Source organism: Astatotilapia calliptera, chromosome 2 (genome assembly GCF_964374335.1).
Source record: "Astatotilapia calliptera chromosome 2, fAstCal68.1, whole genome shotgun sequence".
NCBI classification, from domain to species: domain Eukaryota; kingdom Metazoa; phylum Chordata; class Actinopteri; order Cichliformes; family Cichlidae; genus Astatotilapia; species Astatotilapia calliptera.
In genome coordinates, this window is record NC_137423.1 from 7,680,474 (window position 1) to 7,824,652 (window position 144,179).

At 39.3% G+C, this 144,179-nt stretch overlaps 7 protein-coding genes, 3 long non-coding RNA genes and 1 pseudogene across 16 annotated transcripts in view; 5 read left to right on the plus strand and 6 right to left on the minus strand.

Annotated features, from left to right (window-relative positions):
• Positions 1–27,767: 27,767 nt before the first annotated feature.
• On the plus strand, positions 27,768–49,711 carry adad1 (adenosine deaminase domain containing 1 (testis-specific)). Of its 2 annotated transcripts, none has more exons than XM_080304991.1 (14): positions 27,768–27,809; positions 27,959–28,130; positions 30,156–30,329; positions 30,490–30,630; positions 31,178–31,348; positions 31,641–31,718; positions 35,238–35,363; positions 36,564–36,687; positions 39,589–39,759; positions 42,635–42,710; positions 42,804–42,960; positions 44,264–44,498; positions 48,898–49,030; positions 49,261–49,711. In XM_080304991.1, the coding sequence occupies exons 1-14, from the start codon at positions 27,783–27,785 to the stop codon at positions 49,372–49,374; spliced, it is 1,899 nt and encodes a 632-aa protein (XP_080161117.1). In that variant the 5' UTR covers positions 27,768–27,782; the 3' UTR covers positions 49,375–49,711. The 2 variants fall into 2 exon arrangements, with proteins under 2 accessions (XP_080161117.1, XP_026039170.1); XM_026183385.2 differs by having other exon boundaries at positions 27,959–28,049.
• Positions 45,857–48,835, plus strand: LOC145420458 (U4/U6.U5 tri-snRNP-associated protein 1 pseudogene; annotated as a pseudogene). The gene has a single exon (XR_013901770.1). The product of XR_013901770.1 is annotated as a U4/U6.U5 tri-snRNP-associated protein 1 pseudogene (transcript).
• A 10,024-nt stretch (positions 49,712–59,735) lies between the features above and the next one.
• LOC145420459 (uncharacterized) lies at positions 59,736–61,323 on the minus strand. The gene is made up of 4 exons (XR_013901771.1): positions 60,926–61,323; positions 60,802–60,840; positions 60,315–60,461; positions 59,736–60,210 (listed from the first exon to the last, which is right to left on the minus strand). It is a non-coding gene; the product is annotated as an uncharacterized LOC145420459 (long non-coding RNA).
• Positions 61,324–67,490: 6,167 nt separating this feature from the next.
• LOC145430270 (uncharacterized) lies at positions 67,491–68,323 on the minus strand. The gene is made up of 2 exons (XR_013910736.1): positions 68,185–68,323; positions 67,491–68,091 (listed from the first exon to the last, which is right to left on the minus strand). It is a non-coding gene; the product is annotated as an uncharacterized LOC145430270 (long non-coding RNA).
• Positions 68,324–83,304: 14,981 nt separating this feature from the next.
• On the minus strand, positions 83,305–86,931 carry il21 (interleukin 21). 2 transcript variants are annotated; one of them, XM_080305014.1, is made up of 7 exons: positions 86,769–86,931; positions 86,556–86,626; positions 86,403–86,444; positions 84,551–84,664; positions 84,388–84,426; positions 84,181–84,261; positions 83,305–84,019 (listed from the first exon to the last, which is right to left on the minus strand). In XM_080305014.1, the coding sequence occupies exons 2-7, from the start codon at positions 86,616–86,618 to the stop codon at positions 83,999–84,001; spliced, it is 360 nt and encodes a 119-aa protein (XP_080161140.1). In that variant the 5' UTR covers positions 86,619–86,626; positions 86,769–86,931; the 3' UTR covers positions 83,305–83,998. The 2 variants fall into 2 exon arrangements, with proteins under 2 accessions (XP_080161140.1, XP_026039196.1); XM_026183411.2 differs by having other exon boundaries at positions 86,556–86,915.
• Positions 86,932–89,012: 2,081 nt separating this feature from the next.
• On the minus strand, positions 89,013–94,443 carry LOC145430272 (uncharacterized). The gene is made up of 3 exons (XR_013910739.1): positions 94,329–94,443; positions 92,490–92,556; positions 89,013–89,451 (listed from the first exon to the last, which is right to left on the minus strand). It is a non-coding gene; the product is annotated as an uncharacterized LOC145430272 (long non-coding RNA).
• Positions 94,444–98,708: 4,265 nt separating this feature from the next.
• On the minus strand, positions 98,709–102,481 carry cetn4 (centrin 4). Its single transcript, XM_026183443.2, has 5 exons — positions 102,343–102,481; positions 101,940–102,095; positions 101,703–101,831; positions 100,803–100,940; positions 98,709–98,935 (listed from the first exon to the last, which is right to left on the minus strand). Exons 1-5 carry the CDS (start codon positions 102,343–102,345, stop codon positions 98,846–98,848), a joined length of 516 nt encoding a protein of 171 aa, XP_026039228.1. The 5' UTR covers positions 102,346–102,481; the 3' UTR covers positions 98,709–98,845.
• A 90-nt stretch (positions 102,482–102,571) lies between these two features.
• Positions 102,572–106,499, plus strand: bbs12 (Bardet-Biedl syndrome 12). The gene is made up of 2 exons (XM_026183433.2): positions 102,572–102,655; positions 104,339–106,499. The coding sequence occupies exon 2, from the start codon at positions 104,353–104,355 to the stop codon at positions 106,255–106,257; it is 1,905 nt and encodes a 634-aa protein (XP_026039218.2). The 5' UTR covers positions 102,572–102,655; positions 104,339–104,352; the 3' UTR covers positions 106,258–106,499.
• Positions 106,500–109,432: 2,933 nt separating this feature from the next.
• fgf2 (fibroblast growth factor 2) lies at positions 109,433–119,281 on the plus strand. The gene is made up of 3 exons (XM_026183455.2): positions 109,433–110,025; positions 112,640–112,743; positions 116,246–119,281. Exons 1-3 carry the CDS (start codon positions 109,848–109,850, stop codon positions 116,429–116,431), a joined length of 468 nt encoding a protein of 155 aa, XP_026039240.1. The 5' UTR covers positions 109,433–109,847; the 3' UTR covers positions 116,432–119,281.
• On the minus strand, positions 115,285–139,914 carry nudt6 (nudix (nucleoside diphosphate linked moiety X)-type motif 6). The gene is made up of 5 exons (XM_026183481.2): positions 139,560–139,914; positions 138,619–138,822; positions 121,540–121,595; positions 118,678–118,732; positions 115,285–118,317 (listed from the first exon to the last, which is right to left on the minus strand). Exons 1-5 carry the CDS (start codon positions 139,810–139,812, stop codon positions 117,938–117,940), a joined length of 948 nt encoding a protein of 315 aa, XP_026039266.1. The 5' UTR covers positions 139,813–139,914; the 3' UTR covers positions 115,285–117,937.
• A 565-nt stretch (positions 139,915–140,479) lies between these two features.
• afg2a (AAA ATPase AFG2A) overlaps positions 140,480–144,179 on the plus strand; it is a 110,629-nt gene continuing 106,929 nt past the window's right edge. The window contains exons 1-4 of one of the 4 annotated variants that reach the window (XM_080305033.1): positions 140,480–140,791; positions 143,048–143,172; positions 143,346–143,503; positions 143,951–144,009. In XM_080305033.1, coding sequence (XP_080161159.1) covers positions 140,617–140,791; positions 143,048–143,172; positions 143,346–143,503; positions 143,951–144,009 — 517 coding nt within the window. In that variant the 5' untranslated portion in view covers positions 140,480–140,616. The remainder of the gene's footprint in view (positions 140,792–143,047; positions 143,173–143,345; positions 143,504–143,950; positions 144,010–144,179) is intronic. The other 3 variants (XR_013910747.1, XM_080305030.1, XM_026183469.2) reach the window with 3 other exon arrangements.

Here is a 144,179-nt window from a genome sequence, read left to right on the forward strand (position 1 = left end):
GCATACCTTCATATTGAGGAGATTTACAAAAGACAAACAATCTATTCAGCAAGAGAAGCTTCATGCATCATTACATTTATGTTATAAGCTCAGTTTGGCTTTTCACACAGAGTGTGTCTGCCATCTTTTTGCGTTTAGTGAAACTGTAAGCAACAAAAGAGTTTGTTACGCTCTAATTTTAGAGACGATTCAGACCAAGCATGGTACTTTTGTGAAGCTTCTTATTTTAGAAATTTGCAACTCCATCTGAGGAGATAAGCCGTGACAAAGAAAATGAACTTAAATGTAATGATTGAACTATAGTGATTTGTAATTAAAAGTAATTTATTATGAAGGATATTTAACATTCTTGAGTTTTAGCTTCTTAGATAGCAGTTTCTGCTGTTCTATATGAGTATCTTTTGATTATTTCCAGCAGCGACTGACTTTCATTAACTTCTGTTATAGAGTACTATATCATGATTTGTCATTACATTCATAAAACTTGCTTGAGTTTCATAATCTTTTACAGTCAACATAAAGTCCCCTTTCATTCTGTCAATGATGCATTATCATTGAGTCATAATGCACTTTAAGAGTAGATGGATTTGATTTGAAACATCTGCACTGCATCATCTCAATTAAAGCAGACCTGATGTTAACCGTAATACAATGAACAAGACAAACAAGCTATAATAGCTCCACAATAGATTTTCATACTAAATAAAAAGGAAAGGAAATTATGGTTTTAGATTAAAAAATAGCAATAAAGTTTGCAAAATGGTGATTGAGTTGATACGATTTCTCGCCAATGGGTTCAAACATCCAAAACAACCTTGTCCTCATTCACATGGCACCAAATGCTACCATTCTCGCAGAGCAGCTGGCATCTTAAAGTGTGACACTATCTAATGTGTGGGGTTTGTGCCTTTTTGTGGTGTTTTCAGCAATCCTGAGATATTTGGTGTGGACCATTTAATACAACACTTACCACGCTTGATGCATGCTCAATCATCCAGATAAGTAAATCCCTGGATGTAGTATTTTCAGTGGGAAAATGCTACATCCAGATGAACAAAATCAACCTTTAGGGATTTAGCACACTACCTTTAAAGATCACTTTTCAACATTCAACGTTAATTCTGTTAAACCAATCTTAAGCTACTGAAAGGACATTTTTTAAAATAGTAATTTTCTGCATTTGTTTTAAAAAGTATCTCTTCTACATAAAAATGCAACAAATAATCTCTTTTGTAACACTTTGAGGTGGGACCAGCTGCTCCTTATTTGATGTATGGCTGTGGTGATTGTATTAAGTATGCTTTGTGAAAGGATACCTCTCACAAAGCACCATCACTTTGTGCTGGACATGACTCTAGAACATTGCTTGGGCATCCATTTTCCATTGCTTAAATTCCACCCAGGGACACAAATCCCTTTGGTGTTACATCAGGAAGGGCGTCCGGTGTAAAACTCTGCCAGATCAAACCCAATGCTGAGTTACCCACTGTGGTGTGCCCTTGTGACAAAGGAGCAGATAAAAGTAGCTTTGTCACAAAATAAACAAATCTTTCTTATTTGAGAAAGAAAAGAATAAAAGAATAAAAACGAATAAAAAATTCTGGAATGATGATCCACTTTTAGGGATACTTAAACTCGTGACCTTTCACCCAGGGGCCAAGCTCTTCTTTGACTAGGCGAACTTAGTAACACTAGATAGCAGGTTTACAATGGTGACGCAAAACAAAAAACAAAACAAAAACACACAGAGATTATATAAAACAGGTTTAATACTAGTGGCCAGTGTCTCTGTGTGAGTTTAAAAAAATGACAAAATGGAAGTCTCTGCAAAAATTGGTGATGTACCCCTTTAAATTTGACAGTTCTCTTTGATCTGATAGTCATTCTTGTAGAATCAAGCCTAATTCTTAACTGTAGCTAGATCACAATTTCCCTTGTTTATTAAAGTCATAAATGTGACTTTAGGAGTATTGGATTATTGACTCACCTGCAAGGATTTCTTTGTTGGGTTTTTTGTTTTTGCAACAACAGGGAGACTAGTGACAGTTTGACTGGCAGGGGTGTCATTAATGCCCTCGTGGCAAGTATCATGGACATGCTTGTCACATCCTCTCAGCCTGAAGACACTGTATTTATTGAACTGTCATCTTTAGGTCAAAGTAATACCGTTCCAAATGGGATGGCACTGACTGAGATCACCTCTGACAACAATTACAAACAAATCCAGCTTCACATCAGTTACATCGCTAATGTCTTCCATATCAGATTGACTGTCCCTTATCAATCAAACTGTCACTTGGAAAGAAGACATAGATATGATGGATGGTCAGTCAGTGAAGTAATAATTCCCAATTTTAAAAACAAATGGTAATTTCATTTTTGTCCATTGACTGGTGTTTTCACTCAGAATGTGATGTTTGTTTCGCATTTGAGTGAGTTATTCAAAAGCTGAGATAGATACTTAGCTGTAGCACTAAAAAAAATCCATACATTAAACATGTCAAATTAAACACTCTTAAGCACAAGATGCAAATCTGAGAAGGTACTGTACAGTTAAATTTAAAAATAAAATTATAAACATTTTTGGATCTGTGTTTTTCCCCCCTCCAAATATTAAAAACATAGGATTATCTCATAGAAAATTAACACAGTAGCGAGATTTAACACCTCTGCAGTCATTGCGAATTATTGAACCAGACGCCAGTGGCAAGACCTAATACCCAAAGTGTTGGTAGAATTGGATGGGTTTTAGTAATTGATGGTCGGATGTGTTTTCCCACTGATAATGTGTCTTTGCTGTCGTGGGGTTGCTGCTTTCCTTCCTCTTGCTCCATCAGAGCACTTGCTGTCAAAACAGCACATATGTCTCCCCAATGAAGATGGATGACTCTCTGTCGGGTGGATACTCAGGGATTCAGAGGAGGATTGGGAAAGGAAGGGAGAGGAGGGCAAGATGGAGAAGGAATGCAAAAAACAGAGAAGCAGAGGAGGAGGAGGAGGAGGAAAAGATGAAGACAGACAGAGAGGGGGAATGGAAAGACAAATGGCAGAGGGGAAAAAGAGCAAGGGAAAAAGGTAGGGTGAGAGACAGGAGATAAAAAGTTGGAGGAGGTTGAGGCTCATTTTGAGGCGTTTCCTATGTGGACTGAGCCATCAATATGTTGTGTTTCCTGTGTGGGCGCTTTGGCCTTGGACCAAGCCAAAGAATAGGGACTTTTATTTTGATAGTCTCCAAGTACCAAAACATTAACTGTCAGCAGTTTTTCATTTAAAGAAAGGATACCTATTGTAAATCTTGTAAATCTTGCACGCTTTATTTAAGTGATATCTAAATTTTGTCAGCTTCTCACGTGTGAAAAATGCCATTAGCATATATGATTTTTCACCAGTGTTATACTTGACATGTAAAAGATCACAATTAACCATACTAGTGTTATATTTGATTGGGTTCAGTATGAACAAATGGCATTTTTTCAGTTATTTCCATTGCGAATTAAACAACTGTGCTCTTAAGTGTGCTTTCACAATGCAAATACAAGCTATACATATGTACATGATAGTTTTCTGTGACATTACATGTGTCAAAAATGTAACCTGGGCTAAAAATGTATTGATAATGTAGTCTATTTTTTGTATATGTGGCTAAACCTAAATGAGGAATATATGTAAAAATCTAAGTTCACCTCTCAAAATACCCTTTTAAAAGCCCATTATTAATGCTACATGTCAAACTAAGTGCAAAATAATGGGATAACTCCCACAGTCTTTATGAGAGTATGGCCTTAAAACTGCAAGACACAAACACTCACTCATATACAGATGCTCACACCCTGACATAAAGCGGCTTCCCTTACTGCACCATCCATTAGCGTTGACCTTTGACATGACCAGTTGTGATCATGTGATTGTGCAACACAGGGGTCACGCTGGCTTGTCAAAACACCAGTGCTGATGAGTGACAATGTGGTAACCAACATGGCTATCTGTTTGAAGTGATGTTTTTGACTCACTTCACTCTTCCATGGCTCTTACTGTGCCTCAATCAGACTGAGAAGGAGTGAATGTGTGAGCCTGTTATGAAGTCCGAGGATGTGTTCTTCTTTGTTGTTATGATGAACATGGAAATGCATAATTCAGCTGAAGAACAGTGGTTCTGACACTTTCATATTGCAAAATTTTGTTTTTGATGTGATTTATGAAGCTCTCGGATAGCATTTTCATATAGTTATTACTTATTTTCCTTACTTTATTGGACTAAATGTGCCGTGTTTTCAAGGACCATACTTCATCATATTGTGCTGATATATGAGTTTTTGAGTTTTCAGGACATACTAAGGGGTTTGATCACATTTGATTAGAAAAAAAAAGATTTCAAAGTCATGGAATGAATCCATCAAGGGATATTTAAAGTGGCCTCTCATCCAATGAGTTCAATGGAACTGATCCACTGTAGGTAACCTGAACAACAAGCTCACAATGCTGATGTTAGAGGGAGCATGATGGCCGTGACCAAAAAGTTCCCCACGTAACAAATAAAATGCATGGTGAATTATTTCTTGGATTGCAGAGGTTCAACTGACAGAAACACTATTGTCTGGCAAAGTAGTGAATTTTTTTTTTGCTTTGGTGCAGTTTTTGCCATCTTACTGTGACCGATGTTTGTTGGACAGTGTCTTCTAAAAAATGCCAATTTTTAATGCTGTGGCTAAAATTAGATGATGTAGCCCAACTTCTGGGGCAAAAATATGAATCCAAATTGCCAAAAACTGCAGTTACTAATGGCCGCTTGGTGGTGACTCCACTTATGTATCATTCCTCATAGGCTCACATTGTGAAAGGTCAATGTTAGTGCAAAAAAAACCATGTTTGCTGTACTTTTTTTGCCCAGTGGTGCAACCAATGGAGGGTGTGTGTGGGGGGGTTAGTTGGAGGCGGGGGTGCAGCAGTGGCCAACCCCGAAAAAGTTACTGGCCCTCTGATTGGCTCCCTCTGGCAAGACAGTTATGTGTTGGTTATAATTTCAATAAATGTGAGCACAAGAGAGAAAGACACCCTAGAATGAGTTGAAACATTGATTTGCTATTCCTGCGTATATAATTTTTGGTTCTGCTGCACCCCTCCACTTTTCTGTTTTTGGTGTAGCACCCCAATATTTTGGCCCCTATATGCCCACCCCTATGAAAACAATTCTGGAGGCACACCTGGTCCTGCCATAAGAATGAGAGCTATAGTAAAATAGAGAGCTACAATGATATGAAGTAAATATATACAAAAAACATGCTTTATAAAGAATATAAGCTGTATTGCAGCCTATCTAGATATATTGATTAGGCATAACATTGACAGGTGAAGTGAATAATATTGATCATCTCTTTATCGTGGTGCATGTTAGTGGATGGGATATATTAGGGAGTGGACATTTTTTGTCCTCAAAGTTTATGTTTTAGAAGCGAGAAAAATATTTTGAGCAACTTTGACAGTTGGGTCTCCAAAACTGGAGTAACTAACAAAAGTAATCCAAGGAATGAATATTGATGCATCAGCAACAGTTGGCCAAGGCTCATTGATGCATGCGGGGTGTGAAGGCAGGCCTATGTGGTCAGACCCAATAAACAACCTTCTGTCGCTCAGATTGCTGAAAAAGTTAATGCTGGTTCTGATAGAAAGGTATCACAATTACATTTTTTAGTTTGTTTTTTTAAGGCAACTTGAAGTGAATACTTTGTTCATTTGGTGTTACAAGTTTAAGTTATTTCAATAACCTTTGTGAGTTTTCCTTCTCTACCTCTGCAGAATGAATAGCAAAATCCATCATCAATCATTAAGTATTAAAATTCCATATATATGTCTTGAAAATATATTTTTGAACATTTTTCTTTGGAGCAGAAGAAAATATAAACTTTTTTCCCCCAAAACCTTGAAGTCTCCCTTTTCACGAAAGCGTAATTGATCTGTCTTTTCACCTAGCACATGTGATGTTTACCTTGTCAGCAGTGAAGAGCAACAGGATTTGTTTGTGTACCAGCCACGGCGATTCAGGTAACGAGGAGATTAGAGGAGATTGGAAGCAGGGAATATTCTCTGACACTAATGAATATCAGTTTTATTAGGATATGATTGCGGCCATCAAAAAGGTTATTGCTTTCATAACATTGTATATTAAAAACAATTTAATCTCATCCTTGTAAACAGTAATTCAATCCCTTTCAAGCTGCATCGCTTGTGATTGATGGCAAAGCAGAAGTATATCATCCATACGATGTCACTTGGAGACAACTGCCTTATATCAAGACATTGCCTCTTGATTTAAGGCGATTCTTTTGACAAGTGAAACTCTGTTGGACGGGATTAGGATTCATGTTCTGAAAGAGAGCTAGAGGTCAAAGATATCAGCTTAAGGGAAAAATTACATGTCAAAGCAAATCACACACCAAGAGCAAGATTGATAGAGTATAATAATTCCTCAGATGATTTAAAAGTTCTTCATAGGAGATTTTAATGATTACTGTAGCAGGAAACAAGTATTTGCTACACTAAATATAGAGTGCTTTCTTAGCAGGAAATGAAGTCATACTTCTCTGTGTATTGTAATCCGAGCCTCTCTGTTTAATAGATGATCAGGCTGCATGTGTCTGTTATTATGTGTGAGTCAGTTCTTTTAAAACTAATGGCCATCGTGCCGTTTAGAAAGATATTAAAGTTAAACTAAAAGCAATTCAATGTTCTGGAGCAGTGCGCTAGTTCTCCCAATACATGTTTACTTCATGTTATTTATTTCATTCACATACAATAGCTGGATTTTAGCTCAGCTGGAAGCTGCTGCTGTTGTTTTGCTGCTCTCCTCTGCTCTCAGTTTCATCATGTTTATCTCTCCTCTGCTCCATGAAGCAGACCCACACAATCATGCATGGTGAAACAGAGAGCAGAGGCAACATAACATCTGCACATGGTAGTCTAAGCATCTAATGACTTAAATATCCATGCAATTCAAAGTATTTTACAGTGCTACAATGGGTAGGTGATAGTGGCTGCCTTACCTTTTAAATTTAACATGAGGGTAAGGGGGAAGTGGAGCCAATTTGTTTTGGATTGAGGTGCTGATGCTCCAATGTGTATGTAGCACCTTTAAAAATGGAGTTTGACCTCACTCATCCTCATTTTGCCACTACTATTGGTACTGGCTCCACCTGACACTGCTGGCAATACATAAAAACCATCACTATGGGAGTTTTATACTATGTACTGTGTCCTAATTTGACCAGAAACAGAAGAGAATAAAAAGATTGAGAGATGGAGAAATAAGGAGCTTAAAAGGAGTGGAGAAAGACAGAAAGAGAGAGGGAAGTAGAGAATGAAAGAGAGAGAAAGAGGGAGAGAGCTTTTAAAAGGATTTTGTCGGTTATTGACTGGTTGCACTCTTCAGCTAATAGCCATTTAAAGATTATGGGCCTGCTGGTGGAAATCAAGGCCTCCATTGTTTGCCTTATTGCATTCTGGCAGATGGGGGCTGACACAACAACACGCAGCATCCCTCCGGGCACGCTCACAGAGCGCCGACCCTCCATCAGCAGATCTCCTATTGAACTGGCCCTAATAACTGGCCATGAATTATTAATCCGTGAACCATATTGAAGACAGAGAGAGAAGAGGAAAAAACAAGGGAAGATTGTGGCCAGTTGCAGTGAGTGTGATTGGCGTACAGGTGCCAGTCGAAGGAAAAAAGGTCCGTTCAAAAGAGTCCCAGGACGACCATTTCTCGGAACGGGGAGGACATTCCGATAACTGGCACGGGAAGATAAAATATATATTCATTAAATGTCAGATTGCTGATGAAATGGGTCCGATCCATTAGTGGGTAGCGGAGCGGCCAGTTAATGTTTCCCGGTTGTTCTTGGGTTGGGTGGCTTTTAGTGTTGCTCTGGGTAACTGCTGGAAACAGGATCACTTGATCTGGAAAAAAAAAGAAAAGTTTTCAAAAGCAAGAGCAGGTGCTGTTAAAACTGAAAAGGAGACACTTTGAAAACTGGAGTCAAATGCACCTGTTGTTGAAACCCTGTAACTTTCCTTTGTTTTAGGTCAAGTGAACCTGATCGCTGATTTGGAGGTCTTCTAAACTCTTCTCAGTTGATTTATTTGCAGGGATTGATTGCTAACTTTGGCTAGACTAGCCTTTCTTTTCTTAAGCTGGATATTAATGACTCAATGGCCAGAGAATACTAGCAAATAACTGAGGCCAAGCAGCCAAGTCACCCATAGTGTTTCTTTTCACCATCATCCTCTTTCCCTTTCTTCTTCTGCTGTTGCAGTCTGTTGTACCCCCTAGAACCACATGGTCAACAGATTTAAAATTTGGCACAGTTATTGGTAACAGCTCCCTAATTGCTTTCACCAAGTTTCAGTTTTTTAACATTTGCCAAAATTGGCATAAGTGATCTTGAGACCAAGCTTCATAAAAACTGTTTTATGGATTTCTGCTATTCAAAGGCTTTCATCTGTCACAGCAAATCCTAATCTTGATACATGGTCTCAGGAAACGATTCTAATGCAGTGCAAAAAATTAGTCTATTCGTCTCCCAGGAGGATGTCTCAGTAAGGTAAATTATATTTATGCTAAACATAAAGAAAAAATGTTAAACACTTTTGCGTTGGCTAATAGTGTGGAATGACATGTCAGCTTGCCATTTTGAATGATGAGAGTACGATATTGGATTTTATTGAAAGGTTTGAAACTTCACTCACATTTCTTTGAATCTTCACCATTTGGCTGACTTGTAGAGCAAGCGCCACAAAGCTTATCAGCTCAATTTAAACATAGCCGCACCATTCCAGGGCTTGGTTTTAGCATGGGGGGTCTAGCCAGGACCCTTACTGGATACCAGGTGGGAATCAAACTCGCAACTATCATTCCAAAGGTAGTACTGCACTACACTATCCAGCTGTGTAGAGATTTTTCTTTATTAGAGCCTATTAAAATGATGCAGAGAACCACCAAACAAAAAGCAAGGCTATAGCTCAGCAAATGTTTGATCTACTAACATCATACTTAACTCTAGAGGACAAATGAGGAAATGAAGAAAATATTTTTTGTCCATCTAACTTACTACCACACTTTTAATATTATCAGAAATCTATTGGGCCTGCAACCTGTTGCACTATTTAGCTGCCTCATTGTTGCTTCCAGCTATATAACTTCTTTGTTTTTTTTGTTTTGTTTTTTATTTGTTTGTTTTTGACATTAAAATAAATTTCTCCAAATCTATTAAATATTTTGTTTTACTATTTTTTAATTTACTATTTCTTCATATGCAGGGTGCCAGACTTCCTTCTTGGATTTTTCACAGGACTGAAGAAGTGCTGAAAATAAATATTTTCCTCTTCATCTCTGCAATGTTTATTTTAGGTAAACACTGCTTACAGAGTTTTGTACCCTGAAGGAAGACATGACAGACTATTATCATTTTTTTGAACATGATTTAGACAAGGATAGGTTATAATACTTGCAAACAAATCCAAACTAAAAACTATATACGCATGTTGCTGTTTAATTTTTGTGTGCGTATCTAGATAGATAGATAGATAGATAGATAGATAGATAGATAGATAGATAGATAGATAGATAGATAGATAGATAGATAGATAGATAGATAGATAGATAGATAGATAGATAGATAGATAGATAGATAGATAGATAGATAGATAGATAGATAAAGATGAAAGTGGAAGGAAGAAAGTGAAGATAATTCCTAGAATTATCTTCACTTTCATGGCAAACACTGTCTCAACCATCTCTTGTACAAAGTATACCAACAAACATGAAGTGCTGATTTTCTGTTTATCCTGAGGTATGTTGACAAAACTTATGGATGCCAAGAAAGAATTGTCAGAACATGTCAAAACAACTCCTTTGTGTATGGGATGCAACACATACTGTGTGAAGAGAAACTATGAAAAGCTGATTCATTTTGATTCACAAAAGCCTTTTTAATGCATTTATAAAATGAGTAATGGTGTCAAGGCTTTCTTTGTGGAAGTATACAATGAAGTATACAAAGAAAAAAGATAAGAAGGATTTCCACGACCTGCTATGCTTTTCTGAACAGTAAGATTTTAGTTTAGCCCACTGGTTAGCACTTAGAATTTTTCCATCTCAGTTTTGTTTTTTTCCTTTCGACTGTGTCAGCCGCAAGCTCCCACTGAATTAAAAAGCCTTTGGCAGGGCTGTTCTCACTTCCCGTTGTTTCAAAATGAAGTCTACCCAGCGCCTGATGAATTGAATTTCCTGTGTCAAAAGCCTGTGATTTTAAAGAAAATAATGAACAACGCCCGAAGAATCCCCTTTCAGATTTCATTATGAGGGAGAGGTTCTAATTGCGAGGAAATTAAATTTCCATTGCTTTCTCTTTCTATGAGTTACTCGCCTGCTGATGATGATGTGGTGAGGTTTGTTTCAGCTTGACGCTTTGCATCCCTTTAAAAGGCAATAATCTCATGTTAACCAAAACCACAACAGGAATAATATAATCAGCTCATATCAAACAGAAGCTTAATGTGTCATTCTTTAGCTTTCGAGCAGTTACTTGGTGAACAGTGACAGCTGCTGCAGGTTCACAGACATCAAAGAGACGCTGAGACGTGTACCCTCATCTATCTGCCTGAACGCTGCTCTTTGGATGAGTGCCCCCATTTCATCAGTTGAACAGACATCAAGAGCATGAAGGAAAACCGCAATAAGCACCTGAAAGAGAGCCAGGAGTGAAAACAAATAGACCTGGATGTCTTCCAGTGCAACTGTCCCATTGCTTACAATGAACCTGCCTGCATTCACTTGAGTCATTTGAGAAAAATCCAAACTATAAAAGCGTTCTTTTTTTCTTTTTTTGAAGATGTTGGTGAAGCTCCTGAGCATCTCTGTTTAGATCATAGCGTAATACTAAAGTCATTACTTTGAAAAAAATCATACTGTGTCATTTCCTGCTCGGGTTTTCCCCAGAAATACCGGAAACAATAAATGCAAAACTTTGAGTCATAACAGTAGATATGTTATCATATGCCTGTATAATGAATGTCAGATAAAAGCAAAATGTCAAAAAAGGATCCACCAAACTGTTGTTTACAAAACTAAAATGAAAATTTGTAGTTCATTAGAGGAAATTTAAAAAGAAAACTGCTGGCACTTATTTTTTTTAATCTGTTGTAGATAATGCTATCATTTTTTTCTTTTTTGGATTTCATTTAGTCTTTTACCTCCAACTTGCCTTTAATTAACCTGACTGGTTAAGGCTTTAATTACATAAAACAAAAGGCATAATTAGAATTTTGAATATGAAGGCTGGAGCAACTGTTGAATATCTTATTTTATTTTTAACACAAACAATACAAAGTGTGCTTTTGATGCTCAGAGAAGATAATAATGGCTATGCTAATGAATCATCCGCACACAAAAGTGAAAGAGCTGATACAATCATAATTATGTGCCATGACACAATTATATGGTTGAACACCGAGTGTGTGTGTGTGTGTGTGTGTGTGTGTGTGTGTGTGTGTGTGTGTGTGTGTGTGTGTGTGTGTGTGTGTGTGTGTGTTTGAGAGAGGGAGAGACTGAAGAGAAAGAGAGTGGGAAAACGCCTGCAGGCACCAAATGAATGGGACGTGGAAACGAGGGGGGCAAACACAGAGCAGGTCAAAATGAACACCATCTGGGTACATGAAAGGGAGGTGGGTAAGGGAGGTGGTGGGGTGAAACAAAACAAATGCACCAGCGCTGCCAGCATGTAACCAGCAACACCATACTACCGCCACCTTCCATGTTGCAACCCCCCACCCCCCCTCCCTCCCAGTCAGGTGAAAGAGGGGTTGTTGGACTCACCATCACTCATGCAGCGCCCCCCCCCCCCCCCCTTCTCTTATCCCCCAGTGTGTTCAGATCATTGCCAAAGGAGCCACAGGCCACTTGCAGGCTGACAGTCATCTCCTCTAATGGGCCTGGCTGTTTATTTTGTACCGCTTGGAAGTGGATTAGCTGGAGGTAATTATGGTTAATGATCTGCTCGCCTCACCCCGCTGATCTGTAGTCATCCGTTTGCTTGGCTAGTAGCAGCATATAGCTGCTGGCACCATTAATATGGGATAATGTTACCTATTAGGGCTACAAAAGGGAAAGGGGAGATGGAGATTTGTCAGATGGATCAGAGTGTGAAGCATTTCAGAGAGAAATGAGATGGATCCATTTTGGAGTGAAAGTGATGTTCAATGGGGTTCAAGGAGCTTTTCAAATTACAATTTGATTACATATTCTGACATATTGTTGTTTGTATGGGAAGGCCTCAGAACAAACACCATTAACTATACAATTAACTTTGTCAGAGGGATTTTTAATTTTGTAGGATTCAGTTTATAATCTGAATCTCGAATCAATAAAACTGTGCACTGAATCAAAAACACTGCATGGACTGGTTTGACTGGGAAAAAGCAAAATATTTGATAAGATAATATTGGTTTTCAGTAGCACTCATTTGGACTTTTTTGGACCAAATGTCATTGGGATGTCATTGGTCTATATTATGAACATGATTGTCACGCACAGATTTTTGTTTTTCTTTAACGCTTGAAGCTGACCCACGATTTTGTTATAGGCTTTTAGGTACTTAATACACATGTATTACTGTCACTTTAAGTATGAAAAGCAGGCGCCAAACAATCATTTTTTCATTATTCTGTAAATAAAATCAATGAAGTATATACGAAAGAGCTGATACTTTTATATTAACTTTTTAATGATCCATGATTGATCCTGCTGCCTAACTGAAAAATCACATATCACCAAAATTCTACTCAAAGAAAACTGGCATGTTTTTAGGTTTGTGTACAAGCATTCTCAGTTGCTGGGATTTTAAGTGATCCCTTATTTTAAACTGTTCCATAATTTCTAAATTGTTTTTTTTAATCTTTTTTCTTCTCTTGTCTAATAAATGTATATGGCTTACATAAAGCTGGGAAGATGTGCAATTTCTGTACTTCCATAATGTACTTAAAGAGAGCAATACAAAACAACAAAGACTCTTGTGCTTTTTAAAGTTAATTTAATGCTGGGAAAAAAATCAAATGTAAGAAATTAAATTTGTTTTTATTAAGAACTATATATTCTTTTAAAATGCATGTAAACTAATATATGAAAAGTATTTCTCTATTTGTGTTTGTCATTTAAGCTTATAAAAAGTAATAAGACATAAAAAACAATAGTTTTAGTACCAGCATATTTCAGAGATATTGGCACCATATATCACAGAACTCATTAATTTTCGTCAATCGGGGTGTGTTTTGGTTCTTAAGAACATAATATAATAAATTGCAATAAAACAAAGGCATAAAAGCTGAATAAAGATTTTAGTTATTAATGGCATTTGGAAAGAAGGGCATAAGAGGTGTTATTTTATCCATAATTTCTGAAGTGGGTGAGAGTAAAATGAAATCAGGAAATGTTCTACAGTTTAGGTCAATGTAACTCGTGGTCATCCTAAACACTTTTATCTCATATTGCAGTTTTATGTATAATGGGAAACTGAGACTCCCTCCTGTGTGCGAGACATGCACACACACACACACACACACACATATAGAGCGTCAGTCAAGTAAACCAGCTGAGAGGGACATCAAAAAATGATGTCTTCTGCAGTCGACTTTTTTTGTGCTCATCCATCTTGAAAATGCACCCATAATAGCAACAAAGTGGTTTTTCCCCCCAAAATGAAGTTTTACTTAATCAAATCAGGGGTCAGAGAAACATATCTTCACGTGAAAAGGACAGGACACTCCAGGGTTAAACCGATTACGTCCTGTTAAACAGGCATTTCAGAGTTTCCATCTCAGACACATTTTCCTGCCTTTTCCAGTAATTTTTGAAAGCCTTCAAGCTGTAATAAAATATCACTTTTTGTGCATTTGTGCATTAAACACTCTTGGTCTCATTGCATTTTTCTGATGATAATCACATTTCCCCCGAAACCCTCCCCCTGGTCTATTCCCATCTCCCCTTTTAATGCACTTTGCTCCTGTTTCAGTGAAGATGACACTAACTAGGGGTGAGCAAAGGGAGGGAAGTGGAGGGGAGGGGAGGCTGCGGTAGGCTTTGGCTTACGGTTCCAAATGGAACGTTTCAGCTGGGTCCTCCTTCTGCAGGTTATGTGGCGTCACGTCTCGTTTTGACTGAGCTCAAGAACAGCGCCCACCACTACCCTCTCAGGGACTCTCGTAAAGTGCTCTGATGCTTCATAATGCAGATCATTATCCGGAATGCTGTGGAAGACCCCAAGTCCCCACTTAGATTCGGTGCCTCCCTGAGCCCCCGCCGTGTTATGTATCCCTGCAGATCTCCTGCAGACACTCTGATTGTCCATTCCTGCCCGCCGTCGCCTTGCCAGCAGCAGGCTTTATTGACACTAAGTTGCCCCCACAAGGCGATGTTAATACGCACGACAAAGGCGTTTCTTTTCCTCTGTGTCATGCTGAAGGTGCTTACAAGCAGGAGGTTATTGAAACACGGAGCCATAAAGCTAACACAGATATGACTTAAGATGTGATTGCACCAGGTGACCGATGCATGAGCGCAATCAAGTCATAGACAATGATTTCAAAAGGAGAACAAGAAGCTGTGAAGCAAGAAGGGAGGCAAAGGCCTTATGAGGCTTCAGATTGATGAAGGCAGTAAGAATGACATTAATAGGGCAGTTATTAAGGCACCAGTCAATGATCTGACACAAGGTCCTCAAAACAGCCTTCTCTTCATGCTGGACTCAGTCTTTAAACCACAATTTACACATTTTTTTAATACCTTTAGTTCTAGCTGCTACAATAACAGCTACAGTTCATCACATCTGTAACTCTCTGATGTGATATTCACAGATTTGTTACAGCAAGTGGTTCTCGCAAGTGTCATAAAAGCTATTTTTCAGATCACTACATCCTTTTCTTTAAATTTTGTAGTGTAACATTGAAAACATTTGCCATTTCCTAAAATGTTATTTACTGTAACTAAAATTTGCCCTCCACACTAACTACTAACAAAAATGACTAATATCAATACTACTACTAATGAAATAGTAGTAATAATAAAAAATATAAGTTAATATGAATTTACTGTATCAATTTTTTTACAGGGGTTTATACAGTTGGGTTTTTTGGCTTTTGGTTTTTTAATTATGCTTCACATTCTTCATGTATAACAGAAGTGCCCATAAATGATACTAACAATATAGATTATAGATATATTGGAGTTGATGGAAATGACTGCAAAAAGTCAGTAGAAATTCTGTTGAAAAATGGCCAATGTGCTGGCAAAAATCTACCAGGATATTGATTGCGGGTTGGATGGCTTTTTTATTCTCATCTGTAGCCAAGCTCCTGACAAAAGTAACCTGTATCTTGGGAAAAAATATGTATTTTTATTCCAAGTTGCCCACAATCATTTAAGTGTACCCAGAGGCTAAATGTTCTCGGGCTGTAGTGTTTCATAACTGGTAGGATTTTGCTGTAATGCACACAGAATCCACAAATTAAAGGAGTCACATGCGGTGAAATTTGAATCAGGAGTTTGATCACCATTGCGACTTGTCTAAATGCCCTTTACTTCCTTTCATTTCTTTGTAAAATAAGGTTTTCTTGCAGCACAGGTAATATAATTCTTCATGTTAAATCAAAGCAGATTTAACATGAAAATATGACACTGACAACGGTATGTAACATACAGTTCTGAAGTGTCAAAAGCCTGTGCTTCTGGTAGGTATTACATATCTGAAAGATATCAGATATTTGTGTGGATACAATTATCGGGGCCTCTTTCACATGAGTATTCACGTTGTCCTCAAGCAATCATTTATTCATCCACACAATTAGAAACAACACAGCCGCTGCTTTATTAACTCTTTCCCTACCTGGCCACTGCCTAGCGAGTACAAAGAGGGCTTCAGGTGTTGAGAGAGAGAAAGGAGGAGAGCAGATTTAATGAAAGCTCTGGCATCTGTATCCGATTCATCTTGTCAATGTTGCACCACCATCTCTGCCCCAAACCAAACCCCCAGCATGCCTTGCCAGCCACTTTAATTACTTTTCCTTTTTGCATGATATGGCGACCCGCAGCATTGACAGACAGGTGCAGCGATCCTGATTAATTAAAATAATAAAGACCGGGAGAAGACGAGGAGGGGGAATATCAATGTGTGGACAACTTCTCTTGATGGGCAAGCGGTGAGGAGGCATCAGACTGCAGGGCGGGAGCATTGATTTACTTTGTGACAACAGGGTGGCCTTCAGGCTTGACAGGGCTGTATAGAAGAAAGGCAGCGACAGGGAGGGTGGGGGAAATGGGAACTCTGTCCCGTTCACATCCTCAGGGCCTAGTTTAGCTCCCAGGGTGAGGACATGAAAAACCCCGGTGCCTCAGCAGCTGCAGCGTCCCGCTCGGAAAATGCTGGTGCCATCACACCTTTCAACATGACATGGAGTTAATAAAAGCCATCTCCTGGGATTCATCAGTTCTAATAGCCATATATTATTTCACCAGACAAAGAAAACATGTTTTTGAATGATAAGCCCTAAGAGAGTGTACGGTTATTGTCCTATCAATTTCTCTTTTCATACTTAAATCACATATTTTGGAAGGTATGCTGGATTCAAAATAGGGTTTCTAGGCAGAAATGTGCTTCGAGAACATAGGTGTGGTGAAAAAAATTTTTTTTATGGGATGGGAAATTGTATTGCAGCCATGCTTTTTCTAGAACCTAATTACACTAATCATTTAGACATAATACATATAGTACAGTACAATCACAGTACATTTCCTAAAAGTATCACTTTTTTGAGAAACCATTCCCATACAGTATGTCATCCTGTCTTTTGGCAGCAGGCAATGGGACACTTGGCGTCACATCCACCCATACTGTGGGCTGAAATGTGAGAAGTGTAAGTTTGTGTGTGTGAAAGCTGACCTGCAGTGCCCACATCCTCAAGCTGACACTTTAGAGCTCCTCTGTCTCAGCTGAGCGTGTCAGAACAACAGAGATGTGGAAAAGGCCGGCATGTTTACCACCTCTCTGTGAAATCAAATACAAGCTGAGCTCGCAGCGCCTGAGTGTGTGAAAGCAACACATTGTGAGCTTCAAAGTTGCTCTGATACAGTGTGGAAATGTGCATGATGTTGTTGTTTGCTTACAGCTATTATGTTTACTACTAATGTATTAAACATGCAACAAACCTTAAAAGTTCTACTCCTGTCGTGAGTTGAATCAGATTTGGATTCGACTGCGGAGAAATGCATTAAAACCTCCAATTACCATATGAAGCAACATTGGGTTTCACAGCTAGGCTCTGCATTGAACTGGTACCTGATGGCAACATTCTCTACCTCAGGGATTTGCCTTCAATACTAACAAACAATACATGCAATTCCTCATTTTGCAAATTCCTTTATAGAGATCGAAGGTAGCTAAGCTCTTGTATTACATTCTTCCAGTCTTACATCTTTTACATGTATTTCACTTGGAAAAATTCCTTTTCACTGCACTGTGTAAAGGAATAATGTCTTAAAGAGAAATGCTTTTGCTTATGTAATTTGAAGGATAATTTTAGTTAGTTTTTTTGTTTATTTTACTAATTTATTTTTAATCGTAGCATTTTTTTTTTTTGACACGTTGTGCACGCTGAGATTGTGAGTAATGTTGCCCAAGAAATGTTTCGCCACTGCATTGGCCATTTGAAATGGACTAATATGACAAATTTAACACAGAAATGTTATTAGGCTCTTCAAGAAGTTTCTGAACTACTATATTTAACAGTGTAACCACAGTCTCCTGCAACATTGAAATAATGCTTTAATATTAATGAAAACTTTTGTTTCTAATACCTGCTGATAATACTTGAGCAACTTTATAGTAAAAATGTAAATGGATAGGGTTGGGTTTTTTTTTTAATTATTTTACTTTGATGAAATAATTAAATGTCAGTCAGAGGCTATCTGAAATGTCCCATTCACAAAATGCAATTTTTTGTGACATAATATAAGGTACGTGCCATTCATGTTGAGTGGGATCTTTGCACTCTCTGTCTGAAACAGGATGTCAGTGTGGATGGCAACTGAGAGCATCACACGCCACCTAATGGACGAATCATGCTGAGCACATTCAGCGATGCCATTCAGAGTCACTCATATTTAAGGCACTGAGAACAGCTGTATAGGATCATGAAGACAGATACTTACTTGTTTTTTTTTCTCATACTATATTCTATGTTTCTTTTTTGTTCTTTTTACTTTTTACTCGTCTAACAAACATTGCGCCTTACTTTAAAAGAGGTTTGTCACACATTATCTGTGCATTTATAAAACTAACAAATAACCATGCAGCGTTTTTCATACCTTAACAGTAAAAATGTCACTATTATGATTAAGTGTGATCTTATTTTGGAGAAGCTGGAAACTGCATTTCCAAATCAAAATGAAACACAAGACCAGAGGCATCACTAAATTAGGTTTTAATAATTCAGTTCCCTATTTTTCATTCCTTAACAGTGGGATAATACCATACTTTAGGAGAAGAAATTGATTTTTCAGCGTGCCTATTAATGCAGAAAGTCAAAAGCTCTCAATGCAGCTGGCTATTTGATATATTCATAATCAACTGCACTGATGTACTGCCTAACAGTCTTAAACTGCGATGGATCTAGCAGGAAATGAAACAAATTCGATTGGCTTTCTGCTTCATGTCTGAAGATTGGCTGCTTTGTTTCCTTTTGATTGGTCAATTAAAAGTGCGCTTCCACTTTCAAAGACTGGACCCATTACAGAAAGTAATTTCAAGAGCCAAGCTGTTTGCCCTGCGCTCTCTGCTACGAGGAATTCCCTCTTCACTTTGCTGAATCAGGCTGTGGGAGAGAGGGTTGGTAATATTAGCTCCCGTTTTATTGAGAGATCCATTAATTGTAGCCTTCTGCTGCTGACCCGTTGACCCCCGCTGACCCCTGGACATCATATTACCAGTCGAGCAAACTAGAGTTAAAGCCAGCAGGCCAGACATATCTTTCTTTAAAAAAAACAAATACCAGTTTTCAGCTCACTATTTTGTCCCAATTCTCACAGCAGCGCTTTCTAATGCTGATACTTGGCCTTGATAATGTGTTAAATGGCAACATGATTAAAAAAAACATTAAAATGTTTCTCACTTCTGCTCAGGAGCAACTTTGAGTTGTCTTATGTGTAATTAATTAACATACAGAAGGTGTTGGCCAACTAAAAGATGGCAAATCTTTTTTCCAGAGAGCAGCTTTAGAGCAAAAAAAAAAAAAACATTAGAGCAGCACAAGAGCGTATGCATTAGGCGATGGAAAAACATCCAGCCAGTGGGGTGGGGTTGTGTACAGTAATATACTACCATTAAGTATCCTACTGATCTAATGCTACCATTAAGTAAGCCAGGTCTTTACAAGGAGTGTAGGATTTCACTGAAGTTACCCTGACATGATTGCGAGTATTGTGTGTAAAATTATGCTAATAATATATGTTGACAACGCGAACCTTTTATAGAAGAATATGAGCACTGCTTCATTCAAGTTCCTTGACAAGCTATTTTTGAAGATGATGGCTGAATACATTTGTTGCAGCTTTATGATGGGTCATTTAGTAAGTATCATTCCTCTAGTACTTTACAGGATCTCTTTATCAGCTGTCGAGCACCCGACAATAGAAGACTTGTGTAATTTTATATACGCCTTTGTCTGACGGCTACATAGACTGCACTCTACCTGTTTTTCGACAGGCAAAGGCTGGGCCCAGGACGGGCGTTGAAAGCAAATACCTGATTGTATTAGTGTCTCTCCTTTAAGCTGTTGTCACCTAGCTGACCGATTATGGGCAATTACCTGCTCTGTCGGAATCCTAGCCGAATAGATTGAATTCAGATTGATTTTTGCCCAGGAAAGAGGAGGGAATTTAAAGCCTTTTTTAATTGGGTATTTGGTGTGTGCTGATCTGAACACCGTGGCCTTCCCGAGGGATCCTTTATGGGCCAATAATGGCATTGGAGTGAGGGGGGTGCTGCAGTCTCGTCTGCCGACTCCTTCCCAAGGCCATAACCCTGCATTTGCTCTGAGTGCTTTTCTATTATGCATTGATAGTTGAGCATCAATCAATAAGAGGGGAAACAGAAAACCCAGCGAAACCAACTTCTTAAGTGTAAAATGCCTCTTAATACCCGGGGCCTTTCAAACAACTTAACCTGGACGCTTTTTACCCTGCCCTTCCTCCCTCTGCTCTTTGAGGGACACTTACCGGCGCCTGGTGACACAATGTTTTATTTAGGAGGCCTGGAAATGTGCAGCTCTCAGGTGAAAATGTACCACAACCCTCTGGTTATACTTCAGCAATACATCACTAAGTGTATGCAGGCACAGAAGCAGATTTACAGAAAACAAATGGGTCGTTCCATTTCCAATATATTTGCTCATTTTACTCTTCTCTGTAGTCAAAAGAGCTTTCTGTCAAACAGGTGAAAATGTACCACAGCCCTCTGGTTATACTTCAGCAAGACATCACTGTATGTATGCAGGCTTTACAGAAGCAAAATGCATCACAGCATTTCCACTTCCTTTCTACAGTTTTCTTTTCTCTGTACAGTCAAAATGTTTTACTGACAAAGGGTTCTGAAAACATATTAACAAAGTAAAATAAGCAATGTCTCATCACTGACCGGGTTTATTTGATTTGGCGTTAAAAAAAAAAATACAAAATTTGGTTTATCACATTATGAATGCAGTACGTCTTGAAGTCAATTCCCACAAATAATTTTAAGACGATACTACTCCTGCTCCTAGTCTTTCTTTACATGAACTTTCCAATTGGTTGACATGAAAAAAAAAAAGGTTAAAGAGTCACCTTTCATATTACCAGCGCAACAGTTCACTAACTTGGGGAAATTACGGGAAGGAAAGGGGGAAAAAAACAAAACCCTCACTCACAGATAAGAGGAGCTGTGGGGATCGGACCTCCTCTGTGGAAGAGATAAGAGGGAGACAGTCACAGCAATGCCCGGCCACATAATACACAAGCCCACCTCCAGCCGTCTAAATCTCCCATCAGCACCAGTCCCCATCGGCTTTCCTGTCACCACTAATGCACCTTTTCCTATAGGACAAAGCCCCAGATGCAGTAAGGTTATCTGGGGCTTTGCGGGACTTCTCGGAATTGGCAAGTTCACCTTTCCTTTAGTCCAGATGACAGGAGGTGATACAGCTGAAGGAGATCGATTGTTCGTTGCATTGTGTGTCTTCATTCTCCAGCTGCTGATTAATATTATCACATATCAACAAGTTCAGGTGCAAACTCTGAGAATAAAAGGTGGAATAGAACTGAAAATCCATGGTCTACAGACTTTAACAACAACAAGGTATTAAGCAACGCTGTTGCGAGGGAAGCTGATTTCCCAGAAGCATTCTTCAGTCCTTGGTGGCATCATAGCCCTGAGTCGTCCATTAAAACATTTCTGCACGAGTGATTAATTATCTCAATTTTAGAAAATCACAGTCTAATGGCCATATCATTTTGTAATCAGTGTTAAGCACATTAAAAACTATTACTTGCCCACTTTCAAGATATCTTATTGACACTACAAAAAAAGACAAAAAATATTAAACTGGCTGGGGGAGCGGAGGGTGGGGGAGTGGTGGGGGTATATGCACAGGGAGGATGCCCCCAAACTCCTTTGGTTACACAAACTTTGTTTTCGGGCTCAATGCATCAGAGCCCTCTCCCTCCGTCTGCCATCTGCTGCTGAAGAATCTGTTTCACTCGATGAGCCAAGCCCAGCCTTTATTGGTCCTAATGGCACTATCAGCTGAGCCGCCAAACCCAATTACCTTTTAAAAAGGGAGGCCACCCCAGCTAATCATGGCTGCCTAACCTGATTTGCCTGTGATGAAGAGACGGGATAAAGAGCAGTTAATGGAGGGAGAATGATCTCACAAATACAAAAAACTCAATTCATTTCTCCGGGAGAGCAATCTGTCCGATTCAGCGGTAATGGAGTGGAGATTCATTAGACCTCAGGCCTTAGTAGTAGCACCGTCCCCTTATCAACTGAATGACAAAAGAAAATTCAGTGTGTTCCACTTATAGACTTCATGCTGTACACAAGGCGCATAAAAAGGTGCCAGACTGGTAATTGAAGCTAGATATAAAGATTGGGTGGTGTTTCTACATCTTTTTAATTCCATAACAGAGCACTGAAAGCATTGAAGATGGAAAGGAGCACATTAGTTTCTATTCACAGTTCTTAAATGGTGAATATCTCTTTGTTCAGTAAAGTGGTATCAGCACTGGTAACTCGCAATTCAGAAAATGTCTTCGCATACTGTAGCCTATTCTTCTGACTTGTATGAATCATGTAAGTGGTTTTGAACATAAATATTTAATTTACTGTGTTTCCTGAAGATGTTGTAACATTTTATTGTTGGTAATTTATTGTAGAGTAGCTTTTTTTATTGTGATGAACCAGTGTGGAGCCAAATAGTACCAGTCATCTATATCTACCACATATCCAGCATTGGCAGATCACTGCATTTTAAATAAAACATAGGCGCCTGGCAGTGAAGTCTATGCTGTGAATTCTATTCATGCTGTCTCGCAAAAATTAGAGTTCACTGGTTTCGTCATACAGAATCCAGGCCTGCACTAGAGGTATAACCAGCTCAAGACACTCAACATCCGCCTTCTTCTTCAGCAGACTCCACTCTCATTCACACGCATGTTCCCTAGATGATGTAAGTGACACACATGAATGACCAATTGATGCCAAGAATGTCATGCAGGGAATGAGTAACTGAGAGCATGGCGCAGCGAACACGAATGACCCGACCCCCAACCCAACCCGCAGAATCCATACACCACTACAGCTCAGCTTGGCCTGGTCCAGATATGATCCAGAGGACGTCGACTAGATGGGGCATAGGGCCATAGCCAGGGTTTGCAGACGGACATTAGGCCAAAGCCAGAGTTAAAATCCTATTAGTTTGAGTTGGGAATCGGATTATCGTCGTCGAGAATCACTCGTCTGGCAACTAGGGTCTAATTTACGCCAATCAACGGCAATTATTGAGGGGAAGGGAGCCCCTATTAGAGAGCCTCATCCACTTAGTCTAATGAATGGGGAAGATTCAATCTTGGCTGTGGAGACGCATTGGAGAGCTCCAGCTGAATGCGACTACACCAGCAGGCTAAAGAAGAGCTGCTGTTATTTATCAATGGTAGGGTGCTGTCAGAGCAAACATGCGTTAGCCATGGGGCACTAGGCTCTGGTTTCTGATGGTCTGAGGACACTCTGTCTAGTAAAGCAGTTAGTTTAGCTCTCTGTGACCCATTATGTGTATGTCATACACATAAAGATATGAACCTGTGTTTATGTCATATATTTAAGACCTGAGTGCTGGAAATTTTTACCAATTTCTCTTTATAAAGTATGACCTTCCAAGTCTATATAATAATGTTATCGAAACTAACATTGAAAATGGCAATAAATGTTTAAATTGATTTATTTACATCTTATAGATAACGGACACACTTTTGAAAGTTAAAAAAAGCATACTGTACTATATTTTCTCAATTTTTGGGGGGGCACAATACATTTGATTTTCTCCTACCCTAACTAAATGTATGGGTTTTTTTCCCGCATTTTACCAGAGTTTGCCTTTAATTATCTGCAATGAAGCAATAATGAACAGAAACTTGTATCATCTCCTCGAGCTAGTTTAAACCTGAATCATCTGCTACTGTCTAACTAATAACTAGATATTTTTTTCCAAAACCCAGCGGATGATAAATGATTGATGATTATCTTATCTAAAATTAAACTACAAAGTCTTTTTGGACAAGAAAGCATGATTTCTGTGTAACCTTCAGCTTGCCACATATGCTTTGTTTTTATCTCCGTTCTTACACTGCCCTCTACTGTTAAATGCTAGTTTTTACTATGAACTATGCAGATAGGCTGCTTTCAGAATCTAAACACAGAGATCTGTATTTGACACATTGTACTACATAGCATATATATATACATATATATATATATATATATATATATATATATATATAAAAACACCCAGCACGCCCTGCGGGCAGTTTATCCTTCAAGCTCGGGTCCTCTACCAGAGGCCTGGGAGCTTGAGGGTCCTGCGCAGTATCTTAGCTGTTCCCAGGACTGCGCTCTTCTGGACAGAGATCTCTGATGTTATTCCCGGGATCTGCAGGAGCCACTCGCCTAGCTTGGGAGTCACCGCACCTAGTGCTCCGATTACCACGGGGACCACCGTTACCTTCACCCTCCACATCCTCTCGAGCTCTTCTCTGAGCCCTTGGTATTTCTCCAGCTTCTCGTGTTCCTTCTTCCTGATATTGCTGTCATTCGGAACCACTACATCGATCACTACGGCCGTCTTCTCCACGAAAAAAGTGGGCTACTGGAACAAGAAGGCATCGGTGGGCAAGAGACGAAAACATATATATATATATATATATATATATATATATATATATATATATACATATACATATACATATATATACACACATACACATATATATATATATATATATATATATGTATGTGTATGTGTGTATATATATGTATATGTATATATATATATATATATGTGTGTATGTGTGTGAGTGTGTTTAGTTTATATATATATATATATATATATATGTGTGTGTGTGTGTGTGTTTAGTTTATATATATATATATATATATGTGTGTGTGTGTGTGTATGTGTGTGTGTGTGTTTAGTTTATATATATATATATATATATATATATAGTGACCTAAGACAGTCAAACAGTGTTAAAGGTCAGTTTAGAAGAACTACTGGTGATACTGATCATCGCTGCATGTGGGTGGAAGCAAAAATAAGACCAATGATGGAAGATTGATTTGCATATTCCCCCTGCATGTGCAAGTGTTTGTGGTCTACCTACAAATTACATCAGATCATGTTTGTCATGACTTCTTGCGCAATGCCCTACTGTAATCTGGTGTTTATTTATTTTTTATGTCTTTTGCAAAAGTTGAATGTAAAAAAGATAAAGACTTGATAGCAGTAGTGGTGTCCTGAAAATCTCACATAGCGGGGGAAATTCCACCACCTTTATTGGCTTTCTGTTGGGGTTTAGCTTTTCCAAACTGGTAAGAGGGTGCAGACGTGCATGAAGTTATTAATAACACCAAATATTTCCACTGTTGATGGTTTCATTTCCGATCGAAGCTGTAGTGATTTTTCCGCACTCAACAAACAGTCCCACAATAGATACATTTACTTTTTAACCTTTTCTCCCACTATTTTTGTTTCTATCATTTACATGTTTCTCTACTGCACAAGGATAGTGCAGGGGAAACATGAAAAGCTTATGCTGTTACTATTTCCTGACCCATTCAACCTACTTATTTAAATATCTTCCCGTTGCTTTGTTACAAATCTAGAAATAGGTTTAGTATTTAAACTGAATTAGGAAACGGCAGATGCTATAAAGTGATTGTTTTCTAAATACGCACTTTTCAACATGTGTGTAAATCGGAAGAAATCTGTCTCCAAAATGAGAAAAACAAAGCAAAAACAACCGCTCTCCCAGCTTCATTAATAGGAAAACCTGTGGTTAAAGCCTGAGTGACTCATCTTTTTCCTTTATCTTAGTTGCTTATGGGAACAGGGGGATGGAGCATGCAAACTCATTTCAGACTGCACCCTTTCTCTTTTCAAGTGTGACTGATTAGAGAAGTAATTTTAAGATTGTCCCTACAGTCTGCGGGGGTGGCAAACCATATTTGTTCCTGTGGTGACCTTCACTGCTTGTTGCCTGTAGGCTGCTTGTTCCATTTTACTTTTATGCTCTCGTAATTGCTAATCAATGTCCCCGCTGAGGGTACTTTATACATCAAAGGGAAAAGTGAAAATACTGACATCAGAAGCCTTTAATACTGACCCTTATCATACCAAAAGTTTCATTTCTGTTACCTGCAACAAGGAATGTCAACCATAGGCATCTACACCCACTGCACTTACTATACTTTGCCACTGAGGTGTGATCACCAAGTGGGCAAAGAAAGATATGCAAATGGATATGCAGCAGCCCTGATACATGCTATAGATGTTATAATTAGAAGAAGCAGCTCAGTGTTTACTGAAACATTGGCAGGCAGGTTTTGTCACCTTACTATGGAGCAATGTATGTACCTGCCCTGTTTCCAGGTAAGCTGTTCTTACTGGAAGCTAGTTGTGGATTGATACGAACCTACATGAAATACATATCAATCAATGAAGCAAGCAAGCATAAATGTCAAACTACATCTGTTTAAGATAAGCAGTTCAGTTTCCCTTTAGCTATAAGCTGTAGTCCCTAACAGAACCACAGCATGTTATGCTCAGGATATATATATCACCTTGACCCTACAAGGAAAAAGAAAGCAAACTCTGTTCTACTTGTATTAGTGTACTCTGCTGAACAAAAAGGGAAATGACACTGTGTACATACTTTCGTCTGTACGAATTGCGACTTATTTATAAATATACTGTAATTTTGTCATACCTGAGGTAGCGATTTAATTCTTTAGTACTAATAGGAATGACTCAAACAAAATATAATAGCACAGAAAAGGCTCAAATCAAATGTAGATAGGAAATAGTTATTTCAGATATGAACTTCAGGGCACTAGGTCAGGACAACACTTTTCTTATTTCCATTACTGACTTGCAGGCTGTTAATCAAGGATATTAAACTTTAACTAATGTACAAGCAAATTAAAATCTAATCAACAGTTGCTGAATACACTTCCTTTTGTTGAAGATGAGGCCAAATGCTCTGATGTGTCTTCTTGTCATTGTATGACACCATGCTTTTTCTTTAGATAAACAATTAAGAGACAGTACAAAAACCTATAATTATCAGTGTGAGGTGATAAAACAAAGCAACTATTTTGAGTGAGCTACATGTAAGGAAATTCCTATGCCGCTAATTTAATCATCAACAAGACACACGCAAGGTGATTTTGTCTTTACGCAATAAGGATACTTGAAGGTTTGCAGGCAGCGAGAGTAGGTGTGTGATCTCTGTTATCAGCAAGTGTGCATCTGAAAGGGGGAAGAAGGAAACTGCTGCTGTATACAAATATACCACAACTGTCAACATGTCGGAGGCCAGTGGGAGGTGAGGGAGAAGCCCCTTTTTGATTAACACGTATATATATATATATATATATATATATATATATATATATATATATATATATATATATATATATATATATTTAAATGGTTTACATATATGTATATAGTTTTTATGTCATGAATAATAAAAGAGTTAAATGGACAACACTAAACAACACTGAAACATCATTTTAGCAAATAACTTCTCATAGTTAAGTCTGTCTGTGATGCACCACTGATTACAACTAACAGCCAACTGATCCTGTGTTGTTAGGTCACATCACCCATGGCACTAACCATGACCACTGATGATATGTCAGAGGGCTCAGTGAAACAGACAGGATTTCAGGATTTTACTAAGTCATACTTAGTGTTGTCAGGTGATGGGTTGGATGAGGCCCATAGGGAAGTGAGTTATTTCCCTATGGGTGAAAGGGAGGTGAAAGTTCCTGTTTCTAATGTCTGACCTTTGTCCACCTCATCTCCTGACAGCTCCAGGTTTGACTCCACCTTTCACAGTTTTACTGCTTCACCCCCTTCCCTCTGCTTCCTGAAATATGGACACTTGCTGTCCAGTACAAAGGGTACAAAAGTAAAATTATTTTCCAAATTAAATAAATAATGTGCCACTTTTTTACCTCAAACATCGATCTTAAGTTACAATGTGTATTAAACCTCCCAAAAACGTAGCACCTAAACTTACAGCTAACGTCATCATTCATTTTCCAAACAGCGTGTGTCACCTGATCAACCGTCAACGCCCACGTTCAAGCAAGAACTTCACACGTTGACGGCGACCACTACGTCCAAAGTTGTCAGCACAGGTAAAACGTGTTTGCCCCTTTTTGTAGTCACATTTACATATATAATTCAAAACTCAAAGCTTAATGTACACAGTATATCAGGTGGGTAAATGTACCGGGCCTAGCGAGTTTTCTTGGCTAGGTTTGTTTTAAAGCGAAGATGTAAAGATTAGCGACTTTGTTCAGAACTCTGACCTAAAGCACGCTAGCTAGCTAGTTAAATCTCAAATGTTAAAGCGACAGTGACCCTCAAGTTAAGGGCCTTAACCGTTAAGCTATTTTCTTTTTGAACGTAAAGAATTTTCTGTATCTATTGTTAAAGATAAAGCGCTAAAATTATTTTCTAAAGAAAAAAAAAATAATGTTAGCAATTAGCAAAATTGCATTTTAGCAGTTAGCCCACGCTTGGCCTATCTATAAATACTTGAGTTATATTTTGCAAGGAGAAAGAATGGAGCGATTTATTGAAATTTCCAATCCAACTTTATTTATAAAGCACTTTAAAATAGCCAGCACAGGACCAAAGTGCTGTGCAGTAAATAAGTTAAGAACAATAGATAAAACAAAAGAGCAAAAATTAAAACACATAATACATAAAGTTAAAAAGCCCTATATTTTTTTTAAAGTGAAATATGTGCAAACATATCTCTTTAGAGTGTTTAAGGCAACAAATAGTTTGTACCACCATTCTGAAAATCAGGACAGTCTGAACTGTATTTGGTAAGCTTTCTCATATATATATATATATATATATATATATATATATATATATATATATATATATATATATATATGTATATATAAAATTTTCGGTAGTCTAAAGAAATAGATCTCCAGGTTTCTTAAATGTCATTCATGTCATGTCAGTTCGCTGCCCTTTCTTGTGCTCTCCCACACTGCTTTAGTAATGTTGAAGCGTGGGTTCTGGGGAGGCCAATCCATGTCTCTGGGTGTTCTATTGTGGGGGTTTTTTTTTTCCTATCCAGGTATCATTTTGCTGTACTTGTAGTGTGTTTGGGATCATTGTCTTGCTGAAAAATATAGCCGTTGTGAATCAGATGCTTTGGTGATTGTGTATCCAAATCTAAAAAAACTGATCTGCATTCATAATTCTGATCATTTTGAAAAGATCACCAACATCACTGACTTAGATGCAGTCTCAAACCATGACAGAGCCTCCAACACGTTTTATCAGATCAATCACAATTTGAACCAAAAATTTTACATTTGAATTCATCACTTCATAAGATGTGTTTTGTGTTACTGACAGTTCCAGTCGGTATCAGGTTTTTGCTGGACTTTTTCCTCTCTTTTTTGGGGGGGGGGGACATGACTTTCAGATACTGTACATCTGCTGTAGTTCACTTTTGGCCTCCACTTGTGTACTTTGGGCATTTTTTTTTCTTCCCTAGAAGAAAGTACATTTCATGCCAAAAGATGTCAAGTTTGCCATTCCAAGTTTTCAGTTAATAGCTCTTTGAAAATCACCTTGTAGGTGTAAAACTATTGTATGTTTGTCAAACTGTTGTCAGCTCTTTGAAATTGTCCATAGTTTCAACCAAAACAAAAAGAAACAAACCGTGAGCTTTTGTAACAGGCTGCTGGTAGCAAAGTGCCTAAAAACTGGGAACTTTCTGCATTTCAAACCTTTAAAGCAGGTGTCTCAAACTCCAGTCCTCAAGGACCCGTGTCCTGAACACCACAACACACCTGAATAAAATTAGTAGGTCATTAGCAAGGGTATAGAACTTTACTTCATGCTTATCTGGCAACCTCAAACCCTACTCAAGTAAATTTAAGTAAATGTAAGTGTTTGGAAAAATGTACTTCTAAAAGTATTTTTATTCCACCATGTTCATTCACTCATGAGATGCTGTAACATGAATCAAGTGGCTGAATTACCACCTCAGCATGCAGTCAAGTTCTATAGAGTCTTGCTAGTGACCTACTAATTCTATTCAGGTGTGTTGCAACAGGGACACATGGAAAAGTTTCAGGACACCAGCCCTCGAGGACTGGAGTTTGAGACCCCTGCTATAAGGGAACCCTTTAAACTTTATTTATTCAGATAAATGTGGTTGATAAGACATGGCTTTAAGTCAAACAGTGCTGTTCTCCTCTTTTCAGAACTGGTGAAATTTGGCAGGATTCATCGAACTGGTGGATCATTTGGGGGTTCCAGAGGAACTTGTATTGAACAAATTCTCAAGAAGAATTTGCCAACGACATCAGGACCAACCCGATCACCATCTAACATGAATATAGGTTTTGATCAGCAAGTGAAAAGCACTTTTAAACCTGGTAGGTTTGAGAAGTTAATCTACTCCAGATACAGCTCCCACAGTGCTCCAGATAATCAATGTTTCAGCCCCTTTAAGTTGTGGTTTCTGTTGCAGGCCTCCAAATAGAATCTATATGGGTTTAAAATTTGAATCTGCTTTTTCGTGTTTTCCCTACTAAGGTCATGATGGAAGACCAAAAGTCTCTCCTAAAACACTGATTGCCAGATACAGGAATGGAGAGACAAATGCTATATCTTTGCTCCATCAGCTTGCCCAGACTTTGCAGTTCCATCTGGAAATGAAGGAGACAGTAGCCCCAGGTAAATCTTCCGAGCATGCTGGTGCCATTCAAATACAGATCTAAAATCTTTAACAACATCTATGAAGACGTCTTCACATAATCTATTCAGACAGCTTTACAATGCCACATGGCGTTGTTTATAATGATAGAATACATAGCTGTATTCTATCATTATATATTACTGTTTTTATCTTTGAGGTAAAAGCAGCAATGTTTTAAGGTCTTTCAAGTAAGAAGTGAACTTGGAAATACATTAGAATAATGCAGTTTATTTTTTTATTTATAATGCAATCACAAGATCAGGTCTATGCTAGATTTTTTTTCCTTTTGTTATTTACCCCTTTATACAAAGAAAGAGAAAAAAACTGTTGTTCAAGAAATTAAGGTATTGTGCCAGAGGCTAAGTCATTAGAGGCTGATGTCATTTCAGACTGGATACAAACTGAAGGATCTTCACAAATTGTGACTTCTTGTTATGCACAGTGGCTGACAGAGAAGATGTCAGCCAGATGTTGGGGTATGATTGTAGTAAAATTCATGACTTTTTCCTGTTTTTTCTTTATTAGCCAGTACAACAGGGCTTTATTTTGCCTTTTGCGCTGTGATCGATGGAGTACAGTACAAGACTGGTATAGGAGTAACAAAGAAGGAGGCTCGTCTGAATGCAGCGGAGCTTGCTTTTCAGGATCTCCAGCCCACCCTGGAGAGTCTGAAATCTGCACTTCCTGAAGCATCATGTTAGTATTTGATGAAAATAAAGTGTTTGTTCTGCAGACTCTGAGATGCACATGTTACTTTTTTACAGTATTTATGATGTTGGTTGTTGCGGTTGTTGTTAATATTGGATACACCATTTAACACAGCTTTTTGCTACATTTATTTATTTATTTTTATTGTACATTAAGTAAATGTAAGGCTGTAAATGTTCTTCGAGCCAGTCTTACCACCGATTTTTGACAATTAATTTGGCAACATTAAAAATGCACATTTAAACATTTTACATTTCATTCACTTCTTTGCCTGCTTTAGCCTTGGATGTCCCTGCACCTTTGCCAGTAAAAGAGGAGCCCGCCATTTCTGATAGCCATGCTCATAGAGCCATGCTCGGTAATTCTGGATTTTATATTCTTTGACTGACTTGTTACCTCTCTGTTTGCATATTTTGTAGTAAATGACACTAACAGTAATATTTTGAACACATCTGTATACGTAGCACACAGACCATATTTTATTGTTGCATAATTTGATTTGAGACCACTGACATTTTATTTTTTAAAAGTGCAATAACCTTTTTTTTGTCTTTGGCATTGCCATCACATTGGTCTGGCTAAGTGTTAAGGATGATTATGTTGGATAGAGTTAGGGATATACATTATGACTTAGGATAGGTATAGATATAGTCAGGGCAGTCGTCCGGCCAGCTGGGGCCTTTGTATGTAGAGTTTACATGTTCTCCCCATGCTTGGGTGTTCTCTCTGGGTGCCCTGATTCTTCCCACTGTCCAAAGACGTGTGTCTTAGTTTAACTGGCAATTCTTAATTGGCCTTAGGGTGTGATTGTGTTTGTGTATGGTTTTCTGCCTCTGTGTGAGCCCTGCAATAGACTGGCGAGCTGGATTGGGTGTACACTGCTGATGCATGCATGTCATTTATGCGATATCATTCCTGCCTTATAGATTTTGTCTGCTAAAATACAACAGCAATGTTTAATTTGAAGGTCAGAGACAAATTTAGTCATATGATTCATTTTACTTATCTAGTCATATCTTGGTTATTTAAATACTTTGTAATGAGAGCAGGTCCTTTTGAACAAGTCCTTGGTTTCAATTTGGGGGACAAACACACTGTCTACTTTCACAATTACTTCATGTTTCCCTTTTGATAACACTACTCACTACTGGAACGTCTGTCCCTGAACAATCCCTCAAGATCTGATTAGATAACCTCTACCTTATTTATCAACGAAGTAGGGAAATTACTTTGACAACAGCCATAAATGTAAACACAACATGTGACAAGATAGCTTAAATAAAATATCGTAGGTCAATAAAGAGAATGCAATATGACAAGACAAATAGCTGAGTGAGTTAAATATTATACAAAAGGAGTACATTTAAATTGAAAATAGAAGAAGAAGCTTAAGAAAGCTATAGGAAAAAGAAGAGGCTAATAGTCAGGCTAGCTCAGGGGCACACAACCATGAGCTAGCCTTGCATAAGATGAGATTGGATAAGCTGTACTTTTTAATTAACTACCAAAGTAGGGAAATTAGTGTGTCAAAGTAGTAAATACAACCAATGACAAAATATCATAGGTCAACAAAGAAAATACTAAATGAAAAGGCAAAATAGCTCAACAAGTCACAATGTACACACAAATTTGAGTACATTTAAATAAAAATGGAAAAGGTATCTTTAAAAGAGTTTTTATGAATACAAATCTGGATACAATAATGAACTTAAGTAAAAATCTAACAAATTGGTACAGGCGTTATTGAAGATTTCCTATGTCTGTCCTTGTTTTAGCTGAGCTGAAACAGATGTTAGTGAAAGTTCCTCTACATCTCCATAGGAGGCATCAAGTACTTATTCCCTCTGGGTTTTAAGCAGCTTACCAAGCTAGTCCATCTTATAGTTAGAGAACCTCTCACTGATATGATGATGGCTCGAAAATGCTGTGTTTGTATTCATTAAGCTGCTACAAGTTCAGGCTGCTGGTGGACCTCCTGTGATGCACTTTTTTTCTTTCTCTCATAGTTTGTGTTTTGTCCTGTTTATTATTTTTAGCCACTTTATGCTCTTTACTGAGCCGTGTCCTGTTAGAGGTCTCTTCCGGTTAAAAGGGAATTCTTTCTTCCCTTTGTTATCAAGTGGTTGCTCGGGCAGTATCTAACATTTTAGAGCTTACAGTGGGGCAAAAAAGTATTTAGTCAGCCACCGATTGTGCAAGTTCCCCCACTTAAAATGATGACAGAGGTCAGTAATTTGCACCAGAGGTACACTTCAACTGTGAGAGACAGAATGTGAAAAAAAATCCATGAATTCACATGGTAGGATTTGTAAAGAATTTATTCGTAAATTAGGGTGGAAAATAAGTATTTGGTCACCTCAAACAAGGAAAATCTCTGGCTCTCACAGACCTGTAACGTCTTCTGTAAGAAGCTTTTCTGTCCCCCACTCGTTACCTGTATGAATGGCACCTTTTTGAACTCATCATCTGTATAAAAGACACCTGTCCACAGCCTCAGACTCCAAACTCCGCCATGGCCAAGACCAAAGAGCTTTCGAAGGACACCAGGAAAAGTATTGTAGCCCTGCACCAGACTGGGAAGAGTGAATCTACAATAGGCAAGCAGCTTGGTGTGAAAAATTCAACCGTGGGAGCAATCATCAGAAAATGGAAGACATACAAGACCACTGATAATCTCCCTCGATCTGGGGCTCCACGCAAGATCTCATCCCGTGGGGTCAAAATGATCATGAGAATGGTGAGCAAAGATCCCAGAACCACACGGGGGGACCTGGTGAATGACCTGCAGAGAGCTGGGACCAAAGTAACAAAGGTCACCATCAGTAACACACTACAACGGCAGGGAATCAAATCCCGCAGTGCCAGACGTGTTCCGCTGCTGAAGCCAGTGCATGTCCAGGCCCGTCTGAAGTTTGCCAGAGAGCACATGGATGATACAGCAGAGGATTGGGAGAATGTCATGTGGTCAGATGAAACCAAAGTAGAACTTTTTGGTATAAACTCAACTCGTCGTGTTTGGAGGAAGAAGAATACTGAGTTGCATCCCAAGAACACCATACCTACTGTGAAGCATGGGGGTGGAAACATCATGCTATGGGGCTGTTTTTCTGCCAAGGGGACAGGACGACTGATCCGTGTTAAGGACAGAATGAATGGGGCCATGTATCGTGAGATTTTGAGCCAAAACCTCCTTCCATCAGTGAGAACTTTGAAGATGAAACGAGGCTGGGTCTCCCAACATGACAATGATCCAAAACACACCGCCCGGGCAACAAAGGAGTGGCTCCGTAAGAAGCATTTGAAAGTCCTGGAGTGGCCTAGCCAGTCTCCAGACCTCAACCCCATAGAAAATCTGTGGCGGGAGTTGAAAGTCTGTGTTGCTCGGCGACAGCCCCAAAACATCACTGCTCTCGAGAAGATCTGCATGGAGGAATGGGCCAAAATACCAGCTACTGTGTGTGCAAACCTGGTAAAGACCTATAGTAAACGTTTGACCTCTGTTATTGCCAACAAAGGTTATGTTACAAAGTATTGAGTTGTATTTTTGTTATTGACCAAATACTTATTTTCCACCCTGATTTACGAATAAATTCTTTACAAATCCTACCATGTGGATTCATGGATTTTTTTTTTTTCACATTCTGTCTCTCACAGTTGAAGTGTACCTGTGGTGCAAATTACTGACCTCTGTCATCATTTTAGGTGGGGGAACTTGCACAATCGGTGGCTGACTAAATACTTTTTTGCCCCACTGTATATGTTAAAATGTGAAGAGCCTTGAGATGGCTGTTGTTTGCACTGACACGTGGAAAGACAATGAACTGACAAATGAATAAGTTGAAAACCTGTCGTTTTCTTTATCTCACCTGTTGTACAGAAAGGAAGCCATTTGTCAATCTGCAGATTCCACATGCTGTCAGGGATCAGCTCACGAAACTGATGAATAGTCACCCAGAGTTCTCCGGATGTGCAGTCACCACAGCAGCATTCCTTCTTCAGACTTGTAAGTGAGACCTCAAAGTAAGAACGATAGATGGTAACCAGTCTGTTAGTGGAAAAAAGATTTTAGAATGCTTGATTTAAATCTTCATCTTGAATATAGTGACAACAGTTTTGTTTTGTTTTTAATTCCTTGCAGTGTAAATTAGTCCTATAAGCAACTGCTGTTATCTAATTTCTAAGATTATTGTACAACATTACTTTTAGTATAGTGTAGTTTTAAGTGCTGGATTTTGCACAAAAACAATTCATTGAAATACAATAGCTTTGATTTACTGTATAGCGTACAAATGTTAGAGCCAAAGACACTTCCTGACATCGTCCTAGAGAAAAAAGAACTTGACAGGTTAGACAAAAACTGTATTGACTGAAGAATCTGTACAGGGATGGGAGATAAAGCATGTAGTTTATTGTACGGAAATGTTTTGTTTGTTTTTTTTTCTTTAGTGGGAAGACAAATATTGTTCATTTAACTTTTGAACAGCTGTCAGCTGGTAGCATTTATCAGGTACTGATAAATTCTTAATTATCTCAAGCTCCTCAGACCGAGGTCTTTAAGAGCACGGAAGTTATCAAAATCATCCAGCTTGGAATTTCTTCTTTAAGATGACAGAGTAAAAGCCAAAATATATTTTGAAAGAATTCCAGTGTGTAAAGTAAGCAAAGAGACATCTTCTGTCAGAGTCCTTTGGAAACAGGTACTATATGCAGATAAGATACACAGAAAATAACAGCTGTATGCGTGAAGAAAAAAAAATGCAGTGTTTGCTTCAATTAATGCTGCTGTCTTTACTCTCCCCACCAAACTGGAATTTTCAGCTGATTGGTATAGGTCTGGTCATGTCATGTTATGCCTTAGTGCTGTGTGACAGCCAATGACTGTTTTTATAACACAGCAGTAACCCAAAGCATACCTCAAAATCCAGCTGAACTTTAACAATCAATAGGAAAGGAAAAACCTGCTCAGTGAGCTGTTTTTGGCAGGCCTGGAGTACTTTTTTAAAAATTTAATTCCTTATTTAATGGTGAGTCGCACAAAATTCTCTCATGGATAAAAAACTGTAGCTATAGATAGAACAACAATACTTTTGTTAAGGAAACTGAAACAGACATGAGTTATATAAATGTTATAGAATGATATGTTGAGTGGCTATCAGGTAAATATGTTGTATTTACCTCTCCTCACACTTTTGTCTTTCTCTAGCCAATGGATATGAAGTGGTTGCTCTTGGGACTGGTAATTTTAATACAAAAGAGAGTATCTCATCGAACGGGAGGATTGTGCATGATTCACACGCAGTTGTCACAGCAAGAAGATCTCTTATGAGGTTTGTTGCAACCATGACCCATATTTTTTTATGTGTCATGTCACGTTATAGCAAATGGTTTTCTCCACTTTATACCATGATGGAAAAATGAAAGCAGTATTTTTTTTCCCATGCAAATTTGAAACCTGATTTTTAAAATACCCATTAGTTATATGTTGTAATGTTATATTATATGCATTGCAATGTAATAAAATATAATATAATCACTAATTACTTGTGATATTATGTCGTGGCTGAGTGATGTCAACAATATCAATATCATAATTTGTAACATTTTCTCAACAGTGGTAATCGATTGTTTTACTCCAATAAATATTTTGCACACTGTTTATCTAAATCTAATATTTTACAGCTATAGACTCTGGTTAAAAATATTTTTCATTTACCTTGTGGTTTTTGTAGATATAAATAGACCTCTAACGGTAATTGTTTGTCTAATGGAACATACTAAACCAAAGATGATTCATTCTAACCTCAGTACAACACAGCAGTTTAAGTGGATACATGTACACTTAACTCTCGTGTTCTTAAAATGTCGTAATGTATAAAGCACTTTGAGGGCTCAGAGTAGAAAAGTGCTATATAAGAACCAGTCCATTTACCATTTTCCTATTTATCAATGATGGTTATTTAGACACAGATGCAAGTCAATAATACCAGAGCTAATCTCTTAGCTCACTTCACTTGTCTTTACCACTTTTTTGCTGTTTAATAAAAAACTAACTTTATTAAAAAAAAAAAAAAGCCCAAAAGTGTGCTTTACACTAGCTTATACTGTTCAACCAGCAAATCCAGAGTATACTTTTGGTCCCCAACTTACAATGTGCGTGTAGATTGTAGATGATGTTCGTTAATACATCCATCCATACATCAGTCTTCTTCTAATTAGCTGAAGCCAGGTCACGGGCTGCAGCCTAAGCAGAGAAGCCCAGACCACCTCCTCCACACCCACCTCCTCATTCTTGTCTGGGGTAACACCAAGCATTCCTTGGAGCCAATTTAACTTCTTCAACTGGCTCCTTTTGATGTGGAGGAGTAGCGGCTCTACTCTGAGCCCCTCCTGGATGGCTGAACTCCTCTCTCTAAGGGAGAGGCCAGTCACCCTTCGGAGAACGCTAATTTCCATGTCCTGGTCGCTAGTTTTGGACATCCACCCCTACAGCGCCTCCTGCAAGTGGTGGGCCTACAGGAGGGGGGCCCATGTCCCTTTTTCAGGCTGCACCCGACCCGGCCCCATGGTCTAAGGCCCAGCCACCAGTCGCTCACCCTCTGGCACCCTCCCCAGATCTGTAACCCTGAGTGAACTCTTCCCTGGGTCTTCTCCTCCTGGGGTTTTTTGAATCACTCTTTGTCTAATCCCTCACCCAGGATTTGCCATGGGAGACCCGCTGATAGGTAAGATAACATAGCCCCTGGGATCCCTGGGACTTTGCTCCACCACGATAAAGTAGCGATTCATGGAAGGTCATTAACCCTTTAAAGCTGGTCAGAGTGGGCACGCTCTGTTTTGCGTAACTAGTTTTAAAGCACTATAGAACCGGAACCACGTAAGCTAGCACAATAATTTTTTTTGCATATGAAACCGGAGGAGTTGTACTTACATCTTATGCCATCAGCTTGTCCTAAGTCACGGTTTCCTTCCACATGCAGCTTTGCAAAAATTGCATAAAAAGCACTTGCAGCAACAAGCTCCAGAAACAGGCTTTGCCGATCCGATCAGCTGTTCATAACACTTCCTATGTTGGAATAGACGTCAGGGCGAACTATCACATGGCCGCCACTACTTGCCCGAAACCGGAAGTGACGTCATTTTCGCAGAAAATTTTATTTTTTACCTTCGGGGCCTTATAAGCCTATACTGGTGTTTTTATAAGTCATGTTTGACTTCATGCTTTTCTGAATAGTTTCTGTGATGCTTAGAACTCAAATTGCACTGCTGGAAATAGTTTATTTTGGTGCACATGCTGGGGGTTTTTTTTTTGTTTTTTTTTTTGCAAATTTGCATTATAATATTTATTTTCATTTTTCCTGCAGTATATAAAAAATCGGTGTATCTCAAAAATAAAACTATGAAGACACTCAGACACTCAAAATAAATTTCCTCTTGTTGGAAACTATTTTGTGCTTACAGTTTTGAGGGATAAATCTTAAATTTCTCTAACTAGAAATATATGTAAAAAGACACAAAAAAACAAAACAATTTTCGATTTTTTTGTAGTGTATTGCACTTTTTTGTAATTTATGTAGTTGCTATGGACTTAATGCATACATATTATTAAAATGTGGGCTATAATGGTTGTATTGATGTATAGCAATTGAAATGCTCCCAGAAATGGGACTGCAGCATGTAAAATATAACGATAAGCTCTGGCAGACTTGGTTCTATGGTAGGTCTTAAAGGGTTAATCATGTTCATTAATACAATCAAATATAATCATTCCCTTTTTTAAGGTTTCATTTGTGTGTCCTGACCTACTTTGATATAGGCTGATTGCAAATGTTTTCAGTTAATATGTTTTGTCCACTAAAATTCTAGCAGACTTTTAATTTGAAATCGTTATCATGTCTGAATATATAGAGATTAATGACTATCATGTATAAAGAGCTTATGTGCAAATGTGTCTGACAATGGCTGGCTTTATTTCCTGTTTAAATGTTAAGAGATCTCTGAAAGCAATGTTTTGAGGTCTGCGGGCAAACATGTTGCTTGTGTATTTCTTTGTCTTTTGGAGACCTTAAAGTAAGCTAACTGCAGCAAACCTCACATTATGCTCAAATGGGTCAGTATAGTAGCTTTAACTTCAAGATTTAGTGATATTGCAGATTTTCACTTTTAAAAAATGTTACTACATAGATCTATGGCCACTTTGCACAGAATAAGTAATATCTCCTTGTTGGCAGGTTCCTGTACCGGCACCTGTTGATGTTTTTCAGCAAAAATGCAAATCTCACTCAGAAGTCAATCTTCCAGCAAAGCAGCAGCAGCAGCTTCCTCAGCCTGAAGAGTGGTATAACTCTTCACCTCTATGTCAACCAACTGCCAAAGGGTGCTGCGCAGATCCCTTCCAAACTGTAAGTGCTTATCAGCTTAACCCCACAGAAGTTCATTTCCTTTAACGCCTCTTCTCTCTCGCTTTTGAAAACAGGTGAACAAAAATATGTTACCTACATTTTAGCAGATTTTTTTTGCTTCTTACCCATCTTTGTAGTAATGACTGAAACACATAGCATGAACCTGAAATGGTTTACACAGGCTCTGGCATAATAATGACCTTTTTAATATTGGCTTACTCATCTCACTCAGTTTAGCAGTTTACTCATACTCAGTTTAATATAGGAAAAATACCAATACATAATTAACACTGTGTCAGGTGCAGTGCTTTTCCAGCCAGAGGCTGCAGTTATGTCATATTTGACCTGGTCCTGATAATAGCAGTGATTTAATGAACTGAAAGAGGAACATATACGGCCCAAGTCTAATGGCTGTATGGAAATCTCATACTAAAAGATTTGTTATACTTAGGAGGCAGAGTTTAGTTTTGAAACGTGACTAAAAAAATAAAGTTTATTATATATAACATTATTTTGATGATGTAGATAAGAATCTGTTCACATGAACCATTTCTGAAAACTCACAGGCAAGAACTTATTTTCATAAATCTTAAATCAGAAGTGTCCAACTCCAGGCCTTAGGGACTGGTGTTCTGCGGATTTTAGATATTATGCTGGGTCAACACACCTGAATCAATGATTATTTCATTACCAGGCCCCTGGAGAACTTCAAGACATGTTGAGGAGGTAATTTAGCCATTTAAATCAGCTGTGTTGGATCAAGGACACATTTTAAAAACTCCAGGACACCCTCTCTTGAGGCCTAGAGTTGGACACCTCTGTCTTAAATGGTTATAGAGTAATAATACATTTTGATCAGTCCACAGGTGAAAATTATTTTAAGAGGTAAAAAAAAAAAAAACCCAATCACGTCACATCAATCAAGTTTTTGCTCTTGTCACCCCACATTTATTGCTTCTTGATGTATTACTATTTGTTTTTGTTTAATGTGGATGAATGGAGACAAATGTTAGTGGGTAGTGCGCTCGCTGTTAACATATCCCCACTGATTGTACTCCCCTACTATCCTATTGTGCTTTTTCATAAATGTATGTGGTTCTGGGTTGTTAAACTCCCCGAATACCAGAATCTTTATGCACATGCACCATCCCGGTAAACTGTCAGAAAACAAGACTTGGATCTATTTCTTCAACAGTGCTGAGCAGAAAATGCTAAAAAAAAAAAGGCATGAACTTTAATAGTTGACTGAGTGTTTCTAGTTAAAGCACATTAACATGTATCTGTATGAGGTTGGATGATGATCAAATCCCAGTTTTTTATCAATTTGTGCTATTGACAGTGCAGTTGGCAGCAGATTGATGCAGCAAAAGCAGTACAGCTCTGAGACATGTATGCTTAGCTCAAAGTCTAACACACATTTTCCACTAAAATACCTGAAACTCACTTCGTGTTACCACATTTGATTGAACCTCCCACATATTTATGCCTCTCCACCCACCAAAACGCAAAACAAAGATGAGCAAAGCAAATTTCGGGGGTGCTTTTCATTATGGTAACATGTCTGCTCACTTTCCTCACTCACTCTAATTCTTGCTTCTTAGTTTACACTGGCAAAATTATAAAAGAGAGAAATGTGAAGCTGACATACCTTGATATCATACCATATACTGATAAATCAGTTTTAAACAATCCAGTCTTTAAGTGATGACGTGATGAATCCTGCTTCCGTGCCCAAACTACTCCACGTTTAATAAGGCTTTTGTGTTTTTTACGTTTTCATGCTTTGTATCTTGTTCTTTTTGATCTCAACAAGCCCCTAAAAACAGTCACCGATCACTGTCGGCCTCTCTGTTTTTATTACCGCTAATCATTTTAAAGCTCACTTTTTAAAACCTTACGATGTAACTACAGACCAGCCCATGCAGCAGTATATTAATAACTAACCTTGTATTATGGATGGATTATCTCAGTTGTTCTCCCGACTGAAGTTCGGTCTGTTCGGTGTGGTCAGCATCCTGCCATGTGACTGCATTTGTCCCGAACCTTCAGCAACCATCACGTTAACTTTTATGGAGTGGAAAAAATTTGGCATTCATCCTTCAGCTTCACTGTTTATATTATGCTAACATAGCTGTGTCGCTAGCGATCACGTAGCACATCATTATATAACCCTACAAACGTCACTGCTGTCTACTTTCCTGTCTTCATTTATGTCGGAAATGATAGCAGAGCTGTACATCTTAATTTGATTCGGAAATCCCTCAGTGAGAACATGGTATATTATATTTAGATGGAATCTAGCAAGCTAACGTCCTGCTAACTCCGTTAAATTTCATAAATTTGGTTTTCATGGATGCCTGGATGTTAAATGTAATTGTTACACCTGGTAGAGCAGCAACGCTGATCATTTTATTACAGATGAAAGGATTTAGACAGTTTTTAACTCTGTGATGCCGCAGTGATCGTGTGACTTAGGGACCTGCAGCGAAGTTTGGGCCCACACAGGGCTAATGACGTCAGACTTAAAGACTGGATATTAGTTACTTGTGAGATAAACGGATGTCATTAAGTCACAAGAGAGGACACTAGGAAGCATAGGTTAGCATAACAAAAGGCACCCAAGATAATACCAGAGTGTGTGAGTGCAGCTTGCATTGGTTTTTGGAATGCGGCTGAAACGTGGTCCATGAAGAACCTGATGTCAGCTATCTGTGAGTGATGTTGGTTAAGAGTTAAATTAATTAGAACTTCAGTTTAAACAGTTCGGGTTATAGAAGTTTGAATAACATCTTGAAAGATATATCTCTAAATAATATCTCTAAAGATATTATTCAAGGTCAGAAATATTTTTCTCACCTTTCTGCTTAATTTGCAGGCGCCTGAACCCACTCTCCATGTCAGCATGGCAAGTTAACAACGAGATCAGCCTACACCTGTCTGTGGAGGGCAAGGTGTTGTTTAATTTCTTTTATCTGCTGAACACCTAAATGATTCACCTGTACCTGTGTTGATGCATAAGTATAAAGGTGTACTTTCTTTTAAAGGTGTTCTCGGTTTTCTCATCACTCCTTGATCAATCTAACTCCAAAGTTGTCAGCATGTCCACAACAGACAAGATCACTCAGTGGCAGGTCCTTGGATACCAGGGAGCCTTGCTTAGCCACTTTATCGAGCCCATCTATGTCCACAGCATCCTCATAGGCAAGTAATAAAATCAGTCATGCTCCTTAAGGGTAGTTGGGAATCACCCTGTATTTGTTACCTTTTCCAAAATATGAGGTGGTAGCAAATGAGAGACCCTGTTTTTTTTTGTTTTGTTTTTTTCTTATTTTTATTTATTTATTTTTTATCATTATGCAAAAGTGCATCACCACCAAGTCCAAATACACCAGTAGAATCACTCCACGTTGGCACTGGGTTAGACAGTGTGGGTGAATGCTAGACGTCTTCATTTGTGCCGTTAATAGTGATATGAACACAGTTCTTGTGCTTTTGTCATTTCACAAAGTTTTTACAAAGCACTAGTCTCTCACACAGTCCCAATTTAAAATGGAATAGAGCAAGCATCTTAAAGATTCATTTCATTTCAGGGCTGGGAGGACTCTATTAGGGTGTACTTCACATCATAAAAAGATAGGACAAATTGTTTTTCCAAGACAGATCTTAGTGTAGTACCTGCTGTCATTTAAAAGTACAGTGGAACCCCGACTTACGAAATTAATTCGTTCCTGAGGGTCTTTCGTAAGTCGAAAATTTTCCTAAGTCGAAGCACCCATTGCGCGTTTTGAGTGAGGCGATGCTGAACGATAGGCTAATTGCTAACTAGAACAACAATACGTCGTTCAAGTGGAACAGCGAAGCTCAAGTACAGAAGCCAAGGGGTTGTCACACGATTCAGAAGGCATTGTGGGCATTGTAGGCTCAGCCAATCAGAGCCAGCGGATTTCGTTACTCTGGCATTTTGCCGTAACACAGGCAGAAATATTGCCATTCAGTGCCTTCGTAGCTTGAATTTTTCGTGAAACCGGGTATTCGTAAGTCGGGGTTCCACTGTATGTGGCAAAGAAACAAACTGATGGCTCTACATTTCATACTCATACAATTCCTTCTGTAACTTTGTGTAACCCTACATAAGATCAATGTATGCACCTGCTTTTAGGCAGGTGAAAAACAGTTGACAAATTCCCCAAGTTGTCCTTTTGACAATGTATCACTATGTCACAGTAGTGTATCCTCAAGTTTCCAAGTTATTTTTACAAAGGTAAAGTAATAATTTTCTTCCTTCCTCTCCTTTTTCATAATCATAATGACTTTGACCACATTGATTCAGTCTGTAAGGGATGGGGAAACTCCAAAATGAGTTATACTCTATATTTGCAGCAAACAAAGTCAAACACCTTCACAATTGCAGATTGCAGCAAGATTAGTCATAAAAAAATGATACCACTAACTGAAGGAAACTACATATGATTCTGTGTCTTGTAACTTTAAATCAACCTTGCAGGTGACTCTGACTGTAGTGAAATTCGTGGCATGGAGATGTCTGTCAGCCAGCGTGTAGAGGGCATCACCTCCAAGCTGCCCATGTTCTATTGCATGATGAGGCCTCACATTAGCCTGGTGCCATCTGCGGCTTCCAGTCATGCAGGCGGTAACCAGCTGACCTACGGTATCAACTGGAGCGAGGGAGACAGCTCCCTGGAGGTTGTGGATGGTCTGGAGGGCAAGACCATAGAGGAGTAAGAATCACTGTATAGGAAGTTGGGAGAATTGAGGTTTTGGGGTTTGATACTTATTTTTATATGCTTTATTTTAGTTATACTTTTAAAATGAAGCATCTTAAAATAATACGCTACCAGTGAAAAGTTTGGACACACCTTCTCATTTAATGGTTTTTCTCTATTTATGCTACTTTCTAGATTGTAGATATAGACATCAAATATAGAAAACAAGATATATGGAATTGTGTAGCAAAGAAAGAAATCATGAATAACTCTGAGTATATGTGATATTTTAGATTACTGAAAGTAGCCACCCTTTGCTTTGTTGACAGTGCTGCAAACCCTTGGCCTGTTAGTGAGCTTCATGATGTGGTCACCTGAAATAGTTTTCGCTTCAGGATTAATTTGTGTAATTTCTTGCCGTCTTAATGGGTTTGGGACCATCAGTTGTGTTGGGCAGAAGTCAGGTTGGTACAAAGTGAACAGCCCTATTTGATAACTGTTATAATTTCATATTATGGCAAGAACCAATCAGCTAAATACGCATTTGATTTACAGGTACAACATATTTATGACCACAATTTGAGCCCATACAATCCATCATTACTTTAAGAACTGAAGGTTAGTCAGTCTGGAAAATTGCAAAAACTTTGAATGTGTCCCCAAGTGCAGCTGCAAAAACCATCAAGTGCTATGATGAAACTAGCTAACATGAGGACTGTCCCAGGAAAGGAAGACCAAGAGTCACCTCTGCTGCTGTGGATAAATTCATCCGCGTCACCAGCCTCAGAAACCACAGCACCTCAGATGAGAGCCCAGATAAATGCCAGTAGCAGACACATCTCTACATCAACTGTTCAGAGGAGACTGCACGAATCAGGTCTTTGTAGTAAAAATGCTGCTAAGAAACCATTACTAAGAAAAAGTAATAACAGATATGTTTGGGCCAAGAAACGCATGGACCAGTGAAATCTGTGCTTTGGTCTGATGAGCCCAAATTTGAGATCTTTGGGTCCAACCGCTGTGTCTTTGTGCGACGCAGAAAAGGTGAACGGATGGTTTCCAAATGCATGGTTCCCACTGCGGAGCATGCTGGAACAGGTGTCAATGTGTGGGGGTGCTTTGCTAGTGACACTGTTGGGGATTTATTCAAAATTGAAGTCACACTAGTTGTACCATAATTTATTTTTCAACAGGAAAATGACTCCAAACACACCGCCAGGCTGTGTAAGAGCTATTTGACCAAGAAGGAGAGTGATGGAGTGCTGCACCAGATGGCCTGGCCTCCATAGTCACCTGACCTAAACTCAATCGAGATGGTTTGGCATCAGATGGACCACAGAGTGAAGGCAAAAATGCCCAACAAGTTCTTGTGACCTCTGGGAACTCCTTCAAGACTATTGAAAAGCCATTTTAGTTGACTACCTCATGAAGCTCATCAAGAGAATGCCAAGAGTGTGCAAAGCAGTAATCAAAGCAAAGGATGGCTATTTTGAAGAATCTAAAATATAAAACATGTTTTGAGTCTACATGTGTTTTGTGGACTTGGAGAAGGCATTCGACAGTGTCCCTCAGGTGGTCCTGTGGGGGGTGCTCCGGGAGTATGGGGTGTCATTGCTACGGGCCATTCAGTCCTTATACGACCATTACAAGAGCTTGTTCTGCATAGCCGGCAATAAGTTGGACTCATTCCTGGTGGGTGATGGGCTCCGCCAGGGCTGCCCTTTGTCAATGATTCTGTTCATAATTTTTATGGACAGAATTTCTAGGCGTAGCCAAGTGGCGGAAGGCTTTCACTTTGGTGGTCTCAGGATCTCATCTCTGCTTTTCACAGATGATGTGGTCCTGTTGGCTTCATCAGGTGATGGCCTCCAGTTCGCCTTGGAACGCTTCGCAGCTGAGTGTGAAGCAGTGGGAATGAGAATCACCACCTCCAAATCTGAGGCCACGGTCCTCAGCCGGAAAAAGGTGGAGTGCCCACTCCGGGTCAGGGACGAGACTGCCCCAAATGGAGGAGTTTAAGTACCTCGGGGTCTTGTTCACGAGTGATGGGAAAAGGGAGCGGGAGATCGACAGATGGATTGGTGCAGTGGCTGCATTGATGCGGCGCTATACCGGTCTGTTGTGGTGAAGAGAGAGCTGAGCGTAAAAGCAAAGCTCTCAATTTACCGGTCGATCTACGCCTCTACCCTCACCTATGGTCATGAGCTGTGGGTAGTGACCGAAAGAACGACATCGCGACTACAAGCGGCGGAAATGGGTTTCCTCCCAAGGATGGCTGGCCTCTCCCTTAGAGATAGGGTGAGAACCCAGTCCTTGGAAATGCCTGCACTTTCTATCACCTCGGAGTACTACACACCACAGGAAATGGTGGGCTTTAAAAATACAAATCATAGAGTGAAGAAGACCTGGAAGAAGGAGAAGAAATCCATTGCAGATGACTTTCACCTCAATGACACCTGCAGCTCTGACTTTGGCTCCAGGACACGTGGCCGAGGCCTCAAACAGGAGAATGATGAAGACCAAGAAGTAAAGAAGGAGGAGAAGGTGGTGACGCATGAAATCCACCTGCTGTCTGGCGACATCAGGATGACAGAAATGGACATAAGCGACAATGAGGAATTTACCCCTCCTGAGAATGCTGTAATTGAGGAGGATGAGGCAGAGCAGGAACTGCAGAAGCAGAGGAAGCTGAAGCAAATGCAGCTCCTGAAAGACTCTGGGGAGAAAGTGGCAGAGCAGGTTAAGAACCTTGTTAAAAATTACAACGAAGACCATCCTGACAAGAGGAACAACTTTTTTTTTTTTTTTTTAATGCTACCTCAGAGTTTTGCAGAATCCTGGGTGATATCCCAACATGCGGACTGTCAGGCAACAGAGGACCAGGAAGACATTATGGACTTTGAACAGGAGGAGGAAAAAGATGATGCTGGAGGTTAAGACTCTTGATATGGATGAGAATGTTGGATGGAGTTAACCTGGATCACGAGCAAAATCAACCAGATTTTGCCACAGCCTGTGCCACCATTTTGGACGAGGAGCCCATCGTCAACTCTGGCCTCGTTGCTGCACTGTTGCTGTGCAAAAATAAGGGTTTGTTGGACACTCAAGTGCAGAAAGTAGCACGTGTCAAAGCACCAAAGGGTGCCCTGCCCAATGGTGACTAGTGCATTGAGGACAAGATGGGCTTTGATGACAAGTACAGCCGCAGAGAAGAATACAGAGGTTTCATGCAAGACTTCAAGGAGGATGGCTGCAAGCCTGACGTTAAGATTGAGTACGTGGAGGAGTCTGGGCGGAAAATCACTCCAAAAGAAGCTTTTAGGCAGCTCTCCATCTATTCAACGGAAAGGGGTCTGGAAAAATGAAGACCGAGAGGAGGATGAAAAAGCTGGAGGTAGAGGCGTTGCTGAAGAAGATGAGCAGCAGCGATACCCCTCTGGGAACTGTGGCTTTACTGCAGGAGAGGCAAAAATCCCAGAAAACACCATCTATTGTGCTTGGAAACAGTATGAATGCAAACACAATTACTAAATAAGCATGAGGGGAGAAGTGTATTATAATTGTGTATAATTAACGTAGAAACATTCATGTGCATAGATAAAATACACCACACATATACACATCTTTTAATTAATGTCTATGATTTAATGTCCTAGTTTTTTGAAGCTGCAATGTTGTGTTTTTAATTGTTCAATAAAATCAGTACAATTCAGAAGTTAAAAAAAAAAGAGAGAGAGGGTGATTCGGCCATTTGGGAGGGGCTCAGAGTAAAGCCATTGCTCCGCCACATTGAAAGGAGCCAGTTGAGGTGGTTTGGGCATCTGACAAGGATGCCCCCTGGGCGAGGTTTTCTGGGCATGTCCCACCGGGAGGAGGCCCCAGGGCAGACCCAGGACACGCCGGAGAGATTATATCTCTCGGCTGGCCTGGGAACACTTTGGTGTTCCCCCAGATAAGCTGGAGGAGGTGGCTGGGGAGAGGGAGGTCTGGGCTTCTCTGCTTGGCCTGCTGCCCCTGAGACCCGGCCCCGGATAAGCAGAAGAAAATGGATGGATGGATGTTTTGAGTTATTTTATGCTTTTTTTGTTTTACATAATTCCATGTGTTCATATGTAGTTTTAATGCCTTCAGTGAGAATCTACAATGTAAATAGTCATGAAAATAAAGAAAAACCATTAAATGAGAATGTGTGTCCAAACCTTTGACTGGTGGTGTATACCCTAAATAATATACGAGAAATGACTAATTGAAAGATCAGATTATTGGAAGGTTTTTACTAGACCACTTGGAAATGTAATTAACATGTTACCAGATATATTGAGAACTATAGGCAGTATCCTTTTTTGACTCAACTCGGGCTGTATTAGAACATCATAACTAGAGTTTCAGACTCATTTATTTATTTGGTGTTTAGCTCTCCCTTTAAGAGTGGATCTGCCCTAGCAAGCCGTCTGTGCAAAGCAGCGATGATGCACCGCTTCAGGTTGGTGGCCAAAGAGGCTCAGAGGACGGACCTGCTGGCCACAAGTACCTACAGAGAAGCCAAGGTAAACTCAGCACCTTCTTCTGTGTAATCTGAAACTTTATTTTAGCAATGTAAACTGCTGTACACTGATCCAATAGAAAGCAAATGCTGTTAAACACGTTAAAATAACCACCACACAAGCTTATTGTATTTTCTGCTTTTTTAAATGACCGTTTCCTGACTTGCTGAGTTGTTGTTTTAAAAAGAACCCCAAGCTGTTATTCATACTATATATTTTTTGGGTCACTGAAGATGATGGCAAAGCCATACCAGGAAGCCAAGAATGTGCTGCGGGCGTACCTGTTGCAGAAGGGCTTTGGTTCCTGGCAAGACAAGGTCTTGGTTAGTGATAACTTCAGCATGTGAATAATGTTACAACATTAAAGAAGAATGTTGATCAATAATCAGTTGTGTTCAAAACGTTCAGCCTACTTTTCATTTGCACCACTTGCTGCATGTTGGTTTCAGAATTTGTTTTTTCAAAATACGTTTAAAGATTTGTAGAAAATAATTTGAAAGCACCCAACATAGAATATTGCACCACAACTGGTCTTTAGTTTTGCTTCTTTCAGTTAATACATGTACTGTATATTAAGTACATTCTTTCTTTATTAACATTTTCACTGGTTCATATACTGTATCTTTTGTGATGGAAATGGCCATAGAGCTTAGGACAGAAAAAAATAAAAGTATGTCAGCCAAAGCTCATATCTATTTTTTTTGCCACTTGTATTTTTTATGGTGAATTTTCTGTTGGAGTCAAATTGTTACTTACATTTGTAAGTCTTAGTTCAAGCAGCATGATCAAAGACATTCCTTTGTTTCTCACCCCCTCCCCAGACTGTTGAACGGTGGGGGAGGCTGTAGTGTTTTATTATGGGACATCCTATGTGAAGGTTCTCTTTTCTTGTTTAGTAAGCTTCCTGCTTTTAGGACCCTTTTGTCGGCAGGAGTTCACACAAACGCACTCACATGCATACAGACATGCACATTCTCACACATGCATACACACATACAGTGGGGCAAAAAAGTATTTAGTCAGCCACCGATTGTGCAAGTTCCCCCACTTAAAATGACAGAGGTCAGGGATTTGCACCAGAGGTACACTTCAACTGTGAGAGACAGAATGTGGAAAAAAAAATCCATGAATCCGCATGGTAGGATTTGTAAAGAATTTATTCGTAAATTAGGGTGGAAAATAAGTATTTGGTCACCTCAAACAAGGAAAACCTCTGGCTCTCACAGACCTGTAACGTCTTCTGTAAGAAGCTTTTCTGTCCCCCACTCGTTACCTGTATGAATGGCACCTTTTTGAACTCATCATCTGTATAAAAGACACCTGTCCACAGCCTCAAACAGTCAGACTCCAAACTCCGCCGTGGCCAAGACCAAAGAGCTTTCGAAGGACACCAGGAAAAGTATTGTAGACCTGCACCAGACTGGGAAGAGTGAATCTACAATAGGCAAGCAGCTTGGTGTGAAAAAATCAACTGTGGGAGCAATCATCAGAAAATGGAAGACATACAAGACCACTGATAATCTCCCTCGATCTGGGGCTCCACGCAAGATCTCATCCCGTGGGGTCAAAATGATCATGAGAACGGTGAGCAAAGATCCCAGAACCACACGGGGGGACCTGGTGAATGACCTGCAGAGAGCTGGGACCAAAGTAACAAAGGTCACCATCAGTAACACACTACAACGGCAGGGAATCAAATCCCGCAGTGCCAGACGTGTTCCGCTGCTGAAGCCAGTGCATGTCCAGGCCTGTCTGAAGTTTGCCAGAGAGCACATGGATGATACATGATCATGTGGTCAGATGAAACCAAAGTAGAACTTTTTGGTATAAACTCAACTCGTCGTGTTTGGAGGAAGAAGAATACTGAGTTGCATCCCAAGAACACCATACCTACTGTGAAGCATGGGGGTGGAAACATCATGCTATGGGGCTGTTTTTCTGCCAAGGGGACAGGACGACTGATCCGTGTTAAGGACAGAATGAATGGGGCCATGTATCGTGAGATTTTGAGCCAAAACCTCCTTCCATCAGTGAGAACTTTGAAGATGAAACGAGGCTAGGTCTCCCAACATGACAATGATCCAAAACACACCGCCCGGGCAACAAAGGAGTGGCTCCGTAAGAAGCATTAGAAAGTCCTGGAGTGGCCTAGCCAGTCTCCAGACCTCAACCCCATAGAAAATCTGTGGCGGGAGTTGAAAGTCTGTGTTGCTCGGCGACAGCCGCAAAACATCGCTGCTCTCGAGAAGATCTGCATGGAGGAATGGGCCAAAATACCAGCTACTGTGTGTGCAAACCTGGTAAAGACCTATAGTAAACGTTTGACCTCTGTTATTGCCAACAAAGGTTATGTTACAAAGTATTGAGTTGTATTTTTGTTATTGACCAAATACTTATTTTCCACCCTGATTTACGAATAAATTCTTTACAAATCCTACCATGTGGATTCATGGATTTTTTTTTTTTTTTCACATTCTGTCTCTCACAGTTGAAGTGTACCTGTGGTGCAAATTACTGACCTCTGTCATCATTTTAGGTGGGGGAACTTGCACAATCGGTGGCTGACTAAATACTTTTTTGCCCTACTGTATATACACACACGTGGCTACACGTGCACACATACACACACATGGTGCCTTATCTTACTTGCTAGCAAGTAAAAAACGGTTAAAGATGTTCGTCTTGCTTCCTTGTTGTTAACGGGAATGAGTTTCTAAACCAGCGGGGCCTGTGGAAGCGCAGACCCAACATTTTCTTTCTTTCTTTCTTTCTTTCTTTCTTTTTTTTTTTTTTTTTTTAATTTCTGGTTGTGAATTAGGCACGGAATAGCTAAACAGAAGGTGTTACTGACCACAAAGCCAGTTTTGTAAGGGCAACCACCAGCTTCTATGTCTACCCTTACTGTGGGACATCATGGGTGCACATGGCACCAGACATGCGTGGTTTTGCTAGTTCTGATATATGACCAAAACCTCAGATTGCTTGGCTCTCATGTTTTTGTGCTAAGCAATCAAGCCGCTTTAAAGGAAAGATCTACATTTGATTCAATAACATAATAGTAAATGGGCTGGTTTTTATATAGTGCTTTCTTACTCGAGCACTCAAAGTAAAAGTAATTTTCAGCTTCTTTTTTTTCATAATTGTTGAAATTCTAAATCATTGCTGAGGTGCATGTTGGATAGCTCTTTATTTAATTATTTATAAAAAATCACCAAGCTTTCACTAAGACTTTAGAGCAAAGTTCAAGATAAACCTAGTAAGTGATTTGTTGTCATAACTGAATATTAAATCTATAAGGTTGTGGATATGTAGCAACACATAGCAATATAATGGGCAAATATTGGCCACTTAGACAAATGTTGATAATTAGATATATAAACTCATTGAGTACAGCTTTTCAAGTAGATCATACTTGTCAGAGAGGTTTTTTTTGGGTCAGTTTTGGTGGCTCAACTGCTCCGTCTGCACTGCTCCCAAGTGGAGTACCACAAGGTTCTATTCTGAGTCCGATTCATTTCGTTTTATATTTAGTTCTTGTAGGATCAGTCCCAAAAAGATATGGCATCTCATCCACTTCTACGCTGATGGTTCCCAAATCTATTTGCCCCTGAAAGGAAATGATAGCAACTCATTAAGTCTTTTGTATTTTGATGACATTAAAGGCTGAACGGCTTTAATGTTTCTAAATTTGTTGAGATTTGTCTGGTGATCAGGTACTTCTCCATGTTCCAAAGACCAGACTTAAGAACAGGGGCGAGCTAGTAAAATATAACCTAATCTATGGAACAATTTGCCTCCACATATTAGGCTAATCCTCACTTTGCAGATATTTAAAGTAGAGATGGACCGATCCGATATTACGTATCGGTATCGGTCCGATACTGACCTAAATTACTGGATCGGATATCGGAGAAAAATAAAAAATGTAATCCGATCCATTAAATATCACGAAAGCACCTCACAAAACTTGCAACACGCCGTAACTCACCTCAGAACGTTAGCATGTCGGAGCAGTATGCATCACGTGATAGAGCGGCTGTGGCATGCGGGACCTGTGGTGGTCTGGATAGCATTTGGAGCTTCGCTAGCAACCCGGCATTTCATCTCCGACAAAGTTATCCCGAGAGAAGTAAAGCAAGTGTGTAAGTCCATCTCTGAATGTTTGTAAAGCATTCCTGCGTTAAGCTTAACAAGCGACTGCCTCTCCTGCTGCTACTTCAATCATGAAACTGCTTAACGATCAGCTGATCGGCTTTTCTGTCTCGAGTCCGTGTCTCTAGTTTGCTTTTGGCCCACTTTGCACCAGAAAGAGGAAACCAGCGGCTGAACAACAGCAGCACGTTTAAGCTTGATCAGCTGTTGTTAGAATGTATTTAATATTACTTTCTACTCGAGGATCTTTTTCTACGTAGCTGACGGCTGGTAACTGTGCAGGGGCGGATCTAGCAAAGTTTAGCCAGGGGGGCCGATAGGGCATTAACAGGGAAAAGGGGGCACAAAGACATACTTTTCTTTCTTATTCTCATTTAAAATGTCTAGCTTTTAATAAATAATTATCTGACACCCAAAGTTTTAATTTGATGTAAAATGAATAGAAGTCAATTACTGTATATAGTGACTATTAAGTCTAATATATATATACCCTAGTAAGCTATAGTACTTTTTACTTTGGGAAGGTACCATCTGTGCAGTCTGCAATTTTGTTGAAGAAAGATGTTGAATCTATTTAATATTTCTTGAAAAATAATTGATTTCTGTGCATTTTTTTTCACACTGCATCAAATTAAGGTTGATTACGTCGATTAAGCATCATGAGGTGGAGCGTGAGGGGTGGTTCCCTATTTTTTATTTATTTATTTTTGTTGTTGCTGGGAGTTGGAACCCTATTAGTTAGGTTGCTTAATATTTATGCTAAGTACTCTTTAAAATACCAGAATAGGGAGGATGGTGTAGGTTTAAGTTTATTAGATTGATCAGTATTGCTGAACTATGAAATATTTTTTTTTGCATACAGGTATAACAGAATAGCTTTAGTGTAGTTGTTGTTTTAAACTTGAGTATGAACTTATACAAAATGCAGCAAGATATTTAAAAAACAGTTTTGTTGATTAAAAAACACTATATCGGATTCATATCGGTATCGGCAGATATCCAAATTTATGATATCGGTATCGGACATAAAAAAGTGGTATCGTGCCATCTCTAATTTAAAGTACACGGTGTCTACTGGCAGCAGGAATAATGCACCATAGCACAAAGCACAGATCAGAATCAGAATCAGAATACTTTATTCATCCCGAGGGAAATTAGGGGTTACAGCATCTCAAACTGATTTTTTGAACAGGACAATGAGTTCATCATACTTAAAAATCATCTACACATACTAGATCTCAATCCAGAAGAGCACTGTTTTGGTAGAATGGGAGATTCTACCAAAATGTCCAGCTGACAAGCCTGCAGCAACTTTGTGTGCACATAGCATTTGTTAAAAGGAACATTTATGGGCAAAACCTCAAACCCTATATGTTATTATAACAGCAGTAAATGACTACCTGCTTCAGAGAGTTGTGCATTAAAAATTACACATTCACCACGTACGAATAGGTGGTTTGTGCATTTCCTATAACGTTTTCTCATAATTCTTATAAAGTAGTGCATTCCCTAGATTTTAAAAGAGCAAATGACTGGTCCAACATCCTGCACCATTCATATTTCTTAAAATAAAGTGCCATCTTCCTAGTTTGCTTCATCAAGAAAGGCATGACTGATTTTGTGTTACAATTTTAAATAGCAAGCTCCTGCAAGTGGCTGGTTTATTTGAACAGGTTTAAAATGAGATTGCATTTAAAGCACTGTATAAAAAACTGTCTTGTGCAGACTGAGGTTGTTTGTTACCAGATTCTGGTAAGCTGACCCTCTATGTTGATAAACTGTTGATTTACCTCTCTATATGGTGTATATATACACACATACAGGAAATGCTTTGGTTTCCTGTGCATGCGATGCAGCAGATCATTTACTCCTAACTGTTCAGCAGCCTTGTGAATGAAGTGGTGTGTTAGCCATTGGTTAGCCAACAGAAGGAATTGCCTGCATGCAGGGAATGTTTGCACCAGGATCAAGCTATGCAGTTGTATGTACAGCACCAGGTTTCCTACGTATGTCTTCTTTTTTATGCTACTAGTTTTGTATCATATGCACAGCAGTGTGAGATCTAACATTTTTAATTTAGTGCACCAAACCCTGATTGTAACTTGCATTGCTTTTAATTGTAATTTGACAGAGTTGCAGTAAATTGCAATTTTATTGTTCTGGTGAGGAAATTCTTCACTTCACATTTGCAGCTTCCAGTGAGTTTGGTTGACACTTTTGCTTTTGATTTAGTTAAGGAAGCAGTAAGACTGCTCTCCAAACTTGCTTGAAAACATAATGAGGGAAAATGCTTATCGAATATTGTGTCAATGCACTTTAAAGTCATGCATTTACCTGCATGTAAATGATTCTCCTTCTTGCTCTGCCAAGGATGTTTTGCACATGTATCGACATATATTTTATTTAGTAAATAGGCAAATTGTAGATTATCAAATGAAGTAATTGTCATGTCCTATGTAAATAAGAAGAAATCCTCCTTACTAATTTTATTTTAATTCAGATTTCATGACAGCTATGCTTAATGCGCGTCCACGTCAGGCAGTATTCTGTACACTGTTGGGTTTTTTTTTTCCAAATACATGGAGGTCCACACGCTGGTAGTCATTTTAATTTAGGTTTTTTTTTTTTTTTTTTAAGGTAGTTAACTTCGCATAAGTGTATCAGGGCCTAATGTTATTACGCTCTACAGAGTATGCCAGAGAAACCTGAAGACCTCCCAAACAGAAGCAGATTTACACAATGTAAGCCTTCTGTTTTTCTTTCTTTTCTTTTTCTTTTTTTTTTGTCTTCAGTCAGTCACTAAGGTAATAGTAGTAGGTTTAGAGATAAACAGGATATGCAACTCTCTTGATGTGGTTACACACAGTGAAAACATTTAAGACCTAAACTCTTAGAAGCTGCAACACCCATAACCGAGGTGCTTTGCACAAGGAAAAGTAATACATTCTGCATTTTTAAAAATAGTAGCTGGGTGAAGAAGTAAGCAGGCACCATATTGCATGTTTTAAAATTGTTTTCTGCTAAAAATCTTGATTAACTTGATATAATATTAGGTTCAGCAAATATCAGCAATACAGCCATGAGTATGAGAAAGTGACGTAATAGTGCACAAATAGCTTCTTCCGTGAAATGGGTGAAACACTTTGGAACATGGAACAATACCATGTAAAAGAAAAGCAAGTGTTTTCCCTCAGATTTTCGCTGATCTTTCAATTTAGCTCGTTTTTATATTAAGTGCCATCCACACTGCGGATCTGGTTGGAACATCCACTTACCCATTATAGGTAGAAAAAAAACAAGCAGTCCCAGTTTATTGGAATTTTATATCAATGCGATGATAAGAAAAGGAAGTCCTTTGAAAGAGGTTCATTGCTGGGGCACTGAAGCCCAAGCTGCAGTTAAAAAAATTGCTCAAGTGGTTTGTTTTTCAGTAGATGAAATTTACACCTGTACTTCAGGGTATGGTAAGACATAAGTAATTGACAAGTGTAAGAAATAAAAGCAACTTTCTTTTAAGGCAGAGATGGGCAATTCCAGGTCTCGAGGGCCGGTGTCCTGCAGGTTTTAGATGTGTCCTTGATTCCACACAGGTGATTTGAATGGCTGAATGACCTCCTTAACATGTCTTGAAGTGCTCCAAAGGCCTGGAAATGAACTAATCATTTTATTCAGTTGTGTTCACCCAGGGTGATATCTAAAACCTGCAGGACATCGGCCCTCAAGGCCTGGAGTTGCCCCCCCCCCCCCCCCGCTGTAAGGCAACTGAGAATGCCAATTAGACCATGACTGACATGGAATTTTCTAGGATGATATAGAGCGAATATTTATCAAAGTTAAAACTGTGTTGGAGTCATTTATATGAACACGATGTGGCTGGAAATACATAATTAAAAACTGATACTTCATTCCTAATTATTTTCACATATCTTGATGTGCACATGGATGCTACAATTGTCATTATAATTAGTTGTCATCAAATGTCTATGCGTGCATGCCTTTTGTGTGCTTGATATCGTATTGTGTTTATTCAACTATCAAACGTTACCCATAGACTGGACTATGTCTGGATTTGTTGTTGAGGAATTGCTCTCCATTCCTGTCCTGGATGAATGCATCATGCACTGATGGTCATTGGTTGTGACTGCCTCTGATATACATGTCCACTCAGTGCATTACAGGCATACTCAGCAGAAGCCACATCGGGAATAATACAGTCTAATATGTTTCCCTAGAACCTTGCGCGACTGTGGTTGTGCAGGGGCAATGATTGTTCTGCCACAGGGCTGAGCGCTGTCACAAGGATGAGACAAATACAAGTCGAGGGCACCTCATCTCGATATCTTGTTCTAGTCAGATTTCCAAGAAGAATAGTCACATCAGAGATGATGCTCTCAGAGACATGCAAGGCTGCAGCAAAAGCTCTTATATATTTTTTTCTATTCTGACACCACTGGTTTGAGAATGCAATAAACCGAACCAATTTTGATGGGTTCAAATGAGTTTGTATTCAGTTAGCAAATTACTAATTCTCTCATTGACTCACAGCAATCAACCGGAACTGAAAACTTCTCATGGAAATTGTTTGGGTTTTCTAAGAGATAGAAATGCTGTGCTGAGAAATGGATTTGAAACAAAGATTGAAAATGTATTTGACAAGATACAACTAATTTCCTATTTGACCTGTTAAATAAGTATCATTTTTAATACTTGAAAAGAAAATAGTTTTCATTCAAGGACTGCCTGGAGTCTAGAATGCATAGAAATCACTAAGTGCTGTGTTTTATCCATTCACATGCTCTGTCAGGCCTTAACTCAACTGTCTTCAGTTGCTGCTTATTTGTAAGACCCTTCAAGCTCATCCTCAGGATCTAAAAAACTGACTTTTTTGGGGTGAGTCAGGTGATTGACTTGGCTATAGAAGAATACCACATTTGTTTTCCATGAGAAACTCTTGGGTTGTTTTGCAGCTTGTTATTTGTCATGTTTTTATCCATCTGCACTGCAAAGCACTGTCTAATCAGTTTTCTAGCATTTGAGTGAGTGAGAGCAAAGAGCATTGATCTGTACACTTTAGAATTCACCGTGCTGCTTCTAGCAGTAGTGACATCATCAGTAAATGGTAGTGATGGAGTTGCATTGGCAGCCATACATGCCTATGCGATAATGTTGCCACCACCATATTTGACAGTTGGTGTAAAATGCTTGGATCAGTGAAGGAAAGAATTCACTTGAGTTGTCTTCTGTGGTCTTTCAGGGCTTTTCGTGTTACTGAGCTTGGTAGTGCATTCCTTTTTTAAAAGAATGTATCAGATTGTTGATTTGGTGAACAGTGAGGCAATGCAAGTTCAGTATTTGAAATTAACAAATCTGTTGCTGGAAAGTGGTTCAAAAGGATAACAATACCAATAATTGCGGAAATGCTTACTTTCAGTCCCAATAATCGACCAATCAGTAATATAAATGCAGCACACGATCAGATTATGTCAGCTGGAGGAGTCTATCAGAAAATACATCAAACTGCACTGGATAGGATTGAAGTGACTAAATCCTTTATTAGATAGATAAGTAAGCCTTCAAAGTTCAGTAGAGCAAAAACCCCTATACAGAGCTCTACATCTAAATATGGAGCATAGGTCAGATGAGTCATCATGTGGCCAAGTGCATGCATAACGTAGAGTGGCTCAAGCCTGAACCCTTAATCCTTATCGTAAGCTGAAACGGCTGCCAATCGATTAAAGACATTTCACTGGTTTGGTTGCCCACTTTAGAGGGAACGGCAACTGTAAAACAACATAACAGTGCTGTGGGTACTCACATCATCCTATAACTACAGTGTTTAAGTGGTCCAGGATGGCAATATTCCCACATCCATAAGACATGAAAATGGTTTGAGTATGTCAGGCCAAAAATATTTGTTTTGCTTTAATTAATCAAATTCAGATCTTCATTATCAAAAGTTATCGAGATGACTAGAATCTTTATGTCCATAGTTCCAAAATAGGACACAGTTCCCAGTATCTTAAGTGCTATTAGAATACATGTGTAATGACAATAAAGTTGAATCCTAATCCTTAACTAATCATATTTAAATATAGTTTAAAGAGTTTTTAAGCTGATGTCTCCTGCTTCTTTCATCGTACTCCTTATTTATTTTTGTACCCATTTAGGCAAGTAGTAAGGGCTTTAAGTACAAATAGTTAAGCAAAGTGGGAATGTACAGTATTTGTTCCAAAAATTACTCAATGACCTCAATGTGACTAGATTTTCCATCCCTAAACTTCTTGTGGACAGCCTGACTTAGTTTAGTTGCCCTTACCAATGAGGAAATGAAGACTCCCACACAGGCCAGAAACACTTATTCCATTCCCACATTAAGGGGAGAAATGTGACTCTATAACAAACTTTGTATCATGTCTTAAAATTCTTGCAAATATGCATTCAAATTTGATGAAGAAAATACATCAGAGCTCTTCTTTCGGAAGTTTCCATTTCAAACATCTACCCTCACTAATATAACATGTAATATGTTCAAATAATGCCAATAGATTGTTGTTAATACATTTATTACATTTTATTTAGAGCACCAACATACATAATTCATCCATACAGCATAAATAACATAAATAATAAATATATAAATAGAAAATAAAGAAATTTTACAGTCTAGATAAAACAGTCTTAATATTACTGACTGAGAACTTTGCAGTATTGTATTGTAGAAGTTAGATATAAATATATTCTAGCAGTGTTCAGAATGTCTACATCATTTAAACAGCTATAGACCTGAGATCGCTCCATTCGACATGCATAAATGTGGCTAATCACATAGAGTGACAGTTCTTTATACAGTATTGGTTGGTCACGTAATCTTATACGAGATGAGGTGTTGCTGTCCATTATTTGCTGCTTAACAGCTAATTTGGAATTTCCGCGTTTATTGTGTGAAGCAAAGTCAAGATGTCATCCACAAAACTAGTAAAATTCTTTTCAGGCCACAGCTCACATCTACATTTGCTGGAGTTGTGCTGTGTCTAGGAAGAAGAAAAGTCAGTTAAGTCTACTTGTTTAAATTTTCATCTTGTCAGCTTTTTTCACAGGCTATTAATACGTTGGTATAATATAGGGCAATACTTACCAAGTTCTTTGAGTTCAGTTGGCTAGCGATCCTATCCAGTGTATCGAGACCCTGGGGAATGCGTTTGTGTGGGTCTAAACATTCCTCGTTTGCCACTTTGTGAAGTTCTGTGATAACGCACTTCAGTGCCTCAAGGGAGCATTCTTTCTGTGTGTGACAGAGAAAGATTTTTCTGTTACTGCTCTGAGACAGGCTTGTGGCTGCAAATAGAGGCAGCCTCAGCTGTGTGAAATATCGACACCTGGCAAGCTCATTTCCTGTACTAGAGAACCTTTACATGTGGTTTATAAAAGCTTAACTAGCATATGGGGACTACCCAACATGACACCTTCTGTTCTGACTTCTTACTCCCTGATCAGCCTATCATCATCATCTTCTGTTTGGTACAGTGGCTATACAGCTTATTTTTATTTGTGACAGACAGAAGTCTCTGGCAGCACTACAATTTTCAAAAAATGTAAATGCAAGTTTTCAAATATAGTCTTACCTCTATATTTACAGGAGCATAGAATTCGGAACCGTCAATCTGTAAATATAGAAGAAAACATTGTATTTATTAGCACATAGCAGATACTTTACAAACCCCTTAAAAAAATCATCTTGACACTTACACAGCTGACGCTCTTAAAAAGGTTCGGATTCCAGTCCTCCACTGCTATTGAGCGTTTGGATAGAGGTTTCCCTTGAGTGTTCAAGCAAAAAACAGCAATAGTAACAATCCAAAAGGCAATCCTAATAAAGTGCTTCATATTCAGCTTGAAGTTTTGTCAGTGTGAAGAGCAAGTTGTTTAGAGAAGGTTTTGTGTTGGTTTACTTACCTCTGAGCTGTTATATAGTGCTAGGGTGGAAAGGGTGGGCTGAATTAGTTCTATATCGCCTAATGCACACAGCACTTTTTTTCCTTTAGATGACTCTTGGAATTTTTTTTTCTTCACCATTCTACTAGCACCGTGGTAAAATCCCTCAGTGGCCTATGGTAAAGCTCTTGTGAAACTAGGGTTGGCTGTCTATTTTGTGGTTCATAGGGTTTCTTGCTTTCTGTTTGCTTTGTGAACTCTGTTTAATGAATCCTTGCTATAAACTTGACATATTTTCTATCATAAACACAGCCCTGACATTTTAACTGGGTTTTCATGTTTTAGAAAACAAAACAAAAATAAATAAGGCTTTGGCTGTGAAAGCGGATCCATTTTGTGAACCACCAACTGCTGATTATTTATCATGATAAACAGGAATCGCCTCATTGTGGAGGTGTAAAAACTTATTAGTACTCATTAGATCATTTTGAGTGGGACAAGTAAAGATATTTGTATGCGGCATATTGTTAATAAAACAGTTCATATAAATGCAAGTTTACAATTAAAATTCACACACATATGTGGCACAATCATGTACTGCCAATGTTAATACTGAAAGCTCGTTGAGCAGCTAAGTGCTCTGTGTTTGTATTTTAGACGTGGTACAAGTGCATAGTTAAATAATCAGAGGTGCAGGGGACTTTCAGATATTTAATTTTTACCTATTTTTTATTTCATGAGGCAATCATATGGTCATCACTGTTAGGTTGATTTGTCACAGTGGTTTTGGGTTTAGTCAATTTTGTGTATTTGTGTGCAGGATTGATCAGTGCGTCCTACATTTGGAGCCAAGCATTTTTGATGTTTGGAAGAATTCTTTTCCACCGTGAGATAGGGGGAAACTTGACATTTAGCTTTGCGTCTTTGTAAAACTGCATATTCAATTAAAATAATAAGAAAAAAATCATTTAGTGTTCATAAGGAAATAACACAAACAAAGGCAGATATCCTTTCGTGATCCATAGTCTGCGGATATTTTTCGTGCTTTAGCAGGTGTATGTATCTTGTTATTCATTAATTAAGTCTGTTAATGTTTGCATAAATTCCTACCAGCTGTGACTTGTGCTTATTTATGCTGTTACTGTTACTTACATTAACGCAGGTCACAAAACTCTATGTAATAACTTTAAATGTACTCCGCTTTGTTTGAGAGGTGTTATGGGGTCGTTTCAAACCTACTCTAGTGTTGTAGAAGACATCCAAATATGCTCATTTGTTACCTAAAAATGGGAGACTGCTTAAGTGGTCCTTTTTTGATTGTTCAGTCTTTAAAAATCAGATAAAAGTGTGTTTGTGGGGTTTATCACCATAATGACTTAAAGGTCCACCAGCACCATGTGAAGTTAATATCTCCTTAAAATCCTGCGATGACTCACACTTTTCTTTTGAGTAAAAAGTGTGAACTCATACGGCCTTGTGGTACTGGATCATCCACCCCTCCCCCCCACGCCGCCACCGCCGCCTGCAGAATTTGTAGATTTACTGTGGTTTGAACTCTAGGAAATTAAAAAGTATACGTCACAAGTGTGCCAGACGCAGACCACACGCATTAAGTTTATCTTACTGATATTTTAAATTGATTGTTCCTTTTAGTTGCCCTTTGGAAAAAAAACAATCCAGAGCATATCAGTTCAGTCTTTTTTGATTGTAATTTGAATCTTTGGGGCGGGGGTCTTTTTAGTTAGTAGAAAAGGTGGAAAAACAGCATTTAGTACTTGGTACTGCACACTATTGGGGGGTAAAAGTTCCAACTGTGGGTTGCCAAAAGGTTTGCGTAATTAATTACCAGCCACCAGGGGAGCTATAGAGCAAATTATGTCTGTATTAACTGTTCATTCTGCTCACTGGCAGTTGAAAACATATGGAGTAAAAAGTTGGCATAAGACAACATGTTATGACAAAAATCATGGTAGAAAATCTGCGGCACTATTGATTTGCACATTTGAGAAATGATGCTGCTGAATGGCAACGGTAAAAGCTTGCTGGCCATCTTTTTTTTTTATAGGTGATGAAAAGAAAGCAGAGATGCTCCACAAATACACTGTGACTAAGAAAGGAGTTTTAAAAGTTTTTTACAGATTTTAGTAAATAGGGAACATTTCACTTCATTTCCGGTCACGTTGCTCCTGGGATAAAAATGATATGCTGTAAATTAGCAAAAAAGTGTCCCTGGCGCAAAAAATAGGTTCCATTATCAAAGCTGTGCTAATATTGAGATGTAAATTCACCGTTGACTCGACTTCTAGAAAGTCGCCTGGATGTCTTCATTTGACCTTCAACAAAAAGAAAGTTTGTAATCAGGCATTTTTTCATGTTATCCTTTTATCATAACAAAATGATAGAGAGAAAATATCCTCAGGATGAAGAGGAGGTTGAACATCAGAATAACTCTATCACCCTGGGGATCATTTCTAATCATATTTAGGAAACTGATTACACAATCAGCAGCTGAATTACCCCTGATAGAATGATATCAGGGGGCATAGAGGCCATAGTTGTGACAGTTGGACATGCTCACCATGGAACAAATAAGACAGTTTACATGTAGATGAATGTAAATATGTTAATATGTTGAAAAACAGTGTCTGCTAATACAAGTTTGTTCACATGGAGTGGACATCATGTTCACAGTCATTTAATGCCTAAATTATCTTTCAACATCTGTCTATCTACAGTTCAGTTTTTGCTGTCATATTGCACCTAGTAGTGACGTGCGAGATAATATTTTAGCAGCGTTTGGTGTAAAGTGTTTTTCCTGAACAACAACAGAATAAAGACAACGAAAGTGGAAAAACGTAACAGGGAATCCGTGAAGGGCTAACTCTTTGGTAAATGTTTAATTTTATTAAGTGGACCTAGGAGTAGATTATTTATTGTTTTATACTTTTATGATGATACTAAAGTTCTTTGTTTATACTCCTGACAGAAGAATGAGCCATGATACAAGTGACACAACTGATGTAGAAAACATTTTAATTATAGCATAACGGCCTTGAAACTGACTTAAATGTGACAAATGTTTGGAGATCAGTAAAGCTTGAGTGTGCTTTTGGGGGTGCCTCGGTTGACATTATTGCCTCACAGCGACAAGGTCCTGGGTTTGAATCTATGAATCTATGAGCTGGCTTGGGCCTTTCTGTGTGGAGTTCAGGTGTTCTTCCTGTGACTGTATGGGTTCTCTCTAGGTACTCCTGCTTGGGATAATTGTTCTAAATACCCTTTTGGTGTGAGTAGTTGTCTCTCTCTCTGTTAGCCTTGTGATAAACCTGTCTATATTGTACCCCATCCCTCACTTTGTGACAGCTGGTATAGGTTGCAGTTCCTCCGTGACCTCGAAGTGGATAAGCAGAAGCTGTCCGATGCTTGCAGTGTTAATAACAGGTGCCCCTTTTGTATAAAGGTATTTTAGTCGCTCAAGTCAAGTGGAGTTTTATTGTCAGCCCAACAATATACACTCAAGTATGCAGTGGCTCAAAATATCGTCCTCCTGGATCAAAGGTGCAAACTGTTAAAAAAAACAACAACAAAACAAACTAAAATATAGATATATAAAAACTAATAAACGAAGAAGTACAATAGCATTGTATTGAATAAATAAACATAGAAAAGAAAAAGAATAAATAGAATAGTACACGAAATAAATACAGTAGTAAACTGTAGGGCTGGGCGATATGGCCCAAAATTCATATCTCGATATTCTTTAGCTGGATGGCGATATACGATATATATCTCGATATTTTTTTAAAGCCATAAAGTAAGAACAAAAAGAGAGTTCTTAGTCAAAGCTGTGTCCCAAATCTCACACAGGCACTGTTATTAACATAGATATACATGAAAAAATTACTCAGAAATAAATTATCAGCATTTATTAAATAATAATGCTCCATAAATAAAACAAAACAATGTTGGTTTTGTGCATAACAAAAAGCTCACAGTCAAAATGTAAAATATAAAGACGCTGAGCATAATAACAACGACACAGATTTTGCAGCTGCTCTGTTCCCAAGTTCTGTGTGACTAACAGCCTGGAGTTTGAAATCCGCTCCGTAACCATGTCTCTTACAGGTGCCATTTGTGGTCCTTATACACACACAATACGGTAATATTACGTTGAAGCACAGTATGCATTACTCCGTGAGGCTCCTGACTACGGTAGCCGTAATGCTCCAACAATCCATCAAGCGGTGCGGCTTCGGAGCTTACCAAAGTCGTACTAAAACATTTTTTTGACAGATTGCTGAGCGCCGTGTGTATCACATGAAATCGGTTTGCGGTCAGTAAGCACAACCAGAATTCAAACATAAGGCGCACTGTCAATTTTTGAGAAAATGAAAGGATTTTAGTGTAAGCTTGCAGTCTGAAAGATACGGCATATGAGTTTTGTAAGGTGGCTTGTTTCGGGGCAGGAGGCTGGGAGACTTCGCGGTCTGGGATACAGCCCAAAGTTTCACACACTCTTCATTTTGCACTTCATGGCGCTGTTGTAAATGGGGAAAATACTACTAATGCGCCAACCTTTAGTCGAGATTCTCTACAGAATACATTATTCTGTTGCTCAACTGACACTCCAAATAATAGTAATAATAGTTAGTGCTGTCAGCATTAATCTCATTAAAATGACGTTAATGCCATAGCTGCATTAACGCGGCAAATCTCCGTTAACGAGTTACCGCGGATTGTCCCATTCGTGGGGCTGGACAGTGTCAAAGCGTTAACGAGCTAACCGCACTAACACTAAAATAATAATCCCCAAATGTTTTCTTTTTACCGACCAGCTCCTCTTTGATAGCTGCCGGGTCCATCTTGTCGTTGCCTGCAGGTGAAGTGATGGGGGAGGGGGAGTAGTGTTCAGTGAAGGAGAGAGGCGAGGCAAAAGTGGGCGAAAGAGAGGTAAACTTGTGGCTCCACAAGTATAATTATAACGTAACATAGACTATATCGATGTAAACGATATTGTCACATCTCATATCTCGTATAAAAATATATCGATATATTTAAAAACTCGATATATCGCCCAGCCCTAGTACACAGAGTGCAACAGTGCAATACGTAATAGTGCAAGTATTGTAAGTGAGAGGAGAGTGTTATGTAGTCCAAAGAAGTGTGTTGAGAAGTGAGTCCAGTGTTGAAGAGGGCAGCATGGTGTTCAGGATTGCTTGGAGGCAAAAACTTGCACAATCTCGCTTACTTGCTCCTGATGCTGCAGAGTTGTCTTCCAAATGGTAGAGGAGTAGACAGTTGGTGGGAGGGGTGATGCGGTTCAGCCTTGATACTGGTGGCTTTACAAATGCAGCATGAGTTGTAAATGTCCTGTAGTCTGGGTAGAGAGGTGCTAATGATCCGCTCAGCGATCGGCACAGTCCTCTGGAGGGCTCTGGGGTCTGATGCGTGGCAGTTTCCATACCAGACTGTGATACAGCTGGTTACGACGCTTTCTAAGGTGCCTCTGTAAAAGGTGTTAAGGATGGGTTTGGGGAGGCGCACGTTCTTTATTAGTTGTCTCAGGAAGTGTATGCACTGCTGAGGTTGTTACTGGTCCAGGACAGGTCCTCTGTCATGTGAACAAGAGGAATCTGTGCCTTTCACTCTTTCTACTGTGGTGGCATCTGCTAACTTGAAAATGTGGTTTGTGTTGGAGCTGGAGGTGTAGTCGTGGGTCAGTAGCGGACTCGGCACACATCCCCGAGGGGGGTCACCTGTGCTCAGTGTGATGATGCTGGATCTTTGATTTTCCAACCTGTACTGTCTGGGGTCTTTCAGTGAGGAGGTCCTGAATCCAGTTGCAGGTGGAGGTGTTGAGTCCGAGCAGGTCCAGCTCGCTGGTCAGCTGTTGGGGGATGATGGTATTGAATGCTGAGCGGAAATATCATAACATTTAATATCTTTAATAGTGTCAAAGTAATAGTACTTTGTTTTACAGTGGCTTTTATGTCTCTTCTTATTAGATATCTCAGCAGGGCTGGACCCTCTCAGATAAAAACAGGGTTTTTTTGTCCATTTTACATAGATGTTCAGATAGGAACACTGCATGTGCTCTGCTCACCACTGGGTTTGGCACTCACAATAACTCCAGCAAATCGAAGCTATGTGGACTGTTCACTTACACCCCTGATATGGTTACTTGGATGGGAACGGTTTTGCTTCCCAATCTTTCTGATGCTGGCATTCTAAATGGGGCACACTGGTGAAAGTTCCAGTAAATGACAGTGGTCTAGCTGTCACGTCCTCTATCAAAGCCTTGTATGTCTGTCATTTTGCATGGCATTCATCACATTGTTATGTCACTGTTATTTTGTTAGAAAATAAAATATCATAAATATCAGAGAATCAGAATACTTTATTAATCCCTCAGGAAATTACATGGTCACAGTTGCTCAAAGACACCAAGAACAGTAACCAACTAATCTAAATTAATAATACAATATATCAAAGTTATAAAATAAAACAAAACAGATCTAATAGATACAAATAGCTCTAATTATAAATATCCCAGTATATCACACAAAATAGATAAATAGTTGCATTATATAAATAGAATAAATATTTAAAAAATTTGAGAACTTCTTACAGTGTTTTTGAATTGTTTGAGACTACATCACATTTTAGTGCAGCACATTTTTAAATAATAAGGATAAAGTACAAGTACAGGACATTTGTAGAATAAATAGTTGCATTATATAAATAGAATAAATATTACAGTTTTTAGGAACCTCTTACAGTGTCTTTGAATTGTTTGAGACTACATCACATTTTAGTGCAGAGCATTTTTTAAATAATAAAGATAAAGCACATCTACAGGAACTCTGTAGGTTCTGTGCTCATTTGGAGTTGATGCGGGCAATGATGGTTTTAAGTTCTTCTAGAAAGTCTGCAAAGTTAAGAGATCTCTCTTCTTGCGTCTTACAGTCTGAAGAATTATTCTGTATGTGAGGAGAGAAGCACAGATTAACATTGTTTTTAAGTTACTTAAATCTAATAACGTAAGTTGATAAGTCAAAACTTTTAATACTTACATGTGGTAAGGTAGTATTGGCATGGTCCAAAGTGTTGAGGGTCATGTTTAATTGCCATATCCCACTGGTGGCATGCTCTCTCGCAAGCTCCAGTTTTTTCATGATGGTGCTTACAGCTTCACCAAGGCAGGGATCCTGATGAAGACAGAGCAGTTGTTAGGATCGTGGATAGCTGGATATAAGCTCTTGTCATTTACCAGTCCTAGTGTAACTGAAAATCCATCACAGATTAATATTGCTCAAGAATCAAATTTTAATTTTAGCCATTTCAAGACAAGCGTCTACCCCCAATAGCTGCCTATAGGTCTGAGAATAAAGGGTGAAAATGAGAGGACAGTCTTCCAGACGAAGAATGATTTCTCAAGGTCTTAAGCAAAAGATGTGTTGCTACAGTTCATAAAAGCTGCATTAACATGAATAAAAAATAAAAAAAATGAACCAAAGCTGAAATGATCCCTTACCGACACATCTTTGGGAAACTTGAAAATCATATTTCCCTACAAAAAAGGAAAAAAAGAGAATATTACTTTGAAAGTCATTAATATTAAAAAAACAGCATTTTGTCCTGGTTCCCTTTTGCACATAGCTTATGTAACAAACACTTTCCAATTTTAACTTACCTCAAATTTGACATTCTTACGTAGTCCTCTAAAGTTGATCTCGTCCATGATATTGGAGGTGGGTGCTGCTTGAAAACACCCAATGAGAAAAAGCATCCAGAGTGCAGTTCTAAAGTAGTGCTCCATAATAGACTTGTAAAAAGCTGGATCGACGTTTGCTGTGAAGATGTGCAATGTCGCTTTACCAGTGGCTTGTGATGACATCCCTCTACTGCTGGTTAATTTATGCTGCTTAAAGTGAGTGGGTAGGTTCAGGTAACTTTTCCTATTAATCATGCTGCTTTTTTTCCCCTGTCAGCTGCATGGTAAAAACCCAGAGTTGGGGCTAGGTGGGCACAGAGTTATGGTAGTTTTTCAATAGTTTATTCGTCTTTCTTATTTGGTCATTATCATAGTTAACAGTTTATATATATATATATATTTTCCCCTTTCTCACGTCAGCAGTGTTTAGTTTACTAGCGCTGTACAGACTTGGTAAAAGAAAAAAAAATGAGTTCAAAGTGAATGATGTTGGGGTTTGGTTTCCTCCCTTCAGAGAATTTAGGTGGCCTTTTTTTCTTTTCTTTTTTTAAAAAATCATCACTATGAAGAGCCACAACCTTTAAGACTGCACATTTACAACATTTATAACTTTTAACACTGGGTTTCATCTTTTAGCCAGAGCAGCTGTTCCTTTTTAAACTGTTGAACATATTTAAATTTTAAAAAACAGTTATACACATGCGGTGCAGAATGACTCTGAGCACTAAAAAGCTGCACTCATGTTTGAACATTTACATCCTTTGATGACAAAGGTCTTCATCTAAAAGGATCTGATGCTCTGATATCAACATGCAAAATTAAAATATAAAAGAGAGAAAGATTGGTATATTGAGGTTGTATCGGGTAAGGAAAGAACTTTGATTTTTACATCAAAATTCATAAAGCCAGATGAATGGTTGACACCTACACGTACGCTCACCTACTGTTGGGGATTCCCCTTAGGAATCCCAGACAACAGAGGTTGTCGACACCCTCTGCTTAGTGTGTCATGGCATATTACTGTTGCTCACTCTATAACACTTTTTTAGTTAGGTTTCAGTTTTGAGAGATCTTCAGGAATTAGACAAAAACGGTGAATGGGACAAGATTTTGATGTGCTTGAAGAGGGTGGGGAAATTTTCTATCCATAAAATTAATAGCATTTTGGGGCATCCCTGCAGTTTCCATGAGTTGAAGTACATTTTGCTCATTTTCATTTGCTTTTCTGTTCTCACACACACATACTCACTCACTCACTCACTCACTCAATCTCTCTCTCTCTCTCACACACACACACACACACACACACACACACACACACTTTTTTTTAAATACTTTTTACTAAAACCTTAGTTGGTAAATGACTGCTTTAATATGGAGAGTGTAGTTGCATGCATTGCTAACTGTGATTTTGACCCATGATTGCAAAATGAATTTGAACCTGGTACTAACAATGTAGTATATAGTAATACTTTATTATTTACTTCGATGCATATTATATTTTTAAAGTGGACACTTTCCAGTCCAATAACAGCTTTCTCTGATTTAAATCTTCTTTTTTGTGACTTTAACAGTTTTAGCCATATATCTTGAAGATTTTTAAGGCATGATTTTTAACCAATATTGCCCACATGATTTCCGGACTTCTTAGACGTTTTTTGGGGGGTTTTTTATTGTTAGTGTGGGACATTAGAAGATAAGGGGTACAGAAAATAAAGTACACACAAATCACAATTACTGTGTGCATCTGTCCCACTAGGATTCTGCATTGCCCTGTAATGCATCTTATCCGTATTAGGAAACATCTTCTTGCGCTTTTCTAATAATTATTATGCATTTCTTCACCTGAATATACGATATAGAATAGGATCATTTTTACGAATAAGTGACATTTTGCACAGATTGCTGCTTCCTGTTAGCAAAAAAAAAACTGTCACTATTAGTCACTTTAAATATTTTTAATGCCATTTAGTTGTAACAAAACTTGGATCAAATGTACCTCTGGTGCCTTTTTGCAAGAGTCCATGTTTCACTTCCCGTGACACTGTGGGATAAAGTTGTTAAAATTGCATACTGACCGAAGTTGCACCATATCTCACCACACAGAAAGAATGAAAAGGAAATAAAAAATTTTGGTTTCCGTGATTGTATTGATGTCACTGGAGACATTTGTTTAAGTTGTTACCACAGGCCACCGCAGCATAGAGTCAGATAGTGGCTTTGCTGACTTTTCCCTGATTTGAGTCAGGTATCTGTTACAAATTTGACATTAGTCCATTGTTTTTACTATATGTTGCCCACAAGCTTGCGTCACTAAAGGGGACGAAGCATTGTTGTGGTTCTCCCCCACGCCACCACCTGTCCAAAAAGGGATTTTTTTTTTCTTTTCCCTTACACTATCATGAAGGGTTTTTTTTACTCCTCAGCTGTAAAAGGTTTACAGGGTATTGTCACCCTGATGGGAGGGTGGGGTGGACATCCAAGTTTGTGAATGTCACAACTTGAGAATGAGGCAAGGTATGATTTTCAAATTTACACCATAGGTGCATCTACTAAAAATTAGACAAGTATAAATCTCTGTGAATTTGAATTTTTTTTTTTTTTTAATTCTTTTTTTTTTTGAATTTTTAAATTTTTTTTCATTTTCAGCTCTGCAAAATTTCCGATATATTTCAGGCAACACCTTAATGCTCTGCTTCTTTGCCTTTTCAATAAAATTTGTTGCAGAAATAATTGAGACACACATTTACATGGAAGTGTTTATTTTCTGTATTTCTCAGTGTCTTATTAGCTGGGTATTTAGAGGATAAAACATACACTATCTCACTAAAGTGAGTACAGTACACGCCTCCCTTTTTTTGTAAATATTTCATTACATCGTTTCATGAGACAACATTGAAGATATGACACTTTAAAACATGTCATTTAATCAGTGTACAGCTTGTATAAGAGTATAAATTTGCTTTCCCCTCAAAATAACTTAACACAAAGCCATTAATGTCTGAACCACTGGCAACTAAAGTGAGTACACCCCTAAAAGAAAATGTCCAAATTGTGCCCAGTTAGCCATTTTTCTTCCCAGTTGTCATGTGACTTGTTAGTGTTACAAGGTCTCAGGTGTGAATCGGGAGTAGTTACGTTAAATTTGATGTTATCACTCACACTCTGGTCATACTGGTCACTAGAAGTTCAACATGGCAAGGAGCTCTCTGGGGATCTGAAAAAAAGAATTATCGCTATACATAAAGATGGCCTAGGCTAGAGCTTCCCAAAGTGTGGGGCCCGTCCCCTGGGGGGTGGAGGGGTGGGGGGGCGCAGTATGAAAAGGAAAAAAAAAAAGACCGCTTGGACACTGCTACCATAATGGACAGGTTTTTGGCGAGGCGCCCACACAAACGCAAAGCAGGAGATGAAGCATAGCTGAATATGTTTCCAAACCAACTTCATTCTAAGCCAAAGACTAGAAAATATGGTGAACAAATCTTCCCTTTGGCTTCACCTGGACAAGTGCCAAGGTAGGTCTCCCCTGCAGAATTGGTTTTCCCTTCGTTGGGAGCAGCGCTGGGCTCTATCCCACATTCTTGATTTTTAGTTCACAAACTCTTGTTGTAATGACTAACTACTCCTGTCATTTCGGAGATGTTAGCTGTTTATACTGTAAAGTTACAGTGGGACACAAATAACATCAAGCCGTTCCTGCCACGATTTGTTCACGTGGTTCAAATCAAACAGTATCCCACAGCTGTTTATGTTTTTGAACCCATTTTGCACATAGAGGCATTTTTTGAAAAATGCATTGATAGCAATGTTGAATATTGTTACACAGGAAAAAAACAACTACACGTAAAATAATTACACCGTGACGCCTCTGCCTTTCTAAATGGAGGGACAGTAACTGCGTGTGTGTATGTAAGCGTGTAAAACCTGAAGATAGTAAGATTAACAGTATTTTGTCTCTATCTGCCATTCTGCAATTCATCTCATGTAAACATCTCATGCGTGACATGAAAAAGGCACATACCTTTGACGTTGCGTGACGAACTCTGTATTCCTCGTCCACACGTAAACGCAAAAAAGGAGTTTTAAACAATCTCCTTTTTCGGTGATTTGAAACGGCGTTTACATGTGGACGAAAGGTCCAAACACATAGAAACCACTGCGTTTTCAAAAACACCTGTGTAGGTGTGGACGTAGCGTAAAAGAGTTAGTAGTGTATTTTATTACCACATGTAATTTATTGAAGATTACTTGTATTTGCTTAATTGTTTACTAAATGTTTGAGGTGTGAAATAAACCGCAATGGAGTTTGAAAACAAAATATAGGTGTGTGTGGTTGGAAGATGTGTTTGCGCGCAGGGGGGCACGAACATTTTTCTTGTATTAAAAAAAAAAAAAAAAAGGGGGGGGGGGGGGGGGCAGCAAAAAAAGTTTGGGAACCACTGGCCTAGGCTATAAGACTATTGCCAACACCCTGAAAATGAGCTGCAGCACAGTGGACAATACCATATAGTGGTTTAACAGGACAGGTTTCACACAGAAACGAACCTCACCATGGTCGACCAAAGAAGTTGATTGCACATGCTCAGCGTCATCTCCATGCATGAGTGCTACTAGCATTGCTGGAGCGATGGGTCAGCCTGGCAGCACCCTGATTACGCCGCACACTGCATCAAATTGGTCTGCGTGGCTGTCGCCCCATCTTCTGAAGATGGTGCACAAGAAAGCTTGCAAACAGTTTGCTGAATACAAGCAGACTAAGGACAGAGATTACTGGAACCACGTACTGTGGTCTGATGAGACCACGATAAACTTATTTGGTTCAGATGGTGTCAAGCGTATGTGGCAGCAACCAGGTGAGGACTACAAAGACAGATGTGTCTTGCCTACAGTCAAGCATGGTGGTGAGAGTGTCATGGTTTGGGGCTGCATCAGTACTGCCTGCACTGGGGAACTACAGTTTGAGGGAACCATGAATGCCAACATTTACTGTGATATACTGAAGCAGAGATTCCTTCCCTTCAGAAACTGGGCCACAGGACAGTATTCCAACAATAACAACCCCAAACGCACCTCCAAGATGACCACTGCCTTGTTAAAGAAACTGAGGGTAAAGGTGCTGGACTGGCCGAGCATGTCTCCAGACCTAAATCCTATTTAGCATCTGTGGGGCATCCTCAAACTGAAAGTGGAGGAGCGCAAGGTCTCTAACATCTTCCATCAGCTCCGTGATGTCGTCATCAAGGAGTGGAAGAGGATTCCAGTGGAACTCCATGCCCAAGAGAGTTGAGGCATTGCTGGAAAATAATGGTGGCCACCAGAATATTGACAGTTTGGGCACAATTTGGACATTTTCAATTAGTTGTGTACTCACTTTGCCAGCAGTTTAGACATTCATTGTTGTGTACTGAATTATTTTGAGGGGACAGCTAAATTATGTTATACAGGTTGTACACTGATTACTTTACATTGTATCTAAGTGTTATGCCTTAAGCAGATATAAAATATTTTTAAAAATGTGAGGGGTGCACTCACTTTTGTGAGATACTGTAATTGTTACCATTTTTTCATTAGTGAGAACAGTCATTATGTTTGGGCGTTTCTTGAGCTTCATAGGCATCAGTAATCTCAAGGTGACGGGTTCAGAGAACTGAAACTTGAAAAGAATGTGTTGCGTATGGAACATTTTCTTTTAGCATGGACCTGTAATCAATGAATCTGTGATTATCTTAGTGATATGCACTAAGTGTCAGAAATTAAACCAAAATTATTCCCCGAAAGTGATGACAAAAGTTCCAGCTAGCTTACACCAAGACCCTCAATGTGAGGGTTGGGTATTAAACCTAAGTAGTTATTATGAACAACGTGAACTACATAGGTAATCATTTCATTGAGGGGAAAGGTATGAATTTTGCATTTTGGTCAACCGTCATTTGTACAATCATACCATTAAACAACTTAAATGCTTTCTTTCATTGGTGTATTAATGAGAAGTTAGCATTGAATACCAAATATGCCTATTTGAGAAAAAAACTAAGCTTGTGCACTTGTCAAAAAGACTTTGAGCCTCTGTCTTGTGAAATCTACATTTTAGTAGATAAAGTGTTGCAATATGCATATTGCAACACTTTATGAGCTTTTGATATGCATCTATTTTTGTTATTCTGTGAAACATGTAGAGCTAAAATGTGGAGAACACATGTTAATGGAGAAAGTACTTGGGAACGCATGAAGAATCTGTGGTCTCGTGTCTTGGTTAGGGATGGGTATCGTTTAGGTTTTATCCGATACCAGTACCAAACTGGTACTTTTGAAATGGTGCCGGTGCTTAAACGGTGCTCAAACCAGTGCTTAAAGAATGGAGAACACAAAATTGGTCCAAAAACCTCTCATGTTCAGCTGGGGTTTTTTTGTAAAAAGATAACAATGTTAGCCTTTCTGCAGCTATAGGGGATTTATGGCATCACTCTTGGCTGGAAGCAGTGCTTAAACAATGGAAAAAAACACAAACTTTATCCAAAAACCTCTCATGTTTAACTGTTTTTCACTTTTTCTTTGGTCATTTTAACCTTTTTGGCCAGGGTGAAGGGAGTAGCTGCCATCAAACAAGAAGACAGCCTCATTTAACTACGACGGTGTTTGCTAGTTCACCTTACATGCATTAATTTAAGAACGTGGTTAGCGTACTCAACGTAAATTACACACGAACAACATTAAGCTACTCAGGCAGAGAAGAACGGCTGCTGCTGCATCATCATCCGTCATCATTTCTGCTACACTGGCAGGGCTAGGGGCCAGGACTCTACTCTTCGGGTTTTGGGGGATGTTGCTAACTCCGGGTCCGATAACAGGCAACCCACCCGCAGTAGATGTGCACGGTGTGAGATCTTGCAGCAAGCTATCAAATACGGCGCATTTCTCGGCTTTTAACAAAATGCTATACGTCGCCAGGTGTTTCAACAGATTCTAGGAGTTACCTCCTTTGCACAGTATCACCTTAAAGCACTTGTTGCAGGCTGCTGAGTTTGCATCTTTTGCTGTGAAGTACAGCCAGAATTTAACCGCTTCGCCTTGGGCATTTTTAATCTGTAGCTCTGCTCTAAAAGAACGTACGTACCTGGGCCCGCCTACTATGCTTGCAAAGGTAAAATGATTGGCTAGAATCCAAAGTGTATGACATCTCAGGAAAAAAAGCACCGAAATAAAGCACCGAAATGTGCGCTGCTTTTCGGTCTGGTTACTACCATTTATGTCAGAACCGGTGCCATAATGGCAACGGATACCGGTACCCATCCCTAGTCTTGACAAAGACGGAAAAGTCTTGATTCACAATTTTAAAAAGTTTAAACAGTAATCTCCAAGTTTACAGAAAAAGAGCGGCTGTGGTTCCAAGCCTCAAGCAAACCTTTTCTAATACTTAGAAAACAAGTTTGTTTTCACGTTCTAGATGTAAAATAATTTATATTTTTGTTGCCGTATAATTTACTTTTAAAACATTTATATTTTAGTTTGCAAGTGTGGCCACATGCGGTTCAGGTTGTGTGTCTGCTCAGCCATCTGTTTGTCCACTGTTGTAAGGAAATAATTAATTAATCATTTAGCATTTCCTAAATCTGAAGGAGACATGAGCCATTGTAAGCCTTTTGCATTTCACAAATTCATATTGTACTTTTTTTTTTTTTTTTTTTTTTACAGACACAGTAGGAAAAACCCTCAACCTGTTGTGCACTTTCCCACATCAAGACACTCACAATAGAGATGGTCTCATAAAAGCATTCACCAGGCACACACCATGTTTTTTTTTAATGTATGCATATGTTTTCTGCAGTACAGCTGCTTGGGTTGTTTGCAGTCTGCACAATGTGGTTTCAGCTGTTTAAAAAAAGGCAATTCCCTATTGCAGTGCAAAAGTTTGCTTTAGCTTGGCAACGCTGGGGTGTTTTCTTAAAAGATCAAAGCGAAACCAGTTTGGTGCTGAATCAGTATCCTCCAGGCTTTCTTGAACAGTGAACTTAGCCAACCTTTATTACAGATTACCTGTTTTAATGATGGCAGGTAAAGTGCACAATGTGGTTTCAAAAATAGTTCTTATTGATTGCTGATTTTTATGTATCAGCAAAATGTGCACCATAAAACCACCCAGTGAACAGCTGTGTATATAATGGTTATATGTATAATCAAAATGGTAACATTCAGAAGTTCAAATAATATCTGTCAAAGTGCATAAGCCCACTTTATGGTCTGTTTTTAAAAAAAATTGTGAGGAAAAACAAGATTTTTGGCACGTTAAAAAAAAAAAAAAAATCACAACTGCTATGTAGTTTTATCTGCATAGCAGTTGCTTCGTGGTGCTTAATGTTATCTGTCATCTGGTAAACCTCAACAATCAGATAATCCCCTATCCACATACATTTGCAGCACTGGGAAGGAAAATCTTTCTTCCAACAGGAAGAGATCTTTGGGAGAACTGGGCTCATAGAGGGACATCCATCTACCATGACTGGTTGGAGGATGAGGGGAAAGAGAAACAAAAAAACACCACAGACTATGAGAGGGATCGAAAGTAAAAGTCAGACGACATCTGGTAATGGCATTTAAATGCTTCAGGAATTATGTGGTTAGAGATAAAAGTTAGGAGCTCAGTAATTCAGGAAAGGCTCAGAGTAGAGCTGCTACTCCTCTGCACCGAACAGCCAGTTGAGGAGGTTTGGGCATCTGGATATGGAGGCCTGGCTGGCCTGGCCTCTGCTTATATTGCTGCCATTTGACCTAGATGATTCATGGATGGATGGTGCGGCTTTTTTGTTTTTGTTTTTTTTGTTTACACCTCTAAATCCATCCATCTATTCCAACAGTCTTTCTTCTTCCACTCAATCTCACCATATCCCTAGCATCCGCCTCTATGACAGCAACCCTCATGTCCTCCTTCAGGATATCCATAAACCTTGTTTGTGGTTTCTCTCTTTTCCTCCTGCCTGGCAGCTCTGTCTTCGACATGCTTTGTCCAGTATGTCCACTACCCTCTGCACATGTCCAAACCATCTAAGCTTTGGCTCTGTATCTTTCTCTCCAAGCCTCTTAACCTGACTTGTCCTTTTTGATATACTAATTTCTAATCTTGTCTGTTTGGTCCTAATAAAACTCTTAACATCTTCAGGTCCACCAGTTCCAGCTCGGCCTCTGGTCTTTTTGTTGGTGCCACCATCTCTGAACCGTACATCATAGCAGGTCTCCCTACCATCTTTTAGACCTTCCCTTTCACTCTTCTGCTATCCTTCTGTCACAAATCTGCCAATGTTCATCTACACCAAATCCACCCTGCTTGAACTCTCTTCCTCACCTCTCTTTGCAGACTCATCTACACACAACTCATCTACCTTCTTTGCAGCTTGCTATGCTGATCTCTCTCATTCTGTCCACCTCTCCAGGCTCTCTTCCGTCTGCTCACTACTCTCATTACAGATTCCAGTGATGTGTGCAAAAACATCATAGTCCATGGAGACTCAGACTGCAAAGGAGTGGATCCATGATGTAATCCCACTACCACCTTGAACCCACCTGTCACTCCTGCTGCACATCTCAATACTGTCACACACTCATACTCTTGCATACTTCTCTGCCACTCCTGGCTTCTTCATGTGGTATCACAGTTCCACTCGTGGTACCTTATCATTTACTTTGTCTAAAACAACAAAGGAACAGTGCAACAGGTATAGCATATCACCCTTGTTCTTGAAAGTCGGTACCAGTAAATTTCTTCTTTATTTCTTAGGCATCTTCTCACTCTACCAGATTCTGTTAAACCATCTTGTCTCTCCTAGACATCTCCATATTTCTACAGGTATGTCAGCTCGAACGACCATCTTTCCAATCTTCATCATCGTCATAGTTCACTAACTGTCCTCCATCTGTTTACTCTTTCATTTCTTCATTCATCACCTTCTCAAAGTATTCGCTCCATTTTCTCATCATGCTCCCCTCTTGTTAGTGAGGAAGACTTACTGCACAAGTAGACTTCTATATAAGTCAGTTTCTTCCTTCCTTAAATCCTTTCCTCCTTCCCCACAGGAGACAAGAGATAATTATTTTAGTAGTTTTTTGTTGATTTGATTCTTTTTCCAAATACTTCCCCTATGACTGAGCACACTGAAAACTCCATGTTTCAGTGTGGGTTGTAGCAGTTAATATTTAACTACTTTCCTACTTGCCCAATTTGCATGTATATGTCAGCGGAGGTTTTGACTGGAATCGTGGATTAAGTGAGTAAGCCTCATTTTAATATGAATGTTCTAAATACATACATAGTAGGTATACTGTTAGCTGTGATCATGGATACTTGCTACATTAGTCTTCAGTGTTGGGAAAACAATATCAATACTGCATCAGTACTTTATAAACCTTCTCAGACTTTGCACTCTGTATTGCTAATAGCATAGCGAAATAATTACAGTAAATGTGACAGATATAATCTCCCCAGAAGCACATGGGGTGTGCACCATGTTAAAAGATTAAAAGAGAACAAATCGTGTAACACTTAAAAAGTCTGCCTTTATGGTCACCACACCTGGATAACTTGAGCATGCTTTGTAGTACAGCTCTTATATGATCCCAATATGACTGTGAACACTAGATCTTTTCTCTTGGTGGTCAGTCTCCTTACCGGGTCTGGTGTGGCGCTGTTTGTTTTTTATGAAAGGAAAAATCCCTCCATTTGTCACTCATCTAGAGTATCACAATTGGTGTTGTACCCAGAAAGGGAAATTTCACCATCTTTGAAACATAAAATTGATTCCATTTGTGGGAGTTGCTGATCTGACCTTTTACACAAAACATATTTTTCTTCTTTGCCTGGAAAGACACTTATAGGCGATGTTGGCACCTGTCGTAAGCTTTGTTTACGGTTCAGAAAACCCCAATTTTTTTATCCAAGAAAGCATTTATTATCAGTATATTTTAAAGTATGCTGATCATATTGAATGAATAAGAATAAAGCGCAATTCAGTAGTTATGACTCATCATCTTGAGTGGTTCTGTTTTTTGTTTTTCTTGTTTTTGTTTTTGTGCTTGACCAAAGCTTTTTCTAGTGGTTGAACCCACAGGGTCTGCAGGACTTTTTTTCACAGGTGTGAAGTTCATCTTGGTTAAAACAGATGAGTGAGTGAGTTTGTTTTGCTGAAATCCCCCTTTATCATCTGGGAAGTCCATGTTTGTAGCGGGGACACCTGTTTTAAAAAAAAACATGTTCACTTATGTCATTGTGAGAGTTTTTAGTGGCCTGCCAGGTTGCTGCATGATCTTTGAAGTCTGTGGTATTCTTCTCATATATGTTTTCACACATGGTTTTACCACATTTGCAAACTCTGTAAATCCACCTGTTCATAACATTCAAAAACATTGGTGAAAAATTCAGAAAGAACAAGGTTACTCGCATGTATTACTTGGATTTTACTTGTAAAAATTCACCCTTTTTAAAGCTGCGTAAGTTTGATGTTATGTTAAACACTATATGAGCATAAATCTGTACATTTATGATATTCTCTAAAAGATTTCATTAGGTTTGAACAGCAAACACTGGATTTTTATGTGTTCATGTTTTTTTGAAAGTCTTAATACACTTTAATATATATTTAACACTTGCCAATATACTGCCCTCTGGTGGTGGGTAGGTTCTTCATCTTTGCTCCTCAAGAATTACAATCCTACCCTACCATTAGTACAGGGGTGTCGAACTCCAGGCCTCAATGCCTGGTGTCCTGCAGATTTAGGATCTCATCCTGGGTCAACACACCTGAATCAAATGATTAGTTCATTAACAGGCTTCTGGACAACTTCAAGACATGTTGAGGAGGCAATTCAGCCCTTTAAATCAGCTGTGTTGGATCAAAGCACATCTAAAGCCTGCAGAACACCAGCCCTCAAAGCCTGGACTTCGACACCTGTGTTTTTGTATATCCTAGTCGGAACTGCTATTTCAGCGACCTATTAATGGTAAAAGGCTGTTTCATTTCATAACTTAACATTAAAGTTTTAATGGGAACGACTGATTCTCCATCCAAGCAATATTTGATTACACATGCCATAAGACAATTATTAGACAATTATTCCTTAGAATCAGTGCTGGTATTTTTGATTATAGTAATATCTGGTTATTTTTTACTATAGTTTTACGGTTACTGGTTACAGTGGTTAGCACTGTTGCCTTACGGCAAGAGGGTCATTGGTTTAGGTCCACCATCTTGCCTGGTTTACTTATCACACTTTGATGACTTCACATGTAACATACTTTTACATATACATTTACAGTTACACAACAACAAAGAGATTGCCCCTTTATTTCAGAGGTTCAAGAAAATTGGAAAAATTAGATAACTGAAAATAAAATGTTCATTTCTAACACTTGGTTGAAAACACTTTGCTCACTCAATGACAGCCTGAAGTAATGAACTCATGGGCATCACCAGATGCTGTTTTGTTTTTTCTTTTTTAATGCTCTCTTCTTTTTTTTCTTTTTAAGCAAGCTTCACTCTAGCCTTTCTATTCTTGAGGCTTATGAGTGGCTTGCACCTTGAAGTGAACCCTCTGTATTTACATTCATGTAGCCTTCTCTTTATGAGGATATCGATACTCATACCTCCTGGAGAGGGTTGTTTGCTTGGTTGGCTGTTGTGAAGGGGTTTCTCCTCACCATGGAAATTATTCTGTGATCATCCACCACTGTTGTCTTCCATAGACTTTCAGGTCTTTTTCCGTTGGCGCGTTCACCGATGCTTTCTTTCTTTCTCTCTCAGAATTTACCAAACGGTAGATTTTGCCACTCCCAGTATTGTAGCAATTTCTCAGATAGCTTTTTGTCTTTTTTCACAGCTTAAGGATGACTTGTTTCACCTGCACAGAGAGCTCCTTTGACCACATGTTGTCTTTTTACAGCAAAATCTTCCAAATACGCCTCAAATCAACTCCAGGCTTTATATCTGCTTAATTAATAATGACATAACAAAAAAATTGCCCCCACCTGCCCATGAAATAGCCTTTGCGTCAACTCTACATTTATTTTTGGACATTTTAAAAAGGGGATGGCTACATATTAAGGATCTGGAACTCCTAAACCCTTCATCCAATTTGAATGTGGATACCCTGAAACAAAAGCTGAGAGTCTACAGAGTATGTCCATGTCCATTATGTAACTATAATTGGAATATGTTTCAGTAAACAGGTAAAAATAACTGAACTTGTGTCAGTGTCCAAATAGATATGGCCCTAACTGTATCTTCAGCAAACATTAGTCACATCTATAACCCAGTTTTGAGATCCCTTCCCAGACACCTTAACGCCCACTCACACCTCTGCCATTTGACCTCAAGGAAATCACATGATAGGGTGGGGCCAGGTTTCACAATGAGCTCAACCGAAATCCTGGCTGATTGTGACCCACACCTGTTTTCACACCTTGGCTCATGTGATTAGGTACAGGATCATCAGGGGGTCCTTTTGTCCCTCTGTTGGGGGGAAACTCCCACTGGGTTTAAATCTGGGACTCTCCACCATGTGACCTTAGAACTGAAGAAGCTTCTCGGATGAGAGGTGAAACGTCTTCAAGCAACTTAAAGAAGTCCAGATGCTTTTCTTTCCAAGCTCCTTAGAAAACATTAGTCACACTGTGCCACTAGAAGCTATGCATGCCTACACATGGCATTGCCTTCATTGTGCTTTACAGGTTACGTAATGTAATTTGGATCATGAGCACTACTCTTTTATCTTCCTGCTGATCTTAGTTTCATGTCTACACACCTTTTATTTTTAGCTTTTTCTGTTCAGCTTGTCTGGCCAAAGGTGCTCAGTGGTCACCTAATGGGTCTCAGAGCCATGGTTCTTGTGTTGTCATGGGCACTTTTTCATTTTCACAAGATTTGCTTCCACTCCTAGAGTATTGCTCAGAGTTTTATGAAACTAGTATGGTTTGAACCTTGAAGAAGCCTGTGCAAGCCTCTGCTCTCTTGTACACAGTCTTGTCCAGAAGGTGTCGTTCTTTATCATGGAAAGATTTTGTGATCATCCATCACTGTTGTCTTCCATGAACACCCAGGACAACCTATTCATTTTACCAATTCTCTCTTCTTCAGAGATATATTGATTTAGCTACTCCTAGTGTTCCAGCTGTCTTTTTGGATATAGCTGCAAGTGTGTCAAAGCTTGTTTGATCACATGTTGTTGTTTTACAGCTTCTGAATGCAAATGCAACGCTTGGATTAAACTTAAGCTCCTGGAAAATGTATCTTTACATTTCAGGAAGTGCCTCCAGAACCATGTCAGGTCAAAACATAGTAAACGGACTGGTTCTTTTATTTGTGATTTTCTACTCTACTCGAGCACTCAAAGCACTTTGAACAACATGCCTCGTTAACCCATTCACATCCCGTCATACGAGCACAAAAAACAACCAAAAAACATGGATAACATCAACACAATTTCTCTTCACTTTCTGTGAATTTCATTTATATTTATTTTTCTCAGTTAGTCCAGCACGTATAAAAAAGTAATTCTAAAAACTTGTAATTGGTATCAAACATTTAAACAATAAATATCTAAACATATAAACTATATCATAAATACAGTTTGATAGCACAGTTAGACACTGTCTTTATTAATATCAACCTGCCTTTTATATGAAGTTGACAAGAGAAAGTTACGACTTGTTAACTATACAATGGACTACTGCCAGAATGAAAAAAATGCCCATTTGCTAAAAAATTAAAAAAAATAGAACACTTGTCTTTCAGTTCCTGCTACAAGCAGAGAATCTGTCCTTCATATTAACTAGGCACATCAAATAATATATGGTAATTAATTTGATATTTTCAGATGGTACAGTTGTTTTACAAAATAATTTATGTACTAAGGAAATTCATACACAGTATAAATGTCATTATTAAACTATTCTTTGAGAACTACAAAATGAATGAATAAATTAATTTTCCCTCTCACTGACTGAGGGTACGAAGTCCACAAGGTGGCAGCAGAGCAGCTTTCCTGATAGCTTGAGTGAGTTAACCACTTCAATATAAATAAATAATAAATAAGTTAAATATTTATCAGGCTGTAAGACGCAATCTTCGACGTGCTTGGCCCTTTACAAAGTAGTGTCTTCTCTAAAGTTGCTAATGGATCTTCAGCTCATCTCAGTTGATTCTGCTTAGACCCTAAAAATGGATGAAAATAAATACTTAATTTGCTGTACAAGCATCAATACATTTATGATCATATTAAAGAGCATAGCCTTTTTATTTTAAGCTTACTGTAAAAACAAAATGGTCTAGTATTTTATGTATAGCTTTCTGAAATATATCTGAAATAGCCTTACCCTTTGAACCAGAGACTCCAGTCTGTTGAAAAACTCTGATGCTTTTTCCTTAGGATGTGAGTGGCAGGTTGAGCAGTTGGTCTAAAAAGAAACAAAGAAGAAAGGAGTTTACTTAAATGGTCGTTTACTACAAGAGTCTGTGTACAAACTGAAAAAACAATAGTCACAATCAAGAAAAAAAAGCAATGCTGACTAATTTTTACTTACCGTAGAAGTTTCTGTGTTACAAAAGTTCAGTCCACTGATCTGCAATGATTGAAAGAAATATGCCAGTTTTAGAAATGCAGTGTACTAAAATGTTGACATTAGTCTTTAGAATAGGACTTAAGGTATATTATTATGTGAGTCCCACCCCAAACAATGTACTTACAGTAAGGGTATGATTAAGACTCTTGTAAAGTTTTTTCTGATATTTTCCACTTATGCCAAATTGTTGAAGCAGAGTCTCCCGAAAGCAAGTTAAGGCTGTCAGACAACAGCAGTCCTGTTACGAAAAGAAAAAGAAATGATGGTGAATATGACATCATGATTATCCCAGCTTACACACACACACATATATATATGTCAGGGTTCCGGTTGGTCTTTTTAAATACATTTGCTTTTTTAAATGAGATATATCACACGGAGCACCATACAAAGGGAACACAACAGCTTGATGCACAGTTCTACTTCATTTACAGTTGGCTATGAAAATGAGTTTTCTTTGTTTCAATGTAAGGAAAAATATTGTTCCAAGAAAGCTATTGTTTGTAGTTTCATTTCATGACTTCATTGTAGTTGACTTTCCAATCTGATGCACACAAAAACATTTTTATACAAAATGAAACTGAACCAAACAGAGTTTCCACTATTTCAATGATAACTTTCTGTTAAGTGAAAGAGGGTTTTTTTTTTTTTTTTTGTATGAATTGTTTCCCTCCAAAAATCTGGATGAAAATGCTGATGGTACAATGCAATTTTTCCCATGTGAAACACTTGTTTCTGTTTAGATACTCATTTTCCAGTGTGGTGTGACACCCGTGAACTCAGCCAGCTTGGGTCAAAGTTTTTTTGAGTATTTTATATCTGCCTAGCGAATTAGCCGTAATTTGTTTTGCTGCATTTAAAAATCAGAAATTCTGCTACAGTTATTGTTAAATCTTATCATTATTGCTACGGTTTAGTGTTGTGATCTCATTTTGAAACCATAATCTTTGTTTTGCAAAGCAAGATCAGATGCTTGGCAATCCTCATCATTCGCGGTGTGAGATAAACTGTAATTTGCAAGATGTTAAACAGAATATTGACTCAAAAGTTTTCTAGCATTCTGTCAAATGCTCAGTTTGAGAGGTGGCGTGAGGAAGTGTAATGGTTTTGTCTGCTCTCTGCTTGATTACTCATCACATTTCACTCAAAGGAAGCTGTGAGAAAATGAAAAAAATCCACTGAGCACACTCTTGAGTTGACTCACTGAATGAAAATGAATAAGCCTGACAAGAAAGAAGGCTGATTAGAATTTACTAGTAATGCAGTGCATCTTAATAAACATTTACAAGTCTAGTTATATAAAGGGTACATAATGAGACTATGTAGGATTTGACCACAAGAGCATTGCAAAACTTTACAAAATGTTTTTAGGTTTCATTGCTAAGATGTGCTATAGAGCCTTTAAAGTAAATATTGTCATTTCTATTTATAAATATTGAAATATATATGGCCTTTTTGAGGATTTCACCTTAGTCAAATCAACTCAGAAAAACAAAAATGCATGGTTTCATAGTGCAAGGTTTTAATAAATATTCTGTATAATAGTCGTATTTTTGTTTCTAATTAAACTAAGAAATGTATAATGTAGTTTTAATCCTGTCTAACACTTAATTATGTGGATTTTATTTTTGCTAAATTAAATTTTAAATGCTTACATTTTACTTTGTAAACGTTTTATGACAGTTCCTCTGCTCCTTAATATGACAGTCATTTATTTTTAAGTATTGTGATCAAAGAGTAGATGCGAAATTTAAATCTGGACCTTTATCCTTTAAGTTTCGAGTTTTACAGCTGCTTATCACCCTGCACATTTTGGTATTTCACACATCATTTGATGTACTCCTACAGTACCCGGCGCCTGACAAACTAACTACAGTAAGTGGGAGCATAACAACAATGAGTAAGCAACCACCAATATTTATCGTAGTGGTGACCATACGGTCTGCATTATTTTAGATTAAAGTAGTTTTGCTTACCTCAATATCCTTTGGTGGAGTATTCATCATGAGTTCTGTGTTCTGCAAAAGGAAGTCAAAAAAGATTGCATTAGGTAATGAAAGTTAGTTTGCTAGAAAGCAAGTTGTGAAATGCAGTTAAAGCAGTTAAAAAGTTGATGTAGATGAACTAACCGGAAAGTCGCGTTTGAGCATTTTCAGCTCTCTAAGGACTTCTTGTAGTTTTTTGCGCTCCATGGGAGATGCTTTGACCAAAGAGCAACAGTAGATTGTGAAAAGGCAAAAAACAATCAGCTTCATATTGTTAAGTGTCAGCAGCAGGCACCGATTCACCAAAAGACGCTTTACCCAAGTTTTACTGGAAATGCAGATACTTGTGTCGCTTACCTTTTTATACTTATCCCTGAGGACACAGGAAAACCACTTTTACAGAGTTGGAAAACTGCAGAAACTAGTGTGTGAGTAATGAAATTTTCTTTTCCACTGGCAGTCACCACTACGTGATCCGAAACTGGCGTCAAGCCGCGCGTGCGTGGGGCCTATAGATACTAGTGTGTGAATGTAAACTCGTTTGAGTGCACCCGACTCACCCGGAAACTAGAGGAACGGCGACGACACTTCCCATTTTCACTTTGAATCAGTGGAGCCAAAGCTTGTCATAGGTATTCTTTGTAGGTGTGGTATTGACAACCTGAATGCATTCACTGCATTGTGGCCACCTACACGGACAAATATCTTCGGCAACAACAGGAAACCCTTTGTAAGAGTTAATGTTTTACCAAAGAGACATGAAAAAAACCCCAAAAAAACATCTGTGTGTGTGTGTGTGTGTGTGTGTGTGTGTGTGTGTGTGTGTGTGTGTGTGTGTGTGTGTGTGTGTGTGTATATATATATATGTTGTATTTTCATAGTGCATAAGGAAGTAAGCTAATATTGGAGTAACATTTGCGGAGTAGTTCTTTATGCTGCTATTTCACTCTTTTGTCTCTTACACATTTTTGTCCACTTGCAAGATCAAGGAAACGTACAGCGGCTTAAGAGGGTCTGCTTATGAAATGCCTTGAAACAGTTGCATGTGTCATTATGGAGCGGGCTGACAGCGTCACGTCATTTCAAAAGGATGACACATGCTGTTACAGACTCACAGATTAATGATGGTCTGCAGGGGGAAAAAAAGAGGTTTTCTAAAGAAATGTTGTCATTATGTTGTAATTACATTGTAATTATTTGATAATCAACTATTTTTGTAGGTGAGGCGCTTAGGCATCTGGTCGTTCCTAGGTGTTCATTATTATCAGTAACTCTCAAGGCACATCCAAAACTGGTTGAAAAGATTGTGTCTGTTCTTTCTTCAAATAACTCAACAGCTTAGTTGCTGCCACTTTTGGTGAGCAACAGATCAACAGTTCAGTTTTATCCATATGTGTATATATAGTAAAATGCATATATTAAAAAAAAATATTACAACAGCTATGAGGAGTATAGGTAATTGCTATTGGATTGCCTGTCTTTTCTTTTGTGTTTTTGTTAGTTCAAATTAATATATTTTTTTTGTACTAAAAATACACATGTAAGAAAATTGCAACGAAAAATGAAGATTCTCCAAGGATAAGCAACACCACATATTACTTATATTTAGTTTTTTATTGTCACATGTGTAAAAACTGAATAGCTTGTAAAAGTGATTGAATAAACACTCGATTCTGGTTAACTTAAACAAGATGTTTATGAATGCCGAATTAAGGGTTAAAATTACTATTTTCTTTCACTTTCAGGTTTATTGTCTGTAGTTTAAGTCGCACTGGCACGAAAGCACTTCTGTATATTGGGAATTTTTGTATGTTTTGCTTATGTCAAACACATTATGTCAGTCATCTGATGCATTGGTTCACCACAGTGAGAGAAAACAGCAGTCATATTTCTCACTTTTATTTGTAGAAGTTGCATAGGTCTGTATAACCTTCTACTTCAGAAAGATCGACAAAGCCCGTGCTCAGCTTTGCTTGACTTGACTGTTGACTGTTTGTCAGGAATTATCATTGATTGCATTGTTTGTATGGTTGTGTTTGTGTTGTGCTGACATGATGTTAGACATGTCAATCATCATCACTGGGATGCAGTTTAAAAAATAAAAGCTTTACACACCTTTGCCTCTGTATCATTTCATGCTCTGTTGCCACTTTGACTACATTGTTTTGTCCATCACAGTCACAAACTTGGTATTAAGGTAACATTGTCACCATGTTGGCTGCATGAAACAACATGCAACTTTCTATTAATATTGCATAATTAAGCACCCATGCTATTGGATTTTCATGGCACTGTCCTCATGAATTCTCCTTCATATTTTTAACTTTCTAAATAATTTGGTCAAGAGAAAGAGTTTTCCTTTTTTGACTCCTGACACACTGTTTTTAATGAGAAAGGATGAGGAGATGTGAAATTTTGACAATCTGAATTATATCCCATATTATATCTCATTGTCTGTGAGTTCAATTGAATGTCAATGCCAAATGTAAATAAAGTCTCCTTTATGCTTTCACTGAAATGGGACTTTTCATTGGGCAGTTTTAAAAGATAATGACTAAAATCCGCTTCTGAGGTCATTGTGTTTAAAAGACAAAGACATAGTCGATGAGCTCAATTTTTATTACAATAGATTGTTGTTGTTGTTTATTATTATTATTATTATGACAACCAATCTTTAATCACAGTTATATTTTAGCCATAGGAAACCTTTTATGGAAATATCACTGCATATTTAATGATGGTCATCTACTCCACTTCACAACTTACACATTTTGGAATTTCAGATTGTATCATAGGTTAGTCAGTATGTCCATGTTCATGCTACCTCAGTCTTTCTGCCCCGTCAGTGGTAGTGCACAAGTTCTCTCCATACACACAATCTTTACAACAATCTACGGCAACCAGAAGAGAGGAAGTGAGAGTGAAAGAGAAAACCCCTCTCGTCTGTTTTCTCTCTTCGTCAGCGTAAGGGAACAGGTGGGTGGGGGCTCCGACTGGTCTAAGAGGTGCATCACCCTCAGCGTCTTATCAGGAGTACCTTCTGTAATGCGCACACAGAAAGGAAAAAGTGTCCTCAGGTAGATTCAAAATTCAAAAGAATTTCCTCATCTGGCCACCACCAGAGAATCCCTCCTAACCCACCTGTGGTGTGCTGGTTTGTGTTTTTACGTCTAAAAGTCTTACAAAGCAGCGTTGTTGACATGAGGAATTCATAAAACCTTTCCTCCCCCATTATAGAGATTAGTGGAGGAGATAAGGGACAATGCCCTTATCATTAAAGAAATGCAGTGGAAATAAAGGTGCAAGATTGTTCAAGGTGTTACATAAGCATAAGGATGTATCATTTACATTTCATAGCTCTTAGCTTCTTTTTCCAGTTGCAGGTCCAACAACGGTCTTTGTGCATCATTTTCCCCATTTTTTTGTCAAATAGCTTATTTAAGTTGTAAAAAAAACTCCAAAATGTTTATTAATGATTAAATAATAAACCAGTAATAGGAAAATCCTCTCAAGAAGTGAAAATCTACCTCATTTTTACTTTACATTTTTACATTAATACTTTATCTGGATTAATGTCATACGTATTAATTGATTCACCAATTCCAATCAGAAACAATAATCTTAAAAAAATACCTCTAAAAATTAAAAGTTGTGTTTAGTCATTCTGATTAAACGGACAGCCAGGGAGAAAAAAGCTGTTACATATTATTCATTACAAATATGAGTAAATTAAAGACGAACAGAAGAAATTACCCAGTGCAATTCTATTATTTTTGTATCTAATGCATGTAAAATGGTAAATGTGGTGATGTCGTCTAACAAAAATGAAGGTCCCAGTTTGAGACTGACTATCCCCCTGCAAGCTCACTTTAAACGGTTATTCTGGCAGTTAAGTCTGCTGGGCTAGAAGCCAGTTTTTTTTTCAGTTTAACCAGGATATCCATGCAACAGATATCCTGTTCAACACTTCCTTTCTGCATACTGGTTAAAAGCTAATAGAAAACTAGTCAGACTACAGCCAGTGGTTTCAAATTATTGTTCCTTTTTTTGGTTCCCACATGCATCTATTACCTACATGGCCATTTGATCTCACACTACAAGTACACCACAAAACCTTGGATGACAAAAATATTGGCATTTGTGTATCGATTGATAATGAAATTAAGACAACTTGTTTCCTGGTACAACGTACTTGTTATGCCCACTTGAACCAATAAAAGAGTAGCGTAGGGAATAGTCTGGGGAATTTACAGCTAGTTAATGGTCATCGATTAAATGTAATTTTATTTATATAGCACCAAGTCACAATAGCAACTTTATATTGTAAGATAAGGACGCTACAGTAATACAGAAAAAAAACAACAACATTAAGACAACACACTATGAGCAAGCAATTGGCAAAAGTTGATGCATAACAATAGACATCTAGCTTTCAACCTGACCAGATTCTCACAAAATTGTATGTGTGAGGGAAACTTTGAAATTCTACTTTGTCTTCTGAGGCACCTCACCAATACAGCAGAGGCACTGCACTTAATTTCAAAGCATCACAAGAGTTAGTTGGATTAGTTGTACTGTAGTTACTCATTCAAACTGACATAAAACTAACATTAATTGATCTATGCGACTATGAAAAAAGGCCATCAATTAAAACTTTTTAAAACTAGTTGAAAGTGAAATGTTATCGTCAGATATCTAGAACTAACATCTCAAGCTTTTTCCAGGGAACTTTGCAAAACAATGCTCTACTGACACATGTTTTTTCAATGATGACTAACAGTCTTGGTCAGACGTGACATGCCACACTGAGAAATGTTCTTTGTGGTCAGCCAGAGTGTTAAACACAGTGACAAAAAAGTGCGGCTTGTTTCAAGTCGCGCTTTGTCTTCAACGACGTAGCCGAATGTCTACAAGAGCATACAGAGCAGCATACGTATTTACCTTGGTGCAGTAATGACATCTCACTAATGGATACAAAACTCTTAAAATTACATTAGTTTATTGTTATTAATATAACAATAGTTAGAATGTCTTGGTATCGATAGGTAAGCTGGATTAACGTCACTTTAGTGTAAACTGACATTGAGAGCTTGAGATGTCACAGAATGAATAAATATTTTAATCTGTGTTACTTAAATGACATCATATTAGGAGACTGATTTAACAGTTGTATCTGCAATGCATTAGATGTGTGTACAAGTTATGCTTATGTGCCTTTTTCTTACTTTACACTGAAAATAAAGAATAAATAACATTTGTTGTATTTTTTTCTTTTACAGTTTATTGAAGTTGGTTAAGAGTAGACCCCCGTTCATTTTTCTAAACACCATTTTTGCCACGAGTTATCAGTGTGAGGTGACTTAAAACCAGATGTCAATCAAAAGTAAATGTTTGATTTTTTTTGTCAACAAATGATTTGTCTATTTTTCTGCTACTGTATTTCATTATTACGTAGCTCGGCCACAGTTGTTGCTCATCAGTATCATAATTTGTTTTTGTTTTGACTTGATATTGCTTGCTCAAACCGTAAATGACAGCTTTGTTTTGTTTTTGTTTATTGCACGTGTACCTCTTCTTATGCATACAATAAATAAAATACGTGTCTAATACGTGCTCTTCTAATGTGAATTCATCTAATTATGGTTTCAGTATGGGTGGCATGGCCTAAAAACAAAATGTAAGATGTGTTCTTTGTCTCTTCAGGGAGTTTAAATGAAAGTTAAAAGGATCTTCATGAATTCACCATGTGTTTGCACTTCAAGCATTTGACACTGTGAGGCAGATTTATTTACTTCTTCTTGATAATGTAGTTGACTTCCTACTCCCACTTGCAGTAGTATGATTTCCTACACTGTGGTCTCCCCTTTGTGAACAGTTTGCATTGCCGTGGTGCGGAGAGAGTAGGCGCGAGGTTGAAAGTTTGCATGAAACACACGCATCTTGGCATTTTTTAAGTAAGTGTGTATGTTTTTTAATTAAAATGCTGACTGAGAGAAACATGATGACTTTTTTTGTTTTAGATGCAAGGACAAATGAAGGAGATTATCAATGATTATGAAATGTGAGCATGCTCATTACCGTAAGTGTACAGGAAGATACAAAGCTGCCGTGGGTGGGGGATTGCCTCTTCTGGTCTTGTTCATTGCTATGACAAAAGGGATGACACAGCTTGTTTACAAGGCTTGTTTATATTGTTTATTGTTCAGAGTCATCATTAGTGCATTCAAAGATGATACCAGCTGCTATTTGTAATATCAAAATGTAGATTTCGGCTCCTGTTGACACTGTCATCGGGTAAATAAGCAATCACAGATGAAGTTTGATAAATGAAGCATAACGAAACAAGCTTACAAGGCCAGTGGTAAATCAGCAAGCCGGAATTTACCATCGGCAAGATGCTGATGAAATTAGCCTGCAGCGCATTAGAGTTCAGTATGGTAACCCACAAAGTTGATTGGAAGTTTTCTCGTATAAAATGTGAGGAATTTCATATATTGATTCCAGTAGACAGGAAAGCTAAACTATTTTTCTTTTTTCCTTCTGAGTGTGACCAGATCGCACAAAAAGTGCTCAATACAGTGACTTATCTGATAATCTCATAAAAGCTTTAAAATAAAAAACTGCATAACGAGCTGTTTTTTAATTATCTTGTGACAGCAGTTTCTGTTATCAGAACCAGAATGAAGAGTTTAACTTTGGTTTCTTTGGCCTACACATAAAGAGAGTCTCTCACGCATAGCCGGCTAATTTTGTAGGAGTTTGGTCAGCAGCTGCAAAGTAGGTTCCCACACTTTATCAGCTTGAAATAGCCTAGGAATAACTTGCCTGATGGTAAATACTAGTTAAGAACACACAATAAACAGGTATAAACAAGCTGAAAGTGCACATTAAATGCTAAAAATTGTGACAGCATCGTTGGAGACACAAAATATTCACATGTTCATCGAGCATTTTAGAACTAAAGTATTTGACATCTTTATGATTCAAACAGTTCAACTTTAGAAATATTTTCCTTGCATTTCCACTCCCGTGTACCAATTTTTTAATTAAAAAAAATAAAAATATTAATGTTTTCTGTGTGAAATCTGCAATTTTCACACTTTGCAAAGTCATCCCAATGGTTGGCCCAACCCTGCTTATTATTTTATGAAAATAAACAATTCTGCACAGTCATTTACTCAGAAAAGGATGGAAAGTGGGTTATTCAAAATGTTTTGTTTTCACAAACCTGCATAAATCGGGTCACCGTGACTGATCTGACAAAAGACATATAGGAAAACTAATGAAAAGGAGCCAACGTGACCTATTTTTTTGTTATTTTGTGGAAAGAAGCAGTATTTAACCAAAGAACTAGAACTAAATTCTGAAACCATGTTCTTTGCTGCTGGCACAGTGGGGATGCAAGACAATGCCGTTTACCAAACCTGCTTGTGCGTGCCATTTGTCAACCAAGGTTTTCTCTTCTACAGTAGAACACACCTGACCTACTCATATGTTCAAAGGTAAGTGGTTAAGGGGTGGCAACGCATCTCCACACAAACCCCGAGCATTAAAATGCAGGGCATGTGTGGGAGTCAGGTGTGCAATCTTAAGATCTGAACTATAGGTTTTCTCTGTTGCAACATCTTGAAGGTCATCATAGCCTTTACATTGATTTCTATGCAAGTTTTCTTCTTAACTGTACTTGACTAAATACAAATAGGACTAAATAGTACCTTAAATAATACAAGAACTACAATGTGTCTCCACTGTACAAAATACTGATAAACTGAAAACTGACATTGCTCTTTTTAAGGGTAATTTTATAACTAATACCACATCACCATAGCAGTAGATTGTAAATAATAGAATGTCTAATATTGCAAAAACTAAACATATCTTTAGATAAATAGCTGAAGCTTTAAAAAGCCAACATACCACTGCTGCAGTCACCCGTCAGTTCTTCTAAGCACAATGACAGTTATTACTTTGTCTTGAGTTTATCTTACTCAAAGGGGGCTTGCGAGACAGCTTTCCTACATAATGGTGACACATTCTTGACCTTTAAGAGTTAATGCGATTGACTTTTACCAGCAACGACCAGACTTAAAAGGTTTAGCTGTTTTGGAAATTGATCATTTGAAGGGAAGAGAAAAACAACAAGCGGAGCAGTGGGAGTACAGAACAGGCCATGAGCTGTGAATACTGTTTAACCACAACAGTAGGGGAATAACACTCAGCTGAGGGGCCGTGAAGATATTAAGGCCTTGAAACTGACACTGTTGCAAAACATCAAACTCCAATTGGAAAGTTTTGTTCTAAAATCAAACATCCACTGTCTGAACACCTACACTTCCAAACTAGGTTGCTCCCTGCAGGTAAAGTACCCTCTTTCTTTTATGCCGTTATTAAAGTGATGAGTCTAACTGCTGGAAGAAATTTAAAATAACCTTTAAACTCAACTCTAAATATGACACAAAAACCTTTTATGCTGGCGGAGAGCAGTATACGGTGTTATAAAAGTAGACACCCCACCTCCCATATACATTTAGAGAATGCTTCAAAACAGCAGCCTAAATGTCGATACTTGTGCCTGGACACGTATGAAAATGGCTACCAGGTGACGAGACGTGCCCCCAGAATGACGTTTGGTGTTCACTTGTAGTTTCCTAATAAAACTGTTGAGCAAACAAAGCAAGACGAGGGTGTTTGAGGCCACGTTATCCTTTTGGATATCCGTTTTTCCTTTCTTTTCCTGAAAAACAGCTTTCAAATTATTATATTCTTCAAGGAGGGAGAATAGAGGTTGTCTGCTGGAGTAAAGACAGCTCATGTTGTTTTTCAGGTGGTCAAGTCTTCATTTGCACAGATTTCATAGCAAGTTACTCCACAACTAAACAGATAGATTTAATTTCAAGTCTTTTGTCATCTCTTCCTTCTCTCACCCCAACTGGTCATGGCCGCCCCTCCCTGAGCCTGGTTCTGCCCGAGGCTTCTTCCTGTTAAAAGGGAGTTTTTCCTTGGGAGTCATGTGATTGGTGGAGTTTCTCTATATTATTGTAGGGTCTTTGCCTTACAATTGAAAGCTCTTTGAAATCAAATCACTGTTCTTGTGATTTGACACTTTAAAATTAAAACTGAATTGACTTGACAGCCATTGTAAATTCTGCCTTTGTAAAGCTTTCTAAACTCTTAATGTTATTGCATTGTATAAAGAGGAAGGTACTCTGTAGCCTTTAAGGATTCCTGGTCTCAATCTCCTTGTTGTCTTGGGCCTTTCTGTCTGGAGTTTGTGAATGCACAGATTTTATCCCCAAGTCCAATATCATGCGTGCTAGGGTAACTGGTGACCCTAAATCATGTGTAGGTGTTAGGCAGATGAAGCGCTGTATAAATGTATGGTTAAGTGCTGTTTTTACTTTCAATTGCTTTAAATCGTCATTAAGACTAGAAAACATGTGAATGCCAGTCCACTAATCATGGAACCAAAGAGCAGTCTTCTACTGTGGATGTAATTTATTTGGGCCATACATGCAGTAACTGTTTGTGTAAACACAAAGCGAGTTCTGGTACTGTTTTCAGCTCTCACCTGGTGTGTGGTGTGCTTTGAACTCCAAGAAGGTGGATGGATTTGAGTCAGAGAGGGTTACATATAATGAGCCTTTGAAATACTGGCCTTTTGATTTGGCTCATCTGTATCAATTCCAAGTTTCACATCAAGACCTAAACAAAATGAAAGAAATCCATAAAAAAATCCCATATTCTGGCATTTTAAGCTGCTCCAAAACAAATATAAAAATATCTCTGTTAAACATCGGACTTGCTTGTAAATGTATCTCAATAGAAGTTCTTTTTTAACATGCATCTTAACCTCCTAAGACCCGAACGCTTCCACAGTATGCATTTTTAATTTCTCTTTGACATTTGGGCATATTGGGGCCTGATGAATGTAAAAACAAAGAATTACCAGATTTTTTTTTTTTACCTTATTTTTGTTTTTAAGAAGAATGAGAGCCACGTATGAGGATACTCGTTTAAAATTTTGATAGAACAGTAGCAGTATAATGTCCTCGTAAGTGGATATCAGGCTATGTAGGGCAAAATTGAGTATTTTGGTCCATATATGTGATGTCCACATATGTGGACGCCAGGTCCTAGGAGGTTAATGTTAATAACTGTTTAAATCTTCAGAATGTAGCTCTCAAAAGTTCTTCGTATGTGTTTTCGCTTTTTGTGCGTTGAAAACTCTTATTGCGTGGAATATTTTTCAAAAAATGGATATCTCATCTTGGGAGAAACCTTTTCATATTTTCCACCCCGATGTTCCTTCGCCGTCTAGAACAGGTTATCACAACTTTCACAATCACTGGCAAGCATCCTCAAAATAATACACAGCCGTCTGATGGTTCGGAAAAATACGTCACTACAGTATCCTGTTTATTTTAACAAGGTTCGGTGTTTTGGCCAAAACCAGACTTCCGCCGTATATGACAATTAATCAGGGGGAGAATCTTTCCTATAAGATGATCAAATCTGTAGGCAGGACAGCACTCTGCTGCATGTTTTCTACAAATTAACTTTATTCTGTAACTCGAAGCAAGAAGTGAGAGTGACTTTTACTGAGTTACTCATCTCAAGTTCACGCTTGTCATTTCTGTCTACAGTAAAATAATTCAGGTTAGTCAACATCAACTTAGTCATATGACTTTCACTGTCTGAAACATTATTGGCATGTTGTGCTTTGCAGGATGCACTGCAGCTTATTACTGCACTGTATCGAAATCACCTTCAGTGAGATTTTCAAAACCATCGCTCTTCTATTTCTGCAGATTAGCAGCCTTGAGTCTGAAAACATAACTATAACCAGGAGATGCATTGTACATGCATCTCAAAAAATTAGAAAACTGCGAAAAAACTCAATATTTTCCATCAGATATTTATGGAAGTTAAAAAATCTTTACATATTTTAGACTCTAGACTATTTTTCTGTTGTAATATTGACAGACATGACATGTTGCTCAAAAAAACGGTTGAGTAAATTTCTACAAATCAAATTCAGTACATGCAAAAATATGTGGAAGATTGCTAATTTGGCATTTGTCCAGTTGTCATCATCACCTTCCACAAAGACGGTAAGCAAGAAAATGCCATTGCAGTTTGCAGAGTGCTGTTGAAACACATTAATGGAAAGTTGGCTGGAATGGAAAAGTGTGGTAATAAAAAGTGCACAAACAACAAGAATGCCTGCAGTCTTTGCAGGACTGTTATTAAACGCTGATTAAAAAACTTGGAAGCGCTTCGCAAGGAGCGGACTGAAGCTGGTGTCAGTACATCAACAAGCACGATGCACAAATATTTTGAGCAAAGGGGCTGCAGTCCTGATATCACAGCCACTCCTGAACCAGCAGCAGAACTGTAATACTTGTGCTGAGGAGAGAGAGAACTGGGCTGTTGCTCAGTGGTCCAAAGTCCCCTTTTCACGTCAATTTTTGCATTTGGAAGCCAGAGTGTCAAAGATGACTGGAGAGGGACAGAAACCACATTGTCGTTGCCTATTGGTGGTGGTCAGAGGGCCCGGTGGCGCCAGTGTCCGGCAGCCTCGCCTCTGTCAGTGCGCAGGGTGGCTGTGGCTACAATGTAGCTCGCCATCACCAGTATGTGAATGTGTGTGTGAATGGGTGGATTACTGAACGTGTAAAGCGCTTTGGGGTCCTTAGAGACTAAGTAAAGCGCTATACAAATACAGGCCATTTACCATTTACCAGGTCTTAAATCTTCCAGGAGATTTTAAAGATGCTTCCATTTCCCAATTAGCTTTAAGGGAACACAGACTTCCTTTTGTAGTAGGACCTGCCCACAAGGCCACAATTACTAGCAAATGGTTGCTGACCATGTTAGTATTGTATCTGATTGGCCAGTAAACCTGTGTTATCCATTCCATTTGGATAGATAAATGCCTGATCCAAAAATGAGAGCTGCTTTATCAAAGCAGCTTGGATTGGTTGCCTCCATGCCTCACTGCACTGATGCAGGAACTCAATGTAAAGAAGTCCCAGTTAACTGCTAAGTGTATTTCACCTACACATAATAAAATTATGTTCATATTTTAGAACACAATTTCCACAAAAAAACAAAACAACCTTTTTCACAATATTCTGATTCTTTAACCTGTACTAGGTGTATCCTAAATCACACTTGCACATGATTTGTATAATTCATATTTTTGTATAACTCTATGTTTTTGTAGAAAAAGACAACTCAATGAGTCTTATGTTTAAATAAAGGCTTTCATAATGACAATGTAACAGACAAATCATCTCTGATGAAATAGATTTATTGGTTTTGCAATTTTATAAAAGCGTGTGCAAAGATACAACATATTAAAATATTTCCATACAAACAAAACTAATGTTCCAAAAAAAAGTTACAATACAAAGGTTCTAAGACACTGAGGTTTAATAAAGATTGGTCTTCTTCATTATCCGCAGGAACTCCTGCTCGTTGACCTCACCGTCCCCGTCTCGGTCTGCCTCGTCAATCATTTCCTGAAAGGATAATAAATGTGATGTAGCAAAGGGAAGGAAGTGAGAGCATCAAACTGGAACAATTCTCACACTGACTTCAGGTAACTTTGTGTTTCATGCATGGCATTTGACTGCAAAGGTTACCCAGGAAAACCCCACCTAAAATAATACAGTTACTACTATTTTACTGTGACATGTAAGAACATACCAACATTAGAGGAACTGGGAGATATGAGAAGAGAGACAATACGTTTGGTACTTATATAGAAATGTATTTATAGTGGTTCCTCTAAGTATGTATTGTTCTTTAAATAAAAAATTCTTGGCTTCTGGACATGTGGTATTACTTTACGGTTTGTACCACTTATACAATTTACTGTAGTAGAGGTACTACAATATTTTAAATATGAGGTAGCAAATTTAAAATCAGTCAAACCAGCAAAAGGATCCCACCTGACCCCTTCAGAATGAGCAACTTTTTTGTACTTTAGTATATTTAACAAAGCCAGCTGGGGTGGCTGTAGCTCAGGAGGTGCAGCAGGTCATCCACTAACTGGAAGGTTGGTGGTTTAGTCTGCAGGCCAAAGTATCCTTGTGCAAGATAATGAACAACAAGTTGCTCTCTGATGTGCTCATTGGAGTACGACTGTATGTGAATGTTAGACAGAAAGGACTTGTGTGTAGGAAAAAAAGAGCTTGTATGAGTGTGTGTTTGAATGAGGCATATAAAGTAGAGTAGAAAAGCGATGCACCGGTTCATTTACATATAAAAATGTTAATCTTTACACTATGAATAGTTACTGCAGAGTGACTTGCAGGCTCTCAAAGTACTGAGCAGCAAAGCAGTACGAAAAGCTTTGTTCTTATTAATTCATTTCATTTTTCCCAGCATTACTGAGCCCTTATCAGTTTTTATGTAAAGGAGAAAACCATATTGTATTTTTCAGAACTGAAAAACGCTCTGTTAAAAATTAAATCAGTTTACACCCACTACAAATATCACAATCTAAATTCAAAATCTTGTTTTTGTTCAAGATGGGGGTTTTTTTCTCAAAACCCAACTTTTTGAACATCATTACCTCAGGAATCATTTTCAATAACCTGATAATACAAAATGCAATTTTTAAATGATTATATGTTTTTAATTTAATTAAGGGAAAAAAGCTATCTAAATTAACTGGTCCTACCACCCTTGGCAGTAGAAATTGCAATCAAGCATTCGAAATAACTAGACAATCAGCCTTTCACATCACTGTGGAGGAAGTCTGTCCTACCGTTCTTTGCAAAACTGTTTTAATTCAGCCATATGAACAGCCTGTTTAAGGTCATGCCAAAGCACCTTAATCAGTCGTGACTTGTGTTTTCTTTGTTGTTGTTTTTTAAGCCAATCAGAGGTGAACTTGCTGGTGTGTTTCAGATCATTGTCCTGCTGAATAACTTGAGTGTGCATACGTTCCTGGCATGAACTGATGGTCAGGCATTCTCCTTTAGGATTTTCAGGTAGAGAGCAGAACTCAAAGTTCCGTCAATTAAGTCAAGTTGACCAAAGCAGGCCCAGATGTTGCTACGATGTACTTTTTATAAAATGCTGTTTGTTTTATTGTAGATGTAGCGAGATTCAAGCCTTCCCAAAAAGTTCAACTTTTTGTGTCGTCAAGGTCTTGGAGATCAACAAGACATTTTTGGCAATTGTGAGAATAACCTTTATGTTCTTTTTGGTTAGAAATCACTCTTGGAACTTTCTTTAGATGTTGTTCTCGGTTCTTTGTGACCTTCTGGATGAGTCATCAATTCATGATTTAAAAAGGGGAGGGGGGATTACTTCTTCACACAGGGGCAGGTAGGGGCAAAACTGTAAGTACTCCAAAGTAATGAAGAATCTCTATACCTGCAGCTCTGCATCTGTGAGGTTTTCACCCAGCTCCTTGGCAACTCTCTTGAGATTTTTGAATGAGATTTTTCCCGTGCAGTCATCATCAAAGAGTCGGAAAGCCTTCAGTATTTCTTCTTTTGTGTCTTTTTCACTCTGTTCTCATCAAAAACGAATACACATATATATATATATATTACAAATTAAAAACATGCAAAATGTTCTTTTTTAAATTTTGCTCCAAATGCAGTCCAATATGAACATAATTTGCAGAATGTGTGTAGGAAATGAAGTGAAGCACATTTTACAAAGCACAGACATAAAGAGTGTGCATGCAGTATATTTTATAACTCTTGAATGGAAATATGTTTTGTAATGTAAAGAACAGGTGGCCACACTAAATGTTATCTATAGTTTTTTCAGTCTGAAGAAAACCTTTTTCTATGATCTACTGTTACTGTGCTATTTGTTTAGGACACAGGAAAGCCATAAAGGTGTTGGTGACTTTGCATGTACGGTGCCATGATGTATTTGCTCACTGTAGCAGGACCCATGCTAATCAGATGCCAATCAGGCACCTGATTGTCAACATCTGAGGTACCAGAAGCTCCAACAAGAGTCAAAAGCAGAACAAGCACTGGCAGAGATGATTTGGCAAGTTTTTCATGGGTCAACCCATAAATACACTAGCCTTACAAATGTGTCTGTGTGTGAGACAGGGAGGGGGAGAGAGAGAGAGATACTATATCTAGCAAATTCTTGCAATGTTTAGAATTGCTCCAAAACAACAGCTGTCGAAACAACACACAAATGCTTGATTTAGCCCCAACAGTTTTAAGGACAGTGCTATTTTCAGACAGTAAAACTTCCAACTTAACTGCAGAGAAGTTTTCTTGTTCCTTTCGGTAAAACACTCACCATTTTCAGTGTCATAATACTGAGAAAGTCACCAAAGTCAATCGTTCCAGAACCCTCTTTATCAATGTCTGCAATCATTTTCTTGATCTCTTCTTTCTTTGGTTCAAACCCCAGAGCTCTCATGGCAACCTGTGACACAGATAACAGTAAAGAAAACTGAAGCTGCTGCGGTGTTGTGACCGCGGTATGTTTTCCTTACTTAACTTTTATCACTATACATTTAACTAGAAAGCCAACCTTGAGCTCCTTCACGTCTATTGTTCCAGTTCCATCTGTGTCAAAGAGATCGAAAGCCTCTTTAATTTCTTGCTTTTGCTCCTCAGTCAGGTCGTGTTTTAAATCCGTCTTTTTCCTTTGGCTAGCCGAGGAAGTTGGTTTCCGGTAACTTGAAGCCTATGAAATACAATATTAATACATCACAAAAGCTACCTATTAAGTTACTAAGTTAACAGCAACGAGACTCGCGGTACATATCTTATTTTAGGTCATTATTGTGCTAACTAGCTTAAATGCTGTTCCGGGAGACCGAAGAGAATCAAGTTAAAACTAACGGCTTTTTATGGCAAATCTCACAGCTTCTTAAAATGTTCATTAAACATTCGTTTATAAAGCTACTTTACATAATTAAATAAATGCACACCATTTGAATAAATGATCCCGACGGGGAAACCTCTGTTTTGTTTGATGGTCTGATGTCAACAAATCAGGTAGCAACGACTGTGTAGTTTTTCTGTGAACAGACATCCGAGAGAGCCAATACAAATGATGAAAGCACGCTGACGAAACCTGATTAACCAATCACAAAAAATAGTAGGCGGGTTAAAACAGTTTCAGCCAATCATACGGACAGTTTGTTGTCGCCCAGCAACTAGGAAACAAAACGCATGCGCAGTGTTTAATCGGTTGAGCTGGACCAGGCGTAATATAAATGCCTCGTACACTATTGAAATAAGGTAAAAGTATACTCATTGAGGATAGTAAAAAGTTTGTATTACAGCGTCATTTTGCAGAGTCATTTCGGGGGGGGGGGGTTCTGCTCTTGGATTAAGGTACAGACACGGGCAGTTTTGAAGTAAACTTGTCTCTGGTTTGTTAGCTTAGCTTGTAAGCTGACTTGTAAGATGCTGAGTGAAGTGCAGGCATTGACAAAACTCGCTGCTAGTGTTGGAGGAATAATTAATACCCGTCAGTTTTTCATGAGTAGCAATGTTTTACCTCTAAAAAATATGTGGGTTGCACCCATTATATCTGTCAAATGTCAATATGCTGATTGCCATCTGTCTGCAAATACGATTTTCCATTTCGTAGTGCTTGGCTGTTAACTGCTTAAATCTTAAAAGACACGTGATGAGGGGGTGAAAGGCCTATGAACCGTTTGGTTTCCCTGGACAAAAAGGAAAAAAACAAAATATCAAACTTGCCAAGCTGCTATTTTAATTGCTGTTATCAGAGTAAAACGAGTTTTGTTTTTGTTTTGTTTTTTGTTAAAAAAAAAAAAAAGCCCACACTGACAGTGAAAACAGCTCAGTTGACAGTGATGACTTAGGTTAAGGCTTCTCTGCATAAAAATGATTGAAACCCTTAATTAACTAGATTAGAACTTTCTACAATATCTGTAAAGTTGAGACGTCATGCCATTAAACTAAGGAAAACAGTTGTTCCGGCTAGGTTAACCAGAGAGTTTACAATCAGTAAGCAATAGTACGGCTCCAAGCCGAGAAAGAGAATTACAGATGTGATGTTCACTTTGAACATGTTGATGGAGACATGTGGAGAAGGTCAAAACAGTTTCAGGCTGTCTTTGTAGCTCCAGAGAAAGCATACAATAGGCTGCCATGAGAGGAATTGTGGTACTGCATGAGGGAGTGAGTAGTGTTAGAGAAGTATCTGAGGCTGGTGTAGGACATTTATGAGGATAGTGATGAAGTTTGAAGTAGGAGTGACAGATGGGTTTACAGTGGGGGTGGGATTACATCAGGGATCTGCTCTGAGCCCATTCTTGTTCACAGTGGTGATGAACAGGTTGATAGATTAGGTCAGGCAGGAAAAGAGGAAGACAACATATAGGTTCATGGATGTAGTGAAGGAGGAGATGCAGTGGGTTGGTGTGACAGAGGTAGGGATAGGTAGAGATGGAGCCAGGTTATGTGCTATGGCGACCCCTGAAGGGAGCAGGCAAAAGAAGCAGTAGAAGATGGTCTATCATAAAAAAAAAAAGAAACAGCATAAAAACAAATAGGGCCATTAAAAAAAGCTATTCCCGCAATCCCCCCTCCCCCGCGTCCTTTTAGTTTCTTACAAATCTTTTATCATTTGAGGATTACAGTACCATACTTTATAATAAATTTGAATTTCCAGGAGGTGTGCTCTGTGTCAGATTGGTGACCTCTTCAGGGTGTACCTCACCTCTCACCCTATGGTAGCTGGGATCAGCTCTTGCCCTCTTGTGACTCAAATAAGGTTAAGCAGAAGAGAATGGATGGATAGAAAAGGAAATCTGAGGGCCTATACTTAGTTACTGTGCCTTGTGACTTATTACTTTAAAAACACAAATCATGTTTCCGAACTAAAGCAAATGTTTGTGAGGACTTTTTTTTTGTTTAGAAATGACCAAACTTAAAAATTTTCTTTTACAGTTCACAGTCCTCGAATGATGTTGGGAAGTACAATCATAAACCATCGACAACATATTGGACTGCAGAAACTGTTGGCGCTGGCAGGAATCTCACATTCCTCTTTGGGCCCTTGTATAAAGTACAAGTTTATCCAAGATGACAAGAGTGGGGAGTCTGCTCTTGTGTGCTCGTGTTTTCGCATTATTGAGACCATGGAGCTGACCTGTGCAGTGGGTCAGCTTGTTTATGAGACTATTCAAGCCCACCAGAAGGTCTACCATACAGGGTCGGGATGCCTGCTGTTCCTAGCGGGGGCCTGGAGCCGTGTTGCCCTGGACTGTCTTCAGAGAGGAATTTCAGTAGGGAACATAATCTCAGCAATGTCTGAAGGGATGGATGTATGTCTGGATGCTTGCAGGAAATGTGCCGTTTCAATTGATGGTCTGGGCGTGACATCGTTAGAGAGTTGTGCTGTGAAAGTGTCCAAGAAACCCATCAAATATTCATCGCCTGCATTGTGCAGCATGCAGGGAACAATAAAGTTTGACGTCAAGACTCTGACCGTCGGTGAACAGAGAAAAATAAAACTCAGCAGACATTTTTGTGAGATGAAGTCTGAAGATTTCTCCAAAGTATTGCTACAGTCTCCTCAGCCTAAGCTTCCTGACATTGTACACATTGCTGAGGGACTGAGTCATGGTTGTGATGATGCAATGAAACTTGTAGTCGAAGTTATTCAGATGCAGTCAAAAACTAATGAAGAAGATGTGAGCTATCCCATGTTTGACATTACTAAAGTGGTGACTTGTATGCTCCCTGGTTTACCAGAGGATCAGGGGTGCGTTGTATTTGGCTGTGTTGTTCTTTTATCTGCTGAACAGGCTACAGTCGCTCATCACTTAAAAGAACAACAACTGAAGGTTGTTCTCATAAATGGAGATTTATCCCATTCTTACCGCCATCTTGGCTTTAACAGGCCGACAGGTATGCACCGTGTGAGGGATCATATAGATTTTTCGAGTTCAAGCAAAGAGGACGAATGGGTGGAACGGACTGTGACACATCTGTTGAACCTGGAAGTGAACCTGATACTAATCCATGGGCACGCTTGTGAAAAAGTGATTCAGCACTGTTTTAGGCATCGTATACTTGTAGTGGAAAATGTGAAGGCTTCTGTTTTGAAGACATTTGCCAGCTTGTCTGGAGTTGTTCCGGTAACCTTTGCTGCGCAACTGAGCAAGCAAAATGTTGGCACTGGGGCAAAGGTTGCAATATGGAAAGACCTCAGTAGCCACGAGAAGTACTCCCTGGCTGTGAATATCTCAACTGGCAGCAACAGCGGGCTAGTTACAGTAATCCTTACAAGCTCTATACATGGAAAGCTTCAGGCCCTGGAGGACCAGTTTTGGGCCTGTGCTTATCGCTTACACTATGCACTAAAAGACAGAGCTCTTCTACCAGGGGCGTGTGGGACAGAAATGCTTTGCATTCATCACCTACAAAAGCGAGTGGAGTATCATGTCATGTGTCACAGAGAAAAGAACGGTGAGAGAGGAACCAACCACTACAGGCGTGTAGTGTTGGACCTCATGGCAGATGGTTTAATAGATTACATATCCACTGTAATGGTTAACACTGGAAGAATTTCAAAAGTCAAAGCTAGGACTGAGGTGTGCCAACAACTGCAGGACTATCTAGGCAATGCTGCAAAGTCCCCACAACTTTTCTTAAACAGTGAAAATCAGGATAATGAAGTCTTCACAGCACCAAAACCCAATGAAGCACGAGCAGTGGAAATCTATGATAATCTGAGCGTGAAACAGGAAGCATGGAGGAAAGCCTTAGATCTTGTTTTCTTGGTTTTACAGACGGATGCAGAGATTATCACAGGCGTAGACCAAAAAACTGAGATTGCCGAGAACAGTCTCTTGCTGTTGTGATGTTCATGTAGAATATTCAGGCAAAAGATTTCACTCTACAAGACAAACTGTTTTTTTCTTCCTAAACAAAGTGATTTGTAAAATATGCTGTAAATAATACAGTGAAGGGCTTTTGAAAAATGTTATTACCTATTTTCTGCCACAAGGGGGAGACATCCTCTTTCTGAATGTCTTCAGAATTCTTTCTAAAACTTATATTAAAAAAATAATAAATAATAAAGTTATGTTGAATAACCAAGAAATGTAGTTTTTCTTATTTTTAATTAACTTGGCCTTGTGTCCTCTGTCATTATGATTCTCTATTCTCCCTGGAAATTCCCTTAAACATTACTTTTATTTTATAATAAAACAATCATGACTAACCTGATCTAGGTTATACATATCCTTGAACACATGTTGACTTCGCACACATTTCAGGCCGGGAAAAATACTGCTACATATCCAAACCCACAATTAGATTTCCTGCTCGAGGGCTGAATTTTGTTGTGCTTCTTTGTCTTCGAACACTTGCTTAATGATATTTGCCTAAGCTTCATTAAGTGTCTCCAGTTTGGCTAGTACTGCTCACATTGAATGCTGACACTGCTTCTGTGCCAGGTGCGGCTCTTTTATGACTTTCTGTGTCATAACTGGCATGGTTGATGCAGAAGGAACACCTCCAGACAGAGTAAATGTTTTGGGTTAAGTCTTACTAGTGTCTGTGCTTTAAAATACATTTTCAGAGGTGATGTCAGTTATTCGAATCCTGGAAATCTTTCATTAACACTTTCCATCCTACATAATCACCTAAAGGTCACATAAATATTTTGAAAGTCTGCAGTTTGGGCAGCTTTTAGAGTACTTATACATATATAGAAATTTGTAATAGGCTATTTATACAATACCTATATTAAGATAAGTAAAAATGATTACGACTTGGAAAATTCAAGAACTGCTCCCAATGCACTGTTCAATTTTGTTGGTGTCTTGAAAAATTTCCCTTTTTTGCATGTTGTGTTTTAGAGGTGACGGTTTCAATGACTTGCGTGGTCTTCCATTTCCTCTGAGGTCACAGAGAGCAAAGCTCATTACACCCTAAAAATAGTTCAGTGAAATAAAAGTGTTACAAAGGTTTTACGGTGGAGACGGAATAGTCTTGACTCAGACATCATTCAGTGTTGTTGCAGCATTGAGAGGGGAGGGCATGACATAACGTAACACACACAACACTGGGGAGGAAGGTTGGAACGCCAAAACTGGTGACACATCCGAGAGTTCAGGGTGAGTCCACCTCCTTTCTGTCTGCACGAATCACTTAACAAATTTATATAACGTAAAACTTAAAGGGCTCTCTGAGAGATGATTCAGATAGATGGAGTATTTATTCTGGGCAATGACAAGTAGGAAATGAAAAAACTTTAAATATAAAATTATGAGGAGAAAGGCCAGCTGAGGCATTTTTTAAATATAGTTGAACATTTTTTTAAAAAGTGTGTCACAAGTTTTCTCAGAAGAGTGGCTGGCATTTCTCTTAGAGATAGGGTGAGGAGTTCGGCCATCCTATTGTAAGCTGCTGATTACAGCCTCGCAACAAGCGTGCCAAATGAGCAATTCTTTATGCCACTGAAGTAAATGAACTGAAGCTGAATGTTGATCATCTTGCTACAAACCTTCGCTCTGAGCATTCATGTGGATATTCTCTGGCATATATCATATTCTCATATCATATATCAGAGCTTCCCTCACCCTCAGTGGCAATGACACCCCCTGACAGCAGCAGACTCCCAGCAGGATATAGTAGGATACTGAACTCTGCCACACCACAAAATTGTTCAAGAGCAGTTTGAAACATAAAAAAATAGCCCAACATGCTAATCCTGCCTATAGGCGCTGCAGATCCCATCTAATAAAGCTTCCATAGAATAAACTGGAAAAGCCTGATTCATGGAGGCCCCATGCCATAACCCACAATCCTGAAAGAACTGTAGCCAGTGTCCTGTGCCAAACCATGGATTATATGCCAGATACTACAAGACACCGCAGTGGTACTGTGTCCTTGCTATGATGGATGGGAGCTGTTTTGTGCCAACGTGATATCTGGCTGGTTTTTATTTTATGACTGATCAGTGTATCCATATGTCATCATTGTACCTCTCATATATTTACCTTTTCCCAGTGAAAAGATATTTAAATAAGTATTCAGGATTGTGACAAATGCTGATTTGAAAATTCCTATATGGGCAGCAATAGTTAAGGTAGAAGGTTGGTGGATCCCTGATATGGATCCCTGATGCCAAAGCATCCAAGGGCAAGATGATAAAACCCGACTTGCATCTGTGTGTGTGTGAATGTTAGAAAACACACAGGTATAGATAAGGCATTATATAAGTACTAGTCAATTTACATCATTACTAGTCCCCTGGCTGTGCTGTGTATGTAGAAATGTAAAAGTGTAAAGCCTGAAGACTGAGCTTATACTTGAGGTAAGGTGAGGTCAATGTTATAACTGTTATGTCATTACTTTATCTGTACAGTACTATACAGGTATAAATGTGTATCACTAATAATATTTGGTAGATATTTTTTTCACTGCATGTGTATATAATATGTGCATTTAGCCGATACTGTCGAACAAAAACTTTTTGTTAGCATGATGTCAACCAGGAGCACAGCTGACTTTCTACTGGTCCCACACAAGCTTCAGATGTGGTAACGTTTGCCCAGAAGCCCAGAACAGTAAGTGCCTATTTTGACAAATGCATGACCTCCTCCTGGATAAATAACTTTCATCACTCATCATCCAGGCAGCTGGTTTGGAGAAAATTGAGAATAGCAATTAAAATAACTGGCTCGTGACGGTTTCTTTTTCATCTACTGGCATTTCTACTTTACATTGTTATTTTTTTCACTTATGAATAGCACTTACTGAATCACTACCAAGATGCCTCTGTTGGCTTTCTTATTATGTCCCTCTTTTCCTGCTCTTGAACAGACTGGATGAATGAAAACACTGGTTCTGTTCACATGGTTGCTGTGGTTCTTGGCTCTCCGAAGGGTCTCAGAGTCCAAATTGCACGTCCCCCTTCTTTGCCCTCCTCTCCTTTCCCGACTTCTGCTGGGTTGGTTAAATCAGTGAGCATTAGTGGGCGTGAGCATGTGTGTGTGTGTGCTGGTGCTCCTAGGGCGCATGCGAACTGAGGCCCAAAGGGGAAAGCCTTCCACACAGATCTAAGCCAGCTGCCCTGCTCTAAACACTCCATTGCAAGAAGAGTAGAAGAAAGAAGCGACCTGCATGCATCCCCCCTACCAGTGTGCTCAAAGTACACTGGCAAAGCAGCTGCCAGCTCTACAAACGGCAGACAAGCGTCTACAAATTGTAGATTTCGATCTTGCATAGGAGTCCGTAGAAGTGTTACTGCTTCAAATTCTCAGGACTCAAAGGGCACTTGCTGCCCTGAGAGGGGGGCCTTTCAAGCAAGCTGACCTCTGAGGTTAAGCAGAATCAGTTTGTGTGGAGGAGGGTAAGAGGGTACAGGCAGCAGTTAGCAGGAGGTGAGAGGCCACGGTGAACTGCTGCACTTCTCAAGAAGGAGACGACGTCCCTAACCCTGATGGCCACGGGAGGAATCACAACACTTCCCGCTACACCTGAAGACGGCGGCAGCAGCGGTTTTCCTCCTGGGAACTTCAAGGACCCTAAAAGGCTGTACTGTAAAAATGGTGGCTTCTTCTTGAGGATAAAATCTGATGGAGGAGTGGATGGAATACGAGAGAAAAACGACCCCCACAGTAAGTTCTTCCAGTCTCCTTCTTTTCACTTTACACAGTACACAGCACTTCTTGATTTTCTGTTTTTAACATGCAACAGAGAAGAAAGAGCAAAGCAAAAAATTAAATATCGTGGATAAATAATAGGGGGATTATGTGAATTTTCCATTTGAATTATGATTATTCTCCACTTGCGAACACTAAGAACCAAATGTGTGTAGGTCACCTTCTGGAAAGTATAATAACCTCAGTACTAAAGAGTCACGCCTCAGTTTTTATTCATCAGTGGGACTTCTGATGGAACATGCTTAATGTTTTTAGTGCTCCAAATGAAGATCACCATGCTGAGTCACACTGTTAACTGTATATTTTACGTCACAAAAGACAGCAAATCTGAGAGTTCCTGCGTCTTTGAGGCTGATGAAGTTATTATAAAACCCTGTTAAAAAATTATCTTACCCTCAGACCAGTCATCTGTGCCGACATTGAATTAATATTTATTCTGAGCGCCCCCTTTTTTAAGAAAGGGTAAACATTAACGTGATTACGTTAATGGACAACTGTAGCATTCCTCAGTGCGTCACTGTCACTGATTAAATGTGCCCTAAGCTTTTGTAAATAGGAGGGGAGGAGAGGAACATGAAATTTGGATTTTTCCTTGGAAAACACATGCTTGGATGCTTGGAAGTGTATTGCACAAGGTACAGTGTGACATTTCAAACAAATGCCTGATGCCAGTTCAAGGAGTGAGAGGCTATTTATAGGATACCGGTAATTCAATTGCGTTTAATTATACTTCATTATAAGTGTTTATGAAATATCCGGAGAGATTCATCTTGTAGACGACATGAGAAAGTTTAAGGAAGGAATATATTCACACTTCGTCATACAACGGCCATTAGTATTAATCGTTTAGCTTTTTACCAAAATAGTTCTTAAGAGTTATTATGACTTGAGCTGTGCTTCCTCAATGGCCCTTTTGTTAAGGGTCGGATAGAGTTGCCAGCTTCTACAGACAAACCTGCCAGTAAGAATAGGAAATGTTATGAAAAATGTTGCCTAATATATCCTAGGGTCCTCGAGTAGAATTTCCATGCTAATGTAGATGGGACTCTTCTCCATCCGTTTGTGTTTTGTGTAAGAGACTTTTGATCCAAGAACCTTGGGGTCAATTCTGATACAAACTGGACACAACAGGAGACCCCAGAGCACACTTTACAGAAGCGGGGATCAGGTTCCCGCCATTCACAAAAATTTCAGCACATAATCTATCCAAGGAACATCGAACACACCACAGTACATTCAGACCAATTGCTATTTTTTTTTTTTGCCTCTTTGATCTGTAACATGAATCACCCAAACAGCTAGCTTAATGATAGACAGATGTGTGTCTACCCTTAATGGGGACTCATTCTAAAGAGATCCCCTATTCACCTCAAGGGGCCCCTGGATTCTTTTTGATTGCTGAGCATATATTGGATGAAGAAAAACAATGTCTCTTTTTTAAAAAGGGAAATAAAAAAATAAATCATTTAAGATCATGAATAAGCAATCTTACAGCCTGCAGGTACTATGTAATGCCATTCTGTGTTTTTTGGTAATTAAACTTAACTATTTGTGCTAATAATAATGTTTCATTCATTCATGGCACATGCATCAGTCAGTGCCATGAATACAGAGGAAACCACAGCAACAAATCATTTGCCAGCAACTGAGGAAGCAGGACCTGATGTTTGGATGTAATGCTTGAAAGATGTTAAACGCAGCATAATTAGACTCATTGTCTTCATTTAAAATGCAAATAAAAAATGGGGAAAAGAATATATACATATTACTGAATTTATCAGGTAAAAAATGTTATGAGTTTAAAAAAAACTACATTTGAGTTTAAGGCTTGCGCTTTTAAGTAAGACAGAGACTTCACTGGCCCAAAACTTTAGTATTTGATAGAGAAAACTGGCATACAAAATATGACTTTATGCATTGTTTTAAAGTAACTGTCTGTTTTTACAGGATTCATAAGTTATGTCACAGGAATTGTTTGATTTTGTGGTGGTTTGATTTTGTACCGCTTACCTGTATGGTCCAGAGGCAAAGAAACAAAACCCAAATATGAGAGCATGCCAGGTATTTGGCATACTTGCCTGACTCTTAGTTCTCTCAGCAGTGATTTTCCCAGTGGCATGTCCCTGTTTTGGCACATAAGCTCCCTTAAGGAAAGGAAAGTAAGAAAGTTAAAATGTCTACTAGTATAAGAGTCAGATATTTTGTCAGGAAAATCTTGCAACTTAAAGCTCATTGACTTTAAACATAACCTTGTCACATGGTTCAAATGGTGTGTGGGCTTGTTTATGAGAAAAAGGAAACCTTTAATCAAGGTTTCCTTTTTCTTAATTGTTTGTTAATTTAACAGCATTTTCGTTCCTCTGTTTTATGCCTCTTGTCTTTTTGCTCGTTGCAGTTCAAATGTTGAAATGCACCTGCAGCTGTTTCTCTAACAGCTCACTGTTACACTTGCTGTGATTTAATGAAGAAATTCATTTTTTTTTAAAGTCAGCAGTCACTTTTACACTTTGATTAAACGTCCCATCATTAAACAACAACTTGCTCTCTGTCTCTGCTAATTCATCTTCAGTAAAGCTTCAACTCCAGGCAACCTCAGTGGGAGAAGTGGTCATCAAAGGGATTTGTGCAAACCGATATCTGGCAATGAACAGAGACGGACGACTGTTTGGAGCGGTGAGTGACTTGGATCGGTCTTTCCATCAACAAAGCTTGTGCTGTTTCTGTTCCATAAAGGATCTTGCTAATCTGTATGAAACAGACTTGATTAAACTCACAGCTCTGTGACAAGAAGCATTAAGGTTGCAGTGTTTTGGAAACCAAATATTTTCCAGTACTGTGACAAGAAATCCTCCCATTCTAAAAATAATTAAGTTTATAGCCTCTCGCACTGGACTCATCAGAACATTCAAATTATAATAGTAGACCACTGTCGTTCGTGTGTGTGTGTGTGTGTGTGTGTGTGTGTGTGTGTGTGTGTGTGTGTGTGTGTGGCTGGCAGTTAGCGGACCCAAATTGCAGACTCAGAGATAAATTCAGAACTCACACAGCTTTATTGCTGGAGTTCGGGAAACTAAACACAAACAACAGAAAACTCGTCTAAACTGAACTTTAGAACTTACATGACTAAGTAAACAGGACGCGTACACACAAGGAGGGGATGATAATACACAAGATAATGAGAGGATGGGTGACAGGTGGAAACGCAGCTGGAACAAACTAGACATAATGAGAGAGAGGAAGCAAAGCTGAACATAAGGCACGTGACACAATGACTATCAAAATAAAACAGACAGAGACCAGACAAGGAAGACACAGAACGAGGGCGAGATAGCAGAGAACACAGGAACCAGATAGACACACGACTGGGAAAACAGGCAAATGAACATGGAGGCAAAACAGACTTCCCAGGGAGACACAAATAACTAACACAAGAAACTAGATACTAGAGGACGTGGAACACAGAGGGAAGACTAAGACAGACTAAACATGAAATGGAACTAAATTAAACAAAATTAAGGGACAGAGAACTCAGAAATATAAGGAGAAAAGACATAATATTAAACAACAATTCAAGGCAAGCACAAACTACTGGGTCACAAAGCCGGGACAATGACAGACCACAGTTACGCACAACTGACAAGATGCATCAATCAATGCAATCAATAAGCAAAAGACATAAACTGCACACATTTAAATAAGTCATCTCTGCCAAATCTTCCAAAACAATATATGAAAGTTTCCTTTTTTGTAACAAAAAAACAAAAAAAAACCCCATACAAATAGTTTTAGTGATGCACTAATATACTGAGTATTTATCCAGCAGTGTGGATACCTGCATGTGAGTAGTTAATAATTATTATTAATAATTGGGAATTATTATAACTGCAGGCTTTTATTAAAAATACTTAAATTATTAAGCATTTTGGGTCTGAAAGACTGAAAATTGAACAGTACTTATTTTTTAATAAAAAAAGACATTATTATTATTATTATTATTATTATTATTATTAATAATAATAATAATAATAATAATAATAATAATAATAATAATAATAATAATATTGGAAATACATAATAAAAGCAACAAAAAATTGCAGAAGTTTTTTTTTAGAACAAATGAGAACCAGTGATTTTACTTTGTTGACTGTTGATGCATATTAAAATAAATAAATAAATAATGATAATTTAATCTAATTAAAGATATGCTGCCTTGCATTACTTGTATTTAGTCTTGGAATGATTCCTAACTGCACTTTTCCCTGTTACTAAGCTATTATAGTTTCAGCGTTGCTGTGAGTAAACCACTCCAGTTTCATGCCAATGCTGGTCTGTTGCCACAGTTGTTGCTGTTTATTGTGGAAGTGTGAACTGTTGGTGACTGATGTGGTTTGGTGGTTGTGAAGGCTCGTGTAAAATCCATGTCATTTGCAAAAGGCATCTCCTCCTAATGAGAAGCTACAGCAGCAGAATGCCACCCAAGGCATCGCTCTGCTCAATAAAAGACCCACGTGATGGTCTCTGCACTATCGTTTGCTTCCAAGAGATTGTGAAAGCAGTCGTTGTCAAGCAAATTAGAATTCACTGACGCTGATGTAACACTTTGTCTGGAAAGTGCCAAATCTAGCTTTGGAGTTGGGTCATCTAGAAAGAGAGGGGATCTTGATAGATTTGTTTTGAATCATATGATCAACAAATACTGCCTATTGCACAAATATATACATTAATAGATATATGCCCTGACTGGTTAATTCAGTAGGTGCATCTGTTCCACTGCTCATTAATGCGTATAACTAATCATCCAGCAGCAAATCAGTGCATTTAGGCACATAGACATGGTTAGATGACCTGCTGAAGTTCAAACTGACCATCAGATTGGAATAGAAAGGTAATTTAAGTGACTTTGAAGGCTGCGTTATTGTTTGTGCCAGACAGGCTGGTCTGAATATTTACCACATTGAGGGTTTAAAAAGGTGACAAAATATCCAGTAGCAGCAGTTTGCTGCTTCAAAAATGCCTCGTTGATGCCAGAGATCACAGGAAGATGGCCAGACAGCTCTCAGCTGATGGGAAAGCAACAACGATTCAAATAACCACTTGTTATAACAAAGGTATGCAGAAGAGCATCTCTGAACGACCACACAGGTGTCACTTTTGTCAGCTACGAATGTGCCTTGTTTTAATATTCTTTGATCTACAAACATTTCCACGAACACATTTTTAGGACCAAAGTCATTTTATTATTGGGAGTTTTGCACAGTGAATTAAACCAGGTAGACTGAGTTGTTGTTCCAGAAAATGTCTTCTGACTAATAGCAGCACAGTCACAGTCAAATAAAAACAGAAACTAAACAAAAGGGTTTAGTTGGACCGAGCATAGGGAGTCAATGCCCAGCATGATTTTGGCCAGACGTTTTCTACAAAGGACAAATCTAAGAAAGAATCTTGGGTAAAAATAGATGGACAACAACGTGGCAACACAAGAATCATACCATTTACTTTAAAGATTGTCATCTTTAGCATTCTCCAATAAGATTCCTATAAGAGTCCTGTTAATTTCAAGTTTCTCTTTGACTGACATCGTGACTTGTTTATTTTTAGTGAGGTTCAACTACGGCACACATTGTCCTTATATTCATGGAAAGGTATGACTGTCTTTATTAAATAAGTGGGTTTATTACCACAAATCACAGAGTAAATAAACAACAGTCAAAATAAAGGTTGCATTTAGTTACAAAGTTATTTTAGGTGGAAACTTAATTACAGAATATATTAAACAATCATATTTCATTAAATCAATTATATTAAAGTAAACATTTTCACTCAAAATTCCTATATATATGTATGTATATACAAAATAAAGGATGTGATGAAATGCCACTGTAAGTAACAAGATGCCCCTTAGATTGATTTTTATACAGAAATCCTGTTTAAGCAGAGGATACTGATAAGGCTACTCAGCAAACAGAGTATCTTAAACTATATTACAAACTAGTGTCACAGTCTTCTTAGGTTCTTAGCTCGTGAGTTGATCTAAGTTTACTAGGTGGCACTGTGTCCCAGTAGCTTTCTAATCTGCAGCCCCTGAAATTATACCTAAGCGGCACAGTTAAATCCACTGCAGACAGCATAACAGTTATATTTTATTTGCATTATTCTTCTGTGTCTTTCTCTACAGAGAAGAGCAACAGATGAGTGCTACTTCTTAGAGCGGCTCGAGAGCAACAACTACAACACCTACCGCTCCAGGAAGTACCCAAACATGTACGTGGCGCTGAAGCGGACTGGCCAGTACAAGTCTGGAAGCAAAACTGGACCGGGTCAAAAGGCAATTCTCTTTCTCCCAATGTCTGCTAAATGCTAATCTGGGCTCAGAGTGAGAGATACTGATGTCTGAATGGAAAGATGTGACGGCAATGAAGCAAGCCATCAGCATTGCCCAAAATAGCTGTGAAGCTTTACTGTTAGATCCTAACAGTTATTATTTTATCATAAACATGTCTGCAATTATTCAGCTTCACTTTAAAATTAGCACCATATAGTCATACCTTTTATTATATTATAATATTATTATTACTATTATTATTAACCAGAATTTTACTGTAGACCAACCAACTGGAGCCAGCTGCCTAGTGCATCTCAGTTAAACAGCAGTACAACACAGTGGGTTTTTAAAAAAAAAAAAATTAACATAACTCTCTCTCCATAAGGATTCAAAACAGCTATCTGCTTAACCTTAACCTAATGAAAGTCTAAGTTGGAGTCTGGGTTTAAGTGCAGGGTGTTGGTAATATACTGCATATTTGAGTGTTTTCATAAATAAGAAAACACGTTTAAATCCGACAATAATCTAACTGTATTATAGAAGTCTGAAAAATATAAAATTTGAATTAAAAGAAGAAGAAACACTAAAAGCAAAACCCAAGCATTTCTTCTCCTTTTGAACACGTAGGACTTGGACTGTTAAATAGATAAGTGTTGACTTGGTGAATTGTTGTATTATTGGCTGTTGATTGTGCTTGTTCGGCAAGAAACACAACCTTTAAATCCCAGCACAACATTTTAAAGACATTGCTTTGCCTTGTCATCACCATATTACTGACTGTGAAAAAGTCAATCAGCGGTCCCCAACCTTTTTTGCGCCACGGACCGGTTTATGTCTGACAATATTTTCACAGACCGGCCTTTAAGGCGTCGCGGATAAATACAACAAAATAAAACCAGTACCGGTACCAAAAAAAATGTATTCATAACACATGGTAAAAGACCCAGAGAAACAGAGTTAACGCTAAAAACAATAAAAATAAAAAAAAACTATAAAAACCGATAAAACCCCTGAAAACCATAAATTTCACACCCGAGCCTGAACTCTCGCGGCCCGGTACCCTACGACTCGGGGGTTGGAGACCGCTGATGTAAATGACCAACATGGAGAGGAAAACCTATATTCATTAGTGGCAGTTGTTTGGGTGGTAAAGAATTCATTTTTGACTTACAAAGTTGGCAGTTTTTTCCTCCATATACCCCCTCCCATTTCTGAAATGAAACTGGAACCAAGATAAAATTAGCTAAAGTCACCACTTATCTCTGACAGTGATGTCATTTTTTATCATTGATTAATACATATTACAAGACCGCCAACTTTGGGTTTTGAACATGGCCACCAAGACGTGTTAAATAAAACATTTAAAACTGCAGCAATGCAGATGCAAAAAGCATCCTAAAATTTGCAGTGTGTTTTTAATCCAACCGGTTACACTGTAATTCTTCAAAAGTAACAGTCCAGCTATAAATACATTTTTAATATTTGACTAATGGTGACAACCGTGCTTCACCATATCTGGCTACAATGAGGTGATCTGTGGAGCTCCTATAATTTCAGTATGGGAAGCTGTCTGTAATATAACTGGTAAAACCTCCCAGAGTAAACAGCAGGAAGCTCCTCCATGTTGAGGTCAATCTTATCAAAGCCGTGCTCCAGGCCATGAAGCAGAAGACTGGCTAAGCGAGAGGTGATGGGCGTGGTCTCGCTGGTTTTGGCCAGCTCGCTGATGTCCAGCCACTCGCAGCGTAGACACTCCTGAGTGCAGAAGTTGATCTCGTAGGTTAGCGGGCTCAGCCGGCAGATGATGTACATGTCAGACATGCCGAAGGCACCGGGGTGGTTGTGCTGCTGCCGGATACTTAGCAGAGATCTGAACTCGGAGCGAACACCAGTTTCCTCAAACACTTCACGAACAGCAGTCGTACCTGAGAAAGATTTATTTAACATTTATACATGGAGGCATTTAAAAGACTTTGATCTAGGAACGATGATCCAATTCCACTGTCAGTATTACCTTGCAGATGGCGTTAAGAAGGGAAAAAGGAAAATACACATATATTTTTGAACATTTGATGCTGCTTTTCGGGTTGGGTCATGTACATAATTTTAAAGCTGCTTTTTAAAAGAAAAGGTGAATTTGAAGAATTTGCATATATATCATGTGCCTTATTTTGTATAGTTCAAATGAATGTATATGTATCATCTTTAAGTATAATGTTACACTCCAAAGAATTTAGCTACATGTACTGTATTAGTTCTTTTGCTCTGTTGAGCGTGACACTCACCAATATTTTCTCCTGGATCAGACAAACCACCGGGAAACTTCCAAGCATTCTTTGTCTGAAATTCCAGAGCAAAGTTCAAATTTAACTTCAATTGTGATATATGGCACTGCTGTAAATGTATCTTAGATAATTATCAACATGTACACTGCAACAAGGTCTATTTCAGTCTTAGTCTAAAGTCACTTAATAATGCCACATTTTGTTTCCTCTGTTAGAAAATGACCATGGATCAAGCTGTAATAATGAGATGAGAAATGCTCCAGTCTGAGCATCCTTTCATGTTATGTTTTAGATTTATTTCCTCACTCTGGAGACTTTTACATTTGCTGTGGTGAAGTATGTCTTCCACAACTGTTTCACCACTTACCTTTGATATTTAATGACAGTATGCTGCTGGTTAAATTATGATGTCTGTGTATATATATTTTTGTAGTTACTTAAAGAATGTGCTGCGCTTTTTTTCCCTTGCAGATCCTCTCTTTGTGAGGAACACAAATGCACTACGGCATTTATTTTCATGTATTGTAAACCAAATGCTATATTTTTGGAACGGTTTCTAAAGTGTGCTGGTAGAAAGAAATAAAGAGACTTTGTGTAACAATAATTGTTGAGGTTCTTAAAAAGTCGAGCGTCTCTCTCTTCCCCACAGAAGGACACGCAGCGGAATGTAAAATCATTCCAAAGAAGTGCTGTAAGAATGCTGACCGTACGCAATCTGTTCACACTAAATCTACCGAGAAATGCTGCGTAAATGTCATTGCATGATGGTTAAACACTCTTACCATTACCTCATTCAGCTCCCTGATGGATATAATTACCTTGAGCCCACTGGGAATATGTAAGTTGTCCTGCAAGAGTGATAAAGTTTGGTTTCTTTTCAGGAAGTTCATAACCCTTAGCATGCTCTGAACAGACTCGGCCTGTAAGGAACTTTCTACTGCCAAAGGGCCAGACTGTTATAAAGCTCGTTTCCAGTAAACAGCTCGATAGGGAGGAGGAAAGAAGGAGGAGGAGCAGGGGAAGAGGAGATAGAAGACTCTCTACACTTCCAGGCCACTAACTGCTCGTCTCTGCTTTGGGACAAAATACATTACATGCTCCCATGACTGTAGACTGGTGCACATGTTAGATGTAAGCAAAATCTGTCATTTATAATGCAACATATGGATATGTTAAGATCTGTTTCTTAACTTAAAAGAAATGTTTTAAATATAATATTTGTACCTATACCTCAGTATAATAACTGGGTTAATAAATCTGGATCTTGCATACATAGGTCAAACCTCTTGGATCAGGACTGCAATAGTTTCTGTTGGGTTTGGCACTGATCACTTCTTTTATTTCTAGCAGACATTTGAGAGATGTTTTTTGCATGTAGAGGTCCAGCCTTTTGCCACTTTGCTTTGACAGTGAACAATGGTACATGTGTTGCAGTTAATGTTTGTGGAACAAACATGCTCATGTGCTGGTTTTGTGGCATGCCAGCACAGGTAATACTGACATTATCTGCAAAGCTGCTGAAAATGTCAAAATATATAGTAGATAGTAGTGAAAAAACAGAAACTCTAATGTCACCTAATTGTTTCTGTATTACTTAATTACTTCACAGAGGACTTCATCAGGAGGAAAACTGATAGCACTTTTTATCTGTCTAACATATAATATGATATGTTATCAAATAGAAACAGGCGGCTTTGCATTTTGCAGCCGTTTTCTGCTCATTACAGAGAAACTACTACAGATGTTTCCATTTAATAATCCAGACATTACATATAATATTTACAGTATTGCTTTTAAACAAATTAGAATGCTCGGAACCTAATGTAGGATTAATTCAAGCATTATAATATAGTAATACTATCCAAATATGCCTAAACATCAGTCAATATTACATTTTTACGATGAGATTATTACAGTTTAAACTCTCTATATACATTCTTGTTTCTGCCTTGTTACCCTACTGTTACCACTGAGCTGTAATAAGATGCTACCAGAAAACTCTAAATTGGCAAAAATGTATGCCATCGACTTTTTCCAATGCCATCCAGTGGCCTGAATAGGAGTCTTTGCTGGGCCGCTTTTGGGCCCAGGACCTTATATTTGACAATCTTAATGTATGAACCTGTCTCTATTAATTACAAGGAAAATACCACATACTGTAATAAAAGATGTACACAGCCACCATAATGTCAGACTTTGGTTTGAAACCTTAAGTTCAGGAAGTTGGCTGTTGCTGTCCTGCATTTCATTTTGGTTTCTTTTTAACTGACCATGATGGTTACATAGTATGCTCAAGATCAAAACTACCTGACATCAGATTTTCCACTAGTTTAGGCTGCTTATTTGAAAAGGTCTTAACATCTTATAAAGGACATCTTATGAGAGTAACAGTTCCCAAATGACATCAACATTACACAATCACTTTTCAAAATTGCCAGCAATCTTGTTTGGGCTGACCGAAAATGCAAACAAAGCTGTGTCGAAGAGGATTCAAAAGAGGCCTGTTGTAAGTTAACTTCAAAACACCATGAGCACTACAGCAGGGCTCTGTGAGAGCTTACAGACGCACACAGAACTGTTTGAGTGCATTCAACTCATGTAAACATCATGTTTGCTTGAGGTCAGCTAATTTTGTGTTGAGCTATGTTAAGTGTGAATGGATTTCCAGCCAAGGTTTGAGTCAACAGAGGCCCAAGTTACTAAATAAACAAATACTAATCATCCACATTTTAACAGCAGCATGACTGATCCATCAGTGGTTCATTTGTGTGACTGATATTGGACAGATCAGCTTTTAGGAGGATATAAGATGTGTAGATATAAGGTGTATAGTGCATTTAAATAATAAAGTCAAACAGATACCTTATTTCTGTCTTGGACAACAAGGACCTTTCCACTGGACTCATCAACAACTGCACCTGGACAAAACAATCAGTCAGACATTAATTTTATATATTATTCAAGCACCTGTGTCCCTATATGCTGGTTCACATTTTGCATATAAATCGTAATAATTTTAAGCAAAATGTGGTGGTAGACTGGCACAAAACCAATCATTTGGTTGGACACATAACACATGCATCATGTGGTGAAGAAGGCCGCTGTCAGGTTTCAGAAGATGACGACTGATTTGTTCGTTTTCTGTTTTGCTTCAAATCTCTGACCTACAAATACATCAAGATGGTAACAGTCTGGGCTGCTGAGCTGGACAAGCTTGAAGATTTGAGTAATTTGGTGAACTAAAACTGTAATGACTTGAGGTGGTTGGCACTGTTGGCTCAAAGCAAGGAGGTTCTGGGATTAAATCCAGTCCAGGGCCTTTCTGTGTGTTTGCATGTTCTGCCATGTGTTCCTTCAGTGTACTCCAACATGCCACAGTTCAAGGACATGCGTGGGGCTAGATTAATTTGTGACTCTTAACACTGACTGTATGCGATCTGCTTGTCTGTCACTATGTGTTAGCCCTGTGATAGATTGGCAACTTGTCTACAGTGTACCCTGCCGCCCCACCTGTAACATCTACATTAGGCTTGTAAACTTGAATTGAATAAGTGGAAAAAAATGGATGGATGGCAAACTGTAAAGGTAATTATCCTAAAGGAATTTACAGTATGCACTGACATTATTGAGGTCCCACACTGCAAACATCTAAATCAGTCTATAGCCACAGATCAGGACCCACAATTATACTGAATTACATCCAGTAATGTAGTGACAAGATAAAGAAACATATCACAAGCTTTGCTGCAGAGAACAATTGTTCGGGGCAAGACAGTAATAACATGCTAGTCATCTCTTGTGTCTAGTTTAGCAGCAATTTAAAAAACAATAAAAAAGAATAATAAAAATAAACTGTAACATGTTCTATTTACAGTATAAAAAATGTAAACTGTGTTTGACAAAAAACTGCAATAGCATTATTTTGATATATTTACGTTGTGTTTACGTCATTAGCTATAAAAGATCAATATAACGTCGCCCAAAAAGTGGTTACTTTGCAACTTTAGAGCTTTAGATTTGTCACAATGTAACCAGTTGGTAATTTTATTAAATTACCAAATTATGATGTAATTTTTTGAATGGTTAGTCTACAGTGTAGCTGCTGGTTTAGTGGCCAGTTAAAGAAAAACAAAAACAAAACAACCAACAACTCTGAATAACACTTTTTTTTTTTTCAAAAAATGATGACAGTACCAAATACAGCAAATTTACAGGGCAGAAAGCCTTATGAGGAACACCTGTCAGACACAAGGATTGATGCAATAGCATGTATAATGTATAAAATCTTGACATCAGCTGATTACTCATCGGCACTAAATTTAAAGTAATACTAGCCATACATATAGAATATCTCCTGAAAACAACAAATTTTAATGAACTGCAAATCTTCTAAATGAACAAGACCAAGACTCAGACAATTTCCAAAAACACAAGGTTAACTAAAAATTGTCTCTGTGGAACAGCAAATTGCTTTACTTTCTACAGTTACAAAGTCTGAGTGACTCAGCTGAGAAATTTGTGGACATCCGACTTCAACATTTACAGTTTTTCTCTGATGTTTCTCAGCAGCTAGTGACTAAGCAAGGCAGTTATGCGCTGCTGACAGTTGAGGAGGAGGAGGAAAAATGAGCCACTTTCTTTTCCGGTTGCTCTGTCTGACCGACCAAGACAAGCCTCCTCAAATGAATGTCACAGATGCGTAAAGAGGGATGTGTCTTGCTAAAGGCTTGACTTGGACTTCCAAGTGGAAATTGATGTCATCCCCAGTCCCTGTGCCATATGGCGCAGGAGGACGCCTGGTTTCTGCTAAAGGAGGCTATCATTATTTAGCCCTCAGTCCAAGAAATAAAATGGTCATGAGGAGCGGGGAGCAAGAATTACAGTACGAGACAAAAAAAAAACCCTGTGGATTCAATAGAAAAAACTGTTTATCACTTAATTGTATAGTTAAACTTTGAGCCACTTACTTCATATTTCACACATTTTTGTCTACTGTCTACTACTCTTTGGTATCGCAAACAATTACAGGTTCATGCTCTTATCTTTACATTATGAGGTCATTATGAATCTGAGCTTCAAGCCCACTAAGTTTTAAATATAAAACAGTTGGCAAGCGTCTTCAAACTGTATCCTGGAACCAAGGAGGAAAAAGCAGGAGAAATAACTAAGAAGAGGAAGAAGGAAAGAGTAACAAGACAATCACCCAGCATTGTTGTTTACTTGTGATTACCTCTTCTACAGATAAAACTTGGCATCAATGTTAATGTAAAATAATGCTTGATTCAGGTTGGTGCCGCTGTAGCGATTGATTAGGGAGAATCAAATTCCCTTCCCAATGGAAATTAAAAAAATACTTACAAATATGAAATAAAAACATATATTGAAGAGTGGCAGTTAATTTGAGCCCTATAAGTGTTTTTCCACTGCATCACAGAGACATGGAAATTAGTTTACCTGGACCACTGAAAAAAGGCTCTGCTAAGTGTGCTGAACAAAGTGAATTTCCTAGCTTAAATAAAAAGGAACTGAAACCTCTGCCTAAATAACAAGCTACAAAATGAAGAGACTACTACAGGTTTAGAGGAGACACTAAAGTGTCCCTGCCCACCTTTGTAGTTATCTTAGAGATTTAATCAAAGGCTCTGCAATGTGAAAAACAGTTGTGTTTTTCCCAGTAACTTTCACTCTTTTGTTTTTTGTTAGGGGTCAAAGCCAAGGCCATTATGACTTTCAAATAACTTCTGACATTAATTGACAGTGTTATTAGTGAGTACTGTTTTGGGGTACTGGCCAAAACTACGATAAGAACCAGTTGTGAAAAATAACCTTTTTACTCTCTTATTGGGTAAAATCTGAGTCTGGCAGGACATCAGGCGTATGGATGACAGAGGATTTAATGGATGACTGCTTTCCAATCACGAGTTATACTTTTGGCCCTATTGCTGTATCTTTGTGAAAATAATCAAGAGCCACAGTCAGCACACACATAAGGAAACTGGAATCTAAACAGCTGTGTATTTCAGATTCCTGAACCCAGTTTCATCATCAAACAAATCTGGCATCTAAAAAAGGGAGTTTCTGGTCCCCATTCCTCAGAAAGATGCTCTGGACATGTTCTGACATGCTTTAAGTGCATCTACTCTTTGGTAAAGGTATGAATGGCACTCTGCCCTCTGCTGGACAATCACAAAGTTAGCACTTGGGCTGAGCAACTCCTTTTCCTGTTGATCGTCTCTTCACTGTCAGTCCTGAGTGAATTTCCATTTGCATAAGTGAAATGAGCCAGAGTTAAAAAATGCAAATCCCAAATGACAAACAAGCTTTTATCCATTTAAAGATGATAACAAACTACTGGTGTTTTGTGTTAGCACCAAATGTAGGTCACAGTTTACTCCAGCTTTAGCTGTTTAAAAGTGATTTAAAAGTGACAGCAGAATACAGTTTGATTTTTCAACACTTTTACATCTTTTGTCACATCTGACAGATTCTGTCACACAACCACTCGCAACACGCAAGGCACTCATCATATTAGGAAACAAATGCGGAGGACAGTTGTCATCGCTGATGGGTTTACATAGACTTTGTGTCCATAACAATTGTCATTTGGTCTAATGTGCTCGGCTCAATCATCCACAGATGAGATTCTCTCTTTCACAGCACAAACTCTTTCCACTGAGAGGTTGATGTAAAAACTACCAGGAGGCGACAAGATATGATCAAATAGTTCAGCAGCTTTACTCAGAAAACCTAAAAATTTTTATTTATTTAAATGTGTACACTTCTGGATTGGTTCCAGCTCTACGGCTATTTTGTTTAATGACCCTCGCAAGTATCATCCAGATCACTTGTTCTTGGACATCTGCCACGGACCTCAGACTTGTACAGAGAGAATCAAGAGGATACCTGCAGGTTTTTCAACATTTACAGGGTTATGCATTCTGAATTCATTCCACAGGGTCAGATTGTCCCGATGGAGTTCTGCCTGAAGGAGAACATTTGACAGAAATAACCAGAACTTTGCTGAATTTCATTGTGCAATCCAGCACTGGCATATAACAATGAAAACAAGGGGTTTTTTTGGCAACAAACACCTGTTCTACTTGCCCAGTTTGACTCACTGCAACTTGTCCTTTTCCCTAAAAGGCAATTCAGGGAAATTCATACTGGAGAAGATACAGTACACACTGTGGACGCAAACGTTCAAGTAGACAGAACAAAACTTGAGGTTACTCTATTCCGTAACCCCCGTTCTCATTGGCTAGCAGTCATGACACTTGCATCAGGGAGGGTCCACCCTCCTCCCTATAAAAGGGTGTGATGCAGCATCACCCGTCATTCAAGATAAATTCACCTCTTCCTCACTTCGTGCAAGGAGGGTGACCTTGTGAGACACCTCAAACATGTTATCTGAGAATGGGGGTTACGGAATAGAGTAACCTCAAGTTCTCTTTCAAACATTTGTTTCGGTGTCTCACTATGGGGATATGCAGACTTCCGTATTGCCAGATAAGCCCATCTGAACAACTGACCGCCACCTTAGGAGGTCTCGTGGGGACCCACACAATGTGGGCTAGAGATGGTGCAGTGACAGACCCGTGCTGGAATAAGCCAATTGGATTGCCTCAAAAATCCAGTGGGAAATGCATTGTTTGCTAATGGGCTTCCCAACATGTGGTTTAGGCCAGGAAACAAACAGCTGATCCAACCTCCTGAAAGCCTTTGTTCTCTCTATATAGGTACACAAAGCCCTAACTGGACAGAGAGCATGTAGGTGCTCCTGTTCAGGGGAGGAGACAGGAGGAGGCAAAAAGCTTCTTATTTTATTTTTATTTTTTTGCCTGTCCTGTTTGGCTCTTTTGCCATCAGAATTATTGTCTAAAGGCGAAGAAAGATGCCCAACGGATTTACTTTACCAAATTGACCATCCCAGCCTTGCCGTAATGGTCCATTTGATTCACCTTTTATTGTTTATTTTATTTTCACTTGCTGAATACGGGACAGACTTGACTGGGGGAAAGAAGGGGAGAAAGAAAGAGGGAAAGAGAAACAGCTGAAAAGGGGGACGGGGGAGAAGGGCAAAAAACAAAAACCAACAGAATAAGCAGAGAAAAAAAAATGCATATCGTTAGCTTCATAGCATAAGTGCCTAAGTCATTTGACTAAGTCAATGACTTAGGCACTTATGCTATGAAGCTAACGATATATCGATCACCTGGATCACCCCTGAGAAAGAAAAAAGAAAACAAGCAGAAGAAAACGAGAGTAATAGAATAAACAACATCACGATGATATATGGGAATATGACAGTAAATACTAAATATTAAACATTATTGTGCAGCACGTAAGATCGACAGCGCACAGTGTGCTTTGAGGTAGGAGCCAAAAAGGGTGTAGTTTGTGTGTGTGATCACCCGTGTGTACACCTGTGAGCATGGACGCGCTTGTTTTTTTAAAAGGTTCCTTCATGTAATGATCTGCTAGAGGGTGTGGGGGGGGCCACAGCCCCGTCCTCCAGGGCGTGAAGCAGGTATGGAGGAGATCAAAACTCCAGACATCCAGAGGCCCTCAGAACACAAGAGACCAAGGAAGACCAACAGAGGGGCAGCCGCGCCACTGTCCCAGAAAGAGCTGAGGAGAGTCCCAGATGAGGGCTCACTCAGCAGCCGCGGAGCAGAAGCCAGGGGGGGTTGCAGTGACGCACCCGTGAGCTCCGCCAGCAGCCAGCTGTGCCTGAGTGACCGAGCCCCAGGCCGAGAGGCCGGGGGCACCCCACCTCCGAAGTGGCCCGAGCGAGCCCCAGGCTCCAGGCCCCGATAAGCGGCCGCCAAGGAGTGAGCCGGTGTGTACCTGGACGCCCACCCCCGGACACAAAGAACCACCAACGCACCGACACCTGAGGGAGTCCGCCACCGGCAGGGGAAGTGGTGGTGGGGGGAGATAGGCCTCCAAACCTTGGAGGGCCTGAGGTGTCCCCAGAGAGGTGGCGTCTGATACCCAACCTGACATATAGACACAGACATACAGGCACACACAGATACAAACATCCATTCCCACCCTCATGCTCTCATATGCACTTACTCCACACTCAACCAACGTGGAGACAGACATAAAGAGACGCTGTACACACGATCACACTCCCCAAGCTTACTCTACGAACCGGGTCTAGGTACCCTTGCCCCTGGAGGGGGGAAATGCACCCAGACCCAGGTGGTGTTACCCTTTTCCCTGCGGTGGGGAGAAGCAGACCGCCCCGACTCCGCAGCAGCAGGGAGGCCCCACATTCCAGACCCCAGTCCGACGGCCAACTCCTCCTCCTAGCCCCCCCGCTCCAGCAGGCCGCAGAGAACGGGGGTGAGAGAAGACTCCAAACCTCCCTCCACCCGCTAATTTTAGTGTTGATGCATGTGTGTTCTAAGGTGCATTTAAAACCCAGGAGGGCAAAAAGCTTCCAGCTCCAATGGGGTGGATTGGAGATGAGGATTTTTGGGCACAAAGGCCCCCAGCACATGTGGGGACAAGAGATTTAGACACCGGGTGGAGCCGTTGTTCCCCTTTCATAAAACGGTAGACTAGTTGGTGATGGCTCACTGGGCCATCCACGAAGCCCACATGACAGGCTGAAATGGCAGCTAGATATACTTTAATTGTGGAAAAGTATCTAACAATTCCTGGAGAAAGGAGAGAATTGTTGTCACAGAGCACTGAAAGGAGAGAGTGTGAGACTTTCCACACCACTCCTCAAATACCCTCCACTTGTTCTCATACAATGATCTTGTGGAGGGGCCTCTAGCACTGTGAATAGTGGTTATAACACCCTGGGGGGAGTCCTGCCATCCTCAGATTCAACCTCTCACAGGCCAAGCCACAGAGCGAGGTGCTCGGGGTGAGGGTGAAAACTCTCCCCCCTGGCTTGGGAGACTAGGACTCGTCGGAGATGGAGAGGAAAGAGTTTGCTCCACAAAAGGGGCATAATCTCCGCTAACCAATGGGACCTCGTCCACCTTGGGGCAATCAATATCATTGTTAGCCCTCTCTCTTTCACTCTGGTTAGAGTGTGAGAAATTAAAGAAAGTGTCTCAGTGCTAGAAACGCTGCTATCAATTCTTTTTTTTTTTTTTTAATATTTTTATTGAGAGACAAGTGTACAGTAGTTTACAATGACAACACAATCTGTTCCCCTCACATATTTTTTAGTTTTTCTTACATGAACAGACACAATAACACACACACAGGCACACCTACACACACGCTTAAGTAAACAAACAAAACAAAACCTAATAAGAAACCCAAAACAAACACAAACCCCAAAAGGGGGGAAAAAAAAAAAAAAAAAAAAAAGGGGGGGGGGGGGGGGAAAGAGACATGATATTAATCAGCTGGTAGAGCGTTTAATGACTTGCAATAGTCCACGAAGGGGCCCCAGATAGAATAAAATTCTTTGTATTTGCCCTTCGCCACAAGGCCTATCTTTTGCAATTTAAGAGATGACATCACATCTCTAAACCAAAAAGAAACTGAAGGTGGCTTTGAAGATTTCCAAAGGAGTAAGATGCAACGTCTAGCCAAAAGTGATGTAAAGGCTAATATTTTGAAGTGTGTAGGGTCGGTTAGACCAGTGTTGACTGGAAGCCCAAAAACAGCTAGAAAAGGGTCCATGCAGATTTGGGTCCCAAGAGCTTTGGAAAGAATAACTGAATACTGACTCCAGAAGCCATGGAGTCTTGGGCACAGAAAGAACATATGGCCTAGGTCACATGGGGTGGCATGACATCTCTCACACTGATCCATCACTTGTGGGTAAATCTCAGACAGACGAGACTTTGAATAGTAAACCCTGTACAACACCTTGAACTGGATGAGTTGTAACCTGGCACAGGACGTACTATAACGGACATTGGATACTGCTTTCTCCCATTGCTGATCCGAAAAAATTATTCCTAACTCCTGCTCCCAAGCCCTCCTAATTTTAGCAACGGAATGGACATTTAAATCCATAAGTTGTTTATATATTAAAGATATAATTGACTTCTTATTGGGTTTAAGGGATAAGAATTCCTCCCATGGTTGGACATTTGGGAGAAGAGGGTAGGAGGGGAAGAGAGCAGAAGTGCAATGCCGTGCCTGAAAATAACGGAATAGATTGGTAGCCGGAAGATTTGTTTCTGAACACAGGTCTAAAAAAGTTAAGAAAGTGCCATCTTTATAGAGATCCTTAAATGTATTAATACCATGACGCTTCCACTGTACATAGGTACCATCAATGAGGCCAGGAGTAAACAGATGGTTCTGCGTGATGGGCATGTGTACTGATGCAGAGATGTACTTAAAATGACTCCTGAATTGTGACCAGACCCTTAGGCTAGACTGTACCACGGGATTTTGGGTGAAATGAGAAGGCTTAAGTGGTAGTGGAGAGAACAATAAAGCTTCTAAGGATGAGGAAGTGCACGACAGGCGTTCCAGTTTGCACCACAGCAGGTCTTGAGATTCAAGCCAATGGGTCAATTTGTGAACATGAGAGGACCAATAGTAAAATAAAAAGTTAGGCAAGGCAAGACCACCATCAAATGTCAGTCTCTGTAATAATGATTTCCTCACCCTGGGGTGTTTCCCTCCCCACAAAAACGATGTAACTAGCTGGTCTAACTTTTTGAAAAAAGCTTTAGGTAAAAATATAGGAATACTCTGAAACAGAAATAACAATCGAGGCAAAATGTTCATCTTTACAGCATTGATCCGACCAATTAGGGACAAAGGTAGCGATTTCCATCTCTGAAAATCTGATTGAATTTGAGTCATTAAAGGGGAGAAATTGGAAGAGTATAGAGAAGACAAAGTACGAGTCATGTTAACTCCCAAATATTTAAAGCCAGCAGGGCTAAGTCTAAAAGGAATGTCAGATTGTTTAAGTGTAAGACTTAAAGAATTTATGGGGAAACATTCACTTTTAAGAAGATTTATTTTGTAACCTGACAGAGAGCCGAACTTATTTAGTAGAGACACAATCGATGGTATGCTAGATAAGGGATCAGAAACATATAGAAGCAGGTCATCTGCATATAAAGACAATTTTACGTCAAGGCCTGACCGGGAAATACCACGAAAATGAGGAAGGGCCTTCAAAGCTACAGATAGGGGTTCAATTACAATAGCAAAAAGTAGGGGGGACAGGGGGCAACCCTGTCTCGTCCCGCGTGACAATGAGAAGTAGCCAGAGGAAACACCATTTGTATAGACACTGGCTTGGGGTGCCCTGTACAACAGTCGAATCCATGAAATGAATCTGTCCTTGAAACCAAATCTTTGCAAGACCGCAAAGAGAAAGCTCCACTCTACACGATCGAAAGCTTTCTCAGCATCAAGTGAGATAACTACTTCTGGATTAGTGGTTGAGTGTTGGGAAAGAATGACATTCAAAAGCGTGCGGACATTAAAGAACAGCTGGCGGCCTTTAATAAAGCCATTCTGTTCATCTGAAATAATAGTAGGAAGAACCTTTTCAAGGCGAATTGCTAAAATTTTAGCCAAGACTTTAACATCAACATTCAGCAGTGAAATAGGCCTATACGAGGTGCAAGACGTAGGATCCTTACCCTTCTTTAAGAGAACAGTAATTAGTGCTTGAGACAATGTAGGGGGCAATAGACCACGTTCAAAAGATTCATTATACACTGAAAGAAGTAGTGGGGCTAACTTGTCTATAAAAGTTTTTAAAAATTCAACTGAAAACCCGTCAGGTCCTGGTGCCTTACCATTGTGCATGGTCTTGATTGCATGCACAATTTCATCCAGCCTAAGAGGGGCATCTAATTGTTCAGCTATAACAGGATCGACAGTGGGCATTGTAAGACCGTTAAAAAAAGAATCCATCTCTGAGGCGTCAGCAGCAGATTCAGATTCATATAGGGAGGAATAGTACGTCTTAAACACCTCGTTTACTTCCTTTGAATCAGAGACCGAGTTGCCTGCCGCATCTTTAATCTGGGAAATTAATCGAGACGAGGCCTGACGTTTTAACTGATGGGCCAAAAGCCTTCTGGGCTTATCACCATATTCATAATAAGTCGCACGCGCACGAAGTAAAAGACGTTCAGCATCTGCCGTAGAAAGTAAATCAAATTCAGTCTGCAAGTCAAGTCGTCTTTTATGCAAATCGGGAGTGGGACTGTCAACAACCTGTCTATCTATGTCACAAATTTGTGTAGTCAAAGTTTGAAGTTTGGCTTTGTGGCTTTTAGTGGAATGGGCAGAGAAAGAAATTATTTGCCCACGCACATATGCCTTAAGAGATTCCCAAAGCAATGACCTCGTAACAGTATTGCTGTCGTTAAACACCATAAATTCATCAATTGCGGATTTGATAAAGGTAACAAACCCCTCATCCGAAAGCAACAAAGAGTTAAATCTCCAGGGTGAGGAAAAAGAGGACTGGGCTATGAGCTTGATGTCAACGCTAAGTGGTGCGTGATCGGAAATGACAATAGGATGATATGTAGATGACAGTACTTTTGGAATAAGGGAACCGTCCACAAAAAAATAATCAATCCGCGAAAAGGACTGATGTACCTGAGAAAAGAAAGAGTACGCTCTGGCAGTAGGGTTAGAAAACCTCCAGGGATCTACAAAACCATTCTGAGACATAAACTCAGAAATAGACTTGGACATAGAGGATTGGGTCAGGGTCCGAGGATTCGAACGATCTAAGGCAGGATCAATAACACAGTTTAGGTCACCACCCAATATCAAAAGATGAGTATCAAGGGAAGGGAGACTACTCAAAAGTGCATCTGTAAAACCTGGATTATCAAAATTTGGCGCATACACATTGACTAAGAGGACGGGTACATTGTACATGGTGCCTACAACAACCAAATACCTCCCGTTTTTGTCAGCTTTAATCTCAGAGGCTGTAAACTGTACCCTTCTGTTTATTAAGATCGCCACCCCCCTGGCTTTTGAATTAAACATTGAATGGAAAGTATGACCCACCCATGGGCACCTGAGCCTAAGATGATCCCGATCTCGCAAATGGGTCTCTTGCAAAAACATTACATCACTCTTTAAACGTTTAAGATGCGTAAATATTTTAGATCGTTTAATTGGGCTATTCATACCTTTGACATTCCAAGTTAAAAATCTAATACCACTATTGCCTAAGGACTGACCTGAAGTGCTGATCATTGCAGAAAGACAAAAGAGAAAATACTTATTTCTTCACCCCCAAAGAAAGAACAAGTGGGAAAAACACACTCACACAAACACACAACGCAAACCCACAACAACAAAAGTACAGCTTCAGAATAAAAATAATAATAACACGTCAAACACACCCACCCGCCTCCCCCCTGCACAGCAAAAGCCCCCATCCCCAAACGACGGAGACGGCAGTGCACGCTCCCACCCGGAGCAATCTGAACAAAAACGCTCCCGACTACGAAACGAACCGTGTCAAACCAAAGCTCCAACAGAGTCTTTTCTCAATAGATTAAAAGGCACAAATAAAATAAAAATAACCCAATTATATTTTACTATTAGACAGGTAAAACAAAACAAGTGTTTGGCAGAGTAACAAACTTAGCTTACCACAATGATGTTTGGATTTGGATCATGCGCTATTTCAAACAAACAAACATTGTCCCGCTATATTTTTTATCGCGTGGTTATTGTCTTAATATATTCCTTGGCCTCATCTGGCGAGACGAAGTCGCGCTGCATTCCTTGATAAGTGATCCGCAGTCTTGCCGGATAGAGGATCCCAAATCGGACTCCCTGGATGTCGCGAAGCTGGCGACGGACCTCATTGAAAGCCGCACGGGCCCGCGCTGTCTTAGCGGTGTGGTCGGGGAACACAGAAATGGTCATATTATTTATCTGCACTCTCTGCAGCTCCCTGGCCTTCTGGAGAATCCTAGCACAGTCCGCGTAATAGTGCAGCTTCACAACCACAGCACGGGGACGTTCACCGGTGTTAGGTTTGGGGGCCAAAGTTCGGTGGGCTCTGTCTACAAGCGGCTCCTTCCCAAGCTGAAATGCCTCCATCAACAGCACGGACACATCTGTAGCGGACAGGACGTTCTCCTCTGGCACACCAACAATGCGTATATTATTGCGGCGAGACCTGGACTCCAAATCCTCGCATTTATTCTCCAAGTTGGCCAACTCCTTTGACATCGCATCAACTTTGGCTTGGAGGTGGACAATATCATCTGTACATGTGGAGAGAGACTGCTCCATCCCCGTAACCGTGCTCCTGAGGCCAGCGAATTCCTGCCGCATGGTAGTTATATCTGAGGAAAGATCCGTTTTTAGTTGCTGTATGTCGGACCTGATAGACGTGAGATTCTCCGCAAACGCTGTCGTCAGTTCCTTTTTAAACAGTGATGAAATTTCTTCACGAAGTTCAGAGAGGAGTTCAGCCTTCGTGAATTTTTCCGTATCGACGAGCGGCGTGTCGGGTGACCCAGGCCGTGGCGAAGTTTTACCACGAGGCGGGGATGCAGTGTTAGCAGCAGGCCGCAAGTTCGGCTGAGAGGTGCTTGCGCTCTTATTAACCTTACGCGACATTGTAAACACAAAAGGCAAAAACAGTCTTGTCTCGGAACTATACAAAAAGAAAAAACCCGTCAAAAAGTGCCTGGAAATGCTAGATAATAACTAGACTCTGAAGGAGCTACGCTCGGTGCGACCTACGCCATAGTCACATAAACCGGAAGTCGCTGCTATCAATTCTAACCAGTTTATATGAGCAGCCCTCTGTCGTGAGTCCCAGTTGTCGCTCACTTTTTACTCTGTCCACAGAGAGACACACTCTGTACAAGGAGTTTAGAGCTATTCCTATGAAAGAGATGGCCTGAGCTGGCTGCGGGACACTCTTTTCATAGTTTATGGTGAAACCCAGAGCCATCAGGTGATCCACTGTCAACCTGGTACGCTCTCTTCCCATTATGGGAGACCAAATGGCACAACCTGGTACTCATACATTCTGCCCTGAAACGCAAATCTCAGGAATTTTCTGTGAGGCGGGTAAATAGGGATGTGAAAATATGCGTCCTTCAGGTTTATTGAGGTAAACCAATCGCCTGGGTGCACTACATGCGGCAGAGTGGTGGTTGTCAACATCCTGAATTTGTATGACCTCAGATGCTGATAGGTCCAGTATCGGATGTAGTCCCCCTCCATTCTTGGGCACGAGAAAATGCTTTGAGTAAAAGCTTCATTACCTCTGGTCCTCGGGTATTTCTTGTACTGCACCCTTTGATAGCAAGGTAGTTATTTCTTCTTGCAGAATCCTGGCTGATTCGCCTTTTGCAAGAGAGAAAATCACTCTGTGAAATCTGGGAGGGGTGGTTGGGAATTACAAATGGTAGCCTCGCTCTAATGTTCTCACAACCCACTCTGACACAGCAAGAGCTCGCCATCTCTCTATTCTTGCTGACAGGGGCCCCAAAGTCAGGCACTCCAAAGTACATGGGACTTTGGCTCCCTCTTGTGGCAGAAACTGGTCCTGTAGCCCAGACCCGAAAGTGCATGCACAGGTGGCCCGTGCTTGACCAGCGTTCATGGGACCGGACACCACTTAGGAAATCGACCCTGGTGGTGCCTGGGGGTGTGAAGGCATTATGTTTTTCAACATATTTTCTGTGTTTTTCACACATTTTTCCTGTGCCCTTGGCAACATGCCTGGATGCAGGGGGTGAGTTTTTAATAAACAGTGTGCTTTTGTGAGACTGTGACACGCTTGACTCAGCTGAACAGTGTCTCGTCTCTTTGTTGGAATGTGCTCTGCGGGATCCAAATCGAGTCCCAGGCGCTGGAAGACGGAGGCAGAACACACTTCTCCATACTGAGTCCTGAAGTGAACTTGGAGCCCGGGCTGGTCCGGCTCCGATCTCCCTGTGGGGAGATGTTAGGCAGTTTGCTTCTTCTTGTGGTCTGACTGCTTGGCTGGTGGTGGGGCACCCTGAGCGGCACCAGGTGGGACGTGTTTCCTAGGCCAGTAGGTCTTAGGGTTCTGCGATCCTAGGGGACACTGGGCCGCAACCTGTGGAGCTGGGCGGCAAGGAATTTTAAATGTCGGCACGCCGGCTGGACAGCTGGTGACCTGAGCGATCGTAGACGGAGGTGCAGCCTGGGTCTTCCTAGGGAGACACAGCTGCAGGGCCCTTCCCTCTTTCTTTTTTTCCTCACACAATCTTTGCATGGTAGCAACGGTGGTCCCTAAAAAGCCCAGTGGGGTTGATGCTTTCATCCAGAATGTCACGTTTTTCTCTGTCCGAAAGTCCCAACAAGTTCAGCTATCTTGAGAGCTGAGCGCTCTGCCCGCCGCTTGTACTGCTGCTCTAGTAAGGTGGAGACACTGGTCTGTAATGACGCCCAGCTCTTCCCACAGCTTGCTAGCATCGGGGTTCACAGCAGTCTGGTCCTGGAGCTCTGCCGAGTAGGCTAGCAGGAGTGATGAGGTGTTCAATGCCCTCACGGTGGTGGCAACTGATTTATACGCCTTGTCAACCAGGGAGGATTGTAGAAGTTCGGTGGAGATGAGAAGCCACCAGATTCTCCACTATGGGAATTTGGTAGATGCCCTTCTCCTTCGTTCCAGCGCAGTCAAATGCCACTACTCCCTGCACGGGGTTGGGTGACAAAAATGGCTTTGCCCAGCAGCGTATGACCTTGTCCATGCATTCGGGGATAAGTGGCAGTACCTGCTTAGTAGTGCGCTTTGCTTTAGGGAGCCTTTTAACCTTGTACCTTGAGGTGGAGGTCTCCGTTGTCACTGTGGGCCATGGGACTGCCAACTTTTCAGCTGCCTGTTTTGCAAATAGCTCCATACCTGTGTGACTGTGTGCCGGGGTTATCACAATCAGACCTTGTGTCGCAGTATTCTGACCAGAAGGGGCAAAGAAAACGTTGTCATCCTCGTCTGAACAAGATGTTACGATGCTCCCTCAGAGGATTCTATGAGTAGCTCGTCATTATCCTTCAGGGAATCAGACAGCATAGCTTCACAGCTGACCTTAGCACTGTCCACCAGCTGGAGGATGATATCCATCTCGTTGCCCCAGCTGGTACCTGGTGTGGCTGACTCAGTGTGCTCCATCGGTGCGCCAATTGGAGACAGCATTGGGTCCTTCTTCGACAGGCTAGCCTGGTGGGCTAGCCTTCGACAAAGGCAAGCGCAGAGTTTGCCTGAACCCAGTGTGGGCGCTTTGCAGCCCGAGGCACATCACACAAGCCTCATGTGTATCTGAACCTGAGATTGCGCATCTGCAGGGACAAATTCTGGGCAGCGGTTTACAGTCTGCCATATTAAGGAACCTTGGTGTAGCTTGGAATGGCTGGACAGCTAACGCTGATCTTTTTTTTTTTTTTTTTTTTTTTTTAAATCGGTCGGGTAGCTATGGTGAGCTAGTATGACCTGGCTAGTGTGGTGGCTAGCTCTTGTGGTACTTGGCTTGGTGACCATGTGTAGCAAGGACAGTTAGCTTGGTCAGCTAACTGTTGTGCTAGGTGTGTGATGGCAGCTAACACACTCTCCAATCTGGCTCTGTAGTGAAGAACAGGCAACCGGAAAAGCGAGCCGTACTAGCACCTGGTGACCAAGGTATTAGCTTGCTCGAGTGGAAAGTTAAGCAGGCACTAACGCTGACAGTCAGGAGAAATGAGGTTTCTAAGAAGCGAGAAGAGGAAATTGAATGACGGGTGACGCTGCGTCACACCCTTTTATAGGGGGGAGGGTGGCACCTCCCTGGCGCAAGCGTCACAAGTGCCAGCCAATGCTGGCTGGAGTAATGCCATAGAGGCTTCTGAGGACAACGCTGAGAGAGTTTTCCCCATAATGAGAAACCGAAACGAATGTTTGAAAGAGAACTTCCACAGAGTGGCCGTAAATGCAGTGATGTGAAAAAATGTCAGCCACCTTCCTGAGATCTTATTTTTTTGCATTTTTGTCACACTTACATGTTTCAAATCATCAAAAAAATGTAATGTTAGACAAAGAAAAAAAGGGCATTTTGAATAAATACAAAATAGTTTTTAATTGATGATTTCATTAGATTGAAATCCACAGCGATGTGAAAGACTCATTGTGAAAGAAAGACTTCTCGCAAATGCTTGATTGCAGTTCTTGTTGTCGAGGGTGACGCAACCAGTTTTTAGCTTTACTTTTTCACATAGCGCCACGTATGTTTGGATAGCTTTTGTCTCTTAATAAATTAAATCATCACTTTACTCGAGTTATCTTTGTCTATCATTATAATTTGTTTCACAGTATGAAACATGTAAGTGTGTAAAATATGTTTTTAAAGAAAAAAAAACCTTTTTCACAGCACTTTAAAGGTGTAGTGGGCCAACATCCCTCCTGAGATGGGTGGAAGCCTTGTGACCAACAAACAAACGTCTTACCATTGTGCTTGGCAACAAGGATTTCTCCACAAAGCCCTAAGTCATATTTTGCTTGGAGATCAAATACTTATTTTACTCTGTGACATAAAAATCTGTTTACATTTTTTATGTAATTTGTGTTTTTTCATTATTTCTGGCTGATTTTCTGTCTCTCTCCATTAAAATGAAACTACCATAAAACTGAGAGAATGTTCATTTCTTTGTAACTGAGCATACTTACAAATTCAGCAGGGGTCAAATAATTATTACCCACACTTTATCTGTATTTTAGCATATATATTATTACTCTTTGAACCCACTGGTTTGATTGGATAATCTTAACCAAAGGTCCACTTCGTAACTCTCTTATAACTCAGTCTTATGGTTTCCAGTGGGTTCTGGCCCACTGAATCACTTTGCATTTTTGAGACATGTGCTGTAGCCACTGTAGTTTACTGTAATGGTAATAAAAGGACCTCAGGTGAGACTTTTCCTGTAAAAACTGCTTCCAGAGTCAAGAGGAGTTTCCCCCCCCCTAACTTTCAGGGCAGAAATCTCTACCTGCCACTCCAATTTGGTGAGTTGCAAAACCTGGAAGTCTGCTCTCCCCCTCTCCCAGCCAAAGAGCCAGCATGGCGTAGTCGTTTCTGGCATGATGGAAGGTGAAGCCGTGAGCCGAGGCGGCGGCAGCACATCGACTCAGCGAGATGGGTACTCGAAGCCACACTGCTGCCTTCCCCTCTGCTTTCCACTGAGCTAAAGAATCTGCAGAGTTCAGATACAGTTTAATTTTGTATCTCCCATAAACTATAAAGTACATAAAGAAACAGTTAATATGTTGCAGAAGTGACATAATAAAAAGTGAAAAGCTTTTAAAAGGCATTTGCACCTAATTGAATTGTGAAGACAATCTCAAGAGAGAGATGTGAAAAGATAAAGAGAGAATGACAAACAGCAGACACGTTTCTGGTGGAAGTAGCTTTCATGTGAGTAGAGTTTAAAGATGGACAACTGAAAAACAGCTAACTGGATTAAAGCAGCCACAAAAATAGATAAGGGACATTTTTAATTGCTCATTGAGAGTTTTCATTTTACATTTAAGTAAGATAGCGAGTGCTGGCTCAATGAAAGGGAGAGCTGAAAAAATAAAGAAGAACCATATGAAAACATGTAAACCCCCGAAGATGAACTTTCAGTAATTGCAATGTAATAACAATAGTATCAATGTTTTAAAAGTAATATTGCTTTTGCTCGGAGAAACAACACAGAACATATTTTAAAAACATTTTATACCCCAGACATGCTCCCTTGGCTTAGATGCTATGAGCAATTTAACATTAAATATATAATACCTTATGTACAAACAGTACCGGCCTATTATAGATAACTGTCAGACCACTAGTTAAGACAGGTTGATGATTTAAGAGCTTTTGGGGTAAACAGGATGCGCGCATTGCCTTCCCTCTCCTCCTACACAGCAGCCAGAGTTCAGGGCGACAAACCTTGCAGTAAACCGCTGAATGAGCTCTCGCTGATGTCACCCGGCAGTCCGACCTCAGCCAGGTTCACTGTCACTCCACCGAATCGGTCCACTTTCCCCGTTAAAGCGCTGACCCCGTGGACTTGCTGAAGCTGTGAACAAGTTAAAGTGCAGGAAAAGGCACGGGTAGCTGTGCGTACGGGAAGAGACATGTTATTACAAAAGCGGCCTCTCGCCAACGGCAAAAGTCTGGCAACAAAGGTACAGCCAGCCATATTACCGTAACACGATAAGTAACCGAATAAAAGCAGAATATATTCAGCTGACAGCCGGTAAACGAGCTGTCTAGTACAGTTGCGTAAACGTCCGTGCAGGAAATTGCATAAATACCGTAATGAACCACTAAAACAGCCCTGACACGTGACCCAAACTCCTTTCGCAATTCTTTTAGATTACTTTAGCTTGGAACGCATGGGTATTGCGTTAAAATTGGCCAAAGAATCTGCCAATTAACCCATGTAATTCTGTAAGTGATCGGCTTTTTTGGCTACAAGCTATTGTTAACTATTGTTAGCTCTTGTTTTGCATTCTCTAACGTGCCATCTGCTGTTCATTAGCTATCAAAAAATCCGGAGCTTCTTGGCTGTTTAGTAGAGCTATGCCGAATTTAAGAATGCACCCAAGCAGTAAGAACAATAATTTTATTTCTTTCATTTTGTGATTCTACTAGCTTGTAAAATCAAATACGTAAAAGTAAAGAATTTTCCAGCGAAATTTCGCATTGCATTCTCTCGACCTCTACAATCTTATAGAAACGTTTTCTACGAGAGGTTAATATTTTTCAGGTATTATTTTTATTTTTGTAATATGTTATATACATATATATTTTAAATACCACACACAAGTGTTTTAGAATTAAACAAATACAAAGTGCTGCTGCCACCTGCCAGGAAGCGCTCGTATATATGTGGATTTACGGTAAATGAAGGCGGGACTAAACGCTAACCAGGAAGTTTACGACACCGCTTGATGTTTACACATGTTTCTGCTTTCACGTGGAGAAGCTTTTTGCAATTATCATGTCTTCAAAGAAAAATAAAAGCAAAACAAAAAAAGCGAGTGAAGGAGATAGCTCCTTCTCATTGAAAGAGGGCCTAAATGACTCTTCAAGCCTGCAAACATCTCGCACCGACGGAGGAAGCTGCAAAAGTTTGAACTGCAACTCTTTCACTGTCATCGACTTCATTGAAAAAGGTAAGAAGACGAGACATGAGTCTAAACATTTAACAGGCTGTATTATATAAATCAGGTATAACCCCCGTGCAAACGAAGCTACCTGTACTATGAAGATGGAAGTCCCAGCATGGCGCTTGCTGCACTCACAGGACCAGTACTCACTGATGCTGCTGGTCCATTTGTTTTTCTCCAGAGTCGTTTTCTGAGCTTTGTGCCTTTATTCTTTTCATTTGTTTGCAGCATTTGTTTGTGAACTTGTTTGCATTGTTTAGATTTGCATTTGTGGCTCTTTTTCTCTCTCTTTTTCTTTATATTCACTGGTCATCCATTTCCCAACACCCTCCAGAACAGTCCAGCTGCTTTAACAAATCTAATAAAAACATAGTTCTTACTTAACCTCTTATCCCAATTCCTGCATTTTTATAATCACTTATCTCGTTTTGTCTCTTCCTTCTTTCTGCGTGAGGTAAGAGTGTGCTGAAATTTCTCTGCTGCTGGGAAGTTTATTCCAGTCAGCGGGAAAGGAGGCTCCAGCAAATTGCTGAACCTCAAATTCAGGAGGAGCAATGCCTTGACCAGCACTCTGTGTGCACTTTCTAGACTTAGAGAAGGCTTATGTACATTAGGTGCCTAGAGGCACCTGATGTACTGCAGGAGGATGGGGTCCAAGACCTTCTGTTATGGGCAATTGGGTCCTTCTGTAACCAAAATGAGAGGCGTGTCCTTATCCTTGACACAAACTCAAGCACATTTTCAGTGGGTGTGACTCTGCCTGGTTTGCCACGTGTCTCCAATCCTGTTTTCATGGACAGGAATTTAAGGCATGGCTAGGCTGAGGAGGGCATCCACTTTGGGAAACTCAGAACAGCACTTCTGTTTTTAGCGGATGATGTGGTTCTGTTGGTTCTTTGGGGCATGACCTCCAGTATGCACTGTTTTTCTGAACGCTTCTCCCACTGAAAACGCTATGCCCAGATAAACAGAGTCAACTTTTTGGGGTATAGCTGCTAAAACTTTTTCACAGAAACCCTGGTAGCTTGGAACTTGTTCTTAAGTCTAACACACTATAATTATTACTGGGCTCTTTCTATTTTGAAGATTTGATAAAGCTTATAATGAGCGCTGTATTTGATGACTCATAACAATCCCTTAGTTATACTGCTATAGACTCAGTCTACTGTAGGACAGATACACTGAGAACTCCTCCACTCCCATCTATCTCTCACTTTTTCCCCCTTTATGTATTTTTATGGCACTGTTTTATGCCATTTACTTTTATTTTTGTTTGTTGACTGTGCCTATAATCTTCTGTTTTGTCATGTCTTTCTTCTCATCTCCCAATCGATCATGGCAGATGGTTGACTCCCTCAGAGTTTATATTATAATACAGAGCACCTCGTGCTTTGTGCTACTAACACATTTTTATTCTCTAATCAACGTGTCAGGTGGGCTTGTAGGCTTATATCAGTTCAACTCCTCATATCTGTGTTACATAACAAAATACTTTTGCCAGCATTGATTACGTAGAGAAACAAAACTTTACACATCTGCTCTGCAGTCATTGCACTGCTAAATGCAGGTAGCACCAGACAGTGCACTTTATGCATGCATTGTGCTTTTTGAGTGAGTGGGTGGGTTTACAGATGTAGGAGAAACTTGCCATGATCTTATCTCTCTTTTTTTTTTTAGTTCTCTGTTTTTCATTTATTTGTTGACATGTTTTTGAATCTAAACTAAAACACTGTTGTAACATCTGGTTTTTACTCTGAATCTTTCATCTGCACAAAAAATTAAGCCATGAAAAAAACCTTAAGCTTGGCTATTAGCGAGGAGAAACAACCTGGAAAGTACAAATCTGTCTTTTAGAGCTGAAAGTCATCATGAAATTATGAAAACACTGTTACCAAAAATCCCTACCAGTAACAAACTAGTGCATCGTCAAATCAGGTAAACAGTGTTTCAGGTCAAACCCACTTTAATACAGTGTCAGCACCACCCAGCAATCAAATGCTTTTTATTTAGTTACCTTTCACTGAGGTAATCTAGTTCATGTATGAAATTTGGGAAAGTGGTTTGTCTTGTTTAGGCTCATGAAAAAAATTCCTGCTGAACACAAAAAGAAGTTTAGTACATTCAAGTTATGTAAGAACCATGAGTTGAAACGTAATGCTATTATTTTTTGCTTTGGGAACATATGCAGCAGTTCCATCATTTCTAAAAGCTTTTCTTGAATTATTTATTTTTATTTTTATTTTTATTTAATTTGCTTCACAGCTGATGACAAAACACCCAAAAGCTGCAGATCAACTTTAGCCCAACTCAGCCTCAACTCAATGAAATCAGCCAGCGCATGCATCGGGAGGCCCGTGCTGCTGACGAGTACCACAGGACAACAGGAGGTTCTTCTCTTCTCTTCTCTTCTCTTCTCTTCTCTTCTCTTCTCTTCTCTTCTCTTCTCTTCTCTTCTCTTCTCTTCTCTTCTCTTCTCTTCTCTTCTCTTCTCTTCTCTTCTCTTCTCTCCTCTCCTCTCCTCTCCTCTCCTCTCCTCTGACACCCTTTGTGATACTTTCAGGTATGCTTGGCCTGGCCAGTCGCCTCCTTTCCAGGTGGAAAAGTTGGCCTGCAGAAGTGTGCTCAGAACAACCTGAGAGTAAAGACAGGGGATGAGTTGATGCTTCACCCAATAACAGGTCCCTTGCTTCAGGCTGAAGAGGTGGTTCTCTCTAACAGGTAAGGTTTACCTTGCTTTTATTTAAAAAAAAAAAAAGGAGAAAGTCTGTATACATATATTTATCATTCCAGTTTGCTCTATACTCAAAATGTTGCTAAACTACAGTAACTGTACACACAGCTGCCAGTTTAAGTACATCCAGCAACATAAATCCAGTCTAATGAGTCCTACAATATATTGTACATTAATGAAAGTTATGTTTATTTATGTTGTTGTTCTTTTAATTCTACTGTGGTGAATACATATATATATATATATAGATAGATAGATAGATAGATAGATAGATAGATAGATAGATAGAAGCCTCGGCCTTCTTTCCAGCAGAAGGCCGAGGCCCCCATCTGTTGGAAACAAGATGCAACTGCAGTTCAAATGTCAGTAATCACTGAGAAGTTGAGAGAAAAATGTTTCCAGTTAGTTATCAACCACCTGAAACTTTTTTTCAGGTCAAAAGATGAAACACTAGAAACAGATGAATTCAAGGATTTCTTCCTGAGATCTCTGGGTATGTCCTTTTGCCTCATCTTCATCACCTCATCTTGTATCTGAAATATTTGAGACCTTTCAGTAGAAAGTGTGTACTTCTTACACACCTGACTTTGCATTTTTCTGTCTTTTTACTGTATAGTATATACACTAAAAAGAGTATTATGTGTAATGGGGATAAGCTACTAT

What these genes read in the sequence shown, in the direction of transcription:
- adad1 (XM_080304991.1), top strand. Translation starts at nt 27,783, where the DNA reads ATGGACACTTGCTGTCCAGTACAAAGG. An exon ending in GAAGGAGACAGTAGCCCCAG is followed by an intron (nt 30,631 to 31,177) that starts GTAAATCTTCCG and finishes TTTCTTTATTAG; the next exon opens with CCAGTACAACAGGGCTTTAT. An exon ending in GAGGGCAAGACCATAGAGGA is followed by an intron (nt 44,499 to 48,897) that starts GTAAGAATCACT and finishes TTTGGTGTTTAG; the next exon opens with CTCTCCCTTTAAGAGTGGAT.
- il21 (XM_026183411.2), bottom strand. Translation starts at nt 86,681, where the DNA reads ATGAAGCTGATTGTTTTTTGCCTTTTCACAATCTACTGTTGCTCTTTG. An exon ending in TGCTCAAACGCGACTTTCCG is followed by an intron (nt 86,445 to 86,555) that starts GTTAGTTCATCT and finishes TTCCTTTTGCAG; the next exon opens with AACACAGAACTCATGATGAA. An exon ending in TGGAGTCTCTGGTTCAAAGG is followed by an intron (nt 84,020 to 84,180) that starts GTAAGGCTATTT and finishes ATCCATTTTTAG; the next exon opens with GGTCTAAGCAGAATCAACTG.
- cetn4 (XM_026183443.2), bottom strand. An exon ending in TAGACGTGAAGGAGCTCAAG is followed by an intron (nt 101,832 to 101,939) that starts GTTGGCTTTCTA and finishes TCTGTGTCACAG; the next exon opens with GTTGCCATGAGAGCTCTGGG. An exon ending in GTATTATGACACTGAAAATG is followed by an intron (nt 100,941 to 101,702) that starts GTGAGTGTTTTA and finishes TGATGAGAACAG; the next exon opens with AGTGAAAAAGACACAAAAGA.
- bbs12 (XM_026183433.2), top strand. Translation starts at nt 104,353, where the DNA reads ATGATGTTGGGAAGTACAATCATAAACCATCGACAACATATTGGACTG.
- fgf2 (XM_026183455.2), top strand. Translation starts at nt 109,848, where the DNA reads ATGGCCACGGGAGGAATCACAACACTTCCCGCTACACCTGAAGACGGC. An exon ending in AGAGAAAAACGACCCCCACA is followed by an intron (nt 110,026 to 112,639) that starts GTAAGTTCTTCC and finishes ATTCATCTTCAG; the next exon opens with TAAAGCTTCAACTCCAGGCA. An exon ending in ACGGACGACTGTTTGGAGCG is followed by an intron (nt 112,744 to 116,245) that starts GTGAGTGACTTG and finishes CTTTCTCTACAG; the next exon opens with AGAAGAGCAACAGATGAGTG.
- nudt6 (XM_026183481.2), bottom strand. Translation starts at nt 139,812, where the DNA reads ATGGCTGGCTGTACCTTTGTTGCCAGACTTTTGCCGTTGGCGAGAGGC. An exon ending in TCACCAAATTGGAGTGGCAG is followed by an intron (nt 121,596 to 138,618) that starts GTAGAGATTTCT and finishes TGTTTTGTCCAG; the next exon opens with GTGCAGTTGTTGATGAGTCC. An exon ending in TGATCCAGGAGAAAATATTG is followed by an intron (nt 118,318 to 118,677) that starts GTGAGTGTCACG and finishes AATCTTTCTCAG; the next exon opens with GTACGACTGCTGTTCGTGAA.